Source organism: Glarea lozoyensis (assembly GCF_000409485.1).
Source record: "Glarea lozoyensis ATCC 20868 chromosome Unknown GLAREA9, whole genome shotgun sequence".
Lineage (NCBI taxonomy): Eukaryota > Fungi > Ascomycota > Leotiomycetes > Helotiales > Helotiaceae > Glarea > Glarea lozoyensis.
Genome location: NW_007361004.1, coordinates 1,373,455 through 1,499,522, shown reverse-complemented (window position 1 = coordinate 1,499,522; position 126,068 = coordinate 1,373,455). Strand labels below are relative to the sequence as shown.

Sequence of the window (126,068 nt, the reverse complement as noted above, 5' to 3'; positions counted from 1 at the left end):
CGTGTAGGACACAAGCTAGAGTGTTATACCCTCGTGTTGAGCAACTTGAACTACCTGAAGCGGGTAAAATGAGGAGTTGCAGCTGTCTCCTTTCTTTGGAATTTGCAAGTGTCGTGCTCTCTTGATTATCTGGCCAATGACAGTTCCCATCTACGATATTAACTGGCTGCATCACTGAAACGACGGGCGCGCAGTGGCGAGGTTCCTCCAGCTTGCAGCAAGCGATCATCGCCAAACTCCGTTTACCATCATCCAGACGGTGACACAAAGGCAGCCAATGTTCCAAACGGTTGATATGCATAGAGGGAACACCTCCCATCTCTTTCATATCTTGAGCCCCCTCGGACCGAATTCCACTCCAGGCCTGCAAAAAAGACGAGCTTGAGCAGATCACTTAATCACTGCTCCCGTCAGGCAAATCGGAAGACGACGCGGGTAGTGAGTTCGCAGCATGCCCAGTGCACTATCACTTACTTACTCCAGACTAGGTATGGGGGTCTTTCGCGCGCACCGTTAGCAAGCGCGCTTTTTCCTTCATGGATTCGGGGTGTGTTTTCCTCAGGGGGTGACGGTGACGGGCCAACAAGGAGCTCATGATGAACACCAACCGTCACACCCCTTCCCGTCTGTAGCGGGATGTCTATCTCTTGCTCGATTCTCATCACCTCGGCTGTTGAGATGAAGGCTATGCATGCAATCCGTCAGGTACAGGTATGAGGGCGGTTATTTGGAGGGGGTCATAGTGACTGTAGTAGCAGATTTGCAGTTCTCAATGGTAACGAGGAAATAGCATCGCGATGGAAACAACTAATTGCTATGGCTAATCTGATACACAGCATACACAAGATCTAGATCCGAGGGACCCCCAAATGTAAGCTTACTTTTCAGATGCAGTGGATGAACGCAGCTCAACCACTGTACTGGTATACCACCTTTGTACGTAGATTGTCGCACGCTGGGAGATGGTGTATGTGTTTTGCCACGTGTGAAGCAGGGAGAAGATGGAGAGCCGCTTTGGCTGTCAGCGGCGCTTGCTTCACGATTTCATCGTAAACAACATTTTTTTGGAGATGGTCTACGACGGGGTTTGAAGACGGCCAACACGATCTGAAGTAATTACCGCGACTGATGCTAACATGTCTTCACCGTTGCGCGTGAGTTGGATGATGGGCGGATAGACGACAAGAGGTAACAAGTGCCGGGCTGAGAATGGGGGGAGCGTGAATGGATGCGCCATCAGGTCGCAATGAACTCTCAACGTTACTTTCGCGGTGACGCATACCCTACCTATGGCATTCGCATGACTTTACTGGAAAAAGCAGGATTTCCACAACGACGTTTCCTTCCTCGGCGACCTGACCTGACATGCCTGCCGCTTAAAACTACCCTCCCTCTATTCCTCCTCACCATCAAAAACCCTTTGAGAGAGAAGTCCCTCTTCCGTGCATGCAGCTCGTTGTCTAGGTAGTCTATAGCTGTGAACGAAAGAGCGAAATCCAGGCGCCTCAACCCACGTCGCCGAGTACGGTGCTGGCCGAATGGGACATGGCATTTCCAGGTGTGGTTTGGGATGGGGATGGAATGGGCAAGTCCGCCCTTTGTAACGGGGCCCTCTGAGCTATTTTCCTGCGCGCGAGAGAGAGAGCGAGCGGTGGGAGCGGTTCTCTGGTTGATTGGCGACACACGCAGCCATGCGATTCCCGAGCGTTTGGGTCGGTGTGGTTGATTTCTTTGTCCTTTTATACTGTGTCATCGTATTTCCACGATTGACGGCGCACGCACGCAACGCAGCATGCTCTGGTTTTTTTTTCCGGGGTATGGTATGGATGGCTCTGCACTCCCCGCTGCATGGCCAGGCCCCCACCCTGACTCGACGCGCTTGAAATAACTCGTTGTTGCGTTGCAGAGTCTGCGAGGGCGTCCGCTTTGAGAACGTACTCGGTGTCGAGGGCCCTGGTCGCGATATCTGCTGGGGTGCGATGTGCGAGACTGGAAAGGGTTAACGCCGATGCGGGCGGAAGTAGGGTGCTGACCTGTCAGAGCGTAGGGCTGGAGGGAAGTGGGGTGCGAAAGGCGCGCGGCTAGTATTGATTGGTTGTGCGCTGCTCAAGACCCCAGGGAGAGGAGGTTATCCTGGCGCAAGGCGTGATGCTGACTTGCTCGCTAAGCGGTTGCGATCCGAGAACCAGTCTGTCGGGTTCGGTGGCGTCTCTCTCTTCGTCGTGCGCGCTGGTCACGTTACATGCACGTTTGCTCTTGTTTGGCCCCTGTGGGGTCGGTGAGTGGTGCAGCACACTCGATCGTTATGTGCAGCGTTTGGGCTGGATTGGGTCATTACTCCTGATCGTGGACATGTTTTATGGACCAATGCGCGTGTCGTACGCTACACAGTGGGTGGTATATTTCTCTTATCAAATCACTTATCATGGTCAACTACTGCCGAGCGCAGTTGTGCCCGCGCTGCATGAGAGGGGGGGGGTTCATGATTGCGAATCTTTCTCAGGCTAGAATGCATTTGCCCACACTATATTGTGACATTGCACGCTGATCGTTGAGGGGCCAGTTACCGTTGAGAGGTGACTGGCTAGTTTACCTTTTCATCGTTGACGGCACCACTCACCTGCCTACCTCGTCGGCGGGGGCGATGGGAATATATGAGGTATGGGCCGGATTTTGGGCCGGTGATGGACGCAGTACATTTGCTGCATGGTGGGTAGCGTAGGTAGGTAGGTAGGTACCTTGAGATGGAGAGCACACCGAGTGACTAGTTGTCGAGGCTGAGATGCGTGCAGTGGGAATGTGATCATGGGATTGGACTGGAGTGTCAGGTTGATAGAGGGATGAGTGACATTGCGATTCCTGTTGCTACCGCGACTATGATGTGATGTCGCGAACCTGAAAGAGGTAGGTATGTGTGTGCATCCTCAGCTCGCGACGTGGCTGCCTCTCAGCCGTGATAATGAGTGGTTCAGTAACCGCGACGGGAGGGACGGAGTAAAACAAACAAACATCCAAAACGTCCCGCTCGTAAATCTGATGTGCACGATGTGTTGTTGTGTTGTGTGGAGTTGAGGAGTTGGTGGTAAGGTGGGTGGGTGTTTGTCGCGATTGCAAACGCAACGCAAATGTCAAGCGCGCGCAGGGCAGCACAGAGCAGGGCAGGACAGGGCATGGCAAACGGAATCAGCGACGGTTCAGCATCCGGCAGTGCACCCGTCGGTCCGTAGCGTCACAGGCCGGACTGAGCGGAGCAGCGTGCTGGTTTCGGTCGAGCTTGGTTGCTGTGCTGGTTTGTGCTTGCGCTGCTTGCACTGCTTGCGGCTTCTGTTTTGGTGCTGGCTTGAGCGGGTGCTGTCCTGGCTGTCCTGGTTGAGAAGCGGCTGGAGCACGCACTGGTCAAGGGAAGAGAACAGGCTGCACTGCGCACCGCACCGTCCCTTTTTTACCACCAATGCGAGGGAGGAGGAGACAAACCAACCGTCCATCGCATCGCATCGTGGACGGATAGCCGATGTCAACAACAACACAAACGCAAACGCATTGGTAGGCGCCGGTTGCGCGTGTGCGGAGGTGGGAGATGAGATGACACGGTGAGGGATGGACCTGGGAGGATGAGGAGAAGCCGCCAGAGTGCCGCGCTCGACGGCCAGAGTGAGGAAACAAGCACTCGTCCGTCTGGGATCTCCTCCGGCTCTTTTGCTCACATCACACGGGAGCGGACAGACGATAGCAGAGCACGGGCTCACCGGATGGATTCCACCAGCCGATCTCAATGCCCTGGTAGAGGGGAGATGGTGTAGCTCATCGAGTGGTAGATGGGAGGAGTGGAGTATGCGGTGAATTGATGGAATATGGTCAGTAGGTAGGTAACTGTATCCACTGTGTGACTATCAGAAAAGGAGAACATCAGGAGCTTCCGATCCAGGTTGCCGCGTTATTGCCCGGCATGGTTTTTTGAACTGCTCTGCTTGGTGTCTCGTTGATGGCCGTATCAAAAGCCTTTCCAGCAGTCGAACTGGGCGGTTACACGATGCACCGTGAGGCCTGGTTCGAGGCCAAAGGCTCACTCACCCCCTAGTAGAAAGAGGCAGGGGCACGAATCTCCCCTGTCCCCTTTCTGCTCTCCCTCGTCCATCGTCCACCTACACGTCTCGCTACTCGCTCCCCTCCACACCCCCTCTTCCTTCTAATCACACCCTCCTAGACTGGACCTGCTGGACCTGGAGCTACTCTGCGTGACTGATCCGAATCTCTACGCCTACGACCGACCTGCTCTAGTCCTGTCTGCTCCTCTCACACTGCCACTCACTCAGACCCTTCCCAAGACCTCGACCTCACCCTCAACCGAATCCCCGACCGACACTGCTGTGACAGTGACAGCTCCTCCCCTCCCCTCCCCCCTCCTAGGCTTAGGCAATCCATGACTGGGATCGACCTACACATCCTGGGTAAACATGTCGCGCTCTCCATTCACCACTCTTTCTGCTACCTCCCCTCTGCGTCTACGCTGCTCCACCTCCCCCCATCGGTAGTTCGCCCAGTCCTTCCCGAATAGGTCTGGTCACTTTGGTTCATCGTGGCGTCTAATACGATAAACGGTCTAGCTTCCTTTCCCTCCTCTGCCCTATATGACCAGGGTGACACGCAGGGTCCCTCCTCAGTTCGCATATCATATCATTCTGGAACCGCAAACCTCGTCCAGGCAGATTGAGATGCTCGTTGAGAATTTACTTTTAATACGAATCACTTCCCCAGACTTGGACTCGAGATTCTTGTCCAACCTCCATCTGATCTGATACTCGACCACCATCACCCAACCGTTCGTATCGCAGTGTGAAACTCATATCCTCATCCACTCTCCGTTTGACGTCGACCGTTACGAGCTGGCCACAGACATTACACAGATATCATCAACGCTCCCAGGCTGATCGGTCGTCTTGCGTTCTTTCGTAAGCTGGTCCGGTATCAATGTCTTTTACGGGAGAAAATACATACACCAGTATTCAACCCGCACGAACCCTTCATCACGCCAATAACAACCCCGAGACGCCATATAGTGCCGTAAGTTTTGATTTCGAATGCCTCGATATCCAGCGTCACATCAGAACTCCTCTAATAACCTACCAGGTCTCGTCATTTAACTTACCAGTCACTTACGACTCGTCTCTCGTTACACCAGTCTCCATGTCGGCATCCCCTCATGTACCGAGGACGACCTCTTCGCCGAATTCGAGCAAAGAGAAACCAATCAAGATGTCTCCCGTATCACCTACCTATCTTGGCTTCCAAGAAGAAGATGGATTTGGTGCAACAAGATTTCACAACGAACCGATGAAATACAAAGATCCACCGAATGCACTTTATGTTTCTACCCCAGAAAGTACTTTCCCAGCTTCACCATATCCTGAACCCTTCTTTGGCAACTTTGGTGTGTCAGCCCCAACGACTCGGAACCCAGCACCTTCACCACCATTACATCCTCATCAGAGTCCAAGTCTCCATTCTGCGGGAGGGTTGAGCAATGATAGTAGAAATTCGCGTCAACCAACGCCTGGACAAGCTTATAGAAGCCACAACCAAACACCTATTCTCATCGCACCAAACCCAGCGAGTTTACGTAAAGATAGTGGTGTGTACCGACAAAACTCAATTCAGTCAAACCACTCACACGGTTCAGGTTCTCACTCTCATGGACTTCCTCAGATGCATTACTCTCCACAACATCATGATAGTCACATGCTTCCCTCATCAGGATCAAAGAAGCGTAAATCTCCAGACAGTGGTCTCGATCATGAGTATGCCAATGGCAATCAACAGATGACGGGAGAAGAACAGCTCCTCCTTCGCCTCACCGACCAACTCAATCTACCTTGGAAAGATGTCATGGCACGTTTCAACGACGAGACGGGAAAATCGATGAAAGTTCCGGCATTACAGATGCGCAAGAAGCGCCTTTTGGAACGGCTAAGGGTATGGAACGACACTGAGGTAGTGAAACTTCATTCATCCGCCCGTTGTTACCCCCATTCCTCCCCCTCCTACTCCTACCACTACGCCCAACGCTAATCCCCGCCGTAGGAGCGAGCGTTGACTATGGCTATGGAAGACTACGACAAGCAGAGATGGGAGACTATCGCCCGGGACATGCTCAAACATGGCTCTACTGAGAAATGGACCAAGGAAGCGGTGCAGCGGAAGTGGTACGAGATGCATCCTAATGGCTCTCCGTTGGTTGAATACGCGTCTCCGGGGGAATATGAGCTCGGAAATCGCGTCCAGTATCAACGACCTGGCATGCCGTATAGTCCGCAGACGCCAATGGGCGGCTATCACGGCATGCCCCTCCATCAACGCCACCACTCCTACTCCGGCCCACCAGAAACCCATAAACTGCCTCCCTCACACCCTCTCCACGCCGTTCAACAAGTCGCTCTCGGTCTCCCCCCCTTACGCCCAGCTTCTCCGGACCTGATGAACCTCCTCCCGCCGTTCCGCCACCAGAATACCTCTCCACCCACGGTCAGCATGGATGAAGTACGCTCGAGAGCGGGGAGCGATGCGAGTCAGCAGATGGCCATGCATCAGAAACAGGCGCAGATGATGTTTGAGGAGCAGAAGAGACGGGAGGAGGGGCGCATGAGGGCGTTGCTGGAGGTTGGGGGGCAGAGAGCCGCGACGGGGACGCCGTTGCCAAGTCAGGTTTATGCGCAGAGTCAGAGGGAGGGGAGGGAGTAGGATGGTGGGTGAATTGGGTATATAATTTGTGTTGTGATTGATTTTGAGATATGGGTGATTGGCGATTTTGGAGTTTTATTATACCTCTTTGTTTTTGTTGTTTTCTTTGGATAAGATGAGATGGGAGTCGTGGGGTAGATATAAATACGTTTTGTTTTAGGTGTGTTAATATTGGATTGGAAGAATGAGAGGGAGGTTTTATATATATATATTTATATCTAGATGTTTGTTGAATCAACATGAACGAGTACAAATCTCAGTGAAGATCAGTTCTTCATCTTTCATGTAATATCACGTTTTTGAAGATTCAAGACAGTATCATCATTTCAGGAAAAGATGGGCTTTGGTCATCGCGGACTACGGCTGGCGGCAGTTTGAGGTCGCTGTTGGTATTTGGGCAGGGGGTCTGGCTAAGCCGTTGCCATCCCTGGTTGATGTTTACGGGAGTTGGAGAAAGGGTGGCTGACAAGACCAACATAATTTTACGCCATCGATGACATGGAGGGAGGGTGGGAGCTGCTGACAGAGCCCATTCCTTACACCTTCTGTCTTGATGGTTCTTTATGACGGGAATATGTTGTGTTTACATGGCCAGACACAGATGTGTGGACGATGACGGTGCACGTTGGAAGTGTCAACATGAGGTTTAAATCTAATAATGGACTTGGGAATTGGATGGAGGGTGGGATGAGAAAGAGGGGGGGGGAAGGGTATGATGTGCATAGCCAGCATTTCAGGGAAATGTTCTGTTGGTCTTCTTTTTGTTACCAATGGTGTGTTGGTATGCAAGTCACAAGCGCTACATGGGATCCAAAGTTTAAATCTAAATATGTTCGTGTGGGTTTGGGGTGGGAAGGCTGATGTGCAAGCAAGTCATGCTGGGTAACAACGTAGGAGGTTAAATCTATGATCTAGGTGGATGGATGTGGGGATGGGGAGGTATGGATGTGCATAGCCTTGCTTTGGAGTCATGTTGGTGTTTCTATGTATGAATGGAAGCCAACATGAGGTTAAAGTCTAAATCTAATTTTGTGTTTTGGAAGTTGCATGAGAAGGGGGGAATGGGTGTGCATAGCCCTTTTCCAACCGTTCTGTTTGACGAAGTGTTGGAGACAAATCAAAACCCAACCAAAGTCAAAACTCTAAATCTAAATTTGTGGTTCTGGTGGTTGGGATGAGGATATGATGTGTGTAGCCCGTTCTGTCTGACAAAGTGGGAGATGGAAGTCGGAAACCCAACGAAGTTTATTTCCTCTAGATGAGGAGGATGTTGCCTTTGTTGTGACGGGAATATATGTTGTGTTTGCATGCAAGTCACAAAAATGAAATTCGGCTGTTGGGTGTGCGACTTCCAATATACTTCCATCCGGCTGGAATAGAAATGGCTGGGTGGCAAGTACATATAACTTTGTTTCTCCTGGAACTGGAAGTACAGCATGATTCTTGGATTTCGCGAAAAACTAGACCTAGGTGTGTAGGCTTGAAGAAGTGTCGTTTTTGTTGTTGGATTATATAGTAATCACATATCTCTCCGTCCACGATTTACATATTGAAAACCAGACTCCTACACCCCTTCTTTTGAAACATCCTTTAAACTTCTATACTCTCACCTCTCACTTCCCCTCCTTCCAATCCAACTCACCAACCCCAAACAAATTCCCTCTCCCCTTCCCCATCCCTATCTCCAACTTCTAAGTTCTCGCCCAGAAAATTGAAAGCTAAGTTGCTGATTCTAATCCGCAGGCTTGATCTAGGTAATTCTGAAAATCTTTCGTTCGGTAGAATGAGCGAAGTACCGAGTCGCCTTATTTCCTGACCACTCTGTCTCGTGCTTGAGTTTGAGAGGTAAAAGGACGTGTAGAGGGATGAGCTAGTTTACTTAGACCAATTATCCATTCAGATTTTTAATATCTCTCTGTACATTACTTCTGTACATATAGAACTTCATACTTTCTGGAAAGGGAAGGGGTGAGTAGGCTGCGGCGTGGGATTGCCATGTCGTGCTACGATCAGACTTACTCGATTCTTTCTTTGACCACATAGTATTTACATACGAGGATGGGAAGGAAAACCCTCAACTCGTGCTTCTCAAAGTAAACCTTGAGGTGTATCTCCGTCTTCAACATCTCCCATTATATGCTACCCCATTTCTCCTCCATCTACATCTACTAACAATTCATGTGGATTATTCATCTCAGCTCCCACGTGCTAAGATATTACACCTGCGGCTTCCAATCTCAAAACGAAGTGTACCGTGTACCACCCTTATACGTAAATCCTATATCAGTAAACCGTTATGATTGAAACCCTAGAACACAAACGGCATTCAAGTGAAGCTTACTTTTACTTCCACAAAGAGCTACATTCCCCCCCCCCCCATCTCCCATCTTCACTGTCGTTTGATTTAGGCTCCCACGTTCCCCTTCCACGTGGCAACATACCACATCTGCAGCTCGGACTTTCGTAGCTGTCGTACTACAACCCTCCCTACCCGGGTCCGAGTCGATTGGTCGATTGTACGACGAAGTGTGTTACGAGCTCATTCACGTAGTTCTAGAAGAGCGAGGATGCTGGGATGAATGATACTGGGATCGGGGAAGTGGGAATCAGAGGTTCCACTGCTTTGTCTGGGCTGGTTCTTGGGATGTGTGGCTTGTTTGGGGGAAGGACGGTGTGAGTGTGTTTATGTCAAGGAAAGCTTCCTAGTTAGTGCTTTTCGAGATTCTGTGGTTTGTTGATGTTTCGTAAGGAGGAGAGGGTAGGGCTAGATGTTGTGTAGTTGTGAGACAGAGTTTCTGAAATAAAGTTTGTGGTAGTTGGGTTGGAGATCGATGTTGTACAGCACAACTTGTGTTGAAGTTGGAATTGTAGAAGTTGGGTTGGGTTGGTCAAAGGTTAATTGAGATAGAGATGTTTGAGTTTGAGATCTTGGTTGGTGGGTATGTTGTATACTGAATCATTACATTTTGTTTCTTGAATTGAGTTCTCAGAGTTTTTAACACATAGCTAAATTGAAGTACACCATTTTCTTCAGCACCCAAACCTAACCAAATCACATCCACCATGACGATTCCAAATCCAAATCCACTTCCCTCAATCCACATCCCTCATCACTAAATCCCCTCTTCACCACCTCACCAAACCTCCCCTCACCCATCTCCCTCAGCACAAATTCTTCAACCATCCCCCCCTACCTTCCCCCTGCGCCATACTCGGCGTCCCCACTCCCCTGTCCCTCAAGCCCCCTCAGACCCCAATCCGCGCTAAAATACGACACCCCCCCTCCCATTCGCTTCCCCCTTGTCTCGCTTACCCCCTCCCCCCAAATAAGGTAATTCCTACGCCTCGGCGGCCGCCGCAAAAGCTTCATTGTTTGCACCGTGCACCTTTATCATCCTGCCTTGTGGATTGAAGCGATGTCCCGGGCGCGGAAACCATGAATCTCTCCGCCCCCGAGTCGTATAACTTTACGATACTGGTAGAGTGATATGTAAGCTTGCGCTGGGTTTTGTAATGTGAGGTTGTGCTGATTACGTAGATGGAGCTGACGATTAGAGAACAGGGGGAAGAGGAAGGGGATGTGAGCTCGGTAGTTAAAAAATTGGGGGCCAAACTTGAATGCGTTAAATGCGGATGCGAGATTTCCCGATTAGATGTACTCGGCGAGTGTGTTATGCGCGGATGATTCTGGGGGTTGATGTGTGTATTCCGAGGATTTCAGAGGAGGGAAGGGACGGGGGAATTGAAAGTGGTGGTTACGTGAGGAGGCCGAGAATTGGGCTTTTTGCGTTGGTGCCGCGCGCTTGGTTGGTTGTTGGGAGATATCTTGTTGTGAGGTTTGATATGGACGCTTGGAGAATGGGACGTGCAAGCGTGGACGGGTATGTGGCTTGTGAGTTTTGAGTAAAAATAGGAAATGTTGTGGTTGAGAGAGTTTTTGAGGGATTCATCTTTCTCAGCCACGTGGGGATGTGATGATTGAGACTGATTTTTTCTATGATATCTCGCATGTTACGAGAAATCTATCATTTGAGATTAATCATCGGCAATTGGTCTGGTCGAGTATGAGAGTAAACTTTGAATAGCACGTAAACTACATCAATTGATAACATGATTTATGAACTGCCTTTCAGATTTTTGAAATTAAACCGAGAATATCACTTTCATCCCTCGACTTTTACAGTAAACTCTACACCCCTTCTCGTCACTCACTTCATTTTACCACTCACAATCACTCGCGTGAAAAACACATGACAAACCCTCGTCCAATACCTCGCCGATTTGTGCAACCGCCGGTGGTTGCTACCACGTGTATTTTGAAAGTCGGGTCTTCCAGAAGTTCAATTTCAATGTTCTTATGCTTATGCAATGGCATTGACTTTTAATCTCGGATTAGACGCCGGAGGTACCGGAAGGCTTTGGATGAGGTTGAATTTGGTGAAGATGGGGAATCAGAAGTGAAGATGGACGGGAGTGATGAGGATGGAATTGGGAGTGCAATTATTTGTGTGAAAATGGTTTTCGTGAATTGTCGTTTAGTGGTGTGAGCATTGAGTCCGGCCTTTTGATTACCATTCGACAAACTTACCATACAGGATATCACTGAAAGAATAATCTACCCGACTTACTGGATGTATACTTCTTACATAACTTCAACATCATCACACTTCATTAAATCCCAATATCAAATACAAAATCTCAATTATTCGAACCCTCTCAAAATAGACCATCGGCAGACAATTCCTCCGCAACTCAAATACTGCCTCCCTTGCTCTCCTCATGCAAGTCATACACCACTCCATGTCCACTCACAAGTCACATTAAATACCACTGCAACGTGATGCCACACCGCGTTTACGACTCCAGCGTCCTCCTGATTCGTCCAAGGAACGACGCCCTCGCTAACGACCTTTACCATATAGGGTTGAGGCAGAGGATGAAACGAAGGCTTGAAGTAACGATTTAGGGGCGGTTCGTAGGAGGTGTTGGAGGACTTGATGAATAGATAGAGGAAAGGTTTAGAGAGTTTTGGTGAGGAATTTGGATTGTGTTGATGATGAGGTGTAAGTGATGGTACCAACAAAATCCCAACACAAAAACTCCTCGATTGGTCAACCCAGATCTTCCAGGTTATCCTCACCAAAACATCTCCCACCGCTATTCCCACGCCCATCTCATCTCGAACTCTCGGCAGTCTCAGCATCGTCAAGTCCCCATTTGGCCCTCTCCTCGCTCCGTGCCCCTTCCACACGTCCACCTTCCCTTCACACTTCACAGCCATCTCAGAACCCTAATATCCCGCACGGCTATACGATGATTCGCCGAATTGACACTCTCAGATCCGATCTTTTCTTCGGAGAATTGTCGCCAGAAAAAGAAAAGTGGATCGAGGGGCTACTCGGTGTGGAAATGTAGGGCGTCAGACGCGACCACGTATTTAGGAGTGCATGCGTGTATCATCTCAGGAGTTTTCAGCCCTACGAAACAACGAGTCGTGGATTGAAATAACAGCGCTTAACGAAACTCTTTCTTGGTTGATGAGGAAGAGATGTGGAGAAGCGGGAAAAAGCTGTTGTAGGCTTCACCGAAACGCGGGCGGCAATGTATGTTGTCATCGTGACTAAAGCGACAGGTTCTCCCATCGTATCTTGTAGCGGCTGATTCGAACTTTAATTCCATGAGATTTTCACGTGAATGCCGGATGTCTGCTGCTGCCAGCTCAGCATGAAATTCCTGTCATGGGATCATGGTTGACGACTGCGCATTTCGGCCGGATCTTGACGACCTTCAAAGCCCAATATAAATCCCAATCCCTGATCTTGCGTGGCAGACAGGCTTCGGAGCGGTCTACATGGGAGCCATTTGATAATGAGGTGGTAGAATTCGACCTTGTTCCTCGTGAGCGAAACGTGCGTTGGCGGCAAAGTGCACGATGAAATTTTAGCTTCTGAATGCCATTTCATGAATTAATCAGAACCACCTTCTGAATATTATTTCAGGGCAGAATTAAAGTTCTCATCCTTGCATCAGTCCCGTCCACACTGCAGCTGATGTGATGATTTCGTGAACTGCTTTCAACTAATCCTCGGTTAATATCAGGGGAAGTGATCTGTGGAGCCCGATTCCGCGTCGGCGATCAACGAAGTGGCTTGAATGGCTGTGATTGTTTCAATCGATGCAGATAGACTAATGGATATAAGTCTCGCGAGCTCTGGGTTGAGGGGTTTCGACCAGGAATGAGGAAGTGATGAGAATCCTTCTCGCATGCATGATGGTAGCACCAACAGGCGCTTTCAGTTAGAGACTATGCGCAGCGTGGTTGACTAGTCTGATTCATACACTAGTAGGGTTATTGAAGGGAGTGAGAAAACCGTTGAGATTAATCTCCTGATATCAAGTGGATGTGGGGGTAGGCGCGATGAAGTTTGACGGCAGTGGTACGGCCAGTCAAAATATTCCGATCTCCAAACGTAACGGGATGGATATATTCGAATTGAGAAGATTGGATGATCCGGTGTGAGGACTTTCCTTTCCTAGTTGATCATAGCTTGGTTTGCGGAGCCCTTGAAAACTTAGAGCAGCAGGAGGAGATCGAATGTGATGCCGAATTAAGCCGTTGAGCCATCGCGTCTGGGAAGGAAAATATCATCAACTCAGCCGTAGATGCCAACCGATATTCTTCAAGTGGCGATAGCCCTGGATGGCCTCTGAGAAAGGGAAAACTGGGGTTTGTTCTGGAAACGACGAGTGAGGGGTTCGAGGTCAGCCAGCTGGCCGATTGCGTTTGTTGGATTAAGTTGGTAATCGCCCTAATTTTTACGCTAACAGGGTGTCCTTTGAGCAGTATCGAATTCTTTCGGACGGTCGGATATTATACTCTAACTTCACGGACTTTGTAGCATAATGGCAGGTACCAAAGTGCCGCACTCATACCTTCGTATATTTATCAGCTGAAAATTGAGAATCATCAAACCTTCGATATTGATCTTCAGTTTCCAAGGAGACTGTGCCGGTCTATTGCTTGCAAGCTGATTGAAAACCAAGGAAATTATTGCGAGATTCTAGAACGTCCACTTTTGAAACCAATTGGATGTATCCACGATGGCAGCGGAACAGCAAGGAGTACTAGTCTTGTCTTAAACCAAGCGACGACGCGTCCGACGGTTCAAATTGTTTGAGTGGAGATTTCAACTGGCAGTGGGTAAGGCAGATTTCGGCCGCCATCTCAAGGGGTAAAGTGATATCTGCACATTACCCCTAGAACTGCCCACCACTAGTCTGAACCATCACTTAATTAGAAGGCATTAAGATCTTGTGGAGAAGCGGAATAAACCGTGTGTCGTTCAATATTTCAAGAGTCTTGGTCTCGAAGCATCTGCAAAAGTAGCGAGATCATGCTCTGCCAGTGGATGGTGCGTGGCAGGGTGTGTCTCCTTGAAGACACAGCTCCGTGAGACACTGACGAGCGGCACACCGTCGGTACCTCATGTGCTGTAGACTTAAGAGTTGTTCCATGTATATCGCTGTTGTAAACGTAAATGGTTTCTGTTTGAATGCCTGTCTCATGGGATGTTTTGTTGATGGAATTTAGAGATGCTGAGATGGTGAAATAGTCCTCTTAACCAGGTTTTGTATGCCTCCACGTCGCCTTTGCGTACAACAGTCATCAGTGTTCAAAGTTGCCATTGGTTTGTGCAGTTTCGTAGTAGTAGAACGACTACCAAACTGAAACATAGGGAGAAAATTGCAAGAGTGCTGGAAAATTCGAGAAGGCCGGACATCTATTGCATCGCAAAACAGTACACGGGCTCTATGTGACCTAGTCGTCCAGCTATCAAGCTGATAAAAATTAGGATATGACTTATGTACCGAAGACTCGTAAAATTGGTAAGTGATACGGACCACCGCTGAGAAAGGAACCGCATCAAGTATCATATGCTTTCCCCCAACAAAGATTTGTTGTCATTGAGGCAAATATCTGCTCATTCAGGTCAACACAGATACAATACGAGCTTGAAAGTAAGAGATACTGAGAATCGGTTTGTTTACTGAAATACAGTCTTAGCAGTTACGTCTTGTATCTCGAACTGCGTGAGGTTCCACTACCTCATTCACATACTTCACACTAGGCGGGGCTGCACATGTAAGTCGTACAGAGTCTCCGAAGCCTGTAACTCCTGTCGGATGCGATGCTGATATGTCCAGGTGTAACTGAATATCCTCAAGAATATAAGTCTCAAACGTCTCGTAGGTAATCTAGCGGGAGTTGACAGAGGAATCTGAAGTCAGCCACACTCTTAAGTTCGCTAATTTCCAACATATAACAGGACTGAGTTTACTGGATTCTGATGATGATGTTCGTAATTGGCAGGTGAAACAAAATCAAGTGTGTAAAGTAATCAGTTTGTTTGTTGTAGCTGTCATCATCGTGACGTGATAATAGGCCGAAATCCACCTGAGGTATGTGTCGGGAGTAACATGTTGAACAACAGACAGATGGGAGACATAAACCAGATTTTGTCGAGGTTGGTTTCATGAATGACTTTAAGAGCAGAGTCCTCGCCACAGATGGGCCTAAGTGACTGTTTGAGAAACACGCTTGAATATCGTTTCGCTCTAACAACAACACTTTGAGCTTCGAGGTACGCGGACTTTGTTCTGAGTACTCGGTAGTAGTATGATTAGGTGGTACAAATAGCACTTTCCATGATAATAATAGTTGAGTCCGGTCACGCGTCTGCCAGCTTACCGATTATACTTTCTGTACAACCTTTTTAGATGAGAAGAGCTCAGTAAGGAATCCCGTTTCCCTAGAGGGGGACTCAAGTCGAAGCCTCTGGTATCAGAGCGTCAGGACAAGCGCAAATTGACACACATATTTGTTGCTCTTCCGTTTCCTAAAGCATTCTCTGATATAGCCGTGCTTCTTCCAAAGGTGGGTTCACATGAGAAGTTTCGAATCGTTTCCGCACCCAGCGTTGGTTGTAAGTGTTTGACGACAATTCTTCGAACCCTGAACAGGTAATGATGCCATTCAACTTATCTTGATAATACTTCCCCGACAGGATGTGAGTTACGGCTCCGGCGACCAAAATAGAACACCACGTGTGACCGTCGTCTGAAGGTGGAAATCCGGGTTCCAACGGCTGAAAAGCGCGCATGTTCTGCCGCATTTATTGACAAGCGCAAAAGCCGCCAAGCAAACAAACGATAATGAGAAACGTTTTTATGCTCAACTGTTTTGCATCTTGATCGTTCTTTGGCCAAATCCGAGGACAGAGGGAAGCTATGCCATGACGACTGACCGAGACCAAAATAGGTTTTCCAGCGAGCCAATGAAACACCAGCATTGCCAGAGTCCAGACCGCCCTGGCAGAACTCGTGTCTGGGGTAATGAGCTCGTCGAAGCTACCTCATCAACAGCATGTCCAAACCGCCAGAGATGCCACCTTGAGTGGCAGCACAAGGTCTGCAAATATGAACAAAGGGGGAAAGCAGATTATGCGAAAGTTGCTAGGTCAAACCACTGTCGACCGGTCTACCGAAAACAACAGCATAGAATCACCTCAATTGCGACCGAGCGCATCGCAAACCAGTGTTCACTCTGCCGGAGCATCAATTGCCTGTCTCGATAGGTCGCCAGACGGGCAGCGAGCGGTAATCGCTGGCTCAAAACTCTTCAAGATTCTCAAGGTGGATGGCGCCACGATCAAGGAAGAATTAGACCTCAGAGCTATCATCTCCTCATATGCGAATAACCACGATCCATCCGCCGCGACCCCAGAACAACTGACCATAAAAGCGGTAAAGTGGTCGCATAGTGCCCTAGATTCAACCATCGTCACAGCTTGCGGAAATGGACGCATGACCGTATACGATCTTAATCATGGCGGAGATGGATTTGAAATTGGGAGGATAAACGAACACAACCGGCAGGTTCACAAATTGGATATCAGTCCATACAAGGAGAATTGGCTTCTTTCAGCAAGCCAGGACGGAACTGTCAGGGTATATGACTTGAGGACACCTCGGGGTACGAGGGGTGGCAATGGCGCTTCTTTCTTTCGAACATGGCATATGTTCAAGTGCAATGCAGAATCGGTTCGAGACGTCAAATGGTCACCGACTGATGGCTTTGAATTCGCTTGCTGTACGGAAGCCGGGCAAGTTCAGAAATGGGATATTCGAAAGCCTGGGGCACCAGTATTGAAGATTGCGGCGCATCAGAAGTGCTCCTCTATTGACTGGCATCCGGACGGGAAGCATCTCGTCAGCGGAGGCAATGATCAGTTCTGTCACGTATGGGATTTGTCCAAATCTGCAGATAGGAACCAAAAGCCGAGATACAGCTTTGCCACTCCAGCTCCAGTTTCCACCGTTTCCTGGAGGCCCGCAACATGGTCAGCCACTGCGCAAGGTCTCCGAGCTGCCCAAATAACAGTTTCCTATGATGATACTACTATAAGCAAAACCCAAAATTCTCGAGTTCATATCTGGGATCTTGCTAGGCCATCTATGCCATTCAAGGAGATTGAGCAATGGGATACCGCTCCTACTGGCGTGGTGTGGAACACGCGTGATCTTCTTTGGGCCGTTGATCGGGAAGGACGATTTTCTCAGACAGATGTTGCATTCAGCCCTAAAGTGATTGAGAGAAAGAGTCTCTCCACCTTTGCATTCTCCCCAACAGGAGATACCTTGATGTTCCTCGAGGAACGACAAGTTTATCGACGGCGATCGCGTCCCTTGCTCCCGTCTCCAGATGTATTACCTTCTTTCCAGCACAGCAATAATGGCCCTTTGTTGAGTGTTAGTAGGAGTGATTCGGAAGAGGACGTTGTTGGAAGCTTTCTCGGCCCTACAAAGGCAAGGAGACATCGAAGGCGCCGTAGTGGGCAGTCAAACCAATCATTCAGTTCAACTCCTCCTACATCCACTGGGGCGACAAACAAACCCGAAATCATGCCGCTAGATGATGGCGTCAAAGTTACTGGAGTCTACAAACCACAACAGGTCATAGCTATAGGTCGCGCTCCTTCGACAGCGAAACGAGCAACGCACCAATACTTCACTAACAAGTATTTGACACAGCTTTGGAGGTTTTCCGCAATGGAAACGGGAGTCGTAGCAACAAATGAAAAGATAAAGATTGTCACCGAGGAATTTGCCAAGACAGCCGAGATGATTGGTCATTACCGTCTGGCTCAAACATGGCGCATTCTAGGATACACAATGAATCTCCTTCTCACGAGACGTGCTGAACATCATCGACAAAACAGGTTAAAACCACCGGAGCCTACCCCGAAGAAGGACATGTGGAAGGAGCAGCTTGCTGCTTTTGATGCCAGGAATTCTACTAGACACGGCTCCGAGACGCCTCGCCGGCGTCAGAGAGGAGATCGCACTCCTCGCAGGCAGGATCATGCTTCAACTCCCCTTGATAGCCCGCGGAATCGTAGTCCACGGAGTTATAGCCGCAATCATAGCCCTCGACATCATAAAGCAACGACAATCATCCATGACGAGATGGAAAGTACCTCGAATGTTGCTACACCACTTGTACGTCCTGTTCGGGACCACGTAGCAGCTCCTATTAGAGAAGCTATGCATACTCCAATCAACATAGATGACGACAAGTTAGATTTGGCCGGTAAAACTTCCGCGGCGACGCCTAGCCCCATTCCAGTTCCTGGAGCGTTTAGCAAGGAGTCAAGCGTTTCACCTAGTATCGATGGATATGACTTCTACGGGATTGACTCGCTTTCCCCGGTGGTAGACTTCCACGTGCCTCAACGAAAGCAGCCTCTCAGACTCGATTATGCAAATGATACTCAGCAGATTATCCAACCTGGCCTCCAGCGTCATGATTCGGGAGAAAGCTTTCAAATGTTTTCTACGTCCAACGAATCACAGCAGACGAAATTTTTGAGCTCCTCCGTCAGCGATAGGGATACCTCTCTCAGAGATCGTGTTCATAGTTGGGAGAGTAGTCTACCAAACCACCCAAGAGTTCGCTTAAATTCAGAAGCACTTACGGATAGCTCAGTTGAACCGGTGGAAGGCAGTTCTGGAGCCAACAGTAGTGTTGAGCAGAGTGCCTTCCCTTATGAATCACTGACACGTCCAAAAATTCGAGTACAAGAACCTTCTATGCAGTCAAACACGCACACTCTTGCGCTGGGGCCAATCGAAGAGACAGCGCAAAGCCCGACTGCAACAGATAAACCCATCGAGAACCCCAACATCATTGAAAGGGACTTCCTACCTCAAGCCGGCGATCCCAGTTTTACCATAAGCCCAATTGATGCTGCCACTCTCGTGCAGCGGTCGATCGATTTTGAAACGCAAAGTGGTTCGCTGCACGCGTCAATAATGGTTTTGTTGTTTCGGTCTCTTCTCCCAGCTTCAGCAATCGACTCTACACGTGCGAATGCAATCATTGGTCAATATCATTATCGGCTTACCACTTTTCAACTTCACCTTGAGGCTGCACTTCTCCGAAATCTCTCCACGCCTGTCTACCCTTCAGTATTTTCTGTAGCCCAAGAAAATATTAACTGCGGGTTCTTTTGCACGAGCTGTCAGAAGCCTATTGAGAATGACCCCCTGATACCAAACTCTGTGTGGCGATGCACCCGATGTGAAAGAGCCACTGAACCTTGTGCAATCTGTCATCATCGCGAGCTGGACTCTTCGCTAGATTTCGAGACACTAGACGTCCCTGTTCCTACCTCTACATGGTGGTATTGTCCTGGATGTGGTCATGGTGGGCATACAGCATGCATGTCTGCATGGCACGGTATTTCCACTCCATCTGAGCACTCCAAGGGATGTTGCCCGCTGGAAGGTTGTCTGCACCCGTGTCTGCCGGGCGAATGGCGCACACAACGTGCTGAAGAGAAAAAGACGCTGAAAGATCGAGAGATGGCCAACCTCGTACGCGAGAACTCAAGGATGGGGTCGAGGGGTGCCGCAGCCATGGGGAGAGGTGTTCGGCGGGATGGAAGAGAAGTCGCCCAGAGTAAGGCTGTTGAGGGCGTTCGCGTTGCGTTGGGTATGGCAGCTGGGGAGCGGGGTTTGGAAAGAAAGAAGAGTGTTAAGTTGGTTGCTCCTGGGGAGGAGGGCGTATAATCTTTGACGATATGAGGCACATGTAATGTATATATTTTTTGTCACACACGGGCTGTGATGGGTTAGTCCTTGAGTGTTGTTATACCTCGGGGTCTAGGCGTTTGATTTTTTGGTTTAGATGGATTTAGCGATACCCTTAGTATGTTTTCTTATATAGATAGCAGATTATGATGAGCATGTTTTAATTGCAACTCATGTATTGTCGTCCAGTGCTGTCGCACATGTGAATTCATGAAGCTGCTCTGTAGCATAGTATGAATAGGTCGTGTCGATATCAAGTGAATACTTTGACACAGGTAACTGAGTCCTTTCAACCTTTGATGTGATAGCGACGTACCGGAAAGGAAGGTACTGTTGAATTTAGAAAGTTACTGTGGCCGTGGGTTAGTGTTGGAGATTTTCAAAACTCGCAATTTTTGACGATGTCAGTTTTGTCTTCTCTTTTTTATTGTCTTATAAACGGGAGAACAGTCCAACTCTTGTGATTCGGCTCGCAGGGGCGGCAGCGAATTCTCAAAATTAACATGGAGAATAAAGGTGGCGTACCAGAAACGGCTCCTTAATTCTGCCGCGCTCACTTTCAGAAGGAGCCTCTAAAACTATCTTGTTGGTGGAAGTCGGTAAATCTTTGAATTATCAAACTATGATGGGAAATTTGACGCACAGGAAGCCCATTTAGTCTATAAGTATAAGATGCTCGCTTAAGAAATATAAGTGATAAATCATGCGACTTAAGTGTGTGATGTAGAACATTCACCTTCAGATACTAAACCCGGATGAGAATGAACAGCCGTGATGTAAAGAGTAATGGCTACTTCAGATCAAGCTTCGCCTGTCTTTCTTTGCAAGTCTTAACCGATCCTCTGTATTTATCTGAATGAGTACTTTTCGGGGACGGTAGTGACAAACCCAAACGTGATCTCAACTCGAACCACTGCTCATCAGCTCAACTCTACCTTGCCATTCTTGGAGTTATTCACTTCATGCTCGTACCATTATGAATACATAACCATCCGGGTGCTCGAAAAAATGGCGAAATATGTTGTTTCTGTGAGTATCCTTCTCTCAATCACTCCAGCCTCGTGCGGAACGTCCATAAAGCTGAAGCCGTCTACTCTGAAGTATCTCAACTAGACTTCCAGTAGACTACAACAAATCTCTACCAGATCAGCAGATTTTCATCAGTCGAATACGATACTCAAATATCAAGCGAGTAACCTCACCGTTTCGTATCAACATATCAAAATGGGCCACACAGGTATGGCAGCTGAAGAGCAACGTCAGAAGATCATCAGAGGATGGCAATCTCCAAAAGAACGGGCAACTCTGTAAGTGAATTTCTATGCTAAAATTCTGCGTTTACGGACATTAACAAGTGTAGTCTATCTCCAATACTCTCGAAGAAAGCTGAGGTACCGAACGGATCAACTTCCGAACAGAGCTCAAATACTTCGGAAAAGTCTGAGTTCAAAACTCAGATCCATAGAGATATCGAGAAAGAATCTATTCATCCTCTACCTCTACAAGAGAAACTCGACTTACCCAAGGAAGGATGAGTCGATCACAAATTAGTTTAGGTGCAGGACGAATTGGGTTTCGTGTAAGGTTCAATTCGAGAGCCCATGCAGGATAACAGTAAGAAGAGTCGCTAGGATAAGGAAACAGTTACGAGAGATATGATATCGGGGCATGCGTTTTCAAGGAAAGATAATTATCAAGGGACGCGTTGAGGAGGTCAAAAACAGGGGATCGTAGGAGATGACTAAGAGAAGAAGATAGATACTAGTTTCTGATAATCGAAGACTTTGTTTTATATAACTGCTGAGATCTACAAAATTAAACAATGACTGATTGGTGGGTATCTTCGAACTTAAATGTGCCTACTCGCTAGATGATTTCAAAATTTCCTCTTCTTTTTCACAGGTGGAGCTTTCGCTTTAGCCTCCAATTCCCTCTTCAATGCAGCTCGTTTCTTGTCCGCTCTTTCCTGACTTGTTTCGCGAACCTCTGGTGTTGGGTTTCTTTCTACTTTTGCTACCTCACTCCTCCCTCGAATCACAACCTCTTCGTTAGCATCAGGAACCCGGCTACCTGGAGAGGAAGACTCTCTTTTCCGGCCACCAATTGCTCCTAGCTTCTTCTTTTTTGGCGTCGTTTCAGTAGCGGGATCTTCAGTTTCATCACCATCTGGTAATATTGCCTTCTTGCCGCCGATCTTCCCGAGCTTGCCTCTTTTCTTGCTTGGTTCTGGTGTTGCTTTTGGTGGGGGGCTTGGTGAAGCTTCCACTGGACGCTGCTTTCCCCCAAGCTTGCCTATGCCTCGGCCTTTACGTTTGGGCGTGGCCTCTGGCGATGACTCGTCTGGCGATACTGCCCTCCGCGATTTTGCAGGTGATGGCGCATCTTCCCCTAACGAGGCTGTTGATACGTTTTGGTAGGGCTTGCGCGCAGATATCTCGTCTTCATCTTCATCTTCGTCTTCAGTGCTGCTTTCATCGTTTATTACATCTGGTGGCTGCACAAATGATCTACGTACAACTCGGGCTCGGCTTTTCACAGCTAGTGCACCCAATTTCTTACCATCTTTCGGTTCTGAGGCTAGAGATATGCCTGAAGTTTGCTGTGAGACGGGCTGGCTTGCAGATAGCTTAGAGCGTTGAGAGGGCGCGTCAAGGTCATCGTCGTCGGAGTCGGTGGAACTCTCAACGCGCGATTCAGATGGTAAGATAATATTTGGCTTTAGATGCGGAGGAGTAGATTGAACCTGGAAGTCGCCACTGTCAGAATCCTCAGTGTGCTTTTCCACGACTACTGGTGTGTTGGAAGAGCTTTTATCATGTGAGCTCATTTCAAGGCCCAGACCTGGAGGCTTTGCTTTCCCGAGGGCTGTCTTGATTTTTCCAGAGTCCAGAAATACTGTGAGACCTTTGATATCCTCCCACCAAGTCCCATCAACATCCGCAGCTTTCTCGGTCCCAACCTCTGGAACTTGATTGGCATCACCCTGAAAGACCTTTGACAGAAGAGTCTGCGTATCATGGAATGCGCCTATTTGATTCTCGGACCTCCAAGCGTCTATGTCGAATAATGCCAAACCTCGTACACGTTCTTCTGCTTTCCTCCGATCAATTTTCCGACCCGCCTTTCCTGCCGCTTGAGGAAATAGTTCGCCAAGCTCCGTGCCTTGCCCTTCTAACTTGTCAAGCAGCTTCTGTATAACATGATCTTTCTCTTTTAGCACCTCAATCAGGCTAGCCGTCTCCTGCAACCGCATATGCTGTGCTTCCATAAGTGGCAGTATCAACTGTTGCGTGAGCGTCGTTTGCGGTACTGCAGATAGTCGGAGTGGCCATTCCAGGGGGGCAATACCAGCCGGCAGCTTCACCGCGAGGCTCAGTGTAAGGGAAGGCCGTTCATCATCGGCATTGATCGTCAATGCAGCTGTTGTGTTCCTTGCTCCTTCTAAGGCCGACTTAATCTTCTCTAGTAGTTTGCGTAGGTTATCCTCGTCGTCACTAGGATCAATACTTGTCTTCTCTTCCTGGCTTCGACGAATGATTTGCCTTCGAGATAATGATTCGCTCCAGATGTGTGTAAGATCAGTGAGATAAACTGTATAAGAGGAGCCGTGATCGAAAGATACCGAAAAAAGAAGCGGCGGTAGATGCGCGCTCGCAGAGGCCGACAAGCTAAGGGGCTTCCATCCTGCCATACCGGCGTCGTCGTAAGTAGTGTTGTGATCGAGCCGGAAACCTGTGTGATCCCCGAATGATTCTAGGCGCCGCAGGACTGCAAGTTGGAGGCATCTAAAATGGTGCAACCCATGTAGCGGCAAAGCACAGGTATGAGACTTCGCCTAATAGAGCGAGGTTGACGGCTGGCTGCACAATGTGTTCCAGGTCTGTAAGCTTGCTCAAGAACATTGAGATGCGGGGGTTTTGTCAGACGCGATTAAACGCGCATTTCAGATTCAGGAATCACGTGACGTGTGTATCTCTTTTAACCAGTGATCAATTATCTGGTTGGGTTACAGGCTTAATAGCAGCCAATTCTATTAATGTTGGTTGTGAAATTTCTTATCCCTATCATTACATTTTGAAACTTGAATATGCCATAAATCCACATCATGAGAGGTAGATTTCAAGTTCCTGTTCATTGGAAGGACAGTGTCAGATATCACAACTGTATTTGTGTATATTGTGTTTTGTGTTTGTATTGAGAAACTAACTACCTAGGTAGTTACTACACACGGAGAGCTTCAAGAATACGAAGTCGAAATGCTTGGAACTAAACCATCCATCATCTAATTATAATGTGACAAGTCTCAAGTGTTAGCCTAACCGTTCCGAGGTAGATCTTTCTGTAAAGAACTTCTTTAACACTTAACTATAAAACAGGTATTAATAAGCTGATTCCCATTTCGAGAAACACCACTCATTCAAACTCAATTTGGGTCAGATATGCCAATGTCATGTGACCCCCACCCCGCCCCGCTATCAGTCTCAGCCTACCAACTGTAATAATGTAAGAACACTAAGTAGACAGAAATTTCGTGGCGTATATCACCAGAGTTCTAGTTAGAATGTTCACGAAATCTCAAGATTTGATGTGAACACGAACCAAACACGAGAACACGTGAGGGGCTACCAGTACCGAGGTCTCAGGGGCAGTCACCATCCAAGCCTTTTCCTCTTCCTCCTGCCAGCATCCTCGACACTTTTTGCACTTAGCCAAATCTCGCACCAGTTTAAGTGGTGACACCATCACTGCTATGCATGCGAGGAGCTCCTCCATAATGGCGTTTTGAATCGAGATTCAATGGACGGCTCGCAAATCCTGACAAGGTTTTGGTTATGCAATCACATCCAAGGCTGTCAGGAGCAGGTCTAATTGGACTATCCAAATTTGCCCTGTTGAAGTCCACGAGCTCCAAAGATAAGCGGAATCGATCTTCTCCCTAGACGAGCCCATGAGCATTTCGAGGAGTGTATACGTTTTCTCGTTCTACGAGTCTTTGATAAAGTACGTCTAGAAGAATGAATCAGCAACACGGCTTCGATTCTCTCCACATGGAAATGTACTCACTGTGTAGGGAATCTACAGGAAGCTGCAATACATCGCTTTTAGATACACACATGGTATTGGTGTAGAATGGGTTTGATATCAGGAAAAATTGGGATGTGAAAGCGTTTTCCGTCGGGCGCATTACAACAACACAAATGTTCTTGGTCAATTGAACCATCCGTTCGGGTCGGGCCATTAATAGCTGACAAAAATGACACCAACCTTAACAGTGTTACACACTTTTCAATAAGCCTCAGCTACAGGGAATGAACCACATCTTACCCCTAAGCGTAATCATGCCTTTCCTCCACTAGGATCCTTCCCCTGACGACCCAAACTTCTGGTAAGCCACTTTTGAATTTTTTGCTAGTATAAAAATAGATGCTAATTTACGATTGTAGCTTAATTCCTTCAAATAGCAAGCTGACATGTTAGATGAATATGCGTGGACTGTCTGTTTTTCTTTTTGTCTTCCTTTGCATAGTAGGGACCCAATCTGCTTTGCGCTCGACTTCATCGTTGTTGAAGGATCTGAGTATCAGAACGGCATTTCGATTTCTGATGATCGAACGGCCAAACCAGCACAATACCACAGTACATGTGATAATTAGAGATAATTATCACAAGCTTCGTCAAGGTTGCAAGATTTGTCTTGTATCTTTTTAGACCTGCAGGGTATCGGTAGTCAGCGTACCTGCACCTCGTTTAACTCTCCTAAGCTTGCAAGTATATTAGCGGCCCGGATGAAAACTTCTGGACTTTACCTTGTGGACATTGGCTTTTCAGCACATCAATGTAGGTGTAAGAAAATGGTACGAAGGAACCACTCCGGAATCAGCCATGCCTCACTGCACCAGAACAGAACAAAATTTACCCAACCCCGCACCACCACGATTAGCCCTATCCAATCGCCACATTTCCCTCAACTCATTTCTTACTTATGCTTCGCCGCCATATCACATATCAAGCAAGCCAAGGTCTTCGGTATCACAAAATCCGAGAGGCGAGACTCCGTTGAGGTGTACTTGGTAGAAGCAATCACCACGCGACCGAATGTGGAACCAAAAGCGGAATATAAGCTGAGGACGAGTGTTCTTGGAAGTAAAAAACGCGCGGATTGTGGAAATGGAGCGGCTAGATCCTACACTGTTCAGTTGAAATGTGCGAAGAATGGGAAAAGCAATAGCTTGCTTTTTGGCACCAAGAAATAATAGCGGTTGCGAGCCTCCGTTATTGTGTTCATCTGGTCGGATCTTTAAAAGTACTGAGGAGCCCATCACAACCATTTGGCTCGTGAAAATAGTCAACCTTATCTCCATCCCTTTCTTGCAAAATGAAGTTTTTCACTATCTCTAGCATCTTGTGCGCAATGATGGCTGTTGCAGTTGCTTTACCCATATCGGTCCCGTCATCCAGTGAGTTTGGTCTTCCCTCTTTCCCACGCTTGGAGAATCGCAAACAATTCAGAGAAGCCATCAGCTATTATTGTGAATGAATTTGCGCCTGAGTTATGCTGATAAAATATCGCCTAGATCCTCTTAGTCCCCTCGACAGAAAAGACGTCAATAACTCGGCTAAGGCCTCTCTGGCATCAAACTGCAACGAACGCTATGTCGAAGGATGCTGAGCAAACTATCATCAGCACCTCCTCAAACGAAATATAAAAAACCTGTACAACACGGCTTGGGCTTTATACGACATCGATTAATATGCCACGGCCCTACTAGTAGATGGAGGTACGACAAAATAAGGTTTCGCGATCTTCGCCTTATTGTTGGAGATATGTTGGAACTATGTCGGATTGCGAAGCGGGACGACCAAAATCACTTGACTCTGAAGCCCATGTCAATATCGGGAATCGGAAGTTAAACAGCGGGTAATGTCCTGTGGTCACGAAATGGGAGGCCCCTTTACCGAATGTCTCTCTTTTCGGTTGAGGTGCTTCCGCATGGTTTCTATGGGGGTTTAGCGAGAGTGTATGATCATGATTTGGTGCACAAAAAAGGGGGGTAAATGGGGCGGATTCGGTGGCTCATTGGCATTTATTTCATTTCGACATTATAATATGTACATTCTCTAACTTTCCTCAATTGAAGCCCTTGAGCGGAGCTCCGCATGTTACATCGAGAGTCGAGTTATTGACATTTAGACAGTATGCATCCTTCGTTCCAGTTGGGTTCTTAACATCAATGTTCGTGGCGCTTATCCCGCTGCAAACTGATTCGCTTGAACATGCAAAAGCAGCAATTGCTGGAGCATATTTGGAACTCGTCGTGCCCTTGAAGTTCTTGAACACCACGTCGCTGATGGTCAGACGAGATGGGTATTCCAAGCAGAGGGTGAGGTTCTTTTGTCCGTAGCACTGGTAAAGTTCGATAGCGTAGTCGACATTGTTGATGTACCAAGTATCGTAAGTGATATTTCTTACTCTACCAGAGCCACCGCCACCTTGCAAGTCGCCTGAAAGGGCGCTTGGAGCATTGGGCCAGACCTTGATACGTGCTCCGTCCTGCATGAGAATTAGATCCTGATCGGGAATAGTACCTACTGGAGGTGCCACTTACGCTAGCATTGTTCATGGAGATATTGTAAACATAGACATTCTCCACGATGTCAAATTCTCCGGGATACTGCCCCAATGATCCAACGCTAATGCCGTGCGACCCGTCACAGAACATATTCTGTACGACCATATCGGTACTATTTGGCTTGAACGACACGCAATCTGTTTGAAACCTGTCAGCACCACAGCTTAAATTCCGACGATTTTGTCATACCATCTCCGTTGACGACATGCGAGTTCTGTATCACGACGCCTGAGCTGCGGTAAGTATCCCAACCGTCCGTGTTCTTGGCGATGTTAACGCTCGTGCTACCACCAGCAATATCGATGTTATCATAAATGACATTCGTGGAGTTGGCCATGAAGAAGTAGTATTGTGGTGAGTATCGGAGAACCAAATCACTAATGATTGAGTTCTTGAGACCGTCAATTCCGAAAAGAACAGGCCTCAAAGTGTAAATATCCTTTGCATAAAGGTCGTACCTAAATCAACTATTAATCTATATCCACACAGATAATGCTCTTCAATGGAGGAGCTTACCAAGCCTGTCCGTTTCCATCAACGGTACCACCACCGTAGATATTAACATCGTTACCTCCAAGTTTGAAGAATGAAGTGACGTTCTGGAAACCAAATCGGAATGAATTGGCTTGCCAATAGGTGGTGTCATTGGTGAAAAGAATTTTACTTTGAATATCTGCGTCTCTGTCAGTTTTTGCACTTCAACATTGTCAATGTTTTTGCTTAAGGAAAATTATAAAACTGACCAATATCGATGTGGTTCAAGAAAGTTAGGTCCAAAGCTTTCCCAATCAGGTAATTGACCCCCTTTTTGAACACTACATGACCACCATTGTTACACGACCGAAGCGCGCTCAAAACATATGACGAATCGTCTGTCTTCCCGTCATTGTGAGATTTAATATAACAAATCTTCGAACGGCTTGGAGAAGTCGGATGGTGTTTTCCCGGCGATTTTGGGTGGCACGACACAGATGGTCGTTTTGACGGATATTCAGGATACGATCTCCCTACCAATTGGACATTCTCTGAGGAAGGATGAGCAATCGACAATGTGGCCGAGAGCAACACGCAGATGGTGGAGAGACGAAGTAACATCTTGAAAGTGCTCGAAAGTTCCTAGTCGGTGGCGAAGAATCTTTTGGGAACAATAAACTCTTTGCTCAAGCTTTCGCCGAGGGAATATTCAAGGCTTATAAACCTGTCAATTGAGATTAAGCAACGCCAACGAACTGGCAAAGCTAGGCAAATCGTCCATAATTTTTCCGGATTATCGATAGTTCAACCTGGTATGCTGACGACGATATATTCTTCTCAGTCAATCCCGCGATTGCAAGGCCAATGATGTTCAAGCTTTTCCCAAGAAAGGGGAGGCGTCTTCTTCCCCGAATCCCAAGTAAAATTGTTCTTTTGTGGACTGTGGAGAAACTCCACACACCCCGCGTTATTAACCCCACTTACAGCGTCTCTCCCCGGACCGTCTGATTTGCCGGTGGGGATGAAAGTCCACATAGGCGAAGGAGCTCCCATGCTTTTCGGTGATTAAAGCTGCTAATTGGTGGAAGAACACGAACAGAAGGCGATTTTCTCCAGCTGAGAAACCAACGTCAAGTTGTAATAGAGTAGAGAAACATATCGGAAATATTCGCACTAGATAATACAGGAATAACTATACAGTTCTTTAAGATAATCAAAGAAATTAAAAGCTCAACGAAGTCATCTCTAGAAGTCAGTGACGAGGTTGCCTATTGGACGACTTTCCTGTACGGTGGAAAGGTGGGCAGACGTGGCATGCATAACAAGCAGCATCTTGATCTTCAACATGGGCAAGAAACCCTGACAGATTCCCAAACTATCCATTTGTGCGAAGGAAAGCTGATATCAAAATGTCAGTAGATTGGAATATCAATTGTGTGACACAGAGGTTCTGCGACGATCGCACAGTACAGAAACCTTTCGCTATAGAGACTAATTAGTCTCAGCAAAAGCTGGCTTTATGACGAGGTCGTGACTACCACTCGACAGAGGTGATTTATTTGGTCTCTTGACCCCCACAATGGTCAAAAATGACTGCACGTCTTCGAAAACATCCTCACCGCAAAATAAGCTACATGCAGCGGCGTCGAATCACTTTCTCAATATTACAGAGACCCGACTTTGCAATATGAAGATTGACGCCATGACGGATCGGCCATGCAGTTGGTCTTCCATGTGGTTGAAAGCTATCTTCAAGCCCCCATGTGTAACCCGTTGGGTCGACTGCTTAATCATACAGCTCATGTATGACCACTTCTTCACACCCTTAACCGAATAGCCAGGTTCCTTCTGCCCACCTTGGCTTGGGAAGGAATGTGATATACTCCGGTGAGCGCCGGAACGGCCCCTCTGGCAGACGCAGGTATGTCTTAGTTCGCCATTCATCGACGACGATGGCCCGGGAAGTCGTTGAGCCAGGGTGTTTGTTTGCATGGAATCCTGGTTCCTCGCCCCAACGGCCGGGAAAAGAGAGGCTCTTCTATGAGAGCTTGCGGGCCTAGGCCGATCGCCAGAGGAACAGTGGCGGATATGGACGAAGGTTCTACGATCGGACGACCTTGAAAGGGGTGGTAGCGGGACTTGGAGCAAACCGCCAGCCACTGGCTTACGCCTGAGCGTTAGTGGGACGTTTGGTTGATACCGTCTTCTCGGTACAGGCGTATTCGAGAAGACCACAGACGCCATGCGAAAACCGTTGAGAAATGGTTCGTTGCTTTAAGTGCGCTTCTAATGATACCGACCAGCTGGTAATGTCACGCAAGCATATCGAGATCTCGTCGGGAGGATCTGGAGATCAAATCTGACTCTACCATGGGGAACTTTCGATTTTTGGGACCAGCGTTACATTGAGCCGAGAAGGCACTGCGATTGTTGGGATTTGTGGTCCGGATTTCCATTCCCTGGTCGTGGAGTCAGCAATTGGAGAATTATCGTTATGAAAGAGGAGATACTGCATACTTGTGTCTGCAATGCGCTGAGAAAAGCCTTGCTCCCCCGTGCGAGGTTACATTCGGCCATATTATATATCAGAAGAGAGAGCAGTCTGCCACAGCGCAGAAAACATTGATCCGCTGGAGGCTTCGCCCTCGGGTACCCTGGAATGCCAACCAGAAAAACGTAAAACCTCCCATAGAGTAGACGCCTTCACTAAAAACAGTGTCAGGAGCATTTCTGGTGACATAACGGAAAACTTCCGACCCATCAGTCAGACAGCCAGCGTTTCACAAGATGAGTTGAAAAACTACATATCCCATAACCAAATCTGCCATGAGTGAGAAGAAGATTGGACTTTGACCCCACGAGACGGATGAGCAGCTACCTGCCCCGCCTGCCCGTCTGCAGATTCTGACCCGTACCCCCGGCCGGTGTTGCGGTTCTCAAGACTCCATGCCCTCCCGTTTGCTACATTCCATTTCGAATCCGTACACGATCCTGCCCTTAAGCATACCAAGTTCTAGAAGAGAGCTGCTCTAACCAGAACATCTGGGCAGGCAGTCCAGGACCAGCAGCATTGCAGGTTAGCGCACAACAGCCCCTAGGCTCGAAGTTCAATGAAATAGAACAAGGTCGCCAGTCCCCCGACCCTCCAAGTCGTCCTTTCTTCATTCACACACAAAAATCCGACAGATCACAAAATTGATAAGAATTTATCTTATAATTAACTTTCACTTACAATACACGGACATTGATACACGGCGTGCAGACCAAACCCATTTGAACGCATCCAGCAACGTCTGCAGAACCCAACCCTTGACCACGGAAGGTCAAATACACACCTCGACTGCTGAATATGCAATAAGAGATTGTTCCACCATACGATTTCGATACTTTGATCGAAGTAACAAACACGCTCCACCCAGCCTTCAAATGACAACCTTGTAGGAAAAGAGAGCAAGCTATGCGACTGCATACCCTATGGCAAAATTGATCCTCCACTGTACAGTACTCAATCAAGACAGCCTCCCAGGAACTGCTAAGTGCAGTAGCACCCTTAGTAGCGAGGGAGTCCATCAAAATAGCCAGAACCATCTTGCTGATCAGTAAACACAGGTTCACCATTCAAATAAGCCCCTTGCACATCCTCAAGGGAGATTAGGTCCATTGGTCTCTCGTAAGGCTCCAATTTCATGTGGGTATTGAAGTACGGACTGGCCAAACCCATCTGTTCATGACTTGGCGGTGTTGATGGCGAATTGTGCCGTGCGCCCATGTTGGATGTCGCAGAAGACTGATATTGAGATTGTAAGAAGTCATAGCTTTGCAAAGCCCGACGCGTGTCTGTACGCTGCTCCCGAAATCGTTGCCTCGTGAACTTGTTTTTACTTGCCGACAGACCTCCTCTCCGGCCAGAGTCTTGACGAGAGCGAATGTGACTGTTCGATCTTGCACCCTTCTTCGCTCCTGTACCTTTTCGATATCGCGTGGTAGACTGGACTCCATCCCTCACAGCAAAGTCCGCTAAAACCCATTCGGTAGACTTCTTCGTCTCATCACCAAAGATCTTCCGTTCCGTCTTTCGAAATGCCTAAGAATGTTAGCTGTAAGCTTTGTTATGGTACAAAACAGGAGTAGCATACCGCATTCATGGAAAGATTGTGGCGAATGGAGTTCATCCACCCTTTATTGTCAGGGGTGCCTTTTGTAGTATTTTCTCGAAACCATTGATATATCTCTTGAAGTATCATGGAATGGTTTGGAACGCTCATGAGGGCTCGATGAATTAGTTTTGCGTATGGTTCATCGGCTGCATGTTCATCAATTTCGACGGCAGTCATCTCACGGGACATGGTGCCTCCATCATCAGAGTCGTCCTTGCCTGGGAGGCAGAATTGCGTCGGTTGGTTAAAACCATCAAGCTCCCCAGCTGGTAAACTTTCTTCTTCCATTTTAGGACTTTGACTGAGACTTGTGTGTGAATACCGTTGGTGGTCGCTGCGATCGCCAAGTTCTGGTGTAGACATTGCTGGGGACATCGATACATCGCTGTGATCTTCTTCCGTTGGGTAGAAGGAATCAACCTGATCCATAACCATGCTGCTGTTGTTGATTATCCGCGGGTCATAAGGATCCCAGGTGCGAGGAATATCAGAAACATGATTCCTGTGCAGGCAATTACTACTGCTAGTATTCCTTGTTACTGTTGATGAGCTTGCGTAGTAGCCGTTTGAGGTTTGATCGCCGTAGTTGAACGAGGTTACGGCTTGGTTGCTCCAAAAACTGGGGGACTGTGGCAGACCCGTTATTGGACCGGTGAGACTGTAGTTTGGTGTTGGTAGCTGGAAATCCGAATTCGTAGCCACGAAATGTTGATCAGATTGATCCCGAGAATAACCATCAAGTGAGATCATCTGTTGCCCTGATTGTCGTGACATGACCGGATTTTCCCCATACTGAAACCCCATTGACAAGCTATGACTCTGAGGTCGGCCGCGGTGTTGCCCCAAATTCATAGTGAGCATTATTCGTAGGTAAGGTAAGTATCCTCACCGCTTATGAAGTGAATACAAGGTGCACTGGTAAGTCCGGGGGGGTCGAGCTATTGTACTACACTTTAACGGACAGCGGAGTCGGAAGTTTCGAAGAATTGGGAATAGCAAAAAGGGAATCGAATGTAGATATCGACTAGTGCATCTGAGTCCGGGAAGATGAATAGAAAAGTAACACCATCTATCCATGCAGGATGGCGCTGCCAACGCATGGGTACAAGCCCTTCTGCGTGACGCAGATTTCGTTTGTCCCCGACGGCAAATGGCCTTTGAGAAGGGTCAACCATATTTACAGGCGATCTAACAGCAATCGCTTCATGTCAATCGCAAAGCCTGCAACAAGGAAACAGGCACTCAAGGCTTCAACCAATGTGCTACCACGCTAGGGTGCACGCATGCGCTTAGCTGCAATTTATCAACATTCCGTTTTAAGGAGTCGCGAGCTGATAGACGTTGCACCGGAAGCCTCGAACAGGGCTAGGAGCGCGCAGATAATGGGTGGACCGCTGTCCCTGGGTGCAGAATTCTGGAATAACGCTAGAAGTAGTTTCGTGGGTGACCGTGGAGGAGATCCAATGTAAGGATGGAATGGCTTGTCACCAAGCACTGCTCTTTCAACTTAGTGAGACGCACTGATGCCTGGTAGATATGCTGTCTCATGGAGTGCATCTCCTGGAGCCGCAGGTAGTCACCAAAGAAGCCACACCGTGCTTTGTCTCCTTATTCTGGTAATTCATAGGACCCACGAAAAACGTGAAAGTGTCAATGGAAACTTCCATTTTCATCTAGGCTTTCCGCCTCCCGCTGCTCGACCCACGCATTAATCGGATGACGGTGGACGCCAGCGATAGGGATCTCTGCGGGTGGCACAAAAGGTGAAGAATGTTTGTACAACAATGGCAAGTTTGCCAGCCTGCTTACTAAAAAATTGCATTTTTGATTTTTGCGGAAGCGTCTTACATCTGCTTCCGGAAAGCAAATACAATAGCAAGCACCATGATGCAATCATTTTCTATAGTAAACCTACGACAGGTCAGATTGTATCAATAAGATGGAATAGAACATGTAGCTGTACCTTTTTGTACTGAAAATGGAGTTGTAGAATGCCCTGTGTGGAAGAATCAGCTGCAAGAACTAGGGGTGCCATAGGATACTGGAACGCGCGGCAAATTGGCGGTAGAGCTTTTGGCGCTGCGCGCACACCATGTACCCATATTGAGAAAAAGAGACAAGTCGTACGTACCTTATCAAAGCTGCTTTTAAACCCCCGGTCGCCTTTGGCACTATAATCCCATTCCTTATCGACAATTCTGAAAGCGATATCTTCATATGGCGGTCCAGCAATGAAGCGTATCAGACACGTATCTTCCTCACCCGCCGGAGCGAATGATTCGCCGCGCCGTCTTCCATGTTCCCTGATGATTTTGAACGTTGGTGCCTTAGCTTTATCGATTAGATCTGGATAGAAAATGTTGAACTTGTAACCCTGAACAACTTTGGGAGGAGGGTTGTCATGATCATAATGTGTTTGGTTATACTTGTTCCATTCATAGCCCATCTGAACACGATTAAAGTATCGAGGCTTCCTGGGTCTATATTTGTCTGCCCATTGGGGTTTCGCGGTTGTGTCAACTGACTCTTCCCCAGTAAAAATTTCCTCATCCTCGTTGACCCCACGAGCAACTTCCCGCTCATACAATGCCGTGGTGGCCCGCGAGAAATCTTCTTGTACAACATTTGAGAATCGCTGAGTTCCTGGAGGGGCAGCCTCATGGACAGTAGTTGTGGGTGCTTTGCTGGTGGAGCCAGGAAGGGACTTGTGTGAATTATCATGCCGAGCGGGTATGTAACCCAGTTTTACAATTCTGCGTCGATCAGCAACTACCTTTTGTAGAAATGTGGACTCGTCCATGATCTCTGTCGATTTGTCTTCAGCGTTGAGTCTCAAAAGAGGTTCCGGATCGTGAATTTTGTTGTACTCGAAGGGTGGTTGTCCTCTCTCGTGATTTGAAACATTGAGCTCATCTGACTGCGGTCCTACAGGTTCTTTCGAGACAACATTGACCAGAGTCTGCTGCATCTTCGCTCGAACTTCAGCAGCGTCTTCTTCTTGTTGCTTGCGTAGAGTTTCCAGTCGACTGTCGAGCACAGACTGATATACTTTCTTGAGCTTGGCCTTTGCTTTCCAGACAAGGAGGCTGCGTAAGAGCTGTTCCCAGTAATCAACATCAATAGGCTCGTTTGATTTCAATTTCGTCCTAATTTGTTTCTCGAGCGCCTCAAGTTGCTCGTAGGTCTTGGGTCCCAGAAGCTTGTCAACATCCGCAGCAACTGAACCGACTGCGCGCCCTTCTCGACCTTGTGGTTTTAGCGCCAGCCGGCGTTCATTGCAGATGATTTGCATGGTTCTCCAGTAGTCTTGGTTCTTCTTGTTGGTTTCCAAGGCGACGTATGAACTAATATCGGTGTCCAATTCTCCAAGCTGAGCATCATTAAGTCCTTCAAAGACTCCTTCGGGGTCAACCACATCCACCTGGGCCTCTTCCTCATCGTCATCCAAGAGATCTCGATCGGGGTCTATGACACGTAGAATGACTGCAAGCCAGTCGATAGGCTTTGCTCTCCCTTCGCGCACGCGTATCTCAGCCTTCTTTTTGGCCTGCTTCAACACAAAACTGTCTTCTTGCGACACCCACAACCTAGTTTGTTCATCATCCAGTGTTTCCGTTTTTTTATGTTGCCGGAGATCAGGAGCTCTGTTTCCTAGTCCGCCTCTCGTTGGTTTGGATATTCGAGCATTTGGATCGTGGCGAGGGGCAGTAATATCTTTTCTAGGAGACGCTCTTCCGCTAATCATAGCTCTTCTTCCTGGATCCATGGTTGATATAATTCAGCGCAAATCTGGCGGAGGTGTAGGTTCGTGAGGGAGTTGCATGTCGCGAAGGAATTATTTGAAGTTGACCGCGACGGACGGGGTACCTGGACCCATAATAATTATCACGTAGCCAATCAACGCACCGCATGGACTTTCAGTCTGGACTCGACTTCACGCGGTCCTCCTTCGCTAGACAGTGAGTGACTGTCAAAACAATGATGTTAGAAGTTAATAATAAATAAACACTTGTGTTTCATTTCGACTTCTTGGCCAGACTACAAATATGGTTGCTTCTATTTTTTGCAATCGTTTCGGAAGGAAACGTCGCGATGTAATAAGCATGACTTATTATTATACGGCAGTAAATCGGCAGGTTATGGTAGCTACAAGAGTAGTAAAATTTCCAAGAAATATTACACATGTAATTCTCAAGTACATAACTTTCCTGAATGGAAATAGAGGTTAGTACAGGAGCTGTTCTAGTGAAAGCCAATTACTACTACATTCACATATATTATGATTACTTTGCTTAATTTAGGATACCTTTTGGAATATCATAACTACTACACCTCTCTTGTGGTTGTGGTTTGGGAGACTTGCTAGTATCACAGGTAGCAGTTCAGTCATGCAAGCGAAAACCCCAAGAACTCGACAGTATATATAGATGTTGATGGATAACCGGGTAATCTTACCGAGTAAATCTAATGATATTTGAGAAATACAAGCTGACCTTCAGTGTTCCAAAGCTCATTACCTCGAGGTTGAACACCACCTTGGTCCATATACTCGAGTACTGTCAAGCGAATGGCGGGAGCGGAACTGCACTGTACAATCAGTCTGAAGTTTCACAGAAGGCAACACGACTTTTCTTCAAAGCAGACTCACTGACTTTTCAATTGACGATTCTCCAATCAGAGAGTACATTAAGGTCGTAACTTTGTTGCTTAAGTGAATGAGTTGTGTAAAGGCAAACAGGCAGATGGTCCACTGATCCACTTTTTTGGCATTCGGCCAATCAACGCATGACCTTAGGTGAGGCGGCAGCAACCTTCGGGCTTTCGCCATCCAGCCTCACTTCCTCTCCTCTCACTCATGTACACTCACAGCCCTCTTTGATCAACTCAAGTCCCACCAACTTCATCAAGTTTATCTCGGGTCCAGAAACCAAAAGCAGTTGCCAGGGCGTCAAATCAAATCCCCTCCGTCATGGCAATCCTCCCCGCTCACCCCAAACTCAGCGTAACCATAACGTCCAACAACCGCACCCTCCCAGAATACCCGGACCCGTCACCTTTCGTTCACAAAACCTTTTGGGGTCCCCCGGAATCTGTTTCAAGTGTATATGTAGAATGCGAATCGGACACTGAATTCCAGATAAATTATGAAGTGAAACCCGGCTTCGAGCTGGAGCGTCGCCATAACGAGGTGTCGTTCTGGGCAGATGTGAATGGCCAAAGCATTGGAGGTTCTTGGTCTGGAGGTGTGAGATATGGATGGAAAAAGTGCTTTTCGGAGGCGATCACGAGACCGAATGAGGTGGATATGGCGTATCAGACGTTGAAGTTTAGTAGTTTGGAGAAGTGTGAGTTGTTTCTTGATTTATACCTCATCATACTTGCATCAACCGGATATCTAGCTATAGGCTCGCACACCTATGCCTCTCTTCTCTCAGTTCCATGATTTTATCTCCATTTTATCTTTTTTTTCTTAGTTCTTTGCCTTCATTGTAGTCTCATTTCGCAATTATAACTCCAACTAAAGCCATCATAGTAGACAATGTCTCCGTCGACCGCTTGAACAACGACAGAAAGTCTCTCGACGGCCTCGGGGAAATTCTAGTCTGCGTCTACCGCTCTTACCAAACGACCATAATCGACGAACGCTTCGTCCAGAGACCTTTGGAATCAGTAACCGAGATGTCGGAAAAGGCTTTAAAAGGCCAAGCTATCTCGCATGGTGTTGTGTAAGTTATAATCTCCTCTAATTCAACACGTGTTAGCTGCTACGAAATTATAAGTATACATTGCTAATCTTTTCATAGCTTTGGCGGCGAAGTACGAGAACCGCCAGAGCGACCGCATTACAAAAGAACATACCCAGATGGGTATTACACACCGCTAGCAATTTTTAGATTCAAATATCGTTCCCGAGGTTCGGGTTCCCCCTTCATTACGAGAACAGACCTCTAACACCTTAGTAGAAGCCCTTCAACAAGAACTAATCATCCCACGCTCGCCATCTCGCTCTGTCACTCCAGCAGCAGAGACAAATCAAGAACGTTTAACACGTCTAAAGGTATCGAGAAATCCTTCCTTTTAACCCATCCCTTACTACCCCTTCAACATAACCTTTCCTCGCACTCATGACTCTCTACATTTTCATTCCTTCTCCCCTACCTTCCCATTGCCCTATCTTTTTAAAGCCTTCCACCCTTCCTCCCCTCCCCACCTCATACTTTACCCATCATCACTCTCCAAACTAACACCCCACCAAGCGCGAAATATCCCACATCAAAGCCGAAGAAAAATCTCACGTCCGAAACCGGGCTGTAAAACGTGAGATACCAGATGACGACGAGCTTCAAATCCTGGAGTCCCGTCCGCGAAAAAGAAATAGTGTGTTAGGATCCGGTGTGGTGATTGATTTGACTGATGATTGATTTATCTGGGAGGGAAATTGGGACAGGAGTTGGGGTTATGGGGGGTAGTGGGAAAAGGATGGAACTAACTTTTGAGATACCCCACTATCTATATTCTTCATTTCCTTACAATAATTCTCGCTATAAATACGAATCATCGCCTATCGACTTATCCATCATCATTCCCATCAGATGTAACCCCCAGAACGCTGACATGCGCGAACCGTTACTTCAAAAAGCCAAGTAATCCAACGGCATTTGACAACATATCCAGTAGAATCTTGCACACAAATAACCACGAAACACCCTGTCCATTTACTCGCAGATATCTTAAAGGTTGTACGCTACATAAAAAGCATTGATATTTCAGAGTTATCGCGCGACTGTCGAGATTCTAAAGTGATAAAGTGTACATACATACTTGAACGTGGAAAGAAATTGTAAGAAAAAGCTTTGAACAAGAAAAGGTTGTCTACATAGAAGTATAATAGCTAGTCAAGATTACAACTCCACCACTGCTCTCTTATTTTCACACCCAAAGAATGTCCAATTGACATATTCATCACGATATCTGACTACTTTCTGCCAAAGACGAATTTCACTGACCATAATCGCAAAAGGTCATTCCCATCACATCAAAACCCCAACAAAAGACCATAAATATCATATCATTCATATCCTATCATGCAGATCTAAAGTACCTCTACCAATATCCCACGACCATCCAATTCTCTAAAGCCAGATTGCGGCTCATACATATCCTAGTTTTACTGGTATCCATCCACTTCTATATGAACCACCCCTACCAAAGTATCCGTAGTTCGATCCAAATACAGCCCTTCCAGCTTAAGAACTCGCATTTAAGCGCAGCATGAAACCCGATTGCTTGGGTAAAGAATAATCCTCCTCTTTCAAATCCGTAAATAACGCCCCGCTAAATCCAGAGAGATGAGTGCTCCGCCTCTCGCACCGTCATGATGCCCGTTTGATAACCAACTATCCATTCCTGATTCGATCATCTAGATATGGGCACTTGAATTCCTGCTTCGTCACCTCAATGTGCTTCCAATGCCGCCTTTCTTGCTAATCTCAAAGACCAGAGGCTTCCGCCCTCGTCGCCCATACGTCTTTCTACTTCTCTCCACGCCACCACTTTCAAGCCATCGTCCCAAATTCTTACACTGACTCACATCGAATTTTTCTAGGATGGTGCAGCCTTCGACGACGGCCTCGACACCAACGCCCGTCACACGGACACATCCGCGTACAGATAGTTCCTTAAGCTCCAGGAGATGTAGACCAATGGAGCGGAGAGAAGAATCTGAAACTGCAGAACCGCAGAATGATAGTTTGAGGGAGGAGAGATGGGGACAGCCTAATGAGAGGACTTCCGTTGCAGTGTCAGAGAGAGCGCAGCAAAAAGACTGAAATAGGTTAGTCAAATTTGAATTTGAATTCCAGATTGAAGGCTTACCAAGTCTAGTTCACGGAGGCCCTTTGCGGCGTTAGTGAGATAAACAATTGCGTTGTCAGTCAAATATGTACAATCCGCTAGGATCAACCTCCGGAGATTCGTGAATTTGTAAATACTCCAATGCTGAAAGCCACCATCGGTGATTGTGGTACAGCGGGTAAGGTCGATAGACTCGAGTCGACTATGAGCATGAACAGCTAGATGTGCCATGGATCGGTCTGTAACATGCTTGCAGTAGCTCAATATGAGCCGCTTCAGCTTCGGACAGCCGACAACAGTCCCCACAGGAGGTATAACTTGGTTAGTTTGAGCTTGTCCTGCTTTCTGACGAGCCGCGTTATTCTGCGGTGTGTTTGGTTCCGTGACAACCCAACCCACAATCCGGGCAAGCAAGTTATCGCTAACTTTCCGGCAATTCGACAGATCTATCTCTTGAAGTTCCTTGGCGTTGTTGGCCATTTCGAGGACCGCATTCGCGGAAATGTCCCAGACGCTTTTCATCTTCCATGACTGGGAGTAGGTCCCGCAGTTGTTTGACAGATAAGAAAATCCTTCGTCGGTCAAGTGGAAACAATTGCTAATATCGATGGTTTTTGCTCGTCTTCCCACAAATGGGCAAATAACATCGATCAAAGCCCGGTTTGTAACCTTGCGATTGTATAGTGATAGATCGAGATAGTGGCAAACATCAGGTGATGTGGTCAGCAACTTCGACCAATGCAGGGACACAGTCCTCAGACGCATAAGCTGATATATGTCCAAATATGAGAAGATAGAGATAAGCAGCGCGTCTGGTAGTACGCCTCTGTTGTACTGACTGGGTCGTCGCTGAACGGTCTTTGGCCGTTTAGGGCGATTGGAGTCTGGCGGTGTCATGGAATGAGGCGCAGGTCTAGCCGGAGTAGGTGTTTGAGTTCTCGATCTGGTTCTGGGGCCTGGAGGGGTAGCTTTTTCCTCGGATGGAGGAGTTTCTGGTGTGGGAGGAGCTAATGATCCCCTTCTTGCATTCCTAGTCCTCATCTTATCCATATCCACGCTGAGAAATGGATCGGGATCCAAAGGTTCCATGATGTCTTTATCTTCAACTCGGCTTGGCTTATGAGGGCTAGCGGGTTTGGAGGGTGTGAAGGTAACTTGTGGTAGTGACCCACGACGTGGAGTTCGCAATGAAACATCGATCTCTAGTCGACTAATAGGAGACTCGTCTCCATCTCCGTCAGTCATCAGCGTATCTTCCGATTCTGGTCTCGGTATTCGTTCTTTGGCTGTTACTTCAACTTGCCGCCTGATATCTGGAGAACATCTTCTCCAAAGTTCTTCCAATATCTCGCCGCTAATCATCAGGCATTCCACGGTGGTGATTGCTCGCACCGTGGCTGTCCTTCTAGGCGCCAAAGCTAGACTTGCAATTTCGCCAAAATACTGACCTTGCTTTAGTCGGGGATAAAGATACGAGCCTCTTTTTGCCTGCTCTGCATCGTGCTCAGGTGTGGTCTCATGAATTACTTCGGCTTCGCCTCGGACGATAAAGTAAATCTCATTTCCTGGAGAACCTTGAACAATGATATCCGTAAACGGCGGATAGGTCTTGGGTGTGGCGCTCAATCCCAGAAAATGAAGTATCTCTGGAGGAAGTGTTGAAAAGAGTGGCAACTCTTTCAAAGTCTTTCTCACGTTTACGAAACCACTGCCGAGCGCACTTCCTGCTGCGGGATCTTCTATCCCCTGCGGACTTGGTGACTTTCTTTTCTTTTTGTTAATCACGATACCCCTCTCAATAATTCCTTGGTCACCCTGGGAAACTTCCCCGGGAGCTGCTTCACGAGCAACTTTACCGCCTCGTGAGGGTAATGATGTAGAAACAAGCTTCGGACCATATCCACCTTCTTTTCTTTTCTTATTTAGAATGGTAAGTCGTTCCTGGGCCTCTTCCATAATCGCTTGCTCCATCTCGGGGAAGTTTGGCAGCTCTGCGCGCAGATCCTCCTTCTTCAACACAACCAACAAACATTTTGTTCTTGCTATTATAGTCGCAGTTCTTGGCACGTCCATTAGGATACCAATCTCCCCAAAGAAAGCCCCTGGTTTTAATTCAGCGTATGTTGCCTCGCCATCGCGCGACGTGACCGCCACAGCACCCCGCACCAGCCAGTACATCGCTTTGGCATCATCTCCCTCCGTCAGAACATGGTCGTGTGCAGTATGTACTTGGGGCCGCAGATGCTTTCCAATTGCCGCGAGGAACGAGTCTGGTGCTGAGACGAAGAGTGGGAAAGATCGTATGCGATCAACCAGGTCTAGTGGCATGTCGGGAATGGTTGATGCTGTGAGAGGGGACGGCCGCACTGGGCGGGAAGGGTTGGTCTCGACATTGAACGATCGAATCAAGGACAACGAATCTGGTATGGGTGCTCCATTTGATCTGAATGGAGAGCTGGGCCCTCCTCGACTGCGTCTCATGCTGTCTGTTTGTCCCAAAGATTAATCTCCCGTGTATTAATGATATTGTACGGCCTACGGCCGTCGTGCCGTGGGGCCTGCCAAACGGAATGCCAGATCTGCGGAGCGAACGTGAAGATGGTTTTATTGCGCCAACAATTGTGTGTACGTGAGAGATGATATTCGATCAAGGTTCGGCGGGTATGAGAGAAAGACACAGGCGGTCTCCAGTTGAGCTATTCGAGCAATGTGTACCGAAGAAACACTGCCAAACCACTTCCTTTGTTCGTCGGGTTTCAACGTGTTGTGTTCAAGGGACGTGCTCTGGTGAGATAATTGTCAGTTGATAATCTTTCTTCAGCAAGTCATTGATCGCTTCGATTTGCTCGGTACGTCAGCACAGGGTTGCACAACACCACTTACATTCCTGGGCGACAGCAGAACCAAAAGGTCGAGATGGCGTTGCACAACGTAGATGCTTCAGCATGGACGACAACGGTGTAGCTGCAAGCTCTCGCTGGATCCAGCGACAACAATATGACTTGCACCTGCTCGAGCTGGCTCAGGGCCGTGGGCACTGACACCCGACCTCTGCTTGCTCCGGTAGTGTGGGTTTGTCAAGCACGGAGCACCACCTGGGCGCCTTGGACCTCCCAAGTGCCCCTAAACGCACGAGGCAATAATTGGGTCCCGACGATGGTGCAGCGCAAGTGCTCTGGCGAGCTCGCGTGCGAAACGAAACCGCTGTGGAGAAGCTGGGAGCTTGTTCTGTGGTGGACTGGCGGTGGGTGGTGCAAGAATGGTGGTGGGACCGCGAATGACGACAGTTTTCGCGCTGTGCCAGCGGGGAATTATTGATGCTTAAGAAATAAGGGACTCGCAAAGTGCCGTACGGTACGAAACTCAGAGTTCTGCGTGAAGTTATAATTTCGCGAAGGACCCGATAAAGAGGAGCATGTCTGAGGATGTGAGCGAGCAAAGCATCGTCAATAGATAGTTATAACCACGGTCGCAGCGGCTCGTATTACCATTCATTGCCTAGACAAGACATGGTATTTTTGATAGTCCACTGCGCCAAACGCATCAGGGCCTGTAGGCCTAGACGCAGCCTCTCTCAACTTGTCTCTTGTCATCTCTCTTGCCCCCAATCCATCCATTCCCTCCCCTCCTTTTCATGCATTTCTATCTTCCTCAACTACCGATATCATGCTAATGATGCTTATCACACTTTGTCCTTCGTTTGGCGTGTTTGCGGCACCCGGCTCGTCACCCAATAGCGGACCCCTGGGCCAACATTGCATTAAATGTGTGAGATTGCTCAGATTGCCTTCTTCCATGTGCCTTCTGGAAGCCACCTGTTCTTCCATTTCACCATTCTTCAGCCCTGTCCCGTCACCAACATCCCGACACCCTGAAGAAGATCGCAGTCATCGGGTTTACCGAACCCCCGCAAAAGGGGTCAGATAGTGACACACATGCAGGTAATGTCGTGAGATCATTCCTTGAGGAAGATGTCATCTTGTATTCATCATGACTGCTGCCAAATATCCTATTTTCATTTGCGCTGCGTTTGGGGTTGGGCAATCCACTTTCAAGGAAGTTGCATGGAAGTCGCCCACTGCCGAACAACATCGACTGAGACGTGGGTAGCGGGCTTCCGTCCAAGTGGCAGAACTTCGTATCCAACGAAATGCAGCAATTTGCATTGGCGATTTTGAGTCTAGATAGGCCAACAAAGCTCTCCTCTCCAATGAGAAGCCGTCTTCGTTTGTAAGATCTTGCCAAACTTTGGTGTTTTTCGAGGATAAATGATTGAACATAGAAGACTGAATTGAGAAGAAAATCGAAGATCTAGGAAACACCGGTCTGAAACATGCGGTATGCAGCATTTCCAATGCAAGGGATTGCGGAAAGGATGCGAGATTAGCAGCAGTAAAATGCCAAAGATCATCCGAGGGAGATGAAGCCTTGCTGGTTAAAAACCTAGCTCGGTCTGACCCGTCACTAGGTGACTGAAGTGTAGCAATGACCACACTTCCTTCTCCTCAAGCAACGCAATTGGGTCCATTTCTTACCACTGCAAATGGTAACACAAATGACCAACTAAGATCCGAAAAATAAACTTGTTTCAGGCAAGATAAGTACCGTGCTCAACTTGACTCTATCGAAACTTGCTAATCAACATATAAGCAAGTGGAAAGCAGCTCGACTTCAACCAGCATTCGATACTCGAATGTTGTCTGTGATGCCTTCCTACACCTTTTTTAAAAAGCGCAAACGAGAATTGAACTGCAAACAGAATGCAAACGCAATCGAAGAGCTTCAAAGGCAGAGACGCGTCGGCTCGTGTCACTCAATTGAAGTTTATCGTAGGATAATTTGGTACATGCCAACTTCGCAGCCGCTGATGGACTGTGGAGTTGGCAAAGGGATCAAAATTCCTCCATGAAGTAATGAACGATACAACTATTATTTGAATAACATTCTGATAAAGAAGCTTGACAAGCGCGGTTGTTCTGGCGGGCCGGCACATGGTACGGTGGATCCTTGTATCACACGTGATCAGCCTCGAAGAACGACCCCGACCCCACATATAAGTTGGATGTCACTATCACCTTCACGATTCAACTTGTCTTATCTTGAATACAGCATTCGATTCCTTTGCTCTACTAATTTGCTAAGTCGTTGCTGCCCAACTTTCCAAGATCGATTACTTTCCAAGATCGGTTACTTTCCAAGATCAATTCAATTCTCAGACGCTTTATTTCTTCAAAATCCAATTGAAATTGCACCATGGCGGAGGTGAGGCTGCTTTTTCATTTTGTAATCATCGTCTATCTTCAATTTAACTAGTGTCAGAAAAGAGAGGGGCCTTCGACGGTATCCTTTTTGCTAAATCAGATTTTAGCTGAAAATGCGGAAGTGGCCAAAGGTAACTAGCATTCTCCCATACATAAGCATTTATTGACAAACAATCAGGATCTTTTGTCGATATCGTAATGGATGAAGAAAAAGATGCTGATGACACGGTCCTGACAGACTATTCATACGACTCGCACGAGTCCTAGGACACCGACAGACACTGGGAGTCCAACAACGAGATACCTATTAGTGACCGTCATGTGCTAAGTAGTGGTGACATGGGGGAAGCAATTAGCTTTGCATTTCCTGTCGACGTGGATTATGATGTCAATGATGAGCGTCATGTGTTTGACGAAGGCCTTTCTGAGGATGAGTCCACCGACAGCGGTCTAAGTTCCAACTACGAGGAGTTGATGGATTTTGACGCTGCAAATTATATCGTAGTCGTCAGAGAACATGTGAAGTGGCCAAGTAAAGTCGACTCCAATGATGAACAGCTAGAAGATGAAGATTACGAACCAGAAGAAGCTGGGGAAAATGGCACCATGCCTTCATCAGACGATGGATCAAGCTTCGCCGACGATGATACACCAGAGAGCGAAATAACTCCTGGAAAATGTTCTTCCCCGGTGCCCACCACCTTGCACGAGCTTTGTAAGGCAGATTTACACATGAAGGAGCAAAAAGAGTGTCGAGACCGTCTCTATTCGCGAGTCACTGAACTTCGAGAAGGGCTGCGAGAAATCGAGCTCCAAATTCCGGAAGCAGAATTATATCTTCAGATTGCTGAGAAGAACATTGAGACCAAGAGAGCTGCTAATAATGCGGTTCTTGAGGTTTCGGGGCTCTCACTGGAGCTTTTTGACGCTTACAAAGAGTTCTGTGAATCGCTTCACCCGGAATTCGGCCTGCGAGATGGATTTTCAATTCAATGTAACTCCAAGCATAATAACTCTTACGTGTAATATGACCCAGCATTCGGGATTTTCTAGGAATTTGTGGAGATCGACTACAAGATGTGCAACTTCAGATGTGAGGCTTCGGGCGAAGACGTTGTCGATTTTTGGCCGATTCGTTGTCCCGAGCCACTTACAGGAGTTGAAACTACTTGGGGTGAGCAATATGTAAGTCCTCGAACCTTTGTTTATTAAATTTGCAGAAGGCGTTAATACCATCTTTACAGTTTAATCTATATAAACTCGCGTTTCAAGCTGCAAGACAAGGTTCGGAGCCCGCAATGGAAATTCTCGTCAAGCTTGCCTCAGAAAATGCTAGTCTTGGAGGCTGGCTCTTTGAATATAAGTTCGAGGAGTTGCTGAAGCGTGACCCTATTGTGTCAAGACGGTGGACTTTTTTTCCGCGCATCAGATTGATAACCCAATCTCCACCAGGGAAAAGAAACATCGGCTGGCGTTGCAACTTCAAAATAACCACTGAACAGTTGAGGGTCAACCTATTAATGGACAAATTTACGCCTTTATCGACCAGGAACTTGGGGCTTGTTTAACGTCCTACAAAAATACGATGTAGGCACAAGGAAATTATCTTCTTTTATGTCGAGCCGAGGGCTTAATAGTCGGGGCAGAGCGAAGGCAAGGAGGATCCATTGATTTTAGAGTCGAGTATTACTGCCCAGGTGAGTTCAAACGTACTGAAACTGGCACAATAGTTGTTGGAACTTCGCTTGTACAAACATACTGACATGTCTCTTAGTTCAACCTGGCTCGATGTTTAAAGCCTTGCTTCCTACCAGCTGAGCTCTGATGAAGTGTGTCGTCACAGCTCTGATTCCCTGCCACATTACCGTGAAGGCCTGTCTGGATTCAACAGCTCGCGGATTAGAAAATACAGCGCACTAGCTTATTTTACCGACTTGGTAGCTTTAGTTCTCTTATAATTTGAGCAAATCCAGCGTCAAGTTTCATTATTCTACTCAGTTCTGGACTCTCTTTTCAATGTTGATGGTATTCAGAATTGCACACTCGCTGCGATGTTACCAAAGTGTAATACACTCAGCCATTTGAAACACCAATGGCTGACTCATATCAAAGGAAATTACATGAAACGAATGAGGGACTCCTTTTGACATATTTTTCAATCGCCGCAGTATCCATTTATTTTCTTTTGCTGGAGCTGCCACATCCTCTCACACTCTACTCAATCACGCTCTGCAACACTTATAGTTATCCCCTCCTGGGCAAAAGCCTGCGATAACAAGACATTAGCCCCATTCATAGCTATCGAATCGTAAAACAACAACTTACCAGTGCGACGAGTACCAGAGCAAGAGTTAAAAGTCCAATCGCAATACGACAGACCACCGCAAGGATTCACAGAACTCGAACCCTCGAGCCCAACCACACAACACTTAACATTATTGGGATCCGAAGGACAACCACCGCTAATGTAGGAACCGCTGTAGCTATTGCAGGTACCGGTCGTGATGCAGATACCGCTTTCTCTGTAATTCCCAGTTGCGCTGCCGGTGCAGCGGCCGTTGAGTGCGGCGTTTGTGGCAAGTGGGAAGAGTGTGAGGAGATATAGGTACTGCATAGTGATGGTTTTGGAATGGTGTAATGCTTGGGATGAAGTAGTATTGATTACTAGTAGTTGAAGTCGTTAACAGTTAACAAGACCTTCGAGCACGCAATCGAGGGACTTAGCTGCTGTTTAAATAGCCATTCTTCAGCTTCTGGTTGCCTTGACACACCGCATGGTGGGCGGTGTTCTGCAACTTCCCATGTTTTTGTTAAGTTTGGGGATTTGGTGCCAGAACAAACAGGTATTCAGGGTGTAAGACCGGCGAAAAGAAAGTCCATCTCATGCACATGAGGCTTCTCGTAGTCAGTACTAAGAACTTTATATTAACTTCTTGACGATAATAGCTAGTGTCGGGATCTTACAACCCAGCATGGCGTTCAGGTAGTCGTAGCCTTGCATTCGTGTAGTGTGTAAATGCTTCTTCACTCCTGTGATCCGAAGCCACAATTTTTACATTCGGTCTGGGCATGCTCGGTTCGGCCAATGAAGTTTGTGGATGAACAAATCTTACACTCGTTCCAGGGTGGATTATACCCCGCTCAAAGCAATTAATATTTACTTGCATGAGCAAAAGCATGGTGTTGTATATCGTGTTTTGGGAATCTGGTGACTGCAAATTGGATGCAATTCGCCTAGGTGAGAAATCAAGTGGTTAATTGGTGGAAGACATCAGTTTGGTGTTTCTCGAGAGTAGCATACGATCTTAGAGCAGAACTAGACAGCAGAAGAATGCACTTGCAATACGAAGGTGAAAAGGGAAACAAAAGCACCCAATGAAAGATCATGGACGAGAAATACCATAGAAGAAAGACTTAATTGATTACCTGATCTTTTTTTCCACACACCACCCGGAGACTGGCTCCTTATTTTAGTTTAAGTGGTTTTGGACCAAAGCCATAGACTAGAATTCAATGGCAACAAAATATGTCAGTACATGTATGAGAATGTCCAACACACTCTCAAGCAGATTTCGAGCCCAATCTCTCGATACAAGGCAATCAACTCACTCACATTGCTAACATACCTTGTTGATTTTTCCAGACGCTACTGAATTAGCTGGTGCTTTTGTACAACATGCTAGCTCTAAGATAGGTGGAGCCTCCAAGTTGAATATGATTGGACCTGAACTGACAAGAGAGTGGCACCTAACTTGGACGGCTAGTAACCTCTGGATTACAGTCTTCACTTCTGGACATCGCACACCCCTAGCAGAAAAGTTCAATGGTGTGTGGATGGTTTTCTATCTCTTGTCAATCCGTTGAAGTTGTTTCGAGCATTCTTGGAAGGATGGCCACTCGGAGTTTCCATATTGAGCTCTAAAGCATGAAGCCGGTTATCGCTACAATTCTTTCAGCATTGCAGAACTTCATGGCTGAAGTGTTATCTCCAGTTCCATTATCTCCAGTGGTAATCATTTGAGGAGAAGTGCATTCTACCTATCCAAGGCAGCTTGCTGCGTCGATATCCGTTCTGAGATGTCTTCAAATCATAATCTTGTTGTAAATTACAGTGAGGATATCGCCATCCATGGATGATAGATTCGTATAAAAAAGAGCTCTATGTTTTAAGGGCATCTACTAGTGTCTAGATTGGGCTGTTAAGCCGGCTTATGTCAAGCATTACAGTAACAAACTTCCGAAAGGTATTCCACAACTCAGGATTTCTGAGCCGTTGCAAAATCGGACCGATGGAATAACACCACCCGCTTCAAGACATTGTCTTGTTGTTCTTGTGGTAAATGAGAAAAATCCTATAGCATACAGCATTTAGTGTCCTAGGTAGTCTTTCGTTCGCCCAAGGTTTCTTCTTTGTTATACATAGCTTCGAGAAGCAAAGATTGTTGACACTCTCGCTTCCCATCATCGTCCATGTTATTTCCGTTGAAGCTATCTCTCAAAAGCAGACTATATTGGAAGATCCAGTCAAGCGAATCAGAATGGGGTTTCAATCTTTGCTGGTGGTATATTCTCTTCTTTGCATAGCTCAACACATTATAGATGGCGAATAAAAGTCTCACAGTCAAAAGAGCTTAAGTCCGCGGAGCTTACACGAGTTGCCCTACGCAGGTACAGAGTCTAGCGCAGCGGCTGAAACCTCGTTGACGGGTACTCTCTCACTACCTCACCGAGCTTACCATTTTCTTATTTTTCTCGTTCGGCAACGTTCCATTTGTTTGAACATTGTTGGTTTCCTCCATTACAACCCTTCAGAATGATGTTGGTTTGATTTTGACGAGTAAATTTGCGGTATCTTGCGCACAACTTTGCGAATCTAAAAAAGGTAATTGTTCAATTAATTCCAATTTTTCTCATTTTGCTTCTATTGTTGTCCCCGACGAGAACCGCCACGAATGCGATGCTATCCGCCTGCCTTTTCCAACAGAATAGCCAACAGAGTCTGAGATGACAACCTATCTTCTCACGTCAGCACTAGAGGTAATTTGTTTTGATTTCTATGAAAGAGACATCAATATAAATGCTCAATACGTCCAACTGCTACAGAAACATATGATTTAAGCTAGGCGATATATCAACCTTGGTGATCTTCGGAATAGCCACAAATTATCCCCTATCATTCAATTGAAGCCATGCCTAATAACGTGGATTTATTTTGGCAGTACCTGCCAACATCCAACTCAACCGCTCTTGCTATAACGTTATGTCTAGCGACTATCATCTGCTTTGTTGTTTTCACGCGAGAGTTAACGCCGTTACGCAATGTCCCTGGACCATTTCTCGCAAGTCTTAGCAACATATGGCTGTTTCGGCAGACGAAAACTTTCCAACGTCCTCTAATTGATATGGAACTACACAAAAGATATGGGCCAATTGTGCGCATTGGACCAAAAGAGGTCATGGTTTCAAGTCCAAGTTCTCTTAAGACTATCTACGGTAGATTATCTCAAAACCAGAACTCATAATCTGACTATGATAGGTGCTGGAAGCGCTTTTAAAAAGGCCGATTGGTACATCGCAGTCACCGATTGCGGCTGGGGTGGTCCAGATCGACTTAGCCTTCTTGGAGAGAAGAACATGGAGAAGTATCGTCTTCAAAGGAGGAATCTAGGGCCTGCTTATACTGTTGATGCTGTTAAAGACTACGAGGAGAATCTTGACAGCATTCTTGAGCAGAACATCAACACCATGCGAGAGCAGAGCGGAACAGCTTATGATCTAGATAACTTTCTCAACTTCTTCACATCCGGTCAGTCTTTTCAAATGACCTGTTTATTGTGACTAACTCCATAAGATTGCTTGTCTGGCTTAACATTAGGAACGAGCAAGAGTTTGCTCAAATCTCAAGTAGATGATGGTACAATTGGCGGTATCCACCACGCATGGATGTACATGCATGTTGTGGGATTCTTTCCACTCATCCACAGAGCAAACACGGCTTTTAAAGTACTCATGACTTCTCCAACAATAATTTCTTTTCAAAAGTGTGTCAGAGCCTGTATTCCAGCGATATTACGTCGTGTTGATGATGAACAGGGGAACCCAAATCCTTACAAAGTAAATCCTCCAGCCTTCTGTTGTTTCATGTGTTTCTCACTGATTGAAACATAGTTTCAGATGGATTTAATTTCCAACCGATTGTCGAACAAACCAACAGAATCGTCACTGAAGCCGCCGAAAGATGTTCTGGACAAATTGCTACATCTCCAGCTGACCCGTCCTACTTTGAAGGATAAAGATCACTGGATACAATCAATGGCTCTTACCAATTTTGGCGCAGGAGTGGAAACTACTGCCATTACCATAGGCTTTCTGATCGATAACATTATCAGTCATCCAGGATGTCAACAAAAGGTCCACGCTGAAATTGATCAGGCTCATCGAGACGGCGAGCTTCCTGCCGGTAAAGTGCTTAAAGTACGAGATATTCAGGATCATCTTCCTTACCTCAATGCTTGTCTTAAGGAGAGCATGAGATTGCACAGCGTCGTAGGGATGCCTCTTCCTAGAGCTGTTCCTGAAGGAGGAGTGACATTGGAAGGATATATGATACCCGCAGGAGTAAGCTTTAACATCCCCCTTCTTGAAGCAAATACTGATGCCAAATACCCTAGACAACTGTTGGTATAAATTCTTGGGTTCTGGGAAGGGACAAGTCACTCTACAGTGAAGATGCCGAGGAATGGAGACCTGAGAGATGGCTTGAGTATTCGTCCGAAAAGCTCAAGCAACTTGGTAACATAATGTTTCTTTTTATTAAGTGTTTATCACTGACAGTTTGTAGAATCTTACAATTTCTCTTTCGGCGCCGGCGCACGTTCATGTCCAGGAAAACGTAGGATCTCCCTCGCTTTGAAATTTTTGGTCCCGTAGAGTTTAACAGACTGATGTTTTCAGAGAGATTGTTAGAGATAGAGCTCGTGGCTAACGCAATATAGATCTCGCACAGGCTATCTATCTGAAGGCAATTCCTATGCTCTTCGATCATTTCGAATGGAGATTTCGTGATTCAACTCCCGAAAAGAAGATACAATGTACATTCTCGACTAGGTATGTCGGATTGATGGTGCAATGGAAGGAAAGAAAGACGGCCGTGGAGCACGATTGAAATTTCCAACTCATTTTGGGAGAAAACAACTCACAATTACCCTGGAATCAAAAATGCATATGTTTTATAATTTTCCGTATTTGCCTAATCTCTTTCGAATACTGACACGCTTTTTTCATGTCATGAACATCTCGCTTTTTGCTAATCTGATATACCTCAATACTTCTTGACGCCCGGACTTCTTCTTCTTTTTCTATCCCACCAAAAGCAACCCAGCGTTCTCCAACCGTCCTATCCTTCCTATGCTCCTTACCGAACGTCACAGAATCATCTCGATCCTGTCTATTATGACCGGAACTCTAGAATTGCAAATACACTGCGTCTCCCCACAGACCATGCATCTGTTTTTGAACATGTTTCGACATGTACAATACTCTGCACCGCACAATGAGCAAGGCTGGGAGCTGCAGTATCGAGCGTGGTGTTTGCAAACACATAAAATGCTTTTGCAGAAGGGACAGCTGTGTCGGGTACTCGAGTGGTCTTGAGAGAAATGGTGTGAATGTGGGTATATGCTGATCATTTTGAGTTTTGTGTGGATGCTGAGTGTTGTGTCTGTGTTGTGGTTGGATATGATGACGGTAATTGAACTTGGATGGCGTGATGGAGGTGTAAAGAATGTGAAAGAAAGCAAACAGTGATAGTTTATAGTATTTGAGAAAAAATCTGTTTTCGATTCGTAAATGTAAATGGTAAGCGTGCTGAGGTGTTATTAAAATTTTGCTCTATGGCCCTGATTCCTGCTTGTGCTTTAAAGTAATTGTATATTCCGAACTTTTGTCAACAAAGAGCTTTGATCTGACTGATTATGAATATCAAATCGCTCAACTGTGTCTAAGATATTGGTTAATGATTAATAATGATAGGGTTGGCATGTTAATACACGTGTAGAAGAAGATTGTACCGCGGTGAGACCCATCAGTTCAACGTTACCTGAATGGAAACCACAATCTAGACAAGATTTTCTATTCAGTGGCAACACAGGTGGAAAACAACTGAGACTTTAATGAGTAACGTGATACCGTTAAAAAATTTCATTACCAGGAATAGAATCATATAGATAACCATATCTATATCAAACTTCCGGACGCATTTCCTATTCATAATTTCGGCGAACACAGTCATCGTGAGGTCTTTTTGTCGCCGTGAACCACTTCAATATAGGTATCTCAAATCTAGAAAGCGATGATTTGCTGTCTCTGTTGCCAATCGAGCTTGAAATTCACCTGAAACCAGATCTCTCAATACCTAGAATATTCTTAAGATTCAAAACTATCCTTCGTCCATGGCCTGTAAAAACTGACTTTAGCAAGGCAGCATCTGCATTTGATTCAATTCCGAGAAACTTTGTATATTGTTCCATTGATTTGTATTCTAGTTGAGCCTGTTAGTGTGAAGTCCAACTACTCACCTGCGATCTGCCCCCTCCTTTTCGCTAAACGAGCAACAACGACCCACCTTCTGAATTAAAGAGTATATAATATTAAATGGCGAATTTTCGACCAATCAAATCGATTCTTATGAATTGACAAACCATCCCTCGGTCGTAAGTTCTCTCGAACTCTCTGATAACCACACGAGCTAATATCTGTTAGGTCTAGTTGGTTTATGGCGTCCGGCTGTAATTGTTTCAGTCTCACCGGAATGGTATGTTTATTCAAAAAGAAATCAACTCAGGCGATGTGCTAACACATCGAATAGTCGGGGGTTCGACTCTCCCCTGAGGGATCACAGCTCATCAGAGCATCTTTTTTTGCTTCTTTGTTCTTGGAGATATTTTGTTTTTTTGTTTTCCAAGATCGGTTTTGGCTCGCAAAGGCGAGCTTGTGGGCGACGATAGAGTAAAATGGTCTACAGAATAGTAATTAGTGAGCACATTAAACTGTAAGTAATGTTCAAATACATTAAAGTCCTGAAAGATATTTCTGGGCTATTTCGGAGATTTCATTAATAAATTAGAGTTGCAACTAATATAGTCCTATTCCGCCGCATCCTTAAAAGCAAGCTGGATCATAATTCGTTCTTACTTACACTACACGGATATAGGATTACTGGGACTAAAAAGTTATAGTATTATGAAAACCATTCGCAATGGCAGTACTACATAGGATGATGAATTTTAAAAATTCAAGTATACCTGTCGCGTCGAGTCGAGAATCGAAAGTCTTCGCCACGACTACATTTTTATGTATTTGATGAACAGTGTTACTATTGTAAAAGTGTAGGAACCAACTTTCGTCTTTATCAGAGGGATGAGTTTTACAAAATGTTGACAGGACAAGTTTAGAAAATCTACTGCTTTACTTGTATTTTGTTTACAAGAGGAACTTTCTGCGGTTGGCACAAGATAGTATTTGATTTCATTCCATACGTAACACGTTGCACATCTTCCAGATCGTGAGAGGTTGAAAACGTGGCGTACATGTTGTCTCGCAAAGAAAGAAAGAAAGTACCCCATGTCTTGGCATGTCTCGCTTCAACAAAAGTTTTGGCGGTGTTGTCAATGACGTGCGCCAGCCGCAAACATCGATAACCAGGAGCTCAAGCTACTAACGGCGACTCACTCTCATGCTAAGAAGGTAGCATTCCGCAATTTCTTGCAGATGCATCAATTGGCTATCACGCTTGTAGTGCTCTGATAATCAGAGTCCAACTCTTCACAATGTCGACACCGCCGGCTGGCAAGCGGGCCTCTGTATTGGTACGTATTCTAACCTCCAATTTGTTTTGTGTGAACATGATGTTTTGCGGCTTTTCCCAAAGTAGTTAATAGTATGCCCGGATTTGTCGCTGACTGAGTATCAGGTTACGGATTCCCGAGAACGCGGACAACCACCTCGAGCTGCGAATCAACGACCCAACCTTAACCCTGGAGCTCCGGGCCGCGCTCCTACTCGACTGATATCGGTCGATAACGTATTACAATATGCCTCTCAGATCCCCTCTGGCCAGGCGCGTGGTCCGCCAGGACGTAGACCAGTCCTTCAGCAACAACGACGAACAAGCGGAGGAACTCCACGGATAACCCAACAGAGCATGCCCGGACGAAGTACAAAAGTCAGCGAGAAACTGGTCCTCATTCCCGAAACTGTAAATGAGAAGGATGAATCCGACGACGATATCTTTGAAATCAGCTCCGCTATTCGTGAGGATGGACCACTGAGTAATGCTGAAATGGATGTGCTTAAGAAAAGGGGAGGGATTCGTGGAAAAAGTTATGCAGAAAGATTACCCAAGGCAAAACGGACGGATAAGGTTGCAAGAGTCACTGCCTATTGTACAGCTCAGGGCTACAAAGCAAAGGTCACAGCTACATTTGTTAAAGAAAGGCATGGTGCTAAGACCAAGCTTTACGATGATTGTCTATACACCGTCTACCACCTACCACTTTTACCAGGATCAGAAGGATTCCGAATAAGAAGCAGTCCCGTATTAAAAAGTCCCGGTGGAAAGGCGGTGCTGGACGAAGAGATTGAACGCAGTGAACAGCGGGACTACCATGAAGGTTATTTCGAAGACACAGATACGTACGGCGTACGAGGCGGCGAGGAAAGCCCGCAGAACGAGAGTGAAGAAGATAGGGATCGTCGAGAAGAAGCCGCACGTCGGAGTCGTGAGCGAATTCGTGTCCTTCAGCAAGGACGCCGAGGTGACAGCCCGAATCGTATAGCACCCGATGCGACTACCTTTGCGGAAATGTTCGTCTTCTCGTATGGTGTGGTTGTATTCTGGAATTTCACTGAGAGACAAGAGAAGGATATCCTCGCGGATCTGACGTTTTCAGAGCACCAGCTCGGCGTATCTCTTGTCTCGAGGCCGTTGGAAGAAGATGATTTCGAAACAGAGGAACTCCATTTCGAATACTCACCTCTGGTTGAGCGCCCGCGTGTGTTTAACGACATGATAACCCTCAGATCAGGAGATCATATGATCAAACTAGCTATGTCCCACGCAATAGCACAAAGCACCAAACTCTCGTTTTTCGAAGAGAAAATGTCTCAAACGATGTTGGATGCCCAGCATGTTCCGAAACAGTTAGCACTCACTGGTAAACTGGGAATGTCAAGGAAGGAAATCGTCAAGATCTTAGGTCGACTCTTCAAATCCCGCGTAGATGTGAATCTCTGTAAGTATTCCCGTCCCCCCTCCCAAATCCCTTAACTAATCCTCACCCAGCAAGCAACATCCTCGACGTCCCCAACTTCTTCTGGGACTCAGAACCCACACTCCACCCCCTCTACTTCGCCATCCGCGAATACCTCGAAATCGGACCCCGTATTAAAGTCCTGAACGAACGCTGTCGCGTCTTCCTCGACCTCGCTGAAATCCTCTCAGACAGCGTCGCAGACACCAAGATGAGCACCATCACCTGGATCATCATCATACTAATCGTCATTTCCATCGCCGTAACAGTCACTGAAGTAGGTTTGCGTTTCGCTATATTAGAGAAGGGTAAAAATGATCGAGGGAATACCGGAGCCGGCGTGCAGTGGGCGGAGGGGATGGAATTGCAGGGACGTAATTTTTCGAGCAAGGATTTTGATGGTGTGCAGTTGAGAGCGATTTGTGGAGCTGGGATCGTGCCAGAGAGGAATGGGGAGTTCTAGACATAAGGAGGGGAAGAACTTGTATAAATTTGCATCTAGTGTTGTCAATATGGGCTGGGCTTTGCATAGCGCGTGGTCGTTGGGGCGTTTCCTTGATGGGAGCCTACTAGGGCGGCTATCAGATATGGGCACATTGTTGTCCTTGTCGTATACAATTGAGTTCATTCATGCTTGACTATTCACATTTTTGTATTTAAAGAGATGATATGATGCTCGAACATTCTTCGTCCTTGAAATCCGACTATTTTATTATGTACAACCCTCTCCACACACTCGATCAGGTACGTCTATCGTCTCACTCATTTCCAACACATCAAGCCCTCCCTTCGCAAAGAGGAGTCAACGATCATATCCCATGCCGCTAAAGCGCCTAACACCCAATGCCGTACCCAAGATATCAACAAAAGAAAACAAAAGGGAATCTAATTACTCTCATACGTGTTCCAAGTTATCCAAAGGAACGTATCCCGCCTCTTCATTCTTCTTCGCGCCTCTAACCCACGAAAGTGCGTCTGATGCTTTTCCAACCAGCCCACCAAGACCCCAGCCTGTTCCACGTCTGCGGAGTTGGCCCTTCTCTTCGATAAGCGCATCATCCATCCAGCGTGGTCGTTTCCAGAGTTTGAGGAGGAGAGAACTGCAAACCACGGAGACGGAACTAGTGGCCATTGCAGCGCCAGCTGCCATTGGGTGCAAATGATAACCAAAGGGTAAGAAGACGCCCATGGCGAATGGAAGACCGACGACATTGTAGGCGCAAGCCCATACCAAGTTGAGCTTGATACGGTTGAAAATGGAGCGGGCGAGTTGGATAGAGGCAGGGATGTCCATGAGGTCGTTGGGGCGCATAAGGACTACATCTGCTGCTTCCATGGCGACATCAGTGCCACCTGCCATTGCAATACCAACGTCTGCGGTGGCAAGGGCGGGAGAGTCGTTGATTCCATCGCCGACCATCGCGACGCATTCGCCTTGAGACTGAAGTTGGCGAATGATTTCTTGTTTTTCGTCGGGGGAAACGCCGGCATGCACGTCTTCAGGGGATATGCCAACCATTTTTGCAACAGCTAGGGCTGTTGGCTTTTGATCACCGGTAACGATCGCAGTCTTAATACCCATCCGATGAAGTGCGGCAACGGCTGCACGGGCACTGTCCTTCACAGTGTCGGCCAGGCAAAGATGACCAGCAAAGGTGCCGTTGATTGCAATGAAGATGTTGGTAGTTCCAGCAGATGTGGTTTTTGATGACCCTGCCGCTTTACGGTTTGCCTCCTCAGATGAATTAATAGCATCTTCAGGGATCGGAATCTTGTTGTCGCGGAGGTATTTGACGCTTCCGATCAGGACGTTATAGCGAGCTCTCTCAGAGCTTGTAGCAGGCTCAACGATTGCGTTGACACCTTTGCCGACAGCGGCACCGAAATCTCCAACGCTACCATCGATTGTGCCATCCGGCCCGAGAGCAAGTTCCTCCTTTGCACCCAGCAAGATAGCCTTACCAATAGGGTGTTCACTACCCATTTCGGCAAGTCCAACGATAGTCCACCATAATTTCTTTTGGAATGCAGTGCTAGCCCAGCTTGATACGATCTTGGACTCAGCAACACTCATCTTTCCAAGTGTCAGAGTGCCAGTCTTGTCAAGGACGACTTGAGTAATCTTCGTAGCCGTTTCCAATGCAGCTCCACCTTTGACGAGAATACCATTCTCAGCACCAACACCTGTACCGACCATGACAGCTGTGGGTGTAGCAAGTCCAAGAGCACAAGGGCAGGCCAATACTATGACGGAGATACAAAGTTGAACGCAAACCATGAATTTCCCACCACTTTCCTCATCGATGAATATCTTGGGTGGGTTTGCAAGAACATGGCTGAGAATCATCCAAGTAGAGAAAGTAAGAAAGCCGAGCAAAAGGATGACTGGGACGAAATATCCGGCAATCAGGTCCGCAAGACGCTGAATCGGTGCTCTTGTTGTTTGAGCCTCTTGGACGAGCTTCACGATTTGGCTCAGCTGTGTATCTCTTCCGGCTCTGGTAACGCGGAAGTCAACGCGGCCGGCTCCATTCACAGTGCCACCGATAAGGAGACTGCCCTTCCGTTTCTGAACAGGCATAGCTTCTCCGGTCACCATGCTTTCATCCACGTAGGTTTCTCCTTTAGTAACGGTACCATCTGCTGGAATTTTATCGCCAGGTCTTAGGATCACGATATCACCAACTTGGATGAGTTCAGTGGGGATGATCCTTTCTTCCGCAGCGTTTCCTTCTTGAATAGAATCCTTTTGCTCAACGCCTGAGGTTGTAGCGAGTTCCCACCCTTCTGCGGCTTTTTCGGCGGCAATTGGATCGGCATATATAGTTGCCATGGAGGGCGCCAGGGACATCAATCGTGATAGAGCCTTGGATGTTTGTCCTTTGGCTCGGTTTTCGAGAAATCGACCGAGTGTGATGAAGGTGATGAGCATGGTGCTGGTCTCAAAAATGGTGCTAGGCCTCGAATGCGGTGGTGCAAGAATGGAGACCACCATTGCTGCAACACTGAAGAAGAATGCTGTAGAAGTTCCTAGGATGACTAGGACGTCCATTGTTGGGGAACCGTGCTTCATGGACTTGTAGGCGGAAATGTAGAATCGCTTGCCAATGCCGAATTGGACGGGTATCGTCAAGACTAGACAGACAATATCTCCGAGGTACAAACCAGGGAAGAAAACAATTAAACTTCCAAAATCGACTATGGGTAAAGCCATAGGAATGATCATGCTTATGAGCATAACTGGAATAGCAAAGGCAAGCGAGGTCCTGAATGCATTCCGCCACTCTGTGATCTCCTTGGTTTTGGCAAGAGATTCGAGTTGGGCGTTATTGTCGTCGCTATCTGCGACAAGTGCATTATACCCCAGACCCTCCACAATTTCGACCAAAGCTCGCAGGCCAGTTAAAGTAGGTTGATAAGTAATCGTTAACCTGGAAGTGCTAAGACTGACTTGGGCCGATTTAACTCCTTTTACAGCTTTAAGTGTGTCTTCGAGCGATGTGGCTGCAGCCGCATCTCTTACGCCAAACACCTTGAATTGAGCTGTCGAATTTGATGATGACTGATTCGTAGTACCAAACTGAGTGGAGAGAATTGTTGCGTCAAATCCGCGATCATCAATGATCTCCGCAATCTTCTTGGGTGTTAGTTTTGATGGATCATGTATGATAATCGCGCGTTCTGCTAATAGACTGATGTTGAACTGTATCAAGCCTTCTAGATCTTTGAAACCTCCCTCCACTGCGGACGTGCAAGCACCACATGTCATGCCTTCGATAGCAACAGTTGTCGTTGCTACCTTAGCTTGAGAGGAACTATCTCGTCTCGCCCTTTTGCCTTTGGCTCCCTCTGATTTCTGTGATTCGAGAATAATGGCGCCAAATCCCCGATCTTCGATAGTCTCTGCGATTTGTTCCGCACTTATGATAGTCGCGTCGTGTTCAATTACCGCTCTTTCTGACAGCAACGAGATACTGAAGCTCTTGATACCCGAGACGTCCTTGAAGCCACCTTCTATCGCAGAGGTACAAGCCCCGCAAGTCATTCCCTCGACAGAAAGCGTAGTAGTGGTCGTCGCAGGTTGATCCAACTCGGTTCCATCCTCTTCTTCATCATAAGAATACTCATCCCGCTTGAACATGGGCGACGGAAGGTCGGTGGCGAGAACTTCGGCATCGAATCCGCGGTCTTCTATCGTTTCCTGTATCTTTTCTGCGGAAATCTTCTGAGGATCGTGCATAACCACTGCTCTTTCCATGACCAAGCTCACTGATACGTTTCCAACGCCATCAACCCCAGCGAATCCAGATTCTACTGCTGAAGTGCAAGCACCGCAAGTCATCCCGCCCACTTTCAATGTAGTTGTCGCCATGTGCGCCGGAGTGTTTAACGATGATCCAGCGTTGCCTCCCGACGAGACCTTCAGATGCGATGGAACCATCGTGAATGTGCTTGCTGGCTACTGCTCAGCGCAGGTTGGTGACTGAAATTCGAACAGCGGCGTGATCATGAACCTTACGGCTCGTAACCTTTCTCGGATTCCCGACGAGGTCAGCCTGTACCCCAGCTGTCAGCTCAATGCTTAAGAATCAAAAGAGCACGTAGAGTAGGGGCAATCGTAACTGACGTCGCACACAATAGCAGAAGGCCAGCTTCTGAAGGCCGTCAAGACTGATTCTTATGTGGTCGCTGATCGTGGTTGTTCGTGATCCGGCTGAATTCGATATGTAAGCTGGCCAGAATCGGAAGCGCAGACTTGCTCGCTCGGTAGTTCTTGTGCAGGTCAAGTCACTTTCGGCAGAAAATAATCGAATGTAAATGACCACAATTAATTTTAAGAGAATGCTGAAATACTAGGATTCAAGAAAAGAACGTAGGAAGCAGGAGTCGGGCAAAAGAGTCGCGCGGCGGACAAAGGTTGGTGAACAGTCTGTCGTGGGCGTGTAACGACTTTGTACGAACACCTAAGTACTGGACAAGACTTTCGGATTGATAAGAAATTTCAGTAACCCGCTTAACATATCCAGCGTAGCGCAGGGGTTTTCTTTTCGAACATGGGGAAGCTTCAAATGAATTGTTTTGGTCCCTGTGCTTTGTTACTTGCAATAATTGCCATTGAACATGGGTTTGTTTGTGTCCACTTTGTTCCTCCCTCGCTCGGTGGCTAAACCAACGGACCGATGCGCAATCAGTCAAATACTCCTTCTAAATAGCCAACAGATACTCGTTTCTAGATTGTGATGAATTCCAAGAACGAGAAACCTGATCATGGACCTTCTTGGCCTCTTGGACAACCCGAGCGTCGACTCGAAAGCCTGATATCATGAAAGCTCAATTGGGGGGACTTTGGCACGAGGGTCCAGCTCCGAGTGGTCAGGAGACTCGCTAAAGTTAGCTGTAACAGGAGTCCGCGAACCTCATACAGTTCTGGAGCTGGTTGTTTGATGATGTTTCGACACCAAGGAAAGACAAGCTTTTTTATCGAAGATCACATGCCGAGAATGGACTGATTGAATACGCCTCTATCGTGTGAAGTTGTGGTTCAACAGTGCCCAGGTGGTTGTCATGATATGGCGTTGAAGATGCATGCGTTTGGTCAACATTTGGATACCTCAGCACGTGCTACGGCGGGGCTTCAGCAGCTCTGAGTGGGAAAATGAATCGTCAATGGTAATCAAGATCTAAGCAAAGAAAGATAGATTCATACCAAATTAACATATTCAAATGCATACCTAGGTATTGAATAATGATATGGCTTTATAAAGCTTCTGCTATGGAAGTGCAAATTGCAAAGTGCACCGAATCGACTTCAAAAGTGTAGGGAAAGCCGCTACGTCGCTTAAAGCTCCAGCTATGAGCCTATGATGAGCCTAGAAGACGCTTCCAGGCAACACCACGAGCCTCGCTGCCGTAGCCTTCTCTAAACTTACACCAACCTCCACAGCAACTTTACATAACCTCCACAACTTGTAAAATGGAGCAAACCAAGGCCCTGAACGCTCTAGAGGTAATAGAATACACATTCAGTTATTCAGTCAATCACTGACAGTCTACAGCCCTTCCTCGCCCTCTCCAAATCAGCAACCTCTCCCCGCGCCGCCGCTGATCTAGTAATCCGAGCAACATCCTCCCCCAACACATTCATCTTCAGCGAACTGCTCAGTACACCACAAATCCAATCTCTGAGCTCATCAACCGAATATGTAAACCACCTCACCCTCCTCCAGATCTTCAGCTATGGAACCTACACATCCTACACCTCAACCCCGGGTCTCCCCACCTTGAACGATGCCCAACTTCTCAAGCTACGACAGCTTTCATTCCTTACATTGGCACGAAACTCGGCAGATTTGAGCTACAGCAACCTTCTCACAAGCCTAGGAATGAGCACGCCGCGAGAGTTGGAGGACTTGGTGATTTCAGCAATCTACGCAGGTCTAGTATCCGCAACTCTAGATCCATACCACCAGAACGTGCTAGTCTCATCTGTATCGCCCCTTCGAGATCTCGAGCCAAATTCGATTCCCAGCATGCTCGACACCTTATCAGAATGGTCATCACGTTGCACCAGCACACTTGCAGATCTAGAGCGACAAATTGCCGGTATCAAAGCCGAAGCTGCGAGACGTCATAAGGAGGAAGCCGAGTGGAGTGCTGAGGTAGAGAAGATCACTGATGATAAGATTAAGGGGGATGCTGCGAAAGGCCCTCTGAATAACTTCATGAGTAGCATTACTGGTGGTCTGGGTATGGGCAGGAAACTTGGTGGCGGTCAAGGCAAGAGGGGTATGGCAGATGGGGATGCATGGGAAGACGATATGGACTTGGATGAAGAGGATGATGATATTCCACACCGAAACACCAGAGCTGCGAAGAAGAGAGGGTTTGGTGGGTTGGGAGGCGGCAAATAAACAACATTATACTGTGTAGCATTTGACAAACAATCATACGAGGCATTAGGAGAATCACGTAAAAGGTGTGCAGTGACAGCCGGGAGTTAGTAAACGGCAATACTTTACTTGATCATTGATATCCCGATCGTTGCATATATGAAAGGGTATTACCATTAACTAAAAATTAAAATCAAAAAGTACTCATAAAACCCCTCCGCGCTGCTCAGCTCTGACTAGCAAAATCCCGTTCCACAAAGAGGCCAAAAATGTTTCGATGCTTTATACATGGCCGCTGCTTTGATAACCGTAAACTCCTTCCACTCCGTATTTCATTATTGCCCAATCTAGGGTGTCATATAATGTCCATATTTTACAATCTTTTCCCAGGGACAAATACAAAAAGTATGACCAAGGCAGCGTCTATTAATATCGTGACGGCAAGGACCATCAGGGCACGCTTATTGAGGAGCCTACGCACATACGGCTCCTTGATTCTTTGGAAGCTCATAAACGTATACTCGCTGTATCCTATCAATTCAAGAAGCGGATCTAGAGCGTATTGGTGTGAGCAGAGTGCATAAACTCCGATAGTAAACGGTAATATTAGCTATCCTTTTGTCAGCGAGTAATCTCCATAAATTAGGGAATTCACCTACCCAAAGTCTGGTAACACGGTCATAATTCAAGAAGATGAAGATGAATCCCGCCCAAAATGCGGCGAAAATAGCAAGTAGTCCAATGATCAGTCTTAGGATTAAAGAAGGTGGAATGAGATTACCCAGTGCCTTCGTTCTTAGAAATCCTGGGAATGCATCACGCTCCATGGCTTGGAAAACCCAATCTTTTGCTGCATCGAAAACTTCAGGGTCATCTCGATTTCGTTCTTCGATGGAGACTGTGATCTGCTGGGTGATTGTGGGAGGAAGATGTATTTCCCGTTCAGCTCCAGGAAGCAGGTAGGTGTAAAGAATCTTTTCCGCTGAAGCTTTGATGTCTGCTCGCGCAACAGTATGAGCGGGGGAGTTCGAGTCCGAGGTCAAGTCCATGGGGCTGCTCATAAAACTCGGTCGTGGTCTATCATTTGAGGTCGTATTACGAGGATTTTGAGATCCAAAACTATTGGATGGTGAATGCTGAGTATTTAGACCGTTATTTAGACCATTTTCGGATTCTTCTCTAAGGTAGGCCGACATTTGCGCATCAACGTTCTTCTCCTTCTCAGATAATAGCATGGAGGGTCCGGAGGCTGGATGATTCATCTCTCCTAAGTTATCCAGTATCTGTGATGACCGTTTCGAGCCCGATTTATCTCCTTCTGGGGTCCCAATCATTACGGATCGGCGAAGCTCTCGTACGTAGTGTCGACATAATGACATATGTTGGGCGACATCAAGCCTGTCAATATGTTAGCTAAACGTGATTATAGGTTCTCCTTGAATCAATTCCATACCAGAAGTCTAAAGAGTCGACCGATCTCTGTTGATCCCTCATATAAATATAGAAAGAGAAGAGATCCACGGGGGGTGCTGTCCTCCTGCTAAGAACCTCGAAGAGGGTTGGTAGCCTATTTCGGTCCATGTCCGGCAAAGGTGAAGGTGACCTGTTCATCTTGAGATACAGCTGGTATTGTTTTGAGATATATTTCCCAGAGTAGTTGGGTGGTTGGGGAAAGAGCGAAGGGGTAAGGTGGGCGTGAAGGGGGCGCAGATCGAGGGATGAGGGAGAAGAAATGAGTGTAATCCGTCACCAATCGAGCTATTGAGTAGTTAAGAAATTTCTGAGAGAGTTTGTTATTGTCGCGACCTGCGTACAGTCGATATATTCCAAGACCGACAGATTTGCTGCCGTGTTGACGCGTCCGGCGCAGAGTTGATGGTACGGAGGTATGGTTGTCGTTGATCCTCTCCACGCAATTTCCAAGGCTGGGGTTTGCGATGGAACCAATACGAGACTAGCATCCTCAGGCACCAACCATATCTGTCGCTAAAGCCACACTAAGCGGCCGCGGCACACTCAAAGATTTTGGCGAAAACACCACGAAATTAACATCAACGAACTTTCGACAAACCCCGCGACATCCACCTCCAGTACGCACGATGTCCTCGAAAACCAAGAAGCCAGCGGGCAAGACCCAGCGATCTGCCATTGCTGATGTTGTCGCCAGAGGTAAAATTGCAACCTACATATCGCTAGCTTGCGTACCGTAAAGCCGGAATGCTAATTGCTAAATAGAGTACACCATCCACCTTCACAAGAGAGTACGTCGTTTCGATCCGAAAACGTTATGAGATGGTTGGGAATTTGAATATGGGCGGAACTAATTGTAATCCAGCTTCACGGTGTCACATTCAAGAAGCGCGCACCAAAGGCCATCAAGGAGATTAAGGCATTCGCAACAAAGTCAATGGTACGAACACAACATGATACAGAACGGACCGAAGGTGTCATCCAGGGTGCTGGGACTAATGCGACTTCATAGGGTACCTCCGATGTTCGTCTCGATCCCCAATTGAACAAGAAGGTCTGGGAAGCTGGTATCAAGGGTGTTCCATACAGACTTCGTGTCCGCATTTCAAGAAAGCGAAATGACGAGGAAGGTGCTAAAGAAAAGTTGTACAGCTATGTTCAGGCCGTCAATGTTAAGAACGCAAAGGGTTTGCAGACTGCGGTGGTTGAGGAATAAATACCTGATTTTTCTTGAACGACTTGCATGGGATGGTTGGAGTTGATTTGCATTCCGCTGGCTAGCTTATGAATGAAAAGGTCAATATTACCTTAAACGAATGTACCAAACCTAAATTCAGTTTACCAAGCGACGGACCTTCTCTAGCAGCCTTTCGATATCAATGCAAGCCCCCGATCGATTCGCCCATCTTCACAGTTATGTCGATCCCCTCTGGAAGCTCGAGTCTACGTCCATATGGAACTCACAAATACTGGAAGCTTGAAGGATTTTGCAGGTCTTACTTGTGATGGATGATGTGATTACACCATTTAAGATTTTCAGCTACCTCATCATGCCTCTGTGGAAATTTCTGGCTCCGGTGCCTTGCGGCAGACAAAGTATGTGATGCTAATTCCGCCTATTATGTCAACTTAAAATTATAGCCCAAAGCAGGTAGTTTCCTTTCAACTGCTTTCAAACGGTGTCCAAAATGTGTTAATTACTGAGAACAATTGACGAAATATACGATGTTGTGTCAAATGCAAAGAAGAAATCTTTATTTCGACTACAATTCATCTGCGTGCCTGTGCCTCTCACAGTGGATTTTACAGTTTCTCCTCGCGTCACTCTTGATCCAACAGTTCAAAGGGCTTCAGAATTTTCTTATCATAGTTTCCAGTGGGCCAGAAGAACAATGGCCGTGCGAACAACACCCAGGCCAGTTGAAGACATGTTTTTCGGTTCTTCTTCGAAATCTCCACTAAATTATCTCTAGGTATATTCTTTCACGATTGACTATATAAAACTTCACTAATCAGCACTCAGAACGTTTCAACCATTGTAGAGCATTGACCTTTGGAATTTTTCACGCATAGCTAGTTGATCAAGATCTAGTAGCTCAACGAGTTCAGACATCGGCGATGTCCAATACGCTATGTCTGAAGTGCCGTAAGATGACTCTAGTTGGATCTTGTAGTGTCGAGATTCTTCAACACTGAAATTCTCTCGAATTCTATCGTGATGGAAAATTGAGTTGTACTCGAACACGATATATTCTTTCGACTAGGTTGACAAAATATCGCATACTTCGTCTACTATTTTGGACAAATTAGTTGTGGGCGAAACACGATTTTTACTCCATTAGATTAATAAGATAGCGCATATTTCGTCTACTAATTTCAACAAATATGACCTATCTGAAGTTTCAATAGACGCGAAGAGACTTGATACTGTATCCTTCGTTGAATATATTGTCAATTTGACCTTAGGTACCTTATGGTGTGTGTTTTGAGTAGGGAAGATTATTTGCGACCCTTTCAAAGGTCTAGCATCTAGATGAGATAAGGAATAGCGATTATCTTCTTTGTCCAACGTGAGGGTCGTTGGCAATTTTTACAGATTTCAAGTTTCTTTGTCTGCCTCCAGACATCCATTCTCGTTAGATTTGTACAGACATACCGCCAAATAACACAACAAAGAAGTTCAAGCCTACGGAAAGGCAAGACTTTAAGGAGCTAGACATGAGCCTCTTTCATAACCAAAATAATTTGGGCCATCTTTCGAGGACTTTTCTTTAATAGAAACAAGACAATGTCCAAGTCATTTCGGATTCACAGTCAGGACCCTGGCGATTATTCACAACCATCGAGTCCCCGAAAGGCATTACTGGTGAAAACAGCACTGCAGAAATGTCCATATCAACATCGAGATGAGCTGTTCTTCCATCAGCCAATCTACTCGAGGATTCTCACCAGCTCCCACATCCAGGCGATCTCCAACGACTTGACCACTCTACCCTCCCAGCCGACCCAAATCTTCTTAAGAGCACCTCAAACACAAGTCACTATTACAACATGTGCCAAAAAAAGCCTACCAGCGGTACCTCAACCCAAACCACTTCAGACAACGCCGAATGTACCCAATGGATCTGTTGCAAGTGTGGAAAGGAGAACTCGACCGACTCAGTCTGGTGCACGAAACAAACACGCTTTAGTAACGCTTGCCGACATTATACAGTCAATTGCTTGGAATGCTTTAGCTATTAAGTTTGGCCTAAGCTCGGATAGGGGTATGTAAGGGAAACTGGCGTTATTATTTTTATCATGGGGGTTGGGAATAAATTTTACTGTTACTCTGAATGAGATGAATGATTGGAGATGATGTGATTAACAGGGTGGTTGGAATATACACTTTATTGTATACAAGAAAGAGATGAGTAATTGAAAGTAATATGATCAAGACGTGCTTGATATCTGGAGGTGATGAACCCCAATGATGTTAGACCTAGGCTTTAACCGCAAATAATCCACACGTTTGGATGTGACAAAAGACTTAAGTGACAAGTGCAGTTAATCTAGACATATTTGGCGCAAGTAAACAAGAAAGAACGCAGCCAAGAAAGCATTGAAGTAGACTACAGCTTGAGGTACAGTTCAATCACCTAACTCGTTATCCCCCTTTATGATAACCTACGTAGCATCGTTCAATCCTGACTAATTGATTTTTAGGTCGCATTCCAGAGACTCATGATTCGTATTCTACGAATAGGCCTTTACTTCCAAAGATTCCGTCCTTGTGTCTTAAGATGAAGTGCCATCCTCGGCAACAGTGTCTTGAGCAATCTCTCGCCTCCTAGCCTTGATCCAATCCCCAATCTGCGTCAACAGCTCCAACTTGACAGGATATAGTGGTAATGCACTAATGCAACTAGTACTATATGCGACGAAGACTTTTGCTCCCTCCCATCCATCTTTACCTTTTACTTCACCCATTCTCATACCTTCTTGCCATCCATATTTGAAGACTTCACCTTTCCCGGGTTTTCCATACTTGACTTTTCTGATAGAATCCCAAATCATCTTCCCGACAATGCAAACGACCTCTGGTCTCCAAACCCTAACCTTCTCATCCAGCCCTGGAACCCCAGCAGTAAGTTCCTTGGCACTCAGCTGCGCTACACTAGGAGTCGGCCTGTCCACCAAATTAGTATTCCCGCAACTATAATCGAGCAATTTCCTATCCTCTTGAGGCTTGAATTGGTAAGGTGTAATCCCAGATTCATGAACAATCTTCCAGAATTTGTTCTGTGGGTATGCATATGCATGTCCTGCTGTTGCCGTCGATATCCCAGGATTTGTGCCAATAAATAGAAGGAGGAGATTGGGACCAATAATGTCGGTTAAAGGAGCAAGATGGGCATACACTGATGGTGGCTCATAGCCGACTTGTCTCTTTTTGACAGTAGAGAAGGCCGCATCATCGTATTCTGGATTTTGAGATGGTGTAGTTGGTGTGTTTGATTTTGACCTCTTTGAAGGCGTTGATGGCTTCCTTTTTTTGGGCGTGGACTGTCCGATATTACCAGACTGACGTTTTCGTGAAGAGCTTTTTTGTACGGCATGAGCTTCTGATGACGAATCGAAAGCATCTGAATTTTCCTCATCAGATATTGATGTCAGACCGATAGGTGCTGGACTCCGACTAAGCAATTTTCTCGGACTTCGTCGTGGCGGCGCCTGAGCTTCAACCTCTTGAATCTCTGTCTTCGAGCCCTTAGCTACAAGATTTTGAGTCCTATTCTTGGGTTTTTGAGACATAATAATTTCCCCTTCAACCCGAGGGGATGCGGTCTTGTGCGGAGGTGGAGTTGAATGCATATATGAATTCAGATCGAGACGACCTCGGAACGTTGGTGGCGAAAGGGAAGATGAAGGGTCTTTTCCGGGTCTCCCCTCCAAATCATTTCTGGATCTTATAGACGAGTACATATTACATCTCTAGAGCCTAGCACTACTCTATCAAAGATCAAAGATGTGTGAATCTCACGGTTTTATTATATAATGTTGTTGATCTAAAGGTTGTCGTATCGTGGTACTTTCTGCCGTAGTTTTATAGGGATGACTCAGTGTAACCCCTTATTATTCAGGCACCAGGTTGCTATTTCCAGATTTTGAGGTGTCAAAAGATTAAGTAACATATAACTTCGATGTACAGATCTGTTTATCGAGCTGTGGTGTGTCGATTTGATATCTGGTTGCATTTGGTCGCTCATGTGGCTGCTAGTTCATAGAAATGATCTTTTCTAAGCGAGTCCCTCTCAACCTCAAGACTTATAAGTAGGTGCCTGGCTCGCCTGGTACGGCTGGGTACATCCTCCATTTAATTTCAATAGAATGTCACATTCGTGTTCAATACACATCCTGGTAAGTTCGTGTTTCGGTTTAATTTATTCAATTAAGTCCAACACACGGCTTGCATATTAGTCATTACAAGCTGTGCACATTATCCCACCTGCCCCCCCAACGCCATTAAATGCTGAACTCCATTGATATGCCTACGCAGCCTGGCCATTCTATTCAGACATTTCAAGAGCCACCAGGAATATAGACGCCATCCTTACATAGAATGACTACATCCTTAAAGAATCTTCTCCACTCCAACGGATCGCCCTTGATCTTTACAAACCGCACCTCGAATAGCTCAACTTCCCCTGTGACGTAAGTATCTACCACAATGTCGCCATGTAAACTACAATGCCTTCCGTCGATTGTCTTCACTTTGATCCATCCGGCATGATTTTGAAGCTGCATTTGAGTTACCGGCGGAACAGGAACATTAAGTTGGTGTAGTGCATCGCTGATAAGTTGCAGAAGTAGATTCGAGGAGAGATGTGAGAAGAAACGAGTGAGAGAATAATTAGGTACGATATCTCGAAAGCGACGAGCGTGTTGTGTCAGGCTGAAGGGTACTGATGGGGTGGGCGCGAATTGGCTCATCGATGGCTCGTCCGCGAGCGAATCGAATGCGTTACCTGATAAAGGTCGTGCAGTTTTACTGTTGATTGGCTGGCTTGCGCTGAAACTCGCAAGATTCGCCCGTGGTGGGCGTTCAAAATCGAAAGTGACATCATGTATAGGTGCTTCAGGTTGCGTAAACGAAAACCGAGGCGGCTGGTTAGAATCCACGTCCATCGCATCTTGATTTTGGCTCAATCTTTGTGAAGCAACAGGCTGCTGGCTGAAATCGATGTGTAAACCTTCAAGCATTCGTGTGGCCAGAGACAGCTGGTCTGTGATCTTTCCATCTGGTGTCAAAAGAGCATTCTTCCTCGTGTACCATGGGTGCGCCTTGATTTGCTGGAAGCTAAATCGTTGGCTTGTCTCTGTGTTCATCATTCCACGTAGCAAGGAAAGCACCGATTTTGGTAGCCTTTGCCAGAGATCATCTGTACTATGGCCCCTTTTGCCATTGTATTCTTCGAATTCCCAGCTGGCAGCTGTAGGCTCGTCCCACGGCGTATTTCCAACAAGTAAAACGAACAAGACCACACCGCAAGACCAAATATCGGCCAGATTCGCAGAGTAGCCTGGTGACTTTGGCGCATTCCTCGACTGTGTGCTCCTTGAACATGTGATAACTTCCGGGGCGATATACGGAGGACTGCCACACATTGTGGTGCTGAGCTTAGTCTTCCCATTATATTCAAAGAGTGTCGCAAGGCCAAAATCCGCAATCTTCAAATTGCCGGTGTCTGACAGCAGTATATTTTCGGGCTTTATGTCTCGATGTCCAACCCCCTTGGAGTGCATGTAGCTCACAGCACTTATCATTTGTGAAAAGTAAAAGTGTGCTATATCCTCGCTCACGCCAACATCTGCTTCAATCTTGTCGAAAAGATCTCCGCCTTCTGCATACTCCATTGCAATCCATTTCCAAATCTGATCTTCGCCAGTAGCAAACCACTCTATGATATTTGGATGCTGTCCAATATGGGAATGTAGCGACACCTCCATAGCAAGTTGTTTTGCCGATATGCGGCCATGTTTAACTGCGTATGCTTTATGGATGAACTTTACGGCGAACACAGGATTGGTTGCCTTGGGAGGGATAGCTTTTTTGATTCTAGTTGAAGTCGTTAGCAATTTAAACTTCCCAACTCAAATACTTGAAAGCTCCCACATACGATGCATAAGCTCCTCTCCCAATAGTCTCCGACACGATGCGAAAAGGCAAGTCGCGGGGTAAAGGGTCGAGTTGACTCTGCATCAACATTGTTATTAGAATGGCTCGAATAACACATGATTACTCGAGGATAGTAACCAAACATATATGAAGAGCAGAACACCCACTTACCATATCCAAAAGCAAAGCTTCCAGCAAAAGCGAAATAGCTATTCTTGTCCAATACTTTTTGTTATTGTCGCGTGCAAGTTTCGAGAGATGAACCCGTCGCGTCCCTGATTGGCCAAGGACGAGGCTTGGAAGCTCGAAGTCTGCCAATTCGTCAGCCTTGTGGCCCCAGCGTCGCGTTGTCAAAGCGACCGAAAGCAATCAAGTAAACATCCTCCAATTCCTTGAACCTACAAAATCAACCAAATCTTGCTTTGTCTGCCACAATCGCTTTGAGCTTCAGTATCCCATTTCACAACTCACAGTCTTTATTGTCGAATTCCTTGGGCCATACAAAATCCTTGCAGCATCATTCAGCCACTCCTATCCTCTCTTCACCATGAACTACGATATGGAGGATACCCAAAACTCTGCACCAGGTAGCTTGCCATCTGCTCAAGCTTCAAAACTTGCAGCTCCTCGAAAGGGACCAGATGCACAAAGTACCACTAAACGGTAAGTTTACCGGATCCAGATCTAGATTTTGACACTAATATTGAACTAGCTTACAGACTGAGCTGATGCAACTCATGACCTCTTCTGCTCCTGGCATTTCAGCGTTTCCATCAGCGGATGGCAATCTCCTTTCTTGGACGGCTACGATAGAAGGGCCAGATGAGACCCCTTACGCAGATCTCACCTTCAAGCTCTCGTTTGCTTTCCCACCAAATTATCCATACGCACCACCCACGGTTCTTTTCAAGACACCCATATACCACCCAAATGTCGACTTTTCTGGGAGAATTTGTCTAGATATTCTCAAGGATAAATGGACTGCTGCGTATAATATCCAGACGGTTCTCTTAAGTTTGCAAAGTCTTCTCGGAGAACCAAACAAGTACGCTTAAATTGCTCTCCAAAGTTTTATCACTAACCATATCTAGTGCATCGCCCTTGAATGGAGAGGCAGCGGAATTATGGGACAAAGACCCCGAGGAGTTTAAGCGGAAGGTCCTTGGGCGACATCAAGATGTTGATGACGAGTAAATAAAAGGTACGCAAGAAATATGCCAAATCCCTAAAACTATCCCAAATTTACATGATGCTTTGCAACCAAAAGTATTTGCTACTTCAGAGCTTGGGAGACCAAGCAATGAGACCAACTTTCACCAATGCTTTCTGATAAAATTATCGATTGTGCCTCTGTCTATCTAGTTCTCTGCATTGTACTCGGTCTGACACAATTACTAGTTCTCTAGGTTTATCGATACCATTGGGTTTTCTGGCGTTCGTGATACGAGGAATGTGCATATACGATTGATGGCCATTCCGTCGTTTAGTGTCGAGACAAACTCGTCACACAGCATGCATGGAGCACAGCGGGGAGGAAGGAGTACTATGGGCATTGTAATATTTTAGTCCATCATTGCATAGGAGGCTGAGTTCGGCAATCTTGGATCACGGAATTCAGATGTTCTCCCAATTTATTCTTATGCAAACTGACTTGTGAATTCATCTCTTGGTCTGGACGGGGTGTCAAGATCTGTAATTGACATTTTGTCTTGCAGGAAAGGTATTGAACCGGAATGAGTGCAGGCTGACATGATGTGAACACTCATTTACTAATTCGGCTCTTGTGATTTTCAAGCGAGGTTATTTTGATGTCCAGAAAAGTAGCCCGTCGGCGTCTAGAAAGACCATGTTATCCCAAAACGATACTCGGTCACAACAGGGAAACCGAAGCGCAATCTCATACAGTGAAAAAATGCGTTCTCTTGCGTAAATAGGGAGGTGGCTCATCTCGTCGTATAGTTGCCCCAGACTGCCTGGGTGAGCGAGTGCCACACGTTGGCGGGGCAGATCTATTTTAAGCACAACGCAGCTACAAAAGCTATTGCCCCGCGAACACAACAACAACATTTACCAACATTTCTCAATTAAACTCTACTATTTTCTCAAAGTTTTCCTGAACAAGCTCGACGTTATGGACGCCATCAAAGAGGCTCTCAGTAAAGCTGGTATTGGAAATGCCGCAACCGCACCAGCTGCACCACGAGAACCATCCGCAGATGAGCTCAAGGAGCTGAAGGACAAATACGAAAAGGCAAATCAAGAACAGGTATTCGCTTTCTACGAAGACCTCAGTTCCGCAGAGAAAGGAACTTTGTTTGAGCAGCTTAGCGGTTTTGACCCAGAACATATCAACAAAATCACCGATAAAGCTCTCAATCCTCCAAAGAATGAAGACGCAGACAAAGAGTCCGGATTAGAGCCGTTACCGGAAAGCGCAACAGCTAGCATTCTCGATTCGAAGCCCGAAGATATTGAAAAGTGGTACCAATCTGGGTTAGAGTTGATCGCAGAGAATAAAGTTGGTGTGGTGCTTATGGCTGGAGGTCAAGGAACGAGGCTGGGTAGTTCTGACCCGAAGGGCTGTTTCGACATCGGTCTGCCATCGTCAAAATCCCTGTTTAAGATCCAGGCTCAGCGGATACGAAAGGTGCAAAGCATAGCAACCCACAAAGCAGGCAAGAAGGACGGTGAGAAGGCAGTCGTACCGTGGTATGTCATGACCAGTGGACCAACCAGAGGACCCACCGAGAAGTACTTTGAGGAAAACAAATATTTTGGTTTAGAAAAAGAGAATGTGATTATTTTCGAGCAAGGAGTGTTGCCTTGCATATCGAATGATGGAAAGATCTTGTTAGAGAGTAAGGGCAAGGTAGCGGTGGCTCCTGATGGAAATGGTGGCATCTACCAGGCACTTATTACATCCAACGTCATTGCAGACATGAGAAAGAGAGGGATTCAGCACATCCACGCATACTGCGTCGACAACTGTTTAGTAAAGGTCGCGGACCCAGTCTTTATCGGATTCGCAGCGTCCAAGGATGTTGATATTGCTACCAAGGTCGTTCGAAAGCGAAATGCTACCGAATCTGTCGGCCTGATTTTGTTGAAGAACGGCAAGCCGGACGTTGTTGAATACTCGGAGATTGACAAAGAGACTGCAGAGGCGAAGGATGCTAAGCAACCAGATGTCCTGAAGTTCAGAGCCGCGAACATCGTCAATCACTACTATTCCTTCAGATTTCTAGAGTCAATTCCAGACTGGGCTGACAAGCTTCCTCATCACGTCGCCAGAAAGAAGATTCCTTATGTTGATACCGAAAAGGGTAACACAGTCAAGCCAGATAAGCCAAACGGAATCAAACTTGAGCAATTCGTCTTTGATGTCTTCCCAATGTTGGAGCTCAATAAGTTCGCATGCATGGAAGTCAAACGTGAGGATGAGTTCTCTCCTCTCAAGAATGCTAAGGGAACTGGCGAGGATGATCCAGATACCAGTAAGAGGGATATTATGAACCAAGGACAGCGATGGGTAGAGGCTGTTGGTGCTACAGTTGTCAGCACAGGTAAAGGAGAAGGTGTTGAAGTCTCCCCATTGTACAGCTACGTAAGTTCAGATCATCTGCCCAATTAAGACGTTTGTACTAATACTAGTTTAGGGTGGAGAAGGCCTGAAGGACTTGAAGGGGGAAACTATCACGGCACCTGCGGTTCTTGAAATTATGTCGGATTAGATGAAGCTAAATATTGAACGATTGTTATGAACCTTACCTAGACCATGAATGACGACAGGCAAAAGCGTTGATTTTGAGCACATTCGGTCTAGAATATCTACTCACAATTGTTGCCAGTGATCTGATACATTCGACCAGTCTAGCCGTTGGTTAGAGATATGATAAGTTGGTACTGAGGAACGATACTTCCTTCATCGTCTGATATCAACGAAATGCTTCAACTACCGACACACTATTTCGAAGAAGTTCTTCGTTAACGTTCAAGTGACTTGTCCAGAACTATAGCAAGCCTTGGCTTACCATCACTCTGTTATCTTCTCAAGGTATCACTTCCACATATCCTAGCTACATACATATATCCTGCGTCAAACTAACTACTGAAATACTAACTGTTGACTAAAAATCCACGTGCCTTTTCTACCACAATTCTAAGCCTCAGTATCAACCTAATTCCTCCCCATGATCATCCTAACCACAAACCGCAATCATCTAGAACTTCCAATCTGCCCCGCGATCCGGTGGCCATGCCCCTCCTCAGCCCTCCGTCGGTCCTCTAGCGTCACATGATCAACCTCGGCACTTGATCCGAATGTATTTTCATTGGCTTAGTAACGAATCTCACTTCCCTTTTGCAACTTCGAATTTAAGCACTGCCATGAGATCGCCTAACGCCGTCGAGATTAATGTTGGCGGCCTGAGAGAAGACCCTGCATCAGGGCACTCTCGGTTTCGTCGACGAGGAAGGTGACACGAGAAGTTAAATCGGACAGTTTTCCCCGCCGCTCCCATTCGCTCAAGCGTAAGGTATCGATCGGTCACCGTATTCCAAATCCCCTGGGTGATGATGGCTGCTCGTTTGTCCGCTGGCACCTCAGTTCGCACAGGTCAGATTTATGATGACATCGCCAACGCCAAGAACAAACAGCAAAGGCGCAGTCATTGGCGCAGCAAATACAATTCCACGATTGGTCCGACGCCACGAATTACAGGAGCAGAGGTGCAAACGGCGCCGGCAGAAAAGGCTGATCATGCCTTTGCTTGTCGCAAGTGTATGATGCTGACGGTCAAACTGGCGGTTTTCTTACCTTCGTAGCTTGTTTCTACGGTTCTACCGCGGAACCGGGGGGTCTTGGGATGGGACGGATGTTTGGAGAGGCACTCTGTTAGGCGTGGACGAGATCGTCTGAAGCTTTCTTCGTCGATGCCAAGCCAAATCGCCATCTTGATATAACTAGAGACGTGCGCCTTCGGGATTTCCTACACTTGAAACATAATCCCACCACAATTTGCATTTCTTTGTTGAACAATCACCTATTTCAGCAGTCGATTTTCTGGGAGTCATCGTACACCCACAGTTTTGCATTCGATCAAAAGCTACTTGGATTTACTTTGCGCATCACATCACATATAGATCTTCTTTCATCATGAAGTTCGCAAATACGTTAGCGGCGCTGTTCCTCATTTCGCAGGCGTCGGCGCTCGCGCATCCACAACCGATTCCTGATGATTTAGTCCTCGAACGCGATCAGTTCGACGAGCGCACATTTGAGGAATTCATCGACGAGGAGGCACATGAGCTGTACAAGCGTAAAGGAGGAGGAGGTGGCGGCGGTAAAGGTGGTGGAAGTTCGTCGTCCGGGTCCAGCGGAGGTTCCAGCTCGGGCAGTTCAGGCAGTTCTGGAAGTAGTTCTGGAAGCAGAGGTGGCTCTGGTTCAACGTACGTATCTTCACTTTCTGAAAGAAGTGGATATGGTTCCGAGGAGAGTTGTCGTGGAGTGGCGGTTGGAGTTGGAAGTAGTACTTCGTCGCGAACGTCATATGGTTCATCAGAGGGCGCTGGGGCAGCAGGCACTGATGAGAGTATGACGGGCGCTGCAATCGGCGCGCCTAGGTTCGCACCGCACGAGAAGGAGACCAATGGACTGGTGGCGAGAATATTAGTTCCATTCTCTTTATTGTTCAGCAGTGCTTCGATGATTTCGGGTTCAAAAGGCAGTGGTAGTAAATCTGGAACCAATACTAACACAAAATCTAGTTCCACTGGCAGAGGTTCATCAAGTTCCAACGCTGGAGGCACCACAAAAACAGGATCTGGACCCGCGCGAAGTTTCGGTGGTGGTAGATTTTACGGCGGTGGAGCAGCCGCACCATATACCGCAGGTCAAAGATCACCTGGGTCAAAGATCCTCCCTCTCGCAGTGGGAGTCGGAGTCGGTGGAGCTCTTGGAGTAGCTGCCATCGCGGCCTACCCAGGACACTGGCCTTATGGATTCTACAACTACCCGTACGCACATCCATATGGATTCTACAACCGCACAGGACGCAGAAACCGGACAGCGACATCTACCTCCTCATCCGCAACAGCCACCCCAACAGTAGTAGGCCGCTCATTCCAACTTTACCAACGACAAGAAGAGGGAGCGCAAGAATCGAAACCAGTCCAATGTCTTTGCGACCCATACTTGGTCTGTGGATGTGATGACCCAGGAGACAACACGTTCCTTGATAGCTTGATCGGTGACGGCACTTACGCCAACTTGAACCAGAGCGTCGTAACAGTCGCAGACATCAACGGCACCTCAACCATCATCCTCAACGGCACTCTTCCAAACGGCACCACCGCCAGCGGAGGAACCGAAGACGCCATCACCTCCACCTCAGCAGCCACCCTCCTCAGCTCCTCAGGCTACCTCATCATGGTCGCCCTCGTAGGCTGCACCGCCTTCATGATCTAATCCCCATCAATCCCAACTATTTAATACACCTTCCATATTTGTATTACTATCACAACCGGCCCAGCTCCTCTCAGGAGCTCAAGACCTATTGTTGCACATATTCTAATATGAAATTTTCACTTCTGGCGTTGGTGGTGAGCGTTTTTCTAGGACACAAAGACTCTGGCTTTCTATTATGAAAGGTGTCCCTGGGAAAGATTGAAATAAAAACGAAATTATGCCTACGCCTTTTTAGAAAGCAATTTGTTGGATGGGGGTTGATGAGAGGATGTCAGAAATACCCGAGAGGAAGGAGAATTCAGAGGAATAAATATCTATTACCATTTCACATATTTTGCTGTTGATTCCTGTGGCGTGATTTGACTTCGTTATCAATATTAATGTTACTAGAGAGTATAAGTACTCGTAATCCGTTGCCCGTAGATCTAGTAGACCATCTAACTGTTGTTTCAAGCTTTCCTCGCAAAGGCAGATTCGGATGGGAAATCAGGTAGCAATTTCTGTGTGGACAAGGGCGATGCTGGATGATAGAAAAGCGAGTGTATGATGACAAGTGCCCATTCAGTTTTAATCAGATAGTGGATGCGTTGCCCGTAAGTGCCACTGTGCAATACAATTCTAAACGGCGATAAGTAACTGCAAATCATAGTGAAATACAGGATATGTTATCATTGTAATTGAGGAAGAAAATAACATAGCATTAAACAGATCGAATACATATTGGATTTGACTGTCATTTATATTGTCCACCGCACGCCACATGACTTCCCTACTTTGCCCAAAGAGCGACTTCATAGCGGTATCACTACCTTCAAGCTCTAGGAACTCACTAGCGAATCTCGACCCAAAAACATCCATAGGTAAAAGGACTTCATTCACAATCTGACTAGCCTTCGCGTCTATACAGAAAAGACAAGTCCCCAATCCCATCTACCCCCCCCTTACAGACCAACATTTACAAAACATGTTGCCCAGCGGACCAAACCCTTTCACCCTCCATCAGGTATTTCACTCAATAAAACTCCCTCCCGCCAACCCTCACCTCATTCCTTTCCAAATCAAACACCACAACCGTACTTTTAAAAAACGGATCCCCAAGTATAAACGGCGCTTCCATGCCCCCATTTGCAACCGTCGCATAGCACGTGCCGCCCTGCTGCATAATCATATCGGTCGGATTAACATAGAAAACCTGTCCGCCGATCTGGACACCGAAGATCGGCGGGGTGGCGCGACAATTCACGACGTAGATGCCGCCGCTGGGGGAGATGGCCGGTGGGGTGTACGCGGCGGCGATGTTGGCGGCGAGGGGTTGCGGGAGGATGTTGAGGGTTGTGCCGGAGTCGACGATGTGGATGAGGCGGCGGGTGTCGTTTGTTAGGGTGGTAGGGTCGGGCATTGTGGAGGTGTTTTTGGAGGATGGGGGGCCGTAGAGGAAGGCTTCGGGGTAGAGGGCGTAGAATTCGTATTTTGAGGGGATTGCTGCGGAGGGTTCGTCTTCGTTTAGGAAGTTGGTTCGCGCGATGGGTGTGCGAGCGTAAGTTAGACTTTGGAATTCTGAAGGGATGCCGCCGAGTGCGAGGACGCCGGCTGGTTCGTTGTTGGCACCGCGGTTGATGGCGAGACTGAAGACGGGATTTATGGAGCCTTGTTTGTACATTGTCGTTAGGAGCGGGTCGTAGGGGAGTTGGTTTTTGCGATGCTGGTCTTTTGATGGATCCGTTCCATTGTAAGCGGAGGTACTGAAAGATCAATTAGAATACTCGCCTTCAAGGAAATGGCTATGTGCGCCAAAGTAACAGACTAGACTCACATAGAAGGATAAGAAAAACCTAAAAGTCCCGAAGTCACAGAATCACCCTGCCAGAAAGCTCTCTCCACAACCGCAATCTCTTGGCTTGGAACATTGATCCCACCTAGGGTGACACTATCGTACCCCATATCTCCCGTAGCTTCAGTTCCATCTCCGTATTGAATCCGGAAATTTTGACCTTGGATTTTCTTAAACGTCTGGCGATCATAAAGAGGTCCAAATTTGCAGAACGCTTGACTGACTTCAATGCCAAAGTAAGTACATTGCAATGTCTTTGACGCAACCCAAGTATCAGAAGATCCAGTGTCAACAATCATGTCATATGTCTAGATTCCTTGGTCAGTACCTAATGCAAATCCAACATAAAAAGAGCCAAACATACTTCTTGACCAAGAGATACTTTAGTACTGAACGAAACACCACCGCCAACACGCGTAAGATTTGCAATCCCAGGGAGCTGGCTGATTTTGCTACCTGGCGCAACAGATCTTCTCATGAGCGGAAACACATGTTCGGTTGTTGGAATAGAATTTCGAGATTCGATAGCTCGAGCCTGAACACCTAGAAATAGATAGCCAAGCTCAAAGAGCAGCATGAGTGACGCCGACGTCAACATTGTAACGATTGTGGAAGTTCCTATATGATATGGAATTGGTAACGAGTGTAGGTGTTAGGATGGGATGGGTGCCCTCAGGTGGAGAGGGAAGACGAGAAAGGAAACTGGAAGTGGGAACGAAGAGAGGCCTTACAAGAGAGGGGATGAAGTGGTTGTAGGTAACAATGTCACAGAAACGACGTTATGCTGTGATGCATTCGACAAATGCCGTGACGAGTATTCGCGTTGAGGAAGGCACACCAATGTGAAATACAAAGTGGGAAGGTGCAGTTTGTGTAAACTGCCTAGATACGGTCCTAAGAAAATGGAGAAGATCTACGAAATAGACCCGAGACCTAGAAAGTGTGAAGACAGGGTAATAACTAATACTGTACGAGGGTGTTGAGAAGTGATGATAAATCAGATGCGAAGACGGGCCTCAATTACATGGAAATGCTCTTTCCAAGGACTCCTCTTTGCTGGACTTATCGAGCAGATTAGCATGAGTATGTAATTTGCCATTTTCGAAGCAGGCCAGTACGGGGCAAATGTAATCAGAAAAGTCCATCCGCCAGGCTTTCCGTCCGAAGACATGGTGGCTGAGTTCCTGAACGAAAGCTTCGGCTGGGCGAGTTCGACTGAATAAAAAGCCAATAATTCAACGGTAAAGACGTGACCACCTAGATATTTATTATGCCAGTATCTCTGCCGATAAGACTCTTACAACATGCTCTCTCACGGGATTTCGATAACATATGGTGCGGGATCGAATAAATGAGCCTCTCATTAGGAGGCGATACTATGCTCGAAGGCTCCCGGAGACAGCCTCAGCCCCGTGAACCCCAATGACAAAACCCCAAGACACCGCCGAATGAAGAAACAATGCAAAGCAATGCAGCCAGTCTCTAGTTACGATCCAACCTTCTTCTCAAATTCCGTGTACGCCTCATAAGCTTCTTATACTTGTGCTTCTTCATCTTCAATTTCCTCTGCCTCTTCACACTAATGGCGTACATTCCGTTTTCTTCCTCGGCGGCCTGTTGCATCCAGTAACGTTCCTGGCGTATTCGCATGCGTTGCAAGAACGACCCATCCGCGGGTGGGTATGGCTGTTCCGCAATCAAGGGCCCACTATGCGTTATATATGTGACATCCCCATTTTCATCGGTTGATTCATTGATTGTAAGCGTAGTAGTATATGTTCGAAGCTGAGACTCTTTGCCTTGCTCTGCAGCTTCAGCTCCGGCTGCCAAAGAATCTACCGTGTTCATAGGTACTGGCGCTGGAGGCGGATTAAACGCCATGTATTTGCCTGACAAAATATGCCGAGGAAACATCATGCTAGGTCTTTCTGGTACCGAGTCGAGATGTTGTGTTTCAGAGTTCTGGTTAGTGTGGGCGAGTATCGCACTTCGGAGCTCGTCCACGTCTTCATTGTCTTGATCCTCCTGGGTGTTCACCTTAAGATTCTTCATTTTACCTGTCACAGCATCTATGTTGTTGATAGTACGCGACAGTGTTACCATAACATCCGTTGGCTTGGATTTCCTTGTCGTGCGTGGTGTGAAGATGGCTGCAAACGCATCATTTGTTATTGGTACAGGAAAGCTATTTGTGAGGGAGATGGGGCGGTGGAGCGAGAAGAAATCGGAAGCCGATATGTCTACCAAAACGTTAGCAGAAGGCCACTAGACTCAACAGTGAGCAACATACGAAGGGGAGCTATGTGCTGTGTACTGGGCACACTAGGAAGGTTTTGTATGATCTCATCCTCTGCCGAATCAGAAACCCCAACCTTAGTCTTTTTTCTGCTCGCCCTTGAGCCTTTCTTGTTCCCTTCTGCCCGCGCCTGTGAGGGGGCCGCATGCACGCCCTGAGTTACTCGCTTGGAGCCGTCTGCCGGACTTGAGGGTTTTGAGGAGGAGTATCGTCTCTGGTGGGATCGGTATGAAAGCGCTTGCGCTGCTGTCGCTCGGCCTACCGACGTGGCAAGCGATGACGAGACTGGTATCGATGGAGCTGTAGAAGCAACCCTCCTAACAGATGACGAGAACATGTCTCGTCCGTGGAGTAAAGAGAGCGTATGTTAGCAGAGGATTGGGTTGTGGGATGCTTGGTGTTGCGAGCTCGAAAGCGGAACATCTCTTTAACCTCTGACCCACTTCATCCTAATCACGTGTAGGCTGATCAGCCTCATCAATTTGCATCCTAGGGACTGGCCTAACTTGCTCATATGACAACTTTCCCAGTACCAACCTAGCTAGGTAGATAACGATGAATAGTTTGGGTTCATCATTGTTATTCACGATGAAGGGGGCTTCACTCCAGAGCAATATTCAAGCAGGTGGCGCTTACTCCCGTCTTGCCTTCTCGAGTCACTGCATGATGCAGTGCGAGAAACAATAGACTTGTGAACGAGAAGCTAAGGGACTTGGACTAGAAATTTAACAGATTATAGACACTGTACTGTACGTATTTGAAATCTAGGCTACATATGGCTAATTATGCCACATTACTTGCAGTAGATTCTGGCAATTCTTTGAAACGCATGAACTTTTCATCAGCTATGATCAACCAGCTCCGTTTTTATCGTACAAAGCAAGACCTACATCCCTCAATTATCTTTCCACTCATTTCCAAACTTGGATTTTAATCACATCAGAAGATTTACAAGTCCGAAATTTAAATCTCCAGCATCCTTCTCCAAAATCTCGTTCCCCTCAAAACAATGGGTATTTTGAAACATACGTATATCACCCCATAGCGTTGGGATGAATAACGACAAACCATGCTACGAGAAAAGCAACCAGAGCCAACAATGCGGATAGGCCCCAGGTATAGGCTAGAATAAAGGCTACCCGCTTATGGCCTTTACAGAAAGTCAAACACTGACCGCGGGTCCACCAGCTGACTAGTCCATCTAATGCTCCAATTGTGTAGAGTATTAGGAAGGGCGGAAATAGGAAGCAGAAAAACAGGACGAATGCAGAGAATCTTCTCGTATGCTTGGCGAGAACGGTCTGGTTTGAAGCATCGCGAGAGAATATCGTCAGCCGTGGAGCCTCAAATAGATGTATTTGGGAGCTCAGATGTCTCATAGATTGTCTCAGATTCGTGGGATTGTAGGAATCAGAGCCGATCCACCCGTCAGCCTTTGCAGCATCGCGGATGTTCTTCATCTCATCTTCGCTGTAGAGCTGCTACCAACTTTTGCTTCTCGGTGGTGCAAGTGGGGAACGATAGACGAAATCGTTACCGAATGGCTCATTTGGATCTCTCGTTATTTGAGCAGTAGGCGTTGTCGGCCGTCGATCAGCTAGCAGAGACAATGGGCGAAGGACGTTGGTTGGCTGGTCCTTGACAGTGCCAGTGCGTAATGGCGCCCTGGTCTTTCTATCTTGTTGATATAAACCACTCGTGCCCTTGCCTTTTGATTTCTAGAGGAGTTCTTAGCATTTGTGAGGTTCACAAGTGGAGGTCATAGATCGACTAATAATTTTCATCAAGAAAGACCTACCGAAACCGTACGCAATCCAAAATAAAATGCTCCCGGTGGCCTTTTGGTGATTGGATTGCGACTTTTCTTCTTTTCAACTGCAACTTTTCCGCCAAACGTTTGCATCTCGACAAATCCGTCTTCTCTACTTTCATTTCTCCATCGCATAATGGCCGAGCCACTTTTCGAGGAAGAACGGTCTAGTTGGTGGACGGCGCCGTCATGTGGAATAGCATTACGAAAGGCAGCAGTTCTTGGAACTTCTTCTGTCATTGTAACTGGACCAGGGTCACGAAAATCGTTCATCCATTCGGTATCAGTTTCTGAGTTATTGTCTCGCCCATCTTCATTTCCACGCGATGGTGGGAAGCGAGGATGGCGTCGCTTTTTAGCACTTGGAGATACCAAAGGAGCGGGGGATTTGAAAGGATTATCGTGAATTCTCGAAAGAGGTGGAGGTGTCTGGTAAAATGGGTTCGGAGGCGGTCGAGTTCTGGTGGAGTCTGATAAATAGCCTGCTTTAAGGTCAGTATGGGCGCGAAGCTGAAACATATTTGGAATTGGAGGAATATCGGCAAAAAAGAAGAGCGGATGGGTGAAAGTCTACAGGGCCACGGCTGTGGGTTTACTGTGGATATACTGACCATTTACTTTGTGCTCTCCGAACACTGGGAGGAGCACAGGAATGTGAACTTTTTTGAGATCCCTTTGCCTGTAGCCACCAAAGTATTGATTGTTACCAGGGTGGTGAGTGACTCTATCAAATGAGTTGAACGAATCCAGCTCTCGAACAGAAGCCTCGTCTGAAAGATTCGCAATACTACTTCCAGCTCGACCTATCGTCCCACCCAAGAAGTCGTTCGCGAGTGGTCTTCCGATTGCGCTCTCTCCAACCGTTTCCCAATCGTTAGGGTCATCCGAGGTAAGCTATTGAAAAGAAGTTAGTTTAGATCAGATTTATACAGCACAGCTCTCAAGTGTCAACAAGAACAACCTAGTATCAGCACCGCAAGAACTTCGAGATACGAAGGCAATAATTATATTATCTACAATACATCAACTCCTGCTTACCTGTCTACGTCCGAACGGGGTGACGAGATCTCCAGGTGGCGAGTCTGGGGGCGAGTCTGGAAGCGATACAAGTGGTAGATGAGTAATGGGAACTCGGACTACTGTTTGCTGCTGAGTCGAAATAAATCTCGAGGGCAATGAATGTTTATCATAGAATGATTGTGTTGAAGCCGCTTGCTGACCTGTAACATCTCTTGAATCATCAGTCATGGACGAGGGATTAATTTCAATGTTTCGTCTCAGGAGAGACTTTATAGCACGGTATGTCGACGTTTCGCTAGGTGGGTCTTCGTGACGATCCTGAGGAGCTTCTGACATGCTGCCGATACTGAAATTACTATATCCACTTGCTCGCCTGAGCGCTCTACTGACTTCTTTCTCTAACGGCAGTCTATTATGGTCCTTGGTAGCATGTGAGGGTTGGGGTGGCGAGGGAGAACTTTCTGCAGGAGACACTACTACTTGGGGGCCGCTAACAGCATTAAACTCCTAATCAATTCTTCGTTAGCATTGAAACCATAGCGGACCTCTGGTCGACATCCAAAGCAAAAAAAGCAAATGGGATCCAGCTACAGTCATGACTAAGGAGCAGGAGCTTCTAACCTTTTGATGAATAAATGGGTTGTTTGCCGCGAGTCTAGGCGGTACTGGAGGTATGACCCGCAGCTCTTTGGCTGCATCAAGAAGAACCCCAGTATCTCCATACGACGAAGAATGGCTAATAGCTTGAGAGCTGCTTGGTGCGAGATTCTGGACACCTAGATATCGATTTGGAGGTCTTTGTGGCAATGAAAAATTTGGTGGTGCTTTGCTAGGTGTGTTGATTCGGGAATGGGTCTTCGACTTGGTAATTGGGGGACTTGATGGAAAACCATGAATTGAGGCTCGTCGATTTATCTTGTCCCTCGACTCAGACCGAAGCGATTCCTCCTCGTCTATCAAACTATCGGTGTCTTCACCACTCAGGTAATGTGCGTATATGTTTCCAACTGTACTTCCGTCCCGTACGGGAGAGTTGTCGTTCCGAACGAAATGATGATATCCATAGCCATCAGGGCCAATGTATCGACCCAGCCCGTGTGGCAAGGTGTCTGATGGAGGGCCACCAAGACCTGAGTGATAATTCGAGGACTCATTTGACTCCACAGTTGGTCTCAAATCCCGGGAATCCATAAATCTTCGATAAAGATCCGAATCAGAAGCCGATCTCGATGACCTGACAGATAAAAGTGTACTCGAGGATTTCAAGATCTCTCCTCTGTTGCTCAACTCTTCCGGAATGTTGTCTGCACTGCCTCTGTGCCAGCGAGGGGCTGTCTTTGGAACAGAGTAGTCATTTCCCGATGCGGATCCTGTTATAGATGCGATTGCATTCTTCAACGTGCAAAAGGTGGACTTCGAGCTTAAATCTCTTGAAGACTATTAAATCGTCAGATTGGAGTATCTTATTTTGACAGATCATTGATTCGACTCACATTCTGCGCAGCGGACGAGGCACCGCTACTAGAGAGTTTACCTAAAAAAGAAGCTCGCCTCGATCGTCGTTTGGGTTCAGGAAGGATCTCATTGTCCGAGGTTCGACTACGTCGCAAGCCGGAAACTGCAGCCGGACGCGGAAGCACTGGCAGCAAATTAGTCGAGGAGTCGTCGAATGCCGATAGGTCATTGAGCGGAATTGAACTATCGTCCTCATTGTGGGCAGGAGCGTTTTGCGAGAGACCTTGATAGCGAGACTTCGCGGAGCCTGTTATGGAAATATGGGCAGTATGCAAATCGGCAAAGACGGCGCGAGGTTTTTTACCCGCTGTCGGCGGTCGCTCTGCTTCTTGAAATAGCGATTGGCAGCTGGAATGAGTCGACAACATTGCTATTTTCTTTGTTACTTCTCGCTCAACGCGTAGGATGTTGTTTTGTTGGGCTGCAGGCTTGGGCCATTCCATTTTCGCTCCGTCCTGGTCATTCTGAGCGTTCGCGTTCGAGATCTTGTCGCCCTCTCCGTGAAAAGAGAATGGATCTAGTATTGTACCCATGAGGGAAGCCCTAAACCCTCCTTCTGAATGAAATGTGGTCTGCGAAAGAGCGGACCGAGATCTACGATGTGATTGTGAAGTATCGTGACGCACACGTCGCGAGAAAAGGTTGACAGGTGCGGCTTTTAGCAAAATTGGAGAATAGCGACTGGTATTTTGGTTCCATCGGAGTTTACAGGGTCTGGAGTCCATCAGTTGTTTGTTGATAGTGAAGACGTGACGGTTCCAGGTTGTGATTCTTCGCGTAATTTCAATATAGCAACACGAAGTGAAGGTGAAGGGGAGCAAGTATTTGGTGAGGTATGTAGATATCCATCTGCCAGTGTTCAAATTCTGATCTTCGTATTAGTCTAATGCTGATTTAGAGAATGAGGCTGAAAATGTTTATGCTTGACGTGAATGAAATTGACATTTTCAAGGAACCATCAGGTAGGGAGGCTCCTACATGGATTAGCAAAACAAAATGAATTGTACACGTCGATCTCATGATTAATTTACATGCCATAACTGCAGTACTATAGAAGCTCAACGCAATACTTGATCTTTAATTCTTTATTGTGGAGAATGTCAGAGATAGTAATTGATGCAGACTTGAGTAATATAGCTTTTGACTTCGCCGTAGCATCATCTACCTACCTTTTATTACATATATGATCTCAACAGAAGATACCAAACTAGAATAGATGAGCGGAAGAGCACTTTCATTCCGTGGATGTGGAGTGCAGATTCGACTACTATGAGGATTAGAATCTAACTATTTTAAGATGGGAGTACATGAAATTCCTTACTTAAAACACCAACGTAGGCATACCGTATACGTCATTTTTGCCGTACTCAATAGCCTTTCAGTAGAAATATTTTAAGTACCGTCCGGTATTTTAATGTACAACAATCTACCAAGAAAAAACATCTGGAATCTTGACCTCATAAGAATGCGAATATGAAGGCTGTGGGCGGCTCCATGATTTAGCTCACCCTATCTCATCAGCCCTATTAGTCTCATTACTAACTGAAATGATCCCACGAATTATACTATGAGATATTGCTGCATATCAACAATTTTACATCTTCCTCAATCAGATGTCGTTAGGTTTGCGGCGCACCAAAGATATATAAGTGGGGCGGCCCGAGCTTTGGAAACCTCGGCTCCGAACCCGTTTGTTCCAGCAATCAGCATCATCTCGTACATCGTACTTCTACAGAGCATCTTCTGTTCGAAATGGAAAACTTACCCGCTGAGATCATTCTCTATTGTTGCAAATGTAAGAGTCCCGCCCGTCTGGCGTAATACTGAATAACTAATTCGCTCTGATTAAAGTTCTAGAGCCGCATGAAATCGTTACACTTCAGCACGTCTGCAGGAAGTTTCTCCTTATCGCCCGCGACGACGCGTTATGGCGTCAGCAATGCTTCGAAAAATCATCATTTGTTGAACGTCTACGCCGAAGAAGAGAAATTCTTGCCGATGATTCCTTTCAGGAGCCTCGCTTTCAGAACCTTGCCCGAGCGTTGGCAAGTGGAAATGGTTTGGACTCTGGAGATTCGAGGCTGACTGAGCCACGTCAAGTGGCCCGAGATTTAAAGGAACAATCAAACGAGAGAATCCGTATATTGGCAAATTGGGACCCTAGTTATCCTGACGAGAAAGTTCGCTGGTACGATGAGTTTATAGCTAGGCATGCGCCCATCACCACAAATTGGCTTCAGCAGCCTCGCAATCTCGAGAGTTCGCAACGTGAACATCTTGAAATCAGAGGCATGGGGCTCTATACAGAGCCAGGGGACTCAGAATCCAGTCTGGTGGTTTCGCCATTGGACGATGGGAGTGTATGTCTCTGGAGCCTTGTAGATCCGAGGGGTCGAAAAGGAAGCATCATCGCCAGAAGCAGACCGGGAATCCTTTTCTCGTCCGAAATTTCTCAGAAACAAACTCAAGCTCCGAAATTGATAACACCAGGCGTTACCGAATGCGTAAGCGTTGACAGCATTCGAAAAATAGCATATATCGCTGTTCAAAATGGTAAGTGGAACTTCTTTCCATCTCAACATTAGCCATGCATATTCCACGATTACAGTTGTTTGTGCTGGACTTAAGATTGGTGTTCCTGTCCTAAGGATTATTGAGGAATGGCCCTAACAGAGTACCATTTGTGTACTCCGTGCGGAGCTGACACATCCATCGCTGCAATTTGAAATTGGCATTCCACATGATCCACCAGCTAACGACCTCAGATCTGGTTGAGGTTGATCTCCAGACACTGTCATCCGTTGGTCGCGAGACATTCCCTTTTGCAATAACCGCTTTATCAGAGGCAAAGTATCCTGTCCCGCTAACAGTCGGCACTAATCTTGCACTTTATCTTCATGACCCTCGCACAAGGACATCATCAGGCCATCTAGCAAGCGACAACGATCGTCTCGATTCATATGCTGCAACATTTCCTTCTACTAAAAGTACAAAGTCGTCAAGTTTCCGGAATCTCCTTAATCCAGAACCGAGTCCTGTTTATGCACATCTTTCCGAAACAGGTCCTTTGAGTATTTTACATTTACCTAGTTCAGGCAATGAGTGGGATGGAAACGGTGAGATATATGTTGCCGGGCGGTTTTCAAGCATACTTAATTATGATCGGAGATACTTTCCCAAGTTAAGAGGCACCATCCACTCTGGAGCAAGGCTCTGTAGCATGACATCCTTGCCTTATCCATTTGCCTCTATGGAGAAGGATCTAGCTCGTCGAGGGGAACTATCAATCGAGCAACTCTGGGAGGCCAAGACAAGACCCGGCAAAACCTTGATTGCATGTGGCGAGTATAACAGCAAAGGCTCACTTGAGATGTACGGGTTATCGCCCATCCCACATTTGACGACTGTATCTTCCGACGTCAAGGCAGGCGGCCTCCAAAACTCCGTGATGAAAAATCGGCAGACATCTTCGAGCTCCAAGCTTTTGTCAGTCTCCAATCATGGGACTCGAATTGTGATATCAGATGGAAGTGGTAATCTAAAGTGGCTCGAGAGAGATGGTTTCACCGAAGCACGGAAGTGGAATATTGCACACGATTCCGTGGAAGCTCCCCAAGGTATATTCGGCACCGTTGGCGATTCCTACATGAATTCTGGCTCCGGAGATATTGTTATTAAAATGTCTAACACATTACAAAGTGGACAGAGCGACAGGCCGGTTAACGAGGATAATTTGCTTCTGTGGACTGGTGAGAAAATTGGGCTGCTGAATTTCTCTAGCAAACCAGGATTCAATTCGGAAAGCTTCGAAGAGAAGGCACCTCGGACACAGGAAGAGGCCCGAATCGAGCGTGAGGAACAGACATACTCTCAAACAATGCGGCAGGCATTGGAGAAGAATGCTGATGAGGTGAGGTTCATGAGAGGGCTAGGCCTCGGAATTAGGGGAAGCCAATCTTGAGCACGAAAGACAGGTGCGCTCTCATGCTCCTCACTATATCCCAGCGGCTGAGCCGTGCCGTGCGCAACCCATTCTTGAACTGCCAAGTTATTTGCAGCTAGCTATAGAAACCGATGAGGAGATGGCCTCGGATTTCGAAGTCATGTCGGATACAGATTCTGGCAAGCAATATTTTCAAGGTAGGCGTCCCTGCGAACAGGATCGCCCTAGAAGAAGGTCGTCAGTCGTTTGTTCATTCGGCTGATGATGCTGAGAGATGGGGCAGCAACCGTTAGCCTGTTGCAGTCGAAGCAATATTGCATACTGGGCACTCTCTGTTTGCCTGAATGTGATGGGCGTGGTGCTTTCTCTTCCTTTCGAGTATTGTGATAAGTGGTTGTTGGTAATACACCACCTTCACCAGGGACACCAGCCGGGTCCGGAGCCCCTGAGGTGAGCAAGTGGGGGAAAAGTTAAACGTTTTCCGGCAAGATCACCAGCTTATATATACAAACCATATTTCCACACATACTGCAGCCTCGAAACGGGATCACGTTACGGACATATCAATGTCAATTGATCCTATCGTCTGCCAACAAGTGGAACCAGGGTGGGCGCACGAAGAAGAGCATCGTGTCGTCCGAAGAATTGAAGACGTCAAGTTGTGATGCATAGGAGAATCTATGCCAATCAGAAAAAGCGAGGCGGACTGCAGCACCAAAACCGAGCGACACCACCAAAATAAAGTTCCCGTTAGCGAATTTGCCTCCTTTGCCTCACACCGCTTCGTCCAAGTACGCTCGCTTACGCCACTGCTGTAACGCGGCAGCGGTATGGCCCGGGTTGTTGTGGTGCACACACTTCTCGGTTCATTTCCAGTTCAGACCAAATTTTAATCCATCTCCCTGTCCTGGTGCTCATAGACGCCGGCACCACGACATGACCGGCACTCGATTGTTTGACAGTTCCTTACCCGTTGGGAACAGGTCTGTCGTGGTCAGAGAGCACTACACACTTGAACGCTGCAATGGCTGCTTTGACTCTGATGTACACCGCTGGGGTCAATTCGAGCATTCAGCCCGTGGTGGACAACTCCTTTGACAAGAAGTCAGGAGGCAGGGTCCAGAAAATGTAGGTCAGCCTCGTTGTGACAAGGACCCGCAGGCGATTCTAACAACAGAGCCCGCATGTTATTGCAGAAGCCCTCTCCAGTCTTGTCTTTGAATCCTACACAAATCAATTTATCAATGTGCAGAGCGTCTATCTGGCCAGTTCCAGAACCCTGCGGTTGTTCGTTTGACAGCCTCACTTTTCTCCACTCTGCACATGGGTAACTGGTCTTGAGTATCTGTCTATCAAAGAAAATCACCGACTCCCGAAGTATCTGTTTTTCGCTTCTAACCATCCCTATCAACTCCTTCTTGCCCTATGTCTTTATGTTCTTATTCCGTGTTTGCGATTAATGCAGGTAGCAATTTGCCTACGCACCTTTACCTATATCTATTTATGTTATCATCTGTACACAAGACCGTTTTGTATAGCAAACCACCAAGTCTTGCTTAGTACTACTCCTTGGAACTACAGAAAAAACGAAATGCATTACCAGCGGCGGCCTGTTATTCCACAGCCCTCCTCCTTTTCAAGTCACTCCGCATTCTCGAGCCAACTGTACTCGCCGTCACCGTATCATCCGTCGGCACACCTCGTCAACTCCAATGGCCCAACGACAAATTCGATGCCGAAGGAGCAAGTCGGAGGTATCACTATGGAGCGGACGAGGTCCGGGAATTCCATATACTCTGATACTCCTATCGAGAACCAGTACTTCAATGAATCGCTTGATACTGATGAAAGAGCTGCTTCGAGAGTTGCGGAACACTTCAAGGCTCGTAAGCACAGAAGAGGCAAACATGAGGATATCCTCCGCAAAATCATCAAGCTTGAAGATCCCAAGGACGTGGGGGAAATCGACGACAAGTCGCTTTCGAGTATTGTCACTACATGCGATACGATATTCTTCGGCGGCGCTCTTGCCGGGCGGGTTCAGTGGGAATGGTCTTCGCAGGAACGGTATCATTCCGAACTGATAGGAACGACCGCTTTGAGGAAATGTAGCGATAGAGAGGGTTACGAAACTTTGATTATTCTCTCGGAACCAATCTTAACGTCCTCACTGTACGATCGACGCCTACTGCTCTCTGCTTTCATCCACGAACTCATACATTGCTACCTATTTATACGTTGTGGCTTCAAGGCTAGAAATGAAGGTGGCCACACCCGAGGCTGGCACGACATTGCTTATATTATCAACAAATGTATCAACAAATGGGTTGGAGGGGACTACCTCAGTCTTTGCAATATGAAAGCAAACCTCACACACTTCCACAACTCAAGATACCGTCCAGCCGCGGCTCCCAGGACCCATGCCTATAGGCATGACCTGGATCATAACCATGATGGTTGCAGTCACAGTCCTGCTCCTCCTGAGTTGTACGGAGAGGTGACAATGCCATTCTTGGGTACGTTTGAGACGTCGGTGTCGGATCGGTCGTACTATGGCTGGCCGGCCCCATACGGCGAATCTCAGTTCTTTTAACGACTTTTTTCTCTACTCTACGTGTTTAGCAGAGTGTGGATATGTCACATTAGGTATTTCTGGCGTCTGGGCCGGTGTTGTAGTGGTTTATGTTTGGACAAAGGATGTCTCTGGCGGCTATTTTGCGCCGCATGCAAAACTCTTTGGAGTCAAAAGGAGTTGTAAATTTTGGTGCATTTCAAGGACATGGAAAGCGTGGAGTTTAAGCGTTGGAGGGCTAGTGATAAATAGATGGAAATATTGACTCTCTTACCTAGTAGGTCTTCTAATTTCCATGTGATGGCTCGGCGGCTCTGGTAATGTCTAAGCTTCATAAAAAGATAGAAGACCAGTTCGCTCTTTCCTCGAGCATCGATGTCGTTGATCGAGCAAGTCTCCTACCCAGGTACTCACTATGCTCTGTTGCCTTTGCGTTTCCCTCCTCTCCCATCTTTTTCTTCATGATTCTTCTGTACACGACATAAGTTCTTTTCTCTTTATTTGCAGATTCGCATTTTTGGAAAAGCATTCCTTGTTTACTGTAGAATTAAACACATCTCTTGTTTGTACATCAAAATTACCAAATGTCGCAGTATCGGGGAAGATCACCAAATAGATTGGAACAGTGGAATGTCGGTCAAGCTGCCGCACAATTGTCCTTTCATCCTTCGATATGGGATCCGATCATTTTGTTTCAACGTCCAGGGTTTGATGGCGGTCCTCGAGATGCTGGTTTTGAGATCATCAAGTTTCTTAGAAGGCTGGCGACCAAGAGAGACTACAAGATTATGACCAAGAGAGTTAAGAACATTACGGTCAGTTTGAATTTGTGCATCTCTTTATTGTCGACGTCAAGAGTTGGAGAAATGGAAGGGTTGGATACATCGAGACTTACTAACACATGTGTAGTGGCGATGGGCTCTTGATGGGTTTACGCTGGAAGAGCAAAGGAAACTTCCCGAGAATCTATGCGCGGTGGATTTGACACCGGATGGATATAAACCTCGTTCACCGCGTGGAGCGAAGGCACCATCCTTGGAAAAGTCGTTGATGGATATTTATGAAGGGAAATCCAGACGATTTGTTGACATGAGTACGTACTATGAATATATCGCTTCGTGCCACGTTATACATACATCCTTGTTGTCAGTGTTTTCAAGACGAGCGAAGCTAATCGTTATAATCAGGAATGTATGGCAAACACTATGTCAAGCCCCATCAGTGGCGTTACGTCCTCAACTTCGACAACCGAACACTGACTATTTCGGCGCCTCTGAACATCGAAGATAACGTCTCACTTGTATTCCCATTTGCATATTTGGTAGAAGATGGCAAGAACTACATGAAACAGACACAAACATACCTCAGTGGTCACCCTACCAGTGGAGAAGCCAAAGTTCTGAAAGCATTACAGTCAAGAAAGATACTCGAAATCAAAATCAGCAGGGAAGAGAGTTTGGACCGCAGGCCAAGAAGTCGTCAAATCTCTACTCCGCCAGCAAATACACACGAGTCTGCAAACACCCAGGTACAAGTGACCCCATCACCAGAGACCAGATTTGATGAAAACATAACCCCTCCAGCTGAAGTCCACCACGTTGGAATCGTCACACCGCCCACCACTGATGAGCGGGCGAGTGTGGTATACATGCAGCCAGCAAAAAGTGCGCCGCAAAGTCAAATGGACTGGCAAGCCAAACGAAGTCAAATCAAGCGAATCATGGGTGATGAGGTCTACGAAATATTCATGGCTAATCTGCCAGCAAGCAGACCCAGATAAGAATACTGAGAAGAACAATTTCAAGTCTTATGTAAGACGCGCTCTGATTCTAGTGGCCGCTTTCTGGCTTGCACGTACCTTGAGGAAAGGTTGACGTAAGGTAAATTGGATTCATGAGGTAGAGGAGTAATTGTTTGGGGCGTAGTCATTCCTGGTCTTTGGGCAAAGAGCTTTCTTTTTAGTTTCTATTGATGATTGCAAGCAGGCCTTGTACATAGGATAGAAATACGATACTATATCGTTATGCAATCTTGTCTGTCAGTGTAGTAATCTACCGACCATGACAGAAACAAGTCTTTGAATATTTATAACACTGGCATAGTACGGATAGTAGAGTGCTGCAATGACTCGAAATTTAATGAAACTGCTCATCTTGTGGAAGTTGATTTTGTGACTGAGAAATACCTCGCTTCTTATCCAGGGGCGAAGGAGGAGATAAGCGAGCTCCTGTCGGTATGCTCTTCTAATGAACAGCACAATTTGCTGAATCAAATCATAGAGGTCACCAAATAATTAGAAATGTCAGGATTTGAATGCAGTCTTTCAATTTCCAAAAGATCATTTTAGAATTTAAATGCATGAGACCTAAGTTGCGTCCTGTGGCATATTGTGAATTCCATGTTACACGCTTAATAACCTTAAAACCTTTGACAGAGGCCATAGTTAGGATTCAGTAGTCCCGTTCTCTTTCCCAGCTTAGCACGACGGCAGAGGAATTAAGAATTGTATCATCTGTTGGTTAATCGATCTATGTTTCTGTATTAAAAACAAGCATTTTAAGGAAACGGTAGAGAAATAATTTGTATTTGATGACCTTTTGGATATATTCAACCTAAATCTCCGCTTTCTACATCTACAACTTACTCTCCTTCTCCTGGGGAACCTTGACAACCACCTTTCCCCACGTCCCTCTACTCCCTAGACTTTGCAACGCTTCTCCTACGCTCTCCAACCCGACAAACTCTTTATCCGTAAATACCGTGCCCCGGAACTTCTTCTCGGCGATAAGTTTGAATATGCCGTCCCAGACCGGCTGGATCGTTTCTGGCTCGTTCGTGGCATATGCTCCCCAGTGTAATCCTACGATACTGATGTTTTTAAGGAGAACCTTGTTGAGGGCGAGCTTTTCAATGTTGCCGGCTGCGAAGCCGATGACTAGGAGTCGTCCGTTCCAGCGGATACATTTTGTGCTTAGGTCGATGAGACCTACAGGGTCGAAAACTATATCTACACCCCTGCCCTTTGGGGTGAGTTTCTTGACTTGTTGCGGCCAGTCTTTCTCGTTGTAATTGATGCCATGATCCGCACCGAATGACTTGGCAACCTCTAATTTATGAGCCGTTCCAGCCGTAGCTATTACAGTAGCCCCGAATGCTTTCGCGATTTGTACTGCAGCTAAGCCTACACCTCCAGCCGCTGCGTGGACTAGTACCACATCGCCCTCCTTCACTCCCGCTCTAGTCACCAAAGCTCCGTAGCTCGTAGGCGCCGTAACGAATAAGCCTGCCGCCTCGAAAAAGCTCCATCCATCTGGTACAGGATATAACGCTGGTTCTGGCGCGCAGACTTTAGTAGCGTATCCTCCTTGTGAAGCACCGAATACCCGGTCTCCTACTTTGTACTTGGGGGATTTGAGAGCTGAAGGGACGGAGAGAATTGTGCCTGCGAATTCGGAGCCGGAGACCCATGGTAGTGGGGGTTGATGCTGGTATTTCCCGCGGATTTGGAGGAGGTCGAAAAAGTTGGTTGCGGAGGCGTGGATGGCGATTAGGTATTGACTTGAGGAGGGTACGGGGTCTGGGAGGTTCGTGACTGTTAGGTCTTGAGGACCCTGGCGATAGCGTTAGCATATTGAGAACTGGAAAGAGAACATTGAGCATATGAAAGGTTATCTTGAAGTGTCTGATAAATCATTGGGAATAATTTGTCAAGAAACTACGAGATTGTATTGCTGTTGTGATAGTAACATAAGTCCAAAGATGCCTGGGAATTATGCTTACTTTGACGTACTCCTTGATCTGAATTCCACGCATCGTGAACCGTGTTCTGGGCGATGAAGGAATTGATTGTAGGTATTTCCCGCACCTGATGAGAATTGCTGGTAAGAATATTATGAAGTCACTTAGACAACGAATACAAGTAATTCTGGAGAGCTTCAAGCTCGAGGTCAATCGTTAATCGCGGGGAGCCGAGGCTCCACGATCCGAGCCGAGACATCAAGGGTCCAGAAGCAATCACGTGCCACAAAAGTGCCCCTCGCTGTTTGCCAGATCAAGACGAGAGTGAGATTCAAGGCAGAATAATGCAATCAATAATGACAGTTTCGTATCGTTAGCGGCAATAAGCTATAGAATCGTTCAATCAAACAAGTGATTAGAAAACACGTTCTCGTAGCAAAAGTGGAGTTGGTCAAAGGTACTAGCAAGATTTCTGAGAAAGTCATAGATGGAGATGGAAGACGCTCACTGAGTGTAAATTCAGCCATGCACTTCTGAATCACTACGTTTTTGAAGAGGATCTTTTCTTTTCTTGTTTACATCTTCGATTGTTAGTATCCAGTTTACGAGTTTCTATCTCACATCAAAAATACTACAATAAGTTGAAGGTCTCCTTCCATTCCAGTTCCAGCCCACAAGAATCTGAAGTTGACCCTTGCAACCCCAACCGACAAGGGTCACTCGCTGTTGACGTATCGCGATCGCCGCCTCAACTTCGACATTATCCAGCCCAGCAGTGCCACCAGATCGCAAACAGATCAACGCTGAACCTCATTCTCTACAACTCTTCCTCTCCTTTCTGTTTCGTATACCCATTCCACACAGTAATCGGCGACAGAATCAAATCTCCGATTATGGCTTCAGAAGATACGACGGCGACGGAGACCGAACCGCAACTCTCCTTCAAGGTCAAGACGTCGAGCGATGGAAACCACAGCATTACTATGTCTGCGGCCGCCTCAGTGCTAGATCTGAAGAACAAACTTTCCGGCGATGATTACGAGAAGGTGCCTGCTGAGCGACAGCGGCTCATCTACTCAGGGCGGGTAATGAAGAACGAAGATCCATTGAGTAAATACAATATTAAGACAGGCAATACAATACATATGGTCAAGAGCGCCGCAAGTAATCCTGCACAAACACCTAGTTCAGGCGCTGCTGCGACTGGAGGTGTCCCTCGAGCTGCTGCTGGTGTACCAACGAACATGGCAGCGGGTACGGCGAACAACCCACTTGCCGGTTTGACAGGTGCTCGATACGCCGGACATATGGCTCTACCCGGTGCAGAGATGTTCGGCGCAGATGGTGGTGTAAGTGATATCAATATCACGTTTGATTACAGTATGCTAACAGGAACCAGATGGGAGCACCTCCTAATGAAGACCAAATGGCACAGATGCTAGACGATCCTAACGTCCAACAAAGCCTTAACGAGGCTCTGAACAACCCCGCCATGATCGATATGATGATACAGTCTGTTCCAGGTCTTCGTGATAACCCACAAGCTCGACAAATGTTAGAATCGCCGGAATTCAGACAGATGATGACAAACCCAGAAACGCTACGACAAGCAGCGAGAATGCAGAGGGTGATGCAAGGCGGAGGTATGGGTGGGGCAGCTGGTGGTTTTCCAGCTCCTGGAGTGACAGACACAACACCAGGCGCAAATAATGCCGGAACGAACGCTACCCCAAATTCACAACCACCAAATCCCTTTGCTATGTTCGGTGCTCCCGGTGCTGGAGCTGGAGCTGCTGGTGGAAACCCATTTGCTGCTCTCATGGGCGGCGGTGGAGCTTTCGGTCGTACCCCGGCGCAGACACCACCTGCGCCTGGCTCAGCGGGGGGACAGGGCACTCCTTCTGCTGAAGGCGGAGCGGCTCCAAATCCATTTGGTAGCATGTTTGGAGGCGGAGGTGCAGGTGGTAACCCGTTTGCCGGTATGCCACCACCAACACCAGAACAGATGCAACAAGCTCTGCAGATGATGGGTATGGGAGGTGCTGGAGGACCTGGTGGAAACTTATTCGGAAACCTTGGAGGAGCCGCGAGTCCGCCACCTCCAGCGGATACTAGACCACCTGAGGAGCAATACGCAGATCAACTGCGACAGTTGAACGATATGGGATTTTTCGATTTCGACCGAAACGTAGCGGCATTGAGACGGAGTGGTGGAAGTGTGCAAGGTGCGATCGAGCAACTCCTCTCATAAGCGCAATTTCTATCTTAGAGTACGGCTGGACTCTTGTCGATAAAACTGCTCTCTCATACGTGATCTTCATGAGCAAGCGAGTGTTTGCAACTTAAGACGAACGGCCAGGAAGCAAGAAAGCGGATGATGATTCTCATTAATGGCATTGCATGGAATGATGATGACACAGATTCATGAATTATTTTAGCTCTGGAATGTCTTGCAGCCAGACGTGGGGAAGATTACATAGGAAACGTTCTCGTGTCTGTGGCGTTGGTGCGAGGTTGCTGTGTATGAAATGGGAGGTTAATGAAATGATATACTTTTTTTAAAGCGTCATGTGTTTGGGTTCAGTATTAAGTGATTTGTGAGTGTGAGTTGTGGTACGTGGTGTAGATCGATAGTGCATTGCAAGTCTGACGGGACAGTCTTACTTGAAAAGGCTAAATATACCTTTTAAGATAGAAGCGCTAGACTAGTCCTGATATATTGGCTGGGTAGTTTGTGACCAACCTACCCATCATCTATGATACCTAACCTAAGATCTTACATGATTCTTTAGAGAGTTATACCCTTCTTTTGTCATGCAACCTTCAAATCGACCTCCTGAGAGGATGTGTGGTATACCAAATCCATCATCCTTTTTAGCTATAGGAATCTTGTACACTGATAACAAGCATGGTCTTCGGTTTATATCCGAGACATCGTTGAACGAACACACCTTCGAAGGGACTTTCAAGAACTGACATCAAAAGACTCTCACGATCCTATATGAGCTAAGCATCGGTTGTGCAGTAAACAACGAATTACGCCAAAGGTTGGTGAGAAGTCAAAAACTCGATACTTAATCATTTCACTAATACAATGACATCATTCTACACCACATTAGGGTTAGCATTGAAAATTCACAGCGCCCCAAGCATGAATAGAAGAGTATATAGGTTAAGCATAAATACTTTATATATATACCATCCCATACATACATACACAAGAGTCCTTCTTCCATCCCTTTCTTTCTCTCAATCTTCTATCTCATCATCGATCGTCATCAAAAAATTCCAAAATTCTTAGCAAAAACAAAACACCACAAACCAAAATTCAGGTTCATCAACATAAATGCTCGCCGTATCCCACCCAGCATGCGAGAAACCAAAAACAAAGTGACTATGATCCCACGAAAAACATAAAATTTTGATATATATAAGTTGATTAACGATGGGATTGTGCCTAAGATTTTTCTTTCTCTCGGGGGATATATTTAAAAGGTATAAGGTAGCATGCGCCAGAAAAAAATTTACATTTTGCAAAAAGCTAGCTTGAAGGAGTGGGTGTTTTAGAAATGCTCTTTCCAGAACGAGAAGTTGACTTCGCGGACTGTGGCTTTCTTGCAGGCTTTCTTGATTTCTCGGGCTGCTACGTTGGGTCCTGGAGAGATTGTGTCAGTATGTGGTAAAAGGGAGTGAGGGGCTTGAAACTTACCACAGAAGTAAACACCGACGTTTGTTCTCATATCTCCTTCTAGACCGTTCAAGTATGTACGATCTAAGATTCCATCTCTCATGCCTGCAAACAGTCTCCCGAAATCTGGGCGACCAAAGTTGGTTCTTGATTTGAGCTCAGTTAGGGGATCGACATTTGAACCGACGGAGTTGAGGATGATGTTGTTGGTATCATCTTCGTTGAGCTTCTGGGTGAGGTAGGTGTGGATCTTCAAGAACTCATTGCCGGAGGATCCTGGTCGGGATGCGGCTTCCTGAGATTGGGCCTCGAGAGAAGAGAGAAGGACTTGGAACCATTCGAAGGAGGTGGTGTCTTTGCAGACCCAGATGAATTCGACACGACGGAGACGGGTTGGTGGGTTTGGTCCGTTGCGCATATGCCAGATGTTCTTGAGGATAGCAGCCCATGGGGTGACTCCAATACCTGTTCCAATGAGGACGGCGATTTCGTTGTTGAAGACATCTTCAGCTGGGGCTCCATATGGACCATCGATACGAAGGGCAGGCATTTGTTGACCGTTTTGTAGAGCGACTTCGTACATGGCACCTGGCTCGCCGTCGTAGAGTTTGGATTGAGCTGCTCCAGCTCCTAGAGCATCACCCAATGCACGAGTGAAGTCTCCTACTTGACGAACGTGGACGGAAATGTATTCATCGTATGGGCAGGAAGTAATGGTAAAAGGATGCCATTGTTCGCGGGAAACGGAGGGAACGTTAAGGAACAACCATTGGCCGGCCTTGTACTTCATGGAAGGCTTCTTGAACTGGATCTCCATAGCATCTGACATACTGTTAGTTTCAAGATATGAAAGGTTTTCATCAGAGTTGCTTACCATATGGATGACGAACGACACGGACAATCTTGGTTTCTCTTCGGGATCTGATCTCACGATAGACTCGCTCGAGGAAGTAGAGACCACCTCCCCAGAGTTCCCATCTCCATCCTTGGTATCCAATGCAATGCTTCCAGAAGTTGGTCTCATCGAATGGCGAGAAAGGCACGGTGGTATCACGAACGAAGCAGCCAGTGGCGTGAGTGTAAAGACCGAGCATAAACGGAATGAACAGGTGGTGAGTGTACCAAAATGTTTCGAAGGATTGTTGGCGAATCTTAGCGTGGGCGGTCGTGTACATCAAGACCATACATAAGAGCATGATGTGTCCAGTAATTCCACCAGCATCGGCGTAATGAATCTGGACAGCAGTGAGAGGTCGGATCTGAGTTCGCTCAACGTTGAAGAAACTGTTGCGTGTTAGTAACCTATACAGCTGTTTTATTGGTAAAGCGTCTACTTACTTGACATAATGAGCAAGAACGTGAACAGATGTCCAGAATGCCATCGAGTAGGCAACTTGTCGATGGAACCATTGAGACTCGTCCAGAGGAATAAACTTGATCTTTGGGCGGATATATTTGAGCAAATTGCGGCACATCGGTAACAGAATGATAGCGCCATCTATGGACAAGACCAGACCTGCTCCTCGTGATAACCAGACCGAGAACGTTAATGTATTGAGACCCGCCAATTTCGGGTCATTCATCTGCTTTATCCTAGTGGGGTTGTTAGTATTGCTCTACACACTCAGTCCACCAGGTTCCTTACCATCCCAACGCAAACATGCCAATATGAAAGCCATGAAACAGAAAATTGAACAACAGCTTCGACCCCCGCACCTGCGACTTGAAGAATGCTCCTAAACCCATCTTGACCTTCTATTGCGTATATATTCCCCTCGAAAAGCCCAAAGTAATTAATTAAAAGTCGACCAGCGACGGTACCGACGGTGAAGCGCAGTCGTAAGTTGAAGGAGAGGAAGTCGGTTAACGAAAGACGGCCCCTCTACTGTTCGCGCTGTATATTAAAATCCCGTACCGGACCTGAGAAAGAATGAACGAACACCAAGAAAAGGGACAGTCTGAGCCAGCAGCGGGATGAGGGTATAGATATGGGTTGAGGAAGAAAGCTTAGCAGCTTTGTGTGCGGCTGTCTCCAGAGAAGGTGGATCAGGATCAGGGGGTTTTGGGGATCTTGGACTCTTTCTACGCTGGTCGAGTGGAAGATTCTTCGGATGTACACCCCTGTGTAACTGCCGGCCTGAATTGACGCTCGTGCAATCGCAAATAAACTGCGATACGGACGGTGCAAGGTCGGATCTCAACGTTCCATGAAACTTGTGCCGGCGACGTGAGTGGTGGGGCAGCAGGTCGTCCCAGCCAGGCGAGGTTTCTGTGAGGAGCGAGTCTTTCTGCAGCTTGCCATCCAAACTTCAGGAGGTGGGATTGTTCGGATTCGACGGTTGTGTCGAAGATCAGACGTTGCAGAGGGTTTCGGACGAGGGGCCAGCGGTGTCAGGACGATCCGATCTCAGATAACTCCTGGGATTAAATGTACTTTGTACTGCAGGCGAGCAATGTTCCTGGCAATTCCGGTAGGGTTTTGTGGAGTGTCAAAAAGCTTGGCCGTGATCAATGGGGGCAGCTCGACTTCTTGAAACGCAGGTCGTTGCAAAGCCTCCAACGCATTGGTAGGCGAGTGAGTCTCGGACCGCTCCTGAGGGAAGAAAGGCAGAGATGCGTCTTTGGATGGAGATGCGCCAAGCAGCAGCGACGAGAGCACTTCACAGAATCGTACGATTATGATGAAAGGCAATCGAATGTTGGATATAAAGACATGCGATTCTCCTTTCAGTCGCGCAGAAGGTTGCAGGAAGGACGAGGAAAGTACACACCCCATCTCGAGGTCGAACGAGTGCATTTGAGGAACGGAGAGACCAGCCAGACCCACGAAGGCACTTGACAGCAGCGGGCGCCGTCTCTCTGTCAAAGCTCCCGGCGCTTCGAATGCGACAAGGGATTCGCCCATTGAGACCGGCAGAGGCCCCGCTTTGCGACCGGTCGGCCAGTAACACGACTACATGGCCACGACAACCAAACCCCAAGCCAATTCCAAGGAGAGCGAAAGGGGTGCATGAGCGCAGCGAGGCGAGACGGAGAGAATGGGAAGCACAGTGAAGTATTGGAGCTGGCAGCCGAGCAAAACACTGGAAGGGAATACTCGATACGACAATTCTCGGATTTACGACCTGGAGCATTGAGAAGTCGACAAACCTCTGGCTCGAGAGCGAGGCACAGCAAAGAGAGCCTCAAGCGGCAAAACCCCAGATGGACTGGATTCTTCAGCAAGGAACGATCGTGGTCGGTCGCACAAATCGAGACGTTTCAGCTTGGCATCCTTCGACCCTTCTTTGTCGACCTCTGCCTCTTCCTCCTGCTGTGCCAGTCAGCCGCTCGATCCAGTCAGCAATATCAGTGCAAACAGGAAGGTCGAATCCACGGGGTACGGCGAGCCGTCATCTTGCAACGTCTCTTGTTGAACATTTCCGTAAGTTGTCAATAACCTCATACATTCCGTATTCGTAAAAGGTACCCCAGTTCTCCCCACCTCGAACTCTGCTCCTCTTCAAGCCGTTTGCTGAAGAACATTTGTGAACCAATCATGGTCCTGTTTGGAACTATTTTGGGAAACACCAGACACTTGGGTCTTGACGTTTGACGGGCGCTTATGAGTTCAACGATATCATTCGCTCTCTCAAGAACACACTAACCATGCAAACCAAAAATCGCTCTTTGCAGCCAATTGCAATTGCTGAAGAATTGTCACACGGAAGTATTGGTGACTTGCGTGCAGGCTGCAGTTTAGTTGGCCCGCAGAACCGGAAAGGCAAGATCCCTTGAGATTATTTACAGCTCAATGTGTTTCTGCCGCCTGTGATCGCTGAGTAGCGGCATCCAATGCCAATTGGGAAACAACTCTCCGGTCGGTGAGAAAGAATCCCGACTTTCTGTGACTTCGACGATCATTCAAAGTCTCTTTGCCTCTGCCGCTTCTTCAATGACGTCCATGACCGTCATCGCTTGTCTGAAGGTGGTAAAACAATGGTGGTGTGGATGCTGTATCAGAAAGCATCTATACACGTAGATCATCCGCTCTTCAATCGTACCTGCATGAATTTCCACGTGACACGTCTTCAAATTTGGAACGACGCTCCAGACTTGCTGAGTCTCACTGGCGCAAACGATTCAGGTGTGACAAATTAGTAAGGATGGCCAGGAAGAACTTGCCGAATTGGGAACATATTCAATAGCCCGTTGACAGGTGCACGGCTTGGAATCGAACAGACGATACACATGTCAGTTCGATTTCTCGGATGTTCTCCAGCTTTGGAAATTCCGTTATCGTGGGACATCTGAGCCCTCGTCTCAGTACAAGTGGGGGTACAGTAGCACCGGAGAGGATACCACCGCCAGGAACCTTGAACGGTCACCAGAACAATTCTGCAAGGTCTATTATCATCTTCGTTTGATTTGATTGGAACTTTGTCTTCCGGTCAGATAATTCTCCTGCGTAGCAAATGCTACAGTAGCAATAATGAAAGACTTATGAAACGCAGGCTGGAAGAGGGCAATGAAATTGACATGAGGTAACTCGCTAACGTCCTTCATACGAACTGGTATGGCGGATACTGTCCTTTGATCCATTTATTGTGTAGGGCCTTTCAATTCAGAGTGCTGAATTGCTCAGCTAGCAGGTGCTACAGATTCGGCAGCCATGTGGATTTCAAAATATTCATGTACTCAATAGCATAAGCCACCTTTCACTTGATTCTCAACAGAAGCTTACATCTGTCTCGCAGAGGTTGTGTAAATCAAGCCAGCTCATCAACTTGAATCAGATACTCAAAAACATCAGTAACACAATCACATCGAGTTCTGTTCTCTCCACAACCAATTCTCAAAGTCGTCAGGGTCCAATCCTTTAGGCACGAGTCCTTTCGCAGTCCTCCACTTGGTTGATGCTCCATAGCTTGCATGCTGGGTCGGAGTCTTCATCAAGGACTTTATGTTTATCGTCTCTGGGCTGTCCTCCCCTTCGCAAATGACACGGTATTTAGTGGCTCTTTGCGCGAATATGCTAGCCCGAGCCTGATCGCCATGAATAATGCAGATCTGAAAGGCATCATAGTAGACTCTCCCGATCAAAGTAACAGCATTTCCTTTGAATTCTGCCTCCAGCAGTTGGAGCATGAGAAAGCATGCTTTCAGGCTGCAATCCGGTGTGGCCATGATTCTCGTTGGCTCGCCGATCAAATCATCCAGACTCTGAATCTGCTCACGGCGAAGGTCGCTGTCATGAAGTTCGGCAGGTGGAAGAAGGCACTGGTGGCAGCTGCAGTCGAATCCAAATGCCCCTTTCAACTGAGCCTGTCGGGAGTTGGAGGGGCCGCCGTGGTCATAAGTAATGGTAATTTCCTCCCCAGCTTTGATAAAGTCAACTGAATGGATGGTCTCCCACTGCAATTCGTTATTCCAGTTGTTATGAGCATTGGGAAGGCAGCTGTGGTTGATGAGACAAATGGTAGGGTACACGCCACCAATGACAGCACCCGATCCACAAGGGAAAGCATTGGTTCTCATAATACCGCTGAATGGGTACTTTCCAGGAAAATTGTTGTTAAGGGAAAGAAACTGCCGCTGATCAGTTCGTGAGAGTGTCTTCAGTTTTGCTGCAATGGCACTTTCCATTACGCTCATGGACGACAAGTTTGGACTTATGAGAAGAGGCTTTTCAGAAAGAATCCGCTCGCCTTTACTGATATTGCGACGAGCGACCAACCCCTTTCCTTTGGTCGGCATCTCTTTGATTTCGAAGAGGGGCAATTGTAGTTCGCGCGTAGAATCGATTCCTGGTTCGTCTGGGGAGGAAACTAAGGAGGGGTTCCCAGCGTCAACCCGAATTCGTCAGAAGCGGAGCTAGAGCAGATAAGATACGATAGACCTGTCCGAGATAGCTGAAACTCATATTGACCTCTTCCCAGCTGTAAAATCCCCATTTGTCAAACATTTCATTCCATCTTTGGACACGAGAGCCAAAAAAAGTCTCTTGCGACACTTGCAACTCTGTTGAGATAGTTCTCTACACTTTGGCCATGACTGCCTGAGATCTTTGAGCTAAAGCGCAGAAACTTGTGGCCTGCGAAAGGGAGGGTCGGATGCTCGCCAACTTTGAAGCGAATGCGGTTGGGTTCAACCTCGACCAAATTATCATTTTGATAAATTTCTTTTATCAAGTCGATGAATGATCGCCAGGTCTTTCTATCGAATGACCCCGCGGAGAGACATGGAACCATATCAAATCCAGCATCGATACCCATGCTGAGAAGGAGTAATTTTATGATTTGCTGCGAGAGCTATCGAGTATCAATGATGTTTTGAAGTTTTAAACAGCCCATTGGAAAATAACTCTCAACCTGGGATACGCTCCCGTTATAGCCACCGAACTTCTCATACTTGTGTAACCATACGGGATACTACAGGTGAACTGATCTTCTCCAACTGCTTTCTCAGCTAGGTGCATTACGAAGCAGCAAACGAAAACCACAAGCAGCGGATATTATTTGATGAAAATATAGAGAGTTCGGAGAACTGCATACTTTTCATCTACTTCTAACCATTTTACGTTCCTTGATAGCGGGGCAGGATAGCACACGATACCATGTAGAATAAGAACGGCTGAAGACTGGGGATGACAGTGCGCATATACTGACTGTCTTTTCGCAGATGGGCATATTGCAAACCGCTACAGAATTTTGAACGGTGTTTGAAGGAAAAGTTATGTTCGGATACTGATCAAGATAAGATGCATGCAGCGAGAACGCTTAGCAGCATACGATGTCGATGTAGCTGCGCAGGTAACTGAGTCCCTCTGACTGCCCTCCAGTCAACACTTGTTGTACTGTGGCTTTGAAGACATAGAAAGTTGCAGGTATTCTTCGCATACATTTAGTACGTTTCTTTTAAAAAATCAAATTTACACCCCCGTACATGGTGAAGGTATTCGTAGCTACTTAGGCAATTTCATTCTCAGAGAACAACAAAATTGGGAAAGCATCTGTGAATGATGAAATGAAAGCTAACCAGTTGACGAGCCCCAAGTAGACAAGCAAGTGAGGATTCACCGGAATTCAAACATATTTAGAACGGAGTACGGATGAAATTTGTGTAAAGGTGGTAGAAATGCTGGAGGAATGCATCTGTCTATTAGACTTCACACACTAGAGATTCCACAGATGCTTTTCATTAGTCGGCTTCTCTGGGGCTTCTCTGGTGCGCAACTATGCGTTAGCCAAGACGTGATTAACATAATCGCTCGGTAGGTGGCAAGTGTGTACAGTCAGTACGTGACGCGGTCAACGAGGCTGTGGAGTTGAAAAATAATGTGGTGATTGTTCCAGTGAGAATCGCGGGCCGGAATAACCTTGAAGCGACCGTCACAGGTGCTGTGACGTTCTAACTCAATAACACAACTTCTCTAACATTTGGTAATTCTTTCTCTTTACCACAAACTATTCTACTAGGGCAATGTCCTCTTGCTAGAAATTCCTCACACCGCCCAACTTCCGCCCTTCCCTATCTCACCAAAAGAGTAAACGAACTTCCGCGACCGCCTTAGAGCCCGGGCGCATCCAGGGCTACAGTCAGCGAGGGGCATTCACAATGGTGAGTTTCATTGAGCCCAGGAACTGGTATTGTGCACTTCAGACATGTCTAACGGTTATGGTGCGATAGGCTATCACTCGGAGGAGAGATAAAACCGCAAAGGCGCAAGATGGAGGCAAGGGCGCAGCTTCTGGGGGGAAGCCGAATATTAAGAAGGCCGCTTTCGATACCACGAAGAAAAAGGAGATAGGGGTTTCTGATCTTACTCTGATTAGCAAGGTCACTCCTGAAGCGATCAATGATAATTTGAAGAAGCGCTTTGAGGCGGGAGAGATATACGTGAGGATGCCCTTTGGGAGACGAGACGTTTGTCCAGAACGAAATTCAGCAATCTGACATAATTTAGACATATATTGGCCATGTGCTCGTTTCTGTCAATCCGTTCCGGGATCGTAAGACGATTCTTTCATAAAATTAAGTCAATTGCTAACAAGGTACAGTGGGAATCTACACGGAACAGGTGCTGGATGGCTACAAAGGCAAGAATCGGTTGGAAGTCAGTATGCCGGCAGACTGAACTCATGAGAAGACACTAACAAAAACAGATGCCGCCTCACGTTTTTGCGGTCGCCGAGTCCGCATACTACAATATGAATGCCTATAAGGAGAACCAATGTGTTATTATTTCTGGGGAATCTGGTGCCGGAAAGACGGAGGCAGCAAAGCGATTGATGCAATACATTGCCAGCGTGTCAGGAGGTGGGAACTCTTCGATTCAGGAGACGAAGGATATGGTGCTTGCGACAAATCCGCTTTTGGAATCATTCGGAAATGCGAAGACACTTCGGAACAACAATTCGTCTCGTTTCGGAAAGTATCTTCAATTACAGTTCAACGCTCAGGGAGAACCGGTCGGAGCTGATATTACCAACTACCTTTTGGAAAAGACACGAGTAACGGGACAGATTGTTAATGAGCGGAATTTCCATATCTTTTACCAATTTACGAAAGGAGCATCCCAGACGTATCGAACAAATCTGGGAATCCAAACGCCAGATACGTACCTGTACACAAGCCGGTCGAAATGTTTGGATGTGGAGGGAATTGATGACTTGGCAGAGTACCAAGATACACTCAATGCGATGAAGACTATCGGTCTGACTCAACCAGAGCAAGATGAAATATTCAGGATGTTGGCTGCTGTTTTGTGGATCGGAAACATTCAATTTCAGGAGGATAAAGATGGATATGCCCAAGTTACGGATCAATCGGTGGTTGATTTTGTTGCTTATCTTTTGGAGGTTGATCCCCAGGAGGTAATAAAAGCCATTACTATTCGGATCCTTACACCGAGAAGTGGTGAAATTATCGAGTCTCTCGCAAACCCCTCTCAGGCTTTGGCAACACGAGATGGTCTTGCGAAAGCAATCTACAACAGCCTTTTCGACTGGATCGTAGAACGCATTAACCGCTCACTGAAGGCTCGTGGGACTACAGCACACTCAATAGGCATTCTTGATATCTATGGGTTCGAAATTTTCGAAAAGAACAGTTTCGAACAGCTGTGTATTAATTACGTCAATGAGAAACTTCAGCAGATTTTCATCCAATTGACATTGAAGGCGGAGCAAGAGGAGTATGCACGGGAACAGATTCAGTGGACACCTATCAAGTACTTCGACAACAAAATCGTTTGCGATCTCATTGAATCCGTGCGCCCTCCAGGAGTGTTCTCGGTAATGAAAGATGCGACTAAAACAGCAAACGCAGACCCAGCAGCCTGCGATCGGACGTTCATGACCGCAATTAACAGCATGTCAAATCCTCACTTGACCCCTCGTCAAGGCAATTTTATCATTAAGCATTATGCTGGTGATGTTAGTTATTCTGTAGATGGAATCACCGACAAGAATAAGGATCAACTTCTCAAAGGTATCCTGAATTTGTTTGGCAGGAGTAGTAATAAGTTTGTCCACGACTTATTCCCACACGAGGTGGATCAGGACAATAGGAAACAGCCGCCTTCAGCTGGTGACAAGATCAAGACATCTGCGAACGAGCTAGTCTCAACTCTGATGAAGGCACAACCATCTTACATTCGAACAATCAAACCGAACGAAAACAAATCGTGGTCCGAGTATAATGTCCCGAATGTTATGCATCAGATCAAGTATCTTGGTCTGCAGGAGAACGTCCGTATCCGTCGAGCAGGATTTGCTTACCGCCAAACTTTTGACAAATTTGTGGAAAGATTCTACCTCTTATCGCCGCAAACTTCTTATGCTGGAGACTACACCTGGACCGGAGACTCAAAGTCTGGTGCCAAGCAAATTTTGAAGGATACCAGTATTCCAGCAGAGGAATTCCAAATGGGTGTGACCAAGGCGTTCATTAAAGCGCCAGAAACGCTGTTTGCGCTGGAGCACATGCGAGATCGATATTGGCATAACATGGCAATTCGTATCCAGAGAGTGTGGCGCGCGTTCTTACGTATTCGGATTGAGGCGGCCACCAGGATTCAGAGAGTCTGGAGGAAGAAGAGAATTGGTGCAGAATTTCTCTTGCTCAGAGAACGTGGCCACAAGGTTCTTCAAGGTCGAAAGGAGAGACGAAGATTCAGTCTTCTCGGCTCCCGTCGTTTTATGGGTGACTACCTAGGGGTCAATGCCTCTGCTGGGCAAGGATCGCGAATTCGCAATGCCGCTAACCTCCCTTCGAATGAGCAGGCAATTTTCTCATGTCGAGGGGAGCTTTTGGAAACCAAATTTGGCCGTTCGAGTAAGCTAAGCCCTCGCATATTAGTCCTTACAAGAGCCAAGTTTTACATTATCGCTCAGCATCTTGTGAACAAGCAAGTGCAGGTAGCTATCGAACGAGCCGTGCCTCTTGGGGCTATCAAATTCGTCAGTGTGTCTACCTGTAGAGACGATTGGTTCTCATTGGGCATTAGTTCTCCGCAAGAAGCTGATCCTCTTTTAACCTGTGTCTTGAAAACCGAACTCTTCACACACATGCAGAGCGTGATGCCTGGTGGAGGGTTTACGTTAAAGATTTCTGATGCGATTGAGTATGCGAAAAAGCCCAACAAGATGCAGTTGGTAAAGGTCATAAAAGATTCAACTATGAGAGAAGACTTTTACAAGTCCGGTGCTGTTCATACGACCCAAGGGGAACCACCAAACTCTGTATCAAGGCCATTACCTAAGGGTAAACCAATACCTGCGAAGCCCTTCACGAAAGGAAGGCTCATTAAGCCAGGAGGACCAGGAGGACGTCCCTCGAAACATACCAACACTACTAGAAACACAAAACCTGTTGCTCAACCGACGCAATCATACGGTACTCCTTCAGTTGCAAGAAATGTTCCGCCTGCTCCTCAACCGGCACAGTCTTACGGAACACCTGCAGCTGGACGAAGCGTTCCTCAAGCAGCAACAGCGAACATCCCTATGCATACAAGAAATACTTCATCCGTTTCATCTGGCCGATCCGTACCTCCTCCTCCACCCCCTGCTCCACCGGCCACTGCCAAAGCTGCTCCAACTCAGCCCCAATATAAGGTTCTTTACGAGTTTGCCGGGCAGAGTGAGAACGAGATCACAATCAGACCAGGCGATATGGTCACTGTCCAGAAAAAAGAGACCAATGGTAAGCACTTCGTCTTTTCTTATACTACATTAGCTAACATCCCCAGGCTGGTGGCTTGTCAAAACACCTGCAGGAGAAGGCTGGGCACCATCAGCATATCTCGAAGAAGTAGCACCACCTCCCCCACCTCCTACCATCCGACCAACTCCTCCTCCACCACCTCCACCAGCGGCAAAGACAAACGGTGCAAACGGTGTTCGTGGCAAACCAACACCACCAGCACCCCCCGCCAAGCGTCCAGCTGCCGGACGTAAACCAGCACCACCGCCGGCACCGAGAGATTCGGGGATGAGTCTCAATGCGAGCGGTACTGATAGTGGGAGGAGCACTCCTACACCTAGTCTCGCGGGTGGTTTGGCTGAGGCATTAAGAGCGAGACAGAGCGCAATGCAGAAGGGCAAGGACGATGATGATGATTGGTAGATGACTCCTTCCTACAATGATGTTAACACGACTCAGAGAGTGCCCATATGTCGACGCGGTGGATGTTTCCAAGGGGATATGAATACGGCGCGTCTGTACGTGCTAATAGATAGATGAGCGATGAATTCGATGTTTTGCTGTTCAGCATGATGGCTGAGATGTTGAGGTTTCAAAATAAAGTTTTGAGATGTGATGATTGCTAGCGGGGGTTTTTCTGTGGCGCGGATAGATTTTGGGATCGGATCGGATTGACGAGGTGGTGGAGCAGAGATGGTAGCAACATGGCGGTGTGGCAGAGATAGATTGGGGTGATAGATAGATTTCGGGATGTTTAAATTGTATAAACTTGACAGCTGTTCGGTTTTTATGCTTTGCTTGCATGCATGTGATGGCTAGACAAGATGGGTTTGTTTTACAATTACCTGTTTGTCTGAAGGAGTAAAAGAATCTGTGAACCTGTGATTTCCTTCAGCTCTTACTACGAGGATAGGACAAATCTCTAGTAAAATTTGCTCGTATCTATATAGTTTCAGAGGGGACATGTGTTCAATATCAGGTGTAAATGTAATCTGTAACAGGTATAGACATAGTCACAATCAAGCAGCAAGAAAACTCACATCGCATTTCAGCGTGGAAGATATTCGACACCCATCATAATCTTATTATTCATACCATCTCCAGCCCCAGGTGCACTAAATCTTCACTCTCCTATTCCGTCCCAATATTAGCTATCGGCCGCCCAACAACCCAAAGACGCGAAAAGCAACCCAACAGCTCCAGCCTAAAATGGCTATGTCTGACTTTCACGCAAGTTACTCTTGACGTCTGATATGTGTACAACGAGAACCTAGCTTAGCTCCCAAACTCCCGCCGCAATTGAATTTCCCAGGATCGAACGTATGATGTACATGACAAAGTTTTTTGGTGCAGATGAAAAATGAAAAAGAGAGCTGTCTATTCACAAAAGAAAAAGGGTTTAGTGTGTGTGACCATCGTGTTCTGAGTGGTCGTGCTCAGGGTCTACCGCTGCATTTGAGCAGCATCCCTTGCTTTTGCAGTCGTCGACGCATTCTAGTAGGCAGTCGTCATCCATACGACATCTTGGCTGGCCGACTATACCATCGAGACCCATTCCGGTGGCTCCATCGAGGGAGTTATGGTCGTGGTCTTTGTCGGTGCAGAATTCTGGTTGTATAGTTGCGCTGTGGATTCCGAACTCGTGGAGACATTTTCTCGCAGCTCTTGCAAGCTCCATGTACTTTTCACCTCCCGCCTCGCTGATGGGGAAGGATATTTGAATGTGCATGGATGCTACGAGTTGGGTATCACTGAGCTGCCAGATGTGAACATGATGGCAGCTCACAACTCCAGGAATATCTTGGATATCTTCCTTTACCTCATTAACGTCGATATGATCTGGAGTTGCCTGAAGAAGGATCCGAGCGCTAGCGGCTGTGAGTGGAATTGTTGATTTGAGGATGATCAAAGTAATGAAAAGCGAGACGATAGGATCAGCATAGTATTTCCCAGACCATTCGGTAAACATGATAACGAGGGCCGAGACAATTACACCGACGTTTCCAAGAGCATCTCCAATGACGTGAAGAATCATGGCATTCATACCCATATCAGCATGATTATGGCCATGGCCTCCTTTGCTAGCTTTCTTAGGTTTCTTGTGATTGTGGTTGGCGTGTAATGAATCGCTTCTCGTTCCTCGAGTGCGAGAATGATTGTGCTTGTGAGTATGGCTGTGGCTCATCGTCCCATTAGATTTGCCGTTTGAGCCATTGATTAGTCTCGATTCTTCCGTTGCTTCCTCCTCATCGTCATCAGCGACAGCCTCCTCCTCCTCGTTCGTTTCGCTGTCACTCGAATCGTGAGGTCTACTGGCCTCGATGATTTCTTGTCTGAAACTTGCTGGATGAATACTAAAATCCTCAATGCTCGTAAATCGTCCACTTGTTCTTCTTCGGTGCTTATTCTTGTTTGGTGACCTATATGTGTTTGAGGAGTTCGACCCGCTACCATGCTCCCCAGAAAATCGAATATGGCTTGATCCAGTCTTGGCTTTCACAGCATCTGCGTAAGATTGGGCCTCCTGAACATGAGAATTTTCGGCACCATTTTCGTGGCTATGGGCATGGTCCTCGTGCGAGTGATCATGGCCTTCGTGTGCATGGCTATGGCCTTCCTCAGCTGCGCTAAGGTCGTCCCCGTGAGAGTGACCGTGATTCTCCCCAGGTCCATGAGAATGGCCATGCCCTCCCAAAACAAGGAATCCAACACCGTTTGACAATAGACCCAATGATCCAACAATCAATATGAGAAGAGGGTTGCCAATTTCCGGGGGTGATACAAGACGTGGAATGGCTTCGAGTAGGATCGATATACAGAGCGCTATCAAAAAGACAGCATTGAAGAATGCACCGAGAAGCTCAGCTCTTAACCACTAGAAATAGTTAGTTATCGACAAGGCAAGGAAGGCTCTGGCACTGGGAACCCTCACCCCGAATGAAAACTTATCAGTTGAAGGTCTCTGGGCAGCCTTTACAGCCCACAAACCCACGGCCAGCGAGATTATATCGTTCAGCTTTTATGTAATTAGCCTTGATCGCTAAATTGCTGCGTGATTTCCATACCATGTGAAAAGCATCTGCCATCAACGCCAAAGAACCAACTGCTAACCCTACACCGAGTTCGAGTACAAAGAATGCGGCATCAATCCCCAGCATAATGCTAATCCGCGTTGACTTTGAGAACCCCATGGCGGATGAATATCTCGTGAAAAGACTGCTGGATGGACAATGTGCTCGACGTAGATGGGGGGCTTCGAGTTCTGCGCCAAGAGAGATATGTTCACTTTTCTCCCGTCGAGGCAGCCCGCCTGAACCTGCTGGCGAAGACAAGACCCAATGTTAGGTGCGCGTAGTTATCGTCGACTTTAATTATCGTGTTTCTGCAGTAATCCACCAGTTGACGATTCGCCTCCACTTGATTCCGTAATCGGACGATTATTGTCGAGTTGGACGTTCAGAATACGAGATGCGCCCGCGCTTTGTGTTTTTGCTTTTTCTTGTGTTCGCAGGAAATTGAAGTGATGTGGAGGTTCCCGATAGAATATGTAGGAATAAAGTATTTGTATGGACTCGACGATAAGGCTTGCGGCGATATTTGTTGTCGTTGTTTTGATAGCAAGCCGAGGAGGTCAATCCGTCATCCTGGCGCAAAAAACGGGCTGTGGCTTGCCGGCTGCCGAAGTCTAAAGGGACGGGGCGAATAGCACATGAATTACAGTAGCACGATTAGTCATACCTGGCTATTGAAGACATCACATGAAGTTGTTGTTTCCATGACACCTAACGTTCCATTGTATACGAAGTAGAGAAAAAAACCTTTGTATGCTCAATCGTACATAGCGACGGAATTGAGTGTAAAACAAACTAATGTTCCAAGTGGAAGCTTGCTTGGAAATTGGATTCGCCACAGGTTGAGACTTGTTGGTACAACAGACTTCAGAAATACTTTAAAAATATTAATTCTAGCCTTGAATATCTGAAAGTATATATTTGTTCAAAAAGCACAAGGCAATATTAAACATTGTGTAAGCTCGCCAAAACCCACTGACCTTCTCCATGTATCCTTGTCTCTTCATCAACTCTTCAGCAGCCTATATTTGCCAATATGCAGGAACCCAATCCAACTCTCGCTTCCGTATGAATGCTGCCGGGTGCAGTAAAGAGATATCCACTATCTTGGGTCTCCAAGATCTGATTGCAAGCCCTCAGCCTATGTACTTCGGGTATTTCGAGGCGGCTAGCAGCGCCGTAAAGAGCTTAAGCGCATGAATGCCATTGAATGTTCATCAAAAAGATTGGGTCATCCAGATAGCAAACGGAAAGAACCCGTGTTCTTTAAAGCAGTATCTTCGGCTCCCGGTTACGGCAAGGATTCTTGATGAAGACAGGTTGCTAAAATCTCTCAGACTTTCCATCTTCCTTGAAAATGCTGCGAGGTTTACCTGCAGCAGTGAGGATAATAGCTCAATTCAACTGACTAAATTATGTGTTTAGATGAGGTAAGATCCTCTTTCAAGATGTTGACGGTCACAAGAAGGACCAAGAATATCAGAAGCAGCTAAGCATATCGTCAGCCCTAAGAACAAAGTCCTCCCTTCAACATAAACTTACAAGAAATATACCAAAAGCAAGTGCAACGATCTCAAACCCGCCAGTGATAGCCTTGCCTCTCACGACTGCATTTTGAGTTCTCCAAGTTCTGAAGGCTCCAATCAGTAACGTATAAATGGCAGCTCCTTGACAGATGCACGAAAGTGGTTTTCCAAGAACATAGAAACCAATGGTTGGATGAGGTTTCGGCGCATGCTGGAGTCGGCTTTTCAGACCGTCAGTCAAGTCTAGGAAAGGTTGAGCAGCATACATACAATAATTGGGCAACCACTATACCCATCATCGACAGTGCAAGTGATGTCCTGAGATATCCCAAGAAGGTCCTCTCTAGCGCTGTAAAAATTAATGTTAGCGACTCTCAATTAATGTTGCTTCTGAGATCGTATAAAATAAAGTATAACCAAATATAACCAGAGGGTGAAACGGTCAAGCTCGATTACGATATATAGTATTATTTAACGAAGATGAAACCACGTTTGACAGTCTTGTAATATCCCGGGAGTTACCTAAAAATCATGAGACAAGATGCTCGAATGATGCTCCAGAATGCAGATGGTCGAAAGGAAAGGACGGAAGGAGGACTTTCAATAAAATATTGTTTCAAAGTCTCCACAGAAAAAATGCTTGAACGAAAGAAGACGAAGATGGATATAACTGCAGGAACAAGCTTCAATATAAAACATACCCAAATGATCTCTGCAAGTACGATGGTCTACGGTGACGCTGATTTGATGTCGCCAGAAGCTCCTGCAAGCAGCGGTGAACTTTCCTGGTAAAGATGTAACTTTTTCTGCACGAGTTGGATCATCGCTAAGTATATCAGTTGCATGTGCTGTGGAAGCACGAGAGTAATTGCGTCTCAGCCGGGCCAGTTCCGTATTTCCTCGCTCATCTTCATGCGTTGGATCCAGCGATTCGAAATCGCTGCGGGAGGCTGAGTTCTCTCCTTCTGCCGCCATTTCAGGACGATTGAATTGACATGTGTCTATGCTAGTGACATGGATCCGAAATGTTGGTGCAATATGGTGTACCTCAAAGATCGATGTGACGGCTACTCGGGCGATTCTGGCTGAATCTGGAAAACGGAGAAATGAAGGTGTTGATGCGGTTACTCATTCATGTCGTCGAGATAAGATTAGATCGCTGACATTTAGTGGCCCATCTAGCACGATCATATGAATGCGACTCTGCATTGCGTCGGTGATGCTCGGTTCACGGCGACCGTTTCCTGCCAGGTGAGGTGAGGTCGACACGTACCCAAGGACGATGTCGAGAGGTGGATTTCAGCAGCGACCCCACTCCCCTCACGATACTCGACGGTTGGGTGCCGGTAACGTGGAATACAAGGGAGGACAGCGCCAGGGTCATCTCTCGTTGTCACTCGACAAGCTTTGTTTGTTTGGCTCGTCCATGTCAGGTCTCGGCTTCTTGAACTGTTGATTTTATAAGTAGTCCTCCTATCGCTCCGTCAGCAGCTCACGAGTCTTATGAACTGCAATTGCAACATATCGGAACCCGCCTCGGAGCGCCGGACCGGTTTCCGGGCGATCGCCCTCTGACCTGCTCTTCGCTCGTTCTGGACTTTTGTACAAGCCGTTTCCTGAGACCATTGTTGCTTCAACTCTTCGAACTGAATCGACACCTTCGCTGGCACGCATGTGTGCATATGCATACTTAAAGCTGCTATTGACTGGACGGGCGGCGTGCATGTTCGCCTCCAGACTTTGCTGTGAAGAAGGAATGATTGACAGTCAGGTCATGGTTTCGGCCCACGGCCAATGGCCCTTTGCAGCACAAAGCTCGCCTCGAAACAATTCAAGAAGGCTTTCTGCAACACATATCCGGTCATTGAAAGCCCGCCTTGTTGCCAACGATCTACCTCGCCATTCCGGTGCCCTGGTTATCACGGAGAAAAGGTACATTAACTGCTGGTACTTCGCCTGGGTCGTCGTCTGTAAACCAGGATATCAAGAGCCTCGCGAGGACGGTCCGCCAATACCGTTGTGTTCCTTAAGCCTCTCCACTCTCATGTTCCCCCTCCATCGTGTCTTCGACATACTCTGTCCTCCCATACCCCCGAGAATCCCCACAACCCCAGTACCGTGAGACAGACGGGAGAATACCACTCAAGCATGTCTGCTGCTTCTGCTTCCAATAGCCATGACTTACATGAGTCTGTTCCATCGGCCAATTCGGGTGTCTGTACTTCCCACTTACTGGTGCAAGGTACGTATTATTGCCTCCTCTCCTAGTCCGGCGGCCGTCTGGCTCAACGCCTCAATTGTATTTCCCAATCATGTCTTCTCTTTCGTTCATTCAGCCATTATGCCCGTAAAAGAACAAGGATCTTTACCAAAGTTCTCTGCCGTTATTGGAGCCTCTAAATGCCTACGGCGGAATATGGCTTGTTTATCCGTAAGAAAGGTGGACTTCCATTGTTGCAAGGCAGCTGATATGCTTGGCTTTTTTTCATGTGTACGAAGTGTCTTAGCTATATAGAGCTGTCTTCACAGAATTTCTTGTGCCGTTAGCTGAGCGCACATAGTATCATTTGTGTTGTTCCCGAGCAGTCAATCGCCGTCAGCTAACTGGACCACTGCTTTGCTTCACCCACCTTGCAAACCTTGCCACCCATAATCAGCTTCGATAGAACATTGGGAGCTGGCACTTGATAGCACATTCCTTCACAATTCCATGGCGGAGTCGCCAGATAGCCAGAACATGGATCCAATCTTTGATGGCAAGTTTACTGAAGACTCCGAAGGCCAGTCCACCGCAAATACCAACACCACACCGAACTCGGAGCTCTCACCACCAGATAGTCCGACGACCGAGCATGCCGAATTAAACAAGACTGATGCGAGATCTAATTCTCGAAAGTTAGCATCATCGCTTTCTTTAGAAGAACAGGTAAGAAATGTTGTAAGTCAGTCAGTATCAGACAACACTAACTGTCTGAAGGTCTCTCTCTTGGTTGGCGCGGATTTCTGGAGGTCGAAAGCTATTCCTGAAAAGAACGTTCCAGCCTTCAAAACTAGCGATGGCCCAAATGGCGCTCGTGGGGCGATTTTCAAAGCTGGAACCAAGGTACGGAGACAGGTATCCATGAGGAAGTACCATACGGTAGCTTACTCTTACTTCAGGCTGCACTTTTTCCTTGTGGTGTTTCTCTAGCTTCGACGTTCAATGCGAAGTTACTCTATCAAGTCGGACAGCATCTTGCCGATGAGACAAAAGCAAGATCAGCACAGGTTCTTTTAGCACCCACTGTATGCCTACACCGTGGTCCTTTGGGTGGCCGGAATTTCGAGTCGTTCTCAGAAGACCCATTCTTGACAGGCCGACTTGCCGCACAATACATTAATGGATTGCAAAAAAAAGGAATCGCGGCGACAATCAAGCGTACAGCCCTAGTAAAGTCTCCGAGGGTTTACGTACTAACATCAAATAGATTTCGTTGGCAATGAGCAAGAAACAGAACGGATGAAGATCGATTCTATCATCCAGGAACGCGCTCTTCGAGAATTGTATCTTCGACCGTTCGAGATGGCGGTTCGAGATGCGAACCCTTGGGCAATTATGTCCTCATATAATCTCGTCAATGGCGTTCATGCGGACTCTAATCAGCACACTCTAAAGGACATTTTAAGAGGCGAATGGCAATATGAAGGGTACTTCAATACCGAAAATGCGGTTTCATTGCTGACTCGTATAGTATGGTCATGTCCGATTGGGGAGGAGTAAACTCAATTGAAGAATCTATTGAAGCTGGCTGCGATATTGAAATGCCACAGTCGTTGAAATGGCGTGGAGAAAAGGCTATCGAGGCTGTCAAGAATGGTTCGTTAAGCAAAGAAGCCGTAGAAAAGGCTGCCGCCAGTGTTTTGTACCTTGTTGAACGTACCAAGGGAACGGACATGTCCGCCGAAACTGCGGAACGAGAAGATAACCGGGAAGAAACTCGAAAATTAATTCGAGACGCAGGCGTCGAAGGTCTCACTCTGCTGAAAAATGACGGCAACGTACTCCCGATTATACCATCACAAAAGAAGATTGCTGTAATTGGACCAAATGCTAATCGAGCTATTGCTGGAGGGGGTGGAAGTGCCAGTCTCAACCCATACTACAACACGCTTCCATTGGATAGCATCAAGGCTGTGCCTGACAGAGAGGTCACGTACTCTCTCGGATGCCATACTTGGAAATGGTTACCTTTAGCTGCTGACTACTGTACAACTGCGACCGGCGAGCAAGGAGTAAGTCTGGAATTCTTCGTGGGAGATAAATTTGAAGGTCAACCGAAAGTCACCCAGCACAGGACGAATACGGATCTTTTCTTATGGGACTCCGTACCTTTAGAAGTTGGAAAAGAGTGGTCGTGTTACTGTAGAACTAAAATTACGCCTACGACTACTGGTCGACACACCATCAGTTTTTCGAGTGTCGGTCCAGGACGTTTATATGTAAACGGTAAAGTCGTGATAGACTTGTGGGATTGGACTGAAGAAGGAGAAGCTATGTTCGACGGATCCAAGGATATTCTCATCGATATCGATCTTGAAGCCGGCGTGCCTGCTGAAGTTGTCGCTGAAATCAACAATGAAGTCCGTCCGGTTGCACGGCAGAAGCATGCCAAATTGACGCATCATAATGGTGGGTGTCGAATTGGCTACAAGGAAGAGGATAAACAAGATTATCTCCAAGAAGCTGTAAATGCGGCCAAAGAGGCTGATGTTGCGGTTGTGATTGTTGGACTTGACGAAGAATGGGAGTCTGAAGGATATGACCGCCAAACAATGGATCTACCAAAAGATGGAAGTCAAGACCGACTAATCGATGCTGTTCTCGCAGCAAATCCAAACACAATCGTCGTCAACCAATCTGGGTCGCCTGTGACTATGCCCTGGGCCGATCGAGTACCTGCAATTCTACAAGCATGGTATCAAGGACAAGAAGCCGGAAACGCCCTCGCAGATGTCCTTTTCGGACTCCGAAACCCAAGCGGTAAACTTCCAGTAAGCAACCCAAGCTCCTCTTCACGGAGTTACTAACATCCCAGACCACCTTCCCCAAACGTCTCGAAGACAACCCAACCTACCACAACTGGCCCGGCGAAAATCTCAAAGTCCTATACGGCGAGGGTCTCTACATCGGCTACAGACACTACGACCGCCTCAACATCACCCCGCTGTTTCCCTTCGGCCACGGCCTCTCCTATACAACCTTCTCCTACGGCACGCCCTCCATCTCCGCCACCACCCTTGTCGACGGCGCAAACCTCACACTCACCATTCCCATAACCAACACCGGCGCCGTCGAAGGCGCAGAAAGTGTGCAAGCCTACATCCACGACCCGAAATCGCGGCTGCCGCGCCCAGAAAAGGAGTTGAAGGCGTTTGATAAAGTGTTTTTACAGCCGGGCGAGACGAAAGATGCGGTGCTAGCGCTAGACAGATATTCGGTTGGGTACTACGATACGGACTTGAGCGCGTGGATTGCTGAGGAGGGAGTCTTTGATGTTTTGATCGGAGCGTCGAGTCGGGATATTAAGTATGTAATTTGTTTCTTTGTTTCTGAGTATTTTGCTAATAATGTGACCAGAGAAAAGATTTCGTTCGAGGTTAAGGAGTCGTTTACCTGGGTGTTTTGAGATGGATTTGGGAATGCCGGGGATAGACAACAAGCAAGCTAGTCTGGTTTTCTATGTTTGGGTAGCTATTGAGAAATTGAGGTGAGTTTTGGAAACCGAAATTTGTGCAGCTTCGATAGATACGATACGATATGGTTTACGGCTGAATAAGATGAATTTCTGAAAATATACAAATCTGAAAACGCCGTTTAGGATATATAAGTTATGTACTTATTCACGCTTCCGCAATCCCAAACTATCTTGATGATAAAGCATTTCTATTCCTTCCCAATGGCACAAAATAAAACCCCAAGCACCATTTCACCTAGTTCCCAAGAGTGACACTATAAACAAATTTCTATGTACCTATTTGCGCGCCTTCTCGCCAACAATAGAGTCCTCGTCATCGCTATCCAAATCCCCAATGACGTGATGACTAGGACTTCTCAGAGCGCTTCCACTGCCCTCACTCTCATCATCCTCATATAACTTCTTTTCCTGCTCATCGCCGCCCTCATCGTCGAAATCGCCGTCGGATTCATCTTCACTGCCAGCGGCAAATGCATCGTAGAGCTCTCCGGCTCTTCTCTTGCCGCCTTTTCCACCACGAGTGGTTTTGCCGGCGCCGTTGAGACCGTCGGCTTCGTCTTCTTCGAGAAGATCGAATTCCCACTCGTCGCGGGGATTGTTGCGGAGACGTTTGCGGCGGGCCATGAAGAGGTAGATACCAAGACCGATGCAGAATGCGAGGATTAGTCCGACTGCACCAAGGATCCAGACTCGTGCTTTGTGACCGATGCCGAAGGTTGGAACGAAAGAGGGGATCCAGGTTGATGGAGAAGATGTTGCTGCTGCAGGGGAGCCGGTTGGGCTAGGCTCTACTGTTGGCGCGGCGGTTTCCTCTTCTTCGACTGGAGCGGTGGGCTTTGTTGGGCGGTCGGGATGGTCAGTAGGGTTGACGAGGATGCTAGTTTTAGACGGCGCAGGAGCCACAGGTGTGGTGCTTGCCATGATAGTTGTGGTACTGCTAGCGATTGCGTCGTGATCATCATCGTCTTCATCAGATGGAAGTGGGAGCTGAACGGCTTTCGAAGCATCGATACTTTCGCCCCAGAGCTTGAGATGCCAGTCGGTGAAAGTACCGTTAAATTCGTTGACCATGGTGTCCTTGACCACTATTGTCCATTTACCAATACCAGCTTCGCCCCTAGTTCTTGTTAATACCAAAAAACGTGCAACTCAGTAACAAGAATGCTTACCAGTGAACAACAGACATGAAGGTCCAGTCGACATAGCCCTCCGGCGCGTTATCTAGTCGACGAGTAACTGAAAGGTGGCTGACGAGGTTATCTGGGCTAATCAAGTCGACACTAATGTCACCTCTTCTACCGTGCTCAACATTCATGGTGACTGTTACATGCTCAAGACGTTCAAGATTGGCTTCTTGTAGCATTTGCTTTGTAACTTCGAAAGACACGGATAACCCTTCATCGCCTTGAGGAATGGTCTGGTTGACGTGGATCCATGGCGAATAATACCAGGCCTGTGGCTTGACGTTCTTAAATGTCTTGGCTGCTTCAATCGTCGCCCACGTATCTATCTTTCCATATCCAAAAGTGTGACTGAATTTTCTTCCAATAGTAGTTGTCTGCCACTCTCCAGTATCCAAATCAATCGGCAAAGCTGTCATCAAAACCAAGTATTGCATATCTCTCCACGATAGGTCTGGTCGAATTTGTAGAACAAGTGCAAAGATACCTGCTGCAAGCGGCGCTGCAGCTGATGTACCACCGTGGCCAGAATAACATTGGTTGGTTCCCACATCAGTAGTGTGCTAGGATGGTTGTTAGTCCTCCGTTTTATTTGGGACTACATCATAAAACTTACAATCGCGTCTCCGCTTCCACTACTATATGTGACCACCAGTTGCGCAGAGCAGTGCTCGGAATAATATGGATGAAGTCCTTTTCGATCAATCGCACCCACGGTAATACTATAAATACTGTTGGTGTATCCATCAAAGTTGCAGTTGTCTTCATTTGCAGCTCCATTTCCAGAAGCGAAAACATAAATTGAGCCCAAACCCTGTCTGCCATTCTGCACCGCATTCAACATTGCACGCTTAATCAGAATACCAGGGGCATCCATGGATCGTCCGTCATCTGGCGGACCCCATGAACATGAGTATATTTGGTTGCGTTGGTATGCGTAATTCATGGCAATCGCTTCATCCGCATCTGTAATCAATTTGGATAGGATTCGGATTCCAGCAATCTTCGAGTCCCATGCAACTCCAACACCGCAGACATTGTTCTTCACTGCTGACACTTCTCCGGCACATCGTGTGCCATGTCGATCGTCTGACAATCTCGGCTTTGGTTCCTCAGTATGGTCGTTGAAATCGTAGGAGCCCTCTTGAAAATAGTTATCCTTCAAATCGTCGCTATACATATCCAGCCCATCATCCACAATGGCCACGGTTGCATTGTGACCAGTGATACCCTGCATCCATACATCGGTCACATTGACATCATGGCCAACTTGCACTGGATTGTACAAATGCCATTGTTCGTTGAAGATTGGATCTGAGATTTCCAAGGCCTTCATGACCTCTTTCTGCTTCGCGACTGCAGCATCTTCCGGCGGAGGTGCTTGCCGTTGAACAGGACTGGCATATCCTGCTGGTGGAGGGGGTAGGACACCTCTCTTCTCCATTCGAGGCTTCAACTTTTGCTTTCGGGCGAGTCTGACATTATCGAGAATATCTGACCCACCGATTTCTCGTTTCCGCCTCCTCCGTTCTTTCAATGCTGTGTGTACGATATCATCCTCCTGTTTCTCGCATGAGAATATATGGTGATCTGCCAGTTCTCCGAGCTGCCCTTCATGTGTCAGACCCAAGGAAAGTGCTACTTGTGATGGAGCGATGTTCGAATCAAGTTGCAGAACATAGTAGTCCTGAGACTGGTAGTCTCGAGGCCGAAGCTGTGAGGCTGTTGCGAATGAACATAAGCCCAGCAGGCTTGCCAGCGCGTGTAATCTCATAACTAGCTGTGGCGACACGGATCTCCCCTTGAATTCCTCAGTCCTGCTGTCGGGCGCCTTCTCCTCTCCAAGTCTTTAGAAGCGGTTCGGATTAGGAGTTGCGCATCAATGGGGATGTGGAAGGTGTGGAAGGTACAGAAAAGTAGCCGTAAAGTTGAGTTGCGTAATTATCTTCCGCGAAGTCGCATCGTCCGTAAGAATCGAATGGGTATAAAGAGTGTTGTGAGTCGATAGGGTGAATCGTACTCGAGAACAAATAACGAAAAGGTTGAAGAGCCGCGCACGAGTGAAAGCTTCGATGTATATGGACTGGATTTCTGTTCAACCGGAGAGATGTGGCCTTGGGAGTTTCAAGCACGACGGTCGCTCGACAAAGCGCAGCTCAGGGATCGAGCGAAGTTTCCACGCCCCAATCAGGAGCCCTGCCGCGCTGTCAAAGCCACTGTTTCTTCCCCACTGAATCCGCTTCCGACGTCCCTGCGCAGCCCAAACGCTCCTTCAACACGTGCCGGCACTTGAAGAGGTCAGTTAGTTAGTGTGCTATTTCGTACTTATTAGGTCAGGTAGGAAGCTGGATGGAGGGTCTCTTTACGTTTCAACATCAAATATGTTTCAGGTGAATT

At 46.9% G+C, this 126,068-nt stretch overlaps 40 protein-coding genes across 40 annotated transcripts; 20 read left to right on the top strand and 20 right to left on the bottom strand.

Annotated features, from left to right (window-relative positions):
• Positions 1–4,968: 4,968 nt before the first annotated feature.
• GLAREA_08441 (uncharacterized protein) lies at positions 4,969–6,735 on the top strand (the record flags this gene model as incomplete). Its single annotated transcript, XM_008090486.1, has 3 exons — positions 4,969–5,061; positions 5,128–5,970; positions 6,079–6,735. 3 exons carry the CDS (start codon positions 4,969–4,971, stop codon positions 6,733–6,735), a joined length of 1,593 nt encoding a protein of 530 aa, XP_008088677.1.
• A 9,477-nt stretch (positions 6,736–16,212) lies between these two features.
• GLAREA_08440 (WD40 repeat-like protein) lies at positions 16,213–19,866 on the top strand (the record flags this gene model as incomplete). Its single annotated transcript, XM_008090485.1, has 1 exon — positions 16,213–19,866. The coding sequence occupies one exon, from the start codon at positions 16,213–16,215 to the stop codon at positions 19,864–19,866; it is 3,654 nt and encodes a 1,217-aa protein (XP_008088676.1).
• Positions 19,867–21,111: 1,245 nt separating this feature from the next.
• Positions 21,112–21,422, top strand: GLAREA_08439 (uncharacterized protein; the record flags this gene model as incomplete). The annotated part of the gene is made up of 2 exons (XM_008090484.1): positions 21,112–21,194; positions 21,248–21,422. 2 exons carry the CDS (start codon positions 21,112–21,114, stop codon positions 21,420–21,422), a joined length of 258 nt encoding a protein of 85 aa, XP_008088675.1.
• Positions 21,423–21,763: 341 nt separating this feature from the next.
• GLAREA_08438 (uncharacterized protein) lies at positions 21,764–23,578 on the bottom strand (the record flags this gene model as incomplete). Its single annotated transcript, XM_008090483.1, has 1 exon — positions 21,764–23,578. One exon carries the CDS (start codon positions 23,576–23,578, stop codon positions 21,764–21,766), a length of 1,815 nt encoding a protein of 604 aa, XP_008088674.1.
• A 3,438-nt stretch (positions 23,579–27,016) lies between these two features.
• GLAREA_08437 (Pectin lyase-like protein) lies at positions 27,017–28,613 on the bottom strand (the record flags this gene model as incomplete). Its single annotated transcript, XM_008090482.1, has 5 exons — positions 27,017–27,439; positions 27,495–27,655; positions 27,708–27,976; positions 28,035–28,191; positions 28,262–28,613. The coding sequence occupies 5 exons, from the start codon at positions 28,611–28,613 to the stop codon at positions 27,017–27,019; spliced, it is 1,362 nt and encodes a 453-aa protein (XP_008088673.1).
• A 2,929-nt stretch (positions 28,614–31,542) lies between these two features.
• Positions 31,543–32,953, bottom strand: GLAREA_08436 (Winged helix DNA-binding protein; the record flags this gene model as incomplete). Its single annotated transcript, XM_008090481.1, has 2 exons — positions 31,543–32,076; positions 32,129–32,953. 2 exons carry the CDS (start codon positions 32,951–32,953, stop codon positions 31,543–31,545), a joined length of 1,359 nt encoding a protein of 452 aa, XP_008088672.1.
• Positions 32,954–34,070: 1,117 nt separating this feature from the next.
• On the bottom strand, positions 34,071–35,915 carry GLAREA_08435 (uncharacterized protein; the record flags this gene model as incomplete). The annotated part of the gene is made up of 1 exon (XM_008090480.1): positions 34,071–35,915. The coding sequence occupies one exon, from the start codon at positions 35,913–35,915 to the stop codon at positions 34,071–34,073; it is 1,845 nt and encodes a 614-aa protein (XP_008088671.1).
• Positions 35,916–37,118: 1,203 nt separating this feature from the next.
• Positions 37,119–38,571, top strand: GLAREA_08434 (uncharacterized protein; the record flags this gene model as incomplete). Its single annotated transcript, XM_008090479.1, has 5 exons — positions 37,119–37,494; positions 37,683–37,875; positions 37,954–38,063; positions 38,113–38,207; positions 38,407–38,571. The coding sequence occupies 5 exons, from the start codon at positions 37,119–37,121 to the stop codon at positions 38,569–38,571; spliced, it is 939 nt and encodes a 312-aa protein (XP_008088670.1).
• A 1,028-nt stretch (positions 38,572–39,599) lies between these two features.
• On the bottom strand, positions 39,600–42,484 carry GLAREA_08433 (RNI-like protein; the record flags this gene model as incomplete). The annotated part of the gene is made up of 2 exons (XM_008090478.1): positions 39,600–39,974; positions 40,025–42,484. The coding sequence occupies 2 exons, from the start codon at positions 42,482–42,484 to the stop codon at positions 39,600–39,602; spliced, it is 2,835 nt and encodes a 944-aa protein (XP_008088669.1).
• A 3,119-nt stretch (positions 42,485–45,603) lies between these two features.
• On the top strand, positions 45,604–46,290 carry GLAREA_08432 (uncharacterized protein; the record flags this gene model as incomplete). Its single annotated transcript, XM_008090477.1, has 1 exon — positions 45,604–46,290. One exon carries the CDS (start codon positions 45,604–45,606, stop codon positions 46,288–46,290), a length of 687 nt encoding a protein of 228 aa, XP_008088668.1.
• Positions 46,291–50,453: 4,163 nt separating this feature from the next.
• Positions 50,454–52,429, top strand: GLAREA_08431 (Cytochrome P450; the record flags this gene model as incomplete). Its single annotated transcript, XM_008090476.1, has 7 exons — positions 50,454–50,757; positions 50,801–51,070; positions 51,116–51,378; positions 51,433–51,882; positions 51,936–52,056; positions 52,106–52,156; positions 52,260–52,429. 7 exons carry the CDS (start codon positions 50,454–50,456, stop codon positions 52,427–52,429), a joined length of 1,629 nt encoding a protein of 542 aa, XP_008088667.1.
• A 2,662-nt stretch (positions 52,430–55,091) lies between these two features.
• On the top strand, positions 55,092–57,036 carry GLAREA_08430 (uncharacterized protein; the record flags this gene model as incomplete). The annotated part of the gene is made up of 3 exons (XM_008090475.1): positions 55,092–55,130; positions 55,235–56,555; positions 56,606–57,036. The coding sequence occupies 3 exons, from the start codon at positions 55,092–55,094 to the stop codon at positions 57,034–57,036; spliced, it is 1,791 nt and encodes a 596-aa protein (XP_008088666.1).
• A 432-nt stretch (positions 57,037–57,468) lies between these two features.
• On the bottom strand, positions 57,469–61,014 carry GLAREA_08429 (HAD-like protein; the record flags this gene model as incomplete). The annotated part of the gene is made up of 1 exon (XM_008090474.1): positions 57,469–61,014. The coding sequence occupies one exon, from the start codon at positions 61,012–61,014 to the stop codon at positions 57,469–57,471; it is 3,546 nt and encodes a 1,181-aa protein (XP_008088665.1).
• Positions 61,015–62,547: 1,533 nt separating this feature from the next.
• On the top strand, positions 62,548–63,484 carry GLAREA_08428 (uncharacterized protein; the record flags this gene model as incomplete). Its single annotated transcript, XM_008090473.1, has 2 exons — positions 62,548–62,580; positions 62,630–63,484. 2 exons carry the CDS (start codon positions 62,548–62,550, stop codon positions 63,482–63,484), a joined length of 888 nt encoding a protein of 295 aa, XP_008088664.1.
• Positions 63,485–63,836: 352 nt separating this feature from the next.
• On the bottom strand, positions 63,837–65,074 carry GLAREA_08427 (Regulator of G-protein signaling, RGS; the record flags this gene model as incomplete). The annotated part of the gene is made up of 3 exons (XM_008090472.1): positions 63,837–64,073; positions 64,123–64,861; positions 64,917–65,074. The coding sequence occupies 3 exons, from the start codon at positions 65,072–65,074 to the stop codon at positions 63,837–63,839; spliced, it is 1,134 nt and encodes a 377-aa protein (XP_008088663.1).
• Positions 65,075–65,562: 488 nt separating this feature from the next.
• On the top strand, positions 65,563–66,149 carry GLAREA_08426 (Ribosomal protein L31e; the record flags this gene model as incomplete). Its single annotated transcript, XM_008090471.1, has 4 exons — positions 65,563–65,632; positions 65,699–65,724; positions 65,799–65,873; positions 65,946–66,149. The coding sequence occupies 4 exons, from the start codon at positions 65,563–65,565 to the stop codon at positions 66,147–66,149; spliced, it is 375 nt and encodes a 124-aa protein (XP_008088662.1).
• A 2,561-nt stretch (positions 66,150–68,710) lies between these two features.
• GLAREA_08425 (Uracil-DNA glycosylase-like protein) lies at positions 68,711–69,727 on the bottom strand (the record flags this gene model as incomplete). The annotated part of the gene is made up of 1 exon (XM_008090470.1): positions 68,711–69,727. The coding sequence occupies one exon, from the start codon at positions 69,725–69,727 to the stop codon at positions 68,711–68,713; it is 1,017 nt and encodes a 338-aa protein (XP_008088661.1).
• Positions 69,728–70,495: 768 nt separating this feature from the next.
• GLAREA_08424 (Protein kinase-like (PK-like)) lies at positions 70,496–72,182 on the bottom strand (the record flags this gene model as incomplete). The annotated part of the gene is made up of 2 exons (XM_008090469.1): positions 70,496–72,032; positions 72,094–72,182. The coding sequence occupies 2 exons, from the start codon at positions 72,180–72,182 to the stop codon at positions 70,496–70,498; spliced, it is 1,626 nt and encodes a 541-aa protein (XP_008088660.1).
• Positions 72,183–72,639: 457 nt separating this feature from the next.
• On the top strand, positions 72,640–73,286 carry GLAREA_08423 (UBC-like protein; the record flags this gene model as incomplete). Its single annotated transcript, XM_008090468.1, has 3 exons — positions 72,640–72,755; positions 72,805–73,137; positions 73,184–73,286. 3 exons carry the CDS (start codon positions 72,640–72,642, stop codon positions 73,284–73,286), a joined length of 552 nt encoding a protein of 183 aa, XP_008088659.1.
• A 937-nt stretch (positions 73,287–74,223) lies between these two features.
• GLAREA_08422 (Nucleotide-diphospho-sugar transferase) lies at positions 74,224–75,823 on the top strand (the record flags this gene model as incomplete). The annotated part of the gene is made up of 2 exons (XM_008090467.1): positions 74,224–75,696; positions 75,749–75,823. 2 exons carry the CDS (start codon positions 74,224–74,226, stop codon positions 75,821–75,823), a joined length of 1,548 nt encoding a protein of 515 aa, XP_008088658.1.
• Positions 75,824–76,667: 844 nt separating this feature from the next.
• GLAREA_08421 (uncharacterized protein) lies at positions 76,668–76,990 on the top strand (the record flags this gene model as incomplete). Its single annotated transcript, XM_008090466.1, has 2 exons — positions 76,668–76,872; positions 76,917–76,990. 2 exons carry the CDS (start codon positions 76,668–76,670, stop codon positions 76,988–76,990), a joined length of 279 nt encoding a protein of 92 aa, XP_008088657.1.
• Positions 76,991–77,247: 257 nt separating this feature from the next.
• GLAREA_08420 (uncharacterized protein) lies at positions 77,248–78,558 on the top strand (the record flags this gene model as incomplete). Its single annotated transcript, XM_008090465.1, has 1 exon — positions 77,248–78,558. One exon carries the CDS (start codon positions 77,248–77,250, stop codon positions 78,556–78,558), a length of 1,311 nt encoding a protein of 436 aa, XP_008088656.1.
• Positions 78,559–79,570: 1,012 nt separating this feature from the next.
• Positions 79,571–80,987, bottom strand: GLAREA_08419 (Acid protease; the record flags this gene model as incomplete). Its single annotated transcript, XM_008090464.1, has 3 exons — positions 79,571–80,300; positions 80,372–80,697; positions 80,754–80,987. 3 exons carry the CDS (start codon positions 80,985–80,987, stop codon positions 79,571–79,573), a joined length of 1,290 nt encoding a protein of 429 aa, XP_008088655.1.
• Positions 80,988–81,871: 884 nt separating this feature from the next.
• On the bottom strand, positions 81,872–83,022 carry GLAREA_08418 (uncharacterized protein; the record flags this gene model as incomplete). Its single annotated transcript, XM_008090463.1, has 2 exons — positions 81,872–82,629; positions 82,680–83,022. 2 exons carry the CDS (start codon positions 83,020–83,022, stop codon positions 81,872–81,874), a joined length of 1,101 nt encoding a protein of 366 aa, XP_008088654.1.
• Positions 83,023–84,166: 1,144 nt separating this feature from the next.
• GLAREA_08417 (uncharacterized protein) lies at positions 84,167–87,755 on the bottom strand (the record flags this gene model as incomplete). Its single annotated transcript, XM_008090462.1, has 6 exons — positions 84,167–84,403; positions 84,484–84,977; positions 85,107–85,389; positions 85,534–86,022; positions 86,137–86,952; positions 87,009–87,755. The coding sequence occupies 6 exons, from the start codon at positions 87,753–87,755 to the stop codon at positions 84,167–84,169; spliced, it is 3,066 nt and encodes a 1,021-aa protein (XP_008088653.1).
• A 1,027-nt stretch (positions 87,756–88,782) lies between these two features.
• Positions 88,783–90,991, top strand: GLAREA_08416 (F-box; the record flags this gene model as incomplete). The annotated part of the gene is made up of 3 exons (XM_008090461.1): positions 88,783–88,825; positions 88,882–89,583; positions 89,796–90,991. 3 exons carry the CDS (start codon positions 88,783–88,785, stop codon positions 90,989–90,991), a joined length of 1,941 nt encoding a protein of 646 aa, XP_008088652.1.
• A 918-nt stretch (positions 90,992–91,909) lies between these two features.
• GLAREA_08415 (uncharacterized protein) lies at positions 91,910–92,071 on the top strand (the record flags this gene model as incomplete). The annotated part of the gene is made up of 1 exon (XM_008090460.1): positions 91,910–92,071. One exon carries the CDS (start codon positions 91,910–91,912, stop codon positions 92,069–92,071), a length of 162 nt encoding a protein of 53 aa, XP_008088651.1.
• A 493-nt stretch (positions 92,072–92,564) lies between these two features.
• GLAREA_08414 (uncharacterized protein) lies at positions 92,565–93,566 on the top strand (the record flags this gene model as incomplete). Its single annotated transcript, XM_008090459.1, has 1 exon — positions 92,565–93,566. The coding sequence occupies one exon, from the start codon at positions 92,565–92,567 to the stop codon at positions 93,564–93,566; it is 1,002 nt and encodes a 333-aa protein (XP_008088650.1).
• A 563-nt stretch (positions 93,567–94,129) lies between these two features.
• Positions 94,130–95,325, top strand: GLAREA_08413 (uncharacterized protein; the record flags this gene model as incomplete). Its single annotated transcript, XM_008090458.1, has 3 exons — positions 94,130–94,360; positions 94,455–94,638; positions 94,733–95,325. 3 exons carry the CDS (start codon positions 94,130–94,132, stop codon positions 95,323–95,325), a joined length of 1,008 nt encoding a protein of 335 aa, XP_008088649.1.
• Positions 95,326–96,178: 853 nt separating this feature from the next.
• GLAREA_08412 (NAD(P)-binding Rossmann-fold containing protein) lies at positions 96,179–97,358 on the bottom strand (the record flags this gene model as incomplete). The annotated part of the gene is made up of 2 exons (XM_008090457.1): positions 96,179–97,156; positions 97,326–97,358. 2 exons carry the CDS (start codon positions 97,356–97,358, stop codon positions 96,179–96,181), a joined length of 1,011 nt encoding a protein of 336 aa, XP_008088648.1.
• Positions 97,359–98,176: 818 nt separating this feature from the next.
• GLAREA_08411 (Ubiquitin-like protein) lies at positions 98,177–99,534 on the top strand (the record flags this gene model as incomplete). The annotated part of the gene is made up of 2 exons (XM_008090456.1): positions 98,177–98,632; positions 98,683–99,534. 2 exons carry the CDS (start codon positions 98,177–98,179, stop codon positions 99,532–99,534), a joined length of 1,308 nt encoding a protein of 435 aa, XP_008088647.1.
• Positions 99,535–100,846: 1,312 nt separating this feature from the next.
• On the bottom strand, positions 100,847–102,717 carry GLAREA_08410 (Riboflavin synthase; the record flags this gene model as incomplete). The annotated part of the gene is made up of 5 exons (XM_008090455.1): positions 100,847–100,938; positions 100,993–101,793; positions 101,846–102,255; positions 102,310–102,564; positions 102,617–102,717. The coding sequence occupies 5 exons, from the start codon at positions 102,715–102,717 to the stop codon at positions 100,847–100,849; spliced, it is 1,659 nt and encodes a 552-aa protein (XP_008088646.1).
• Positions 102,718–103,378: 661 nt separating this feature from the next.
• On the bottom strand, positions 103,379–103,876 carry GLAREA_08409 (uncharacterized protein; the record flags this gene model as incomplete). Its single annotated transcript, XM_008090454.1, has 1 exon — positions 103,379–103,876. The coding sequence occupies one exon, from the start codon at positions 103,874–103,876 to the stop codon at positions 103,379–103,381; it is 498 nt and encodes a 165-aa protein (XP_008088645.1).
• Positions 103,877–105,771: 1,895 nt separating this feature from the next.
• Positions 105,772–106,707, bottom strand: GLAREA_08408 (SET; the record flags this gene model as incomplete). Its single annotated transcript, XM_008090453.1, has 1 exon — positions 105,772–106,707. One exon carries the CDS (start codon positions 106,705–106,707, stop codon positions 105,772–105,774), a length of 936 nt encoding a protein of 311 aa, XP_008088644.1.
• Positions 106,708–108,140: 1,433 nt separating this feature from the next.
• On the top strand, positions 108,141–112,581 carry GLAREA_08407 (P-loop containing nucleoside triphosphate hydrolase; the record flags this gene model as incomplete). The annotated part of the gene is made up of 7 exons (XM_008090452.1): positions 108,141–108,191; positions 108,448–108,570; positions 108,640–108,849; positions 108,917–108,962; positions 109,011–109,066; positions 109,116–112,158; positions 112,205–112,581. The coding sequence occupies 7 exons, from the start codon at positions 108,141–108,143 to the stop codon at positions 112,579–112,581; spliced, it is 3,906 nt and encodes a 1,301-aa protein (XP_008088643.1).
• Positions 112,582–113,557: 976 nt separating this feature from the next.
• On the bottom strand, positions 113,558–115,349 carry GLAREA_08406 (uncharacterized protein; the record flags this gene model as incomplete). Its single annotated transcript, XM_008090451.1, has 3 exons — positions 113,558–115,033; positions 115,091–115,174; positions 115,224–115,349. The coding sequence occupies 3 exons, from the start codon at positions 115,347–115,349 to the stop codon at positions 113,558–113,560; spliced, it is 1,686 nt and encodes a 561-aa protein (XP_008088642.1).
• A 1,288-nt stretch (positions 115,350–116,637) lies between these two features.
• On the bottom strand, positions 116,638–117,730 carry GLAREA_08405 (uncharacterized protein; the record flags this gene model as incomplete). Its single annotated transcript, XM_008090450.1, has 4 exons — positions 116,638–116,718; positions 116,772–116,976; positions 117,026–117,104; positions 117,457–117,730. 4 exons carry the CDS (start codon positions 117,728–117,730, stop codon positions 116,638–116,640), a joined length of 639 nt encoding a protein of 212 aa, XP_008088641.1.
• Positions 117,731–118,184: 454 nt separating this feature from the next.
• On the bottom strand, positions 118,185–118,480 carry GLAREA_08404 (uncharacterized protein; the record flags this gene model as incomplete). The annotated part of the gene is made up of 2 exons (XM_008090449.1): positions 118,185–118,204; positions 118,252–118,480. 2 exons carry the CDS (start codon positions 118,478–118,480, stop codon positions 118,185–118,187), a joined length of 249 nt encoding a protein of 82 aa, XP_008088640.1.
• Positions 118,481–119,492: 1,012 nt separating this feature from the next.
• Positions 119,493–122,421, top strand: GLAREA_08403 ((Trans)glycosidase; the record flags this gene model as incomplete). The annotated part of the gene is made up of 7 exons (XM_008090448.1): positions 119,493–119,681; positions 119,733–119,858; positions 119,915–120,173; positions 120,223–120,442; positions 120,487–121,786; positions 121,831–122,321; positions 122,373–122,421. The coding sequence occupies 7 exons, from the start codon at positions 119,493–119,495 to the stop codon at positions 122,419–122,421; spliced, it is 2,634 nt and encodes an 877-aa protein (XP_008088639.1).
• Positions 122,422–122,766: 345 nt separating this feature from the next.
• On the bottom strand, positions 122,767–125,445 carry GLAREA_08402 (Subtilisin-like protein; the record flags this gene model as incomplete). The annotated part of the gene is made up of 3 exons (XM_008090447.1): positions 122,767–123,607; positions 123,660–124,234; positions 124,288–125,445. 3 exons carry the CDS (start codon positions 125,443–125,445, stop codon positions 122,767–122,769), a joined length of 2,574 nt encoding a protein of 857 aa, XP_008088638.1.
• Between the last annotated feature and the right edge of the window lie 623 nt (positions 125,446–126,068).